This window comes from Salmo salar, chromosome ssa15 (assembly GCF_905237065.1).
Source record: "Salmo salar chromosome ssa15, Ssal_v3.1, whole genome shotgun sequence".
Lineage (NCBI taxonomy): Eukaryota > Metazoa > Chordata > Actinopteri > Salmoniformes > Salmonidae > Salmo > Salmo salar.
In genome coordinates, this window is record NC_059456.1 from 86,930,515 (window position 1) to 87,043,755 (window position 113,241).

At 42.6% G+C, this 113,241-nt stretch overlaps 4 protein-coding genes across 7 annotated transcripts in view; all 4 read left to right on the top strand.

The window, feature by feature from the left end:
- The window catches only part of LOC106572493 (voltage-dependent L-type calcium channel subunit alpha-1D), a 34,609-nt gene extending 9,427 nt beyond the window's left edge, over positions 1 to 25,182 (top strand). Inside the window, exons 9-46 of the mRNA XM_045696103.1 lie at positions 37 to 102; positions 3,593 to 3,659; positions 3,738 to 3,764; positions 3,920 to 4,080; positions 4,299 to 4,524; positions 5,267 to 5,474; positions 5,592 to 5,712; positions 5,890 to 5,962; positions 6,105 to 6,165; positions 6,771 to 6,828; positions 6,930 to 7,026; positions 7,143 to 7,272; positions 7,825 to 7,884; positions 10,973 to 11,079; positions 12,574 to 12,661; positions 14,297 to 14,404; positions 14,500 to 14,552; positions 14,749 to 14,895; positions 14,991 to 15,192; positions 15,345 to 15,503; positions 16,748 to 16,858; positions 17,029 to 17,112; positions 17,586 to 17,606; positions 17,912 to 18,097; positions 18,213 to 18,278; positions 18,367 to 18,458; positions 18,663 to 18,822; positions 19,036 to 19,163; positions 19,425 to 19,521; positions 19,911 to 20,013; positions 20,120 to 20,221; positions 20,476 to 20,600; positions 20,687 to 20,797; positions 21,519 to 22,255; positions 22,364 to 22,638; positions 22,746 to 22,858; positions 22,988 to 23,365; positions 23,730 to 25,182. Coding sequence (XP_045552059.1) covers positions 37 to 102; positions 3,593 to 3,659; positions 3,738 to 3,764; positions 3,920 to 4,080; positions 4,299 to 4,524; positions 5,267 to 5,474; positions 5,592 to 5,712; positions 5,890 to 5,962; positions 6,105 to 6,165; positions 6,771 to 6,828; positions 6,930 to 7,026; positions 7,143 to 7,272; positions 7,825 to 7,884; positions 10,973 to 11,079; positions 12,574 to 12,661; positions 14,297 to 14,404; positions 14,500 to 14,552; positions 14,749 to 14,895; positions 14,991 to 15,192; positions 15,345 to 15,503; positions 16,748 to 16,858; positions 17,029 to 17,112; positions 17,586 to 17,606; positions 17,912 to 18,097; positions 18,213 to 18,278; positions 18,367 to 18,458; positions 18,663 to 18,822; positions 19,036 to 19,163; positions 19,425 to 19,521; positions 19,911 to 20,013; positions 20,120 to 20,221; positions 20,476 to 20,600; positions 20,687 to 20,797; positions 21,519 to 22,255; positions 22,364 to 22,638; positions 22,746 to 22,858; positions 22,988 to 23,365; positions 23,730 to 23,936 — 5,315 coding nt within the window. The 3' untranslated portion in view covers positions 23,937 to 25,182. The remainder of the gene's footprint in view (positions 1 to 36; positions 103 to 3,592; positions 3,660 to 3,737; positions 3,765 to 3,919; positions 4,081 to 4,298; positions 4,525 to 5,266; positions 5,475 to 5,591; positions 5,713 to 5,889; positions 5,963 to 6,104; positions 6,166 to 6,770; positions 6,829 to 6,929; positions 7,027 to 7,142; positions 7,273 to 7,824; positions 7,885 to 10,972; positions 11,080 to 12,573; positions 12,662 to 14,296; positions 14,405 to 14,499; positions 14,553 to 14,748; positions 14,896 to 14,990; positions 15,193 to 15,344; positions 15,504 to 16,747; positions 16,859 to 17,028; positions 17,113 to 17,585; positions 17,607 to 17,911; positions 18,098 to 18,212; positions 18,279 to 18,366; positions 18,459 to 18,662; positions 18,823 to 19,035; positions 19,164 to 19,424; positions 19,522 to 19,910; positions 20,014 to 20,119; positions 20,222 to 20,475; positions 20,601 to 20,686; positions 20,798 to 21,518; positions 22,256 to 22,363; positions 22,639 to 22,745; positions 22,859 to 22,987; positions 23,366 to 23,729) is intronic.
- Positions 25,183 to 29,877: 4,695 nt separating this feature from the next.
- Positions 29,878 to 43,140, top strand: LOC106572443 (synaptophysin). Of its 2 annotated transcripts, XM_014146627.2 has the most exons (7): positions 29,878 to 30,133; positions 31,649 to 31,714; positions 37,537 to 37,661; positions 37,875 to 38,073; positions 39,895 to 40,086; positions 40,219 to 40,551; positions 40,723 to 43,140. In XM_014146627.2, the coding sequence occupies exons 1-6, from the start codon at positions 30,116 to 30,118 to the stop codon at positions 40,519 to 40,521; spliced, it is 903 nt and encodes a 300-aa protein (XP_014002102.1). In that variant the 5' UTR covers positions 29,878 to 30,115; the 3' UTR covers positions 40,522 to 40,551; positions 40,723 to 43,140. The 2 variants fall into 2 exon arrangements, with proteins under 2 accessions (XP_014002102.1, XP_014002103.1); XM_014146628.2 differs by lacking the exons at positions 29,878 to 30,133; positions 31,649 to 31,714 and adding an exon at positions 34,325 to 34,465.
- A 5,209-nt stretch (positions 43,141 to 48,349) lies between these two features.
- plp2b (proteolipid protein 2b) lies at positions 48,350 to 59,593 on the top strand. Of its 2 annotated transcripts, none has more exons than XM_045696223.1 (5): positions 48,350 to 48,652; positions 55,993 to 56,148; positions 56,353 to 56,451; positions 56,618 to 56,732; positions 57,637 to 59,593. In XM_045696223.1, exons 1-4 carry the CDS (start codon positions 48,557 to 48,559, stop codon positions 56,720 to 56,722), a joined length of 456 nt encoding a protein of 151 aa, XP_045552179.1. In that variant the 5' UTR covers positions 48,350 to 48,556; the 3' UTR covers positions 56,723 to 56,732; positions 57,637 to 59,593. The 2 variants fall into 2 exon arrangements, with proteins under 2 accessions (XP_045552179.1, XP_014002104.1); XM_014146629.2 differs by having other exon boundaries at positions 56,618 to 56,714.
- A 6,125-nt stretch (positions 59,594 to 65,718) lies between these two features.
- Positions 65,719 to 110,040, top strand: LOC106572445 (prickle-like protein 1). Of its 2 annotated transcripts, XM_045696225.1 has the most exons (12): positions 65,719 to 65,808; positions 65,916 to 66,000; positions 82,219 to 82,301; positions 101,564 to 101,747; positions 102,366 to 102,479; positions 102,735 to 102,872; positions 103,081 to 103,284; positions 106,072 to 106,258; positions 106,805 to 107,143; positions 107,400 to 107,708; positions 107,990 to 108,361; positions 108,452 to 110,040. In XM_045696225.1, exons 2-12 carry the CDS (start codon positions 65,959 to 65,961, stop codon positions 108,919 to 108,921), a joined length of 2,442 nt encoding a protein of 813 aa, XP_045552181.1. In that variant the 5' UTR covers positions 65,719 to 65,808; positions 65,916 to 65,958; the 3' UTR covers positions 108,922 to 110,040. The 2 variants fall into 2 exon arrangements, with proteins under 2 accessions (XP_045552181.1, XP_045552180.1); XM_045696224.1 differs by having other exon boundaries at positions 65,736 to 66,000.
- The last annotated feature ends 3,201 nt before the right edge of the window (positions 110,041 to 113,241 follow it).

The window sequence follows — 113,241 nt, forward strand, 5'->3', positions numbered from 1 at the left end:
GCACCTATATATTCAACCTTTGTGTCTCCTAATAAGGTGCTGCTGTTGCCAAGAAGAAAATGATGAAGAAGTTTGGCTGGTATAAACACAGCGAGGACGGAGGTATGATAACCTGTCACCCTCTTCTCACTGTTACTGTCTGTGTATTGTACTAATTGACTCTCTGTAATCTTAGATGGAAACCTAATGAGGATGGTAGTTGACTCTATAGCCACTCCTATCTGTCATATCAATAATCTGTGCCTAGAGGAAAGTGTTTATCCTCAGGCCTGGAGGGAAGCCAAAGTCATTCCGCTATCAGCTTGCTGCCAGCTCTTAGAAAACTATTGGACAAAAATTGTGTTTGACCAAATACAATGCTATTTCTTTGTAAACAAATTAACTACAGACTTTCAGCATGCTTGTAGAGAAGAGCACTCAACATGTACTGCACTGACACAAATTACAGATGATTGGTTGAAAGAAATGTATAATAAGAAGGTTGTGGGAGCTTTACTGTTAAATTTCAGTGTGCTTTGATATTACTGACCATAACCTCATGTTGAAAAAATGTATGTGTTATGGCTTTTCAACCTGCCATATTGTGGATTCAGAGCTATCTATATAATAGAACACAGAGGGGTTCCTGTAATGGAAGCTTCTCGAATGTTAAACATGTAAAGTAGGGTGTAGTACAGGGCAGCTGTAACGGCTGTCTTCGTCCTCAGACGAAACAGAGAAGTCATCGTCTGAGAAAGTGGACCAATACGCAGCGGAGTTAGTGTTCATCTTTGTATTTAATGACAGCAAGAACACTATACAAAACAAACAAGAAAACCGACAGCCAAACAGTCCTGTCAGGTGCAAAACACTAAACAGAAATAATCCCCCACAAAACCCAAAGGAAACACATGTGTGACTCCCAATCAACAACAACGAACTTCAGCTGTGCCTGATTGGGAGCCACACACACGGCCCAAAACAAAGAAATACAAAAACATAGAAAAAGAATATAGAACGCCCACCCAATGTAACACCCTGGCCTAACCAAAATAAAGAACAAAAACCCCTCTCTATGGCCAGGGCGTTACAGCAGCTCTCTTGGCCCTCTACTCTTTTCTATTTTTACCAATGACCTGCCACTGGCATTAAATAAAGCCTGTGTTTCCATGCATGCTAATAATTCAACCCTATACGCGTCAGCAACCACTGCTAGTGAATTCACTACAACCATAAACAAAGAGTTGCAGTCAGGTTTAGAATGGGTGGGCAGTAATAAACTGATCTTGAACATCTCTGAAACTAAGAGCATTGTATTTGGTTCAAATCATTCCCTAAGTTCTAGACCTCAGCTGAATCAGGTAATGAATGGTGTGGCTGCAAGTTGAGGAGACTAAATTACTTGGTGTTACCTTAGATTGTAAACTGTCATGGTCAAAACATATTGATTCAATGGTTGTAAAGATGGGGAGAGAACTGTCTGTGATAAAGAGATACTCTGCTTGTTGACACCACACTCCACAAAGCAAGTCCTGCAGGCTCTAGTTTGATCTTATTTGGATTATTGTCCAGTCATATGGTCAAATGCTGCAAATAAAGACCTAGTTAAGCTGCAGCTGGCCCAGAACAGAGCGGCACATCTTGCTCTTCATTGTAATCAGAGGGATAATATTAATACTATGCATGCCAGTCTCTCTTGGCAAATAGTTGAGGAAAGACGGACTGTTTTTTTTAATAAGAAACATTCATTCCAAATTGTTTGCATAGTCAACTTACACACATGATTGACACACACACTTACCCTACCAGACATGCCTCCAGCGGTCTTTTCACAGTCCCCAGGTCCAGAACAAATTCAAGGAAACATACAGTACTATATAGAGCCATGATTGGATGGAACTCCCTTCCATCTCATATAGCGCAAGTGAACTGCAAAACTGGTTTTAAAAAACCTGAATAAAGCAACACCTCTCGGCACAATGCCTTTCCCTTATGTGACATACTTTTTGTGTATATGTATTGACATGTACAGTGCATTCGGAAAGTATTCAGACCACTTTTTTAATTTATAAAAATATAAAATCTGAAATATAACATTTACATAAGTATTCAGACCCTTTACTCAGTACTTTGTTGAATCACCTTTGGCAGCGATTACAGCCTCAAGTCTTCTTGGGTATGACGCTACAAGCTTGGCACACCTGTATTTGGGTGTTTTTCCCATTCTTCTCTGCAGATCCTCTCAAGCTCTGTCAAGTTGGATGAGGAGTCATTGGCAGCAGAGAACTGAAAGGAAAGGCGGCCAAAGGAGGAGTTGGCTTTGGGGATGACCAGTGAAATATACCTGCTGGAGCGCGTGCTATGGGTGGGAGTCTGAGGTCCTGAGCACTCTGGAGCAGGTTTTCATTAAGGATCTCTCTGTACTTTCCTCCGTTCATCTTATCCTCAAACCTGACTAGTCTCCCAGTCCCTGCCGCTGAAAAACATCTCCACAGCATGATGCTACCAGCACCATGCTTCACCATAGAGAGGATGCCAGGTTTCCTCCAGACTTGACGCTTGGCATTCAGGCCAAAGAGTTCAATCTTGGTTTCATCAGACCAGAGAATCTTGTTTCTCATGGCCTGAGAGTTCTTTCGGTGCCTTTTGGCAAGCTCCAAGCGGGCTGTCATGTTCCTTTTACTGGGAGTGGCTTCCGTCTGGCCACTCTACCATAAAGGCCTGATTGGTGGAGTGCTGCAGAGATGGTTGTCCTTCTAGAATGTTCTCCCATCTCCACAGAGGAACTCTGGAGTTCTGTTAGAGTGACCATCGGGTTCTTATTCACCTCCATGGCCAAGGCCATTCTCCCCCGATGCTCAGTTTGGCCGGGCGGCCAGCTCTAGGAAGAGTCTTGGTGTTTCCAAACTTCTTCCATCTAAGAATGATGGAGGCCACTGTGTTCTTGGGGACCTTCAATGCTGCAGACATTTTATGGTTACCTTCCCCAGATCTGTGCCTCGACACAATCCTGTCTCGGAGCTCTATGGACAATTCCTTCAACCTCATGGCTTGGTTTTTGCTCTGACATGCACTGTCAACTGTGGGACCTTACATAGACAGGTGTGTCCCTTTCCAAATCATGTCCAATCAATTGAATTTACCACAGATGGACTCCAATCAAGTTGTAGAAACATCTCAAGGGTAATCAATGGAAACAGGATGCACCTGAGCTCAATTTCGAGTCTCATAGTAAAGGGTTTGAATACATAGTTATTTCTGTTACTTTTTTTCATTAACTTGAACAAAAAGGTTTCTCTTTCTCATGATGGGGTATTGTGTGTAGATTGATGAGATTTAAAAGATATAATAATTTTCAGTAAGGCTGTAAGGTAACAAAATGTGGAAAATGTCAAGGGGTCTAAGTACTTTCCCAATGCACTGTATGTTTAACTGATAGATGCATACACATGCACACACAAGTACACTACATGTTCATGTTTTTAAATGTATAGAAATTGTAAAGTCTTTTGCCTGTTCTTTTTCGTTATGTGTCGGACCCCAGTAAGACTAATGAAGATCCTAATAAAAACAACAACAACAAAAATCTAATCTATGGCTCTGTGTTCAACAGAATCGGATTCAGACTCTGAATTTGGAGCATATTTAGATGACGACAATGGCTGCTGCGCATCTCTAATGTAAGGAAATAAACAAATGTAAATGTTTTATTAATTATCATTGGTGATATTTTAATGGTTCTTCCTCCTTTTTTGTAGGGCTAAAATGATGGCCAACAGTTTCTGGTAAGTTGAGCAGGATACCTCTAAGAATATACACAATGTTTTATTTTCAGTTTTTTTTAAAGTAAGTGTACACTATACTACAGACTTTTGACAAAGCCTGTTTCTGACCCTTCCGCTCCTCATATAATGTGTCTACTGATTCTCTCTTCACTCAGTGACCAGCTATGCCAACTGAACCACGCCTTTCGGAAAAACTGTCGTGTAGCAGTCAAATCCCAGAACTTCTATTGGCTGGTGCTTCTTCTGGTTTTTCTCAACACTGCAGCGAGCGCCTCTGAACACTACGGCCAGCCCAAGTGGCTCACCGAGATGCAGGGTCAAGATCCACTCTCCTCTCTACATCTCTGTCTGTTCTACTTTCTGTCTTCACCTACCTGATCTGTTCTTTTCTATTTATTTCTATGTCCTCCCCTCTCTCTTTTTCTCTGGGTCATTTTCTCTCTAATTCAGCAGGTTGAAATGGTGACATAGACATCAGGAACAATATATAAATACATAAATAAATAACCTTCATTTTCTCTGTCTTTCCTTCAGAGCGGGCCAATAAGATCCTGTTGATGTTGTTCACGCTGGAGATGCTGTTGAAGATGTACAGTTTCGGTTTCCAGATCCACTTCTTGGCTCTGTTTAACCGCTTCGACTGCTTTGTGGTGTGTGGTGGCATCCTGGAGACGGTCCTGGTTGAGTTGCAGATCATCCCTCCCATCGGCATCTCTGTGCTGCGCTGCGTCCGCCTGCTCAGGGTGTTCAAAGTGACACGGTAGGTAACTGCTGGCTTGGTCCCAGATCTGTTTGTGCCATCTTGCTAGTTTGGTCTCATGTCTGTTTGTGTCATCTTGCTAGCTTGGTCCCAGATCTGTGTGTGTTGTCTTGCTAGCTTGGTCCCAGATCTGTTTGTGTTGTCTTGCTAGCTTGGTCTCAGATCTGTTTGTGTTGTCTTGCTAGCTTGGTCTCAGATCTGTTTGTGTTGTCTTGCTAGCTTGGTCCCAGATCTGTTTGTGTTGTCTTGCTAGCTTGGTCCCAGATCTGTTTGTGTTGTCTTGCTAGCTTGGTCTCAGATCTGTTTGTGTTGTCTTGCTAGCTTGGTCTCAGATCTGTTTGTGTTGTCTTGCTAGCTTGGTCCCAGATCTGTTTGTGTTGTCTTGCTAGCTTGGTCTCAGATCTGTTTGTGTTGTCTTGCTAGCTTGGTCTCAGATCTGTTTGTGTTGTCTTGCTAGCTTGGTCCCAGATCTGTTTGTGTTGTCTTGCTAGCTTGGTCCCAGATCTGTTTGTGTTGTCTTGCTAGCTTGGTTACAAATCTGTTTTGGCTGTCTTGCTAGACTGGTCCCAGATCTTTCCAGAATACGCTGCTATGCAAATCAAATGTACTTCTGAAATAACTATCTGGAATGTCACTCTCTGCAATTGATTAAATGCTTTGCATGCATGAATTCCATATGGAAGGGTACTGCATACCTTGATTCTTTACCCTCAAACACTGAAACCATCTGTCTCCTGTTTAGGCACTGGGCAGCCCTGTCAAACCTGGTCAATTCGCTGCTCAACTCCATGAAGGCTATCTGCTCTCTACTGCTCCTGCTCTTCCTCTTCCTAATCATCTTCTCTCTGCTGGGTATGCAGCTGTTTGGAGGCAAATTCAACTTTGATGAGACTCAGATGAAGAGGAGCACATTTGACACTTTCCCCCAGGCCCTGCTCACCTGCTTCCAGGTGACTTATACTTCTAATACCCTTCACACTACAATCACATTGGATGTGCTTTTCCTTACAGACCCCCTCTTTCTGTCTGTCTCTCCCTCTCTCTCTCTCTACCTTTTTCCTCTGTAGATCCTTACAGGAGAGGACTGGAATGCAGTGATGTATGATGGGATCATGGCTTATGGCGGGCCAGTCTTCCCACAGATGATCGTGTGCATCTACTTTGTCTCCCTCTTCGTTGTCGGTAACTGTATCCTTTCTGTTTACCAAGACAGAGTGTTGGTTATTCCATAAACCACATTTGTACAAAGCCATTCAATGTACACAAACCTCTATCAAGAGGTACTCTAGAAGATACAGACTGTACTGATCTGTATTCACTGATGTTCTCAAGCTCTTGGTCAGTTCCTTAATATCTCTTGATCAGATATCCTGCTGAATGTCTTCTTGGCTATCGCTGTGGACAACTTGGCAGGAGATGGTGGAAAAAAGAAAGTAGAGTAAGTATCACAAAAGGCAGACAAAGAAAATGTATAATTTGATGGTCTGGGCTTAGTACTGGACATCGCTAAGTAGCATCAGTAATAAGGATGATATGTAGATGGTGAACAAAGACCAAGTGCTGAATGAATGGTTTTGCAGAGAGAAAAAGGAGGAGGAAGAGGACTGGGACGATGATGAAGACAAAGAGGAAGATGCAGCGGTATGTACCTAGATGTTGTTTCAGGGGACCAATACACAATTATGATTTTTGAATTTGATTATTTACCCCCTTTTTCGTGATTACGATTTTCTCTCATCGCTGCAACTCCCCAACGGGAGAGGGAGAGGTGAAGGTCGAGTCATGCGTCCTCCGAAACATGACCCGCCAAGCCGCACTTCTTAACACTCGCTCACTTAACCCGGAAGCCAGCTGCACCAATGTGTCGGAGAAAACGCTGTTCAACTGACGACTGAAGTCATCCTGCAGGCGTCCGGCCCACCACAAGGAGTTGCTAGAGCCCCCCCGGCCAAACCCTCCTCTAAACTGGACAACGCTGGGCCAATTGTGCACCACCATATGCGACTCCAGGTCACGGCCGGTTGTGACACAGCCTGGGATCAAACCCCAGGCTGTAGTGATGCCACAACAATGCAATGCAGTGCCTTAGACCGCTATGCCACTCAGGAGGCCTCACTACAATATTTTCTACAGCAGCTACCTTCTCCAAATGATAATGGTTCAGGAGTGTCTGTGATCCTCAGTGTTTAATTGATAAACAATTATCTTATGTTTGCATTTCTTTTGCTCACTCTTTCCTTGTGCAGAATGAGATGGATGACTGGGAGGAGAATGAGGAGTTGAGAGCCATTGAGGGTCTGGAGGGTAAGTGTTATTCCATACACTTCAGATGGTTTCTCATCAGACTGTGACACATGAATTGTTCTCTAAATCCGCTGATCTGATCAACTCCCCTCTCTCTCTAGGAATTATGCCTGTGAAGCCTGAATTTTCTGCTCCAAAAGAGAAGATTGAACCCATTCCAGATGGTAGCTCCTTCTTCATTCTTGGAAAGAGGAACTGGTAAGTCACAGCCATAGAGCCCTATGGGCCCTGGTCAAAAGTAGTACACTATATAGGGAATTGTGTGCCATTTCAGAGCACCCATATAATTTGCATGTTCTCTCCTCTCCCCTCAGCCTCCGAGTGGCCTGTCACAACCTCATCCACCACTCCTATTTCACCAACCTCATCCTTGTCTTCATCATTGCCAGTAGCATTTCTCTGGCTGCTGAGGATCCAATCAGAGCTCACTCTTTTAGGAACAACGTAAGGCAAACAAACAAAGAAACTAAAGAGCCTCTAGATATCTCCTCAGCCAACAGTCAGTCCCGACCTCACAACCAAACACAAACTACTGCCCAATCAATATACAGTGAGGGAAAAACGTATTTGATTCCCTGCTGATTTTGTACGTTTGCCCACTGACAAAGAAATGATCAGTCTATAATTTTAATGGTAGGTTTATTTGAACAGTGAGAAACAGAAAAACAAAACAAAAATCCTGAAAAACGCATGTCAAAAATGTTATAAATTGATTGGCATTTTAATGAGGGAAATAAGTATTTGACCCCCTCTCAATCAGTGGGCAAATGTACAAAATCAGCAGGGGATCAAATACTTTTTTCCCTCACTGTATAACTGTCATTGATTTGACTGTTCACACTTTCACTCAACTCTGCCATACATCTACCGTCACTGCTCAACAGTTTCAACCAAAACTACTGTTCTCATACTCACTCACCTTACACCGGCCACCACCAAATAGTGTTTCAATATGGCTGTCATAATCCTGACTTAGGATATCTTGTCTATCCTCAGATGCTTGGCTACGCTGACTATGCATTCACCTCCATATTCACTGTGGAAATTATATTAAAGGTAAAATATGACCAAATATGAATATATACTTCATTTTGGAATGTTCCTTCATTGTGAATTGACAATGTTTTGCATAGGCTATCCTTCCTGCTGGCAGTGGCTGTATCAGTGGAGGCTGGTGGGAGGAGCTATAGCAGAACAGGCTCATTGTAATGGCTGGAATGGAATCAATGGAATCAATCAATCAAATCAAATTTATTTATATAGCCCTTCTTACATCTGATATATCAAAGTGCAATACAGAAACCCAGCCTAAAACCCCAAACAGCAAGCAATGCAGGTGTAGAAGCACGGTGGCTACGAAAAACTCCCTAGAAAGGCCAAATCCTAGGAAGAAACTTAGAGAGGAACAAGGCTATGAGGGGTGGCCAGTCCTCTTCTGGCTGTGCCAGGTGGAGATTATAACAGAACATGGCCAAGATGTTCAAATGTTCATAAATGACCAGCATGGTCAAATAATAGTAATCACAGTGAACAGGTCAGGGTTCCATAGCCGCAGGCAGAACAGTTGAAACTGGAGCAGCAGCACGGCCAGGTGGACTGGGGACAACAAGGAGTCATCATGCCAGGTAGTCCTGAGGCATGGTCCTAGTGCTCAGGTCCTCCGAGAGAGAGAAAGAGAGAATTAGAGAGAGCATACTTAAATTCACACAGGACACCGTGATAAGACAGGAGAAATACTCCAGATATAACAGACTGACCCTAGCCCCCCGACACATAAACTACTGCAGCATAAATACTGGAGGTTGAGACAGGAGGGGTCAGGAGACACTGTGGCCCCATCCGATGATACCCCCGGACAGGGCCAAACAGGCAGGATATAACCCCACCCACTTTGCCAAAGCACAGCCCCCACACCACTAGAGGGATATCTTCCACCACCAACCTACCATCCTGAGACAAGGCCGAGTATAGCCCACAAAGATCTCCGCCACGGCACAACCCAAGGGGGGGCACCAACCCAGACAGGAAGACCACGTCAGTGACTCAACCCACTCAAGTGACGCACCCCTCCTAGGGACGGCATGGAAGAGCACCAGTAAGCCAGTGACTCAGCCCCTGTAATAGGGTTAGAGGCAGAGAATCCCAGTGGAGAGAGGGGAACCGGCCAGGCAGAGACAGCAAGGGCGGTTTGTTGCTCCAGTGCCTTTCCGTTCACCTTCACACTCCTGGGCCAGACTACACTCAATCATAGGACCTACTGAAGAGATGAGTCTTCAATAAAGACTTAAAGGTTGAGACCGAGTCTGCGTCTCTCACATGGATAGGCAGACCATTCCATAAAAATGGAGCTCTATAGGAGAAAGCCCTACCTCCAGCTGTTTGCTTACAAATTCTAGGGACAATTAGGAGGCCTGCGTCTTGTGACCGTAGCGTACGTGTAGGTATGTACGGCAGGACCAAATCGGAAAGAAAGGTAGGAGCAAGCCCATGTAATGCTTTGTAGGTTAGCAGTAAAACCTTGAAATCAGGCCTTGCCTTAACAGGAAGCCAGTGTAGGGAGGCTAGCACTGGAGTAATATGATCACATTTTTTGGTTCTAGTCAGGATTCTAGCAGCCGTATTTAGCACTAACTGAAGTTTATTTAGTGCTTTGTCCGCGTAGCCGGAAAGTAGAGCATTGCAGTAGTCTAACCTAGAAGTAACAAAAGCATGGATTCATTTTTCTGCATATTTTTTGGACAGAAAGTTTCAGATTTTTGCAATGTTACGTAGATGGAAAAAAGCTGTCCTTGAAACAGTCTTGATATGTGCATCAAAAGAGAGATCAGGGTCCTTCAGTTTTATTTGAGACGACTGTACAACCATCAAGATTAATTGTCAGATTCAACAGAAGATCTCTTTGTTTCTTGGGACCTAGAACAAGCATCTCTGTTTTGTCCGAGTTTAAAAGTAGAAAGTTTGCAGCCATCCACTTCCTTATGTCTGAAACACAGGCTTCTAGCGAGGGCAATTTTGGTGCTTGACCATGTTTTATTGAAATGTACAGCTGTGTGTCATCCGCATAGCAGTGAAAGTTAACATTATGTTTTCGAATTACATCCCCAAGAGGTAAAATATATAGTAAAACAATAGTGGTCCTAAAACGGAACCTTGAGGAACACCGAAATGTACAGTTGATTTGTCAGAGGACAAACCATTCACAGAGACAAACTGATATCTTTCCGACAGATAAGATCTAAACCAGGCCAGAACTTGTCCGTGTAGACAATTTGGGTTTCCAATCTCTCCAAAAGAATGTGGTGATCGATGGTATCAAAAGCAGCACTAAGGTCTATGAGCACGAGGACAGATGCAGAGCCTCGGTCTGATGCCATTAAAAGGTAATTTACCACCTTCACAAGTGCAGTCTCAGTGCTATGATGGGGTCTAAAACCAGACTGAAGCGTTTCGTATACATTGTTTGTCTTCAGGAAGGCAGTGAGTTGCTGCTCAACAGCTTTTTCAAAAAGATTTGAGAGGAATGGAAGATTCGATACAGGCCGATAGTTTTTTATATTTTCTGGGTCAAGGTTTGGCTTTTTCAAGAGAGGCTTTATTACTGCCACTTTTAGTGAGTTTGGTACACATCCGGTGGATAGAGAGCCGTGTATTATGTTCAACATAGGAGGGCCAAGCACAGGAAGCAGCTCTTTCAGTAGTTTAGTTGGAATAGGGTCCAGTATGCAGCTTGAAGGTTTAGAGGCCATGATTATTTTCATCATTGTGTCAAGAGATATAGTACTAAAACACTTGAGTGTCTCCCTTGATCCTAGGTCCTGGCAGAGTTGTGCAGACTCAGGACAACTGAGCTTTGGAGGAATACGCAGATTTAAAGAGGAGTCCGTAATTTGCTTTCTAATGATCATGATCTTTTCCTCAAAAAAGTGGAACGGTATCAAACACTTCAAACATATGGAAATCACATGTTTGACTCCATTCCATTCATTCCATTCCAGCCATTACAATGAGCCCATCCTCCTATCGCTCCTCCCACCAGCCTCCACTGAGCTTTATGTCTATCTGTAAACGTATATAGTAGTACACATGGCATTGTAAGTGCCATTTAGAATCCCCCTTAACTCTTGTGATTTTTCTCCCTCTCTAGGTGACAGTTTTCGGTGCGTTCCTTCATCCTGGATCGTTCTGTAGGAATGCCTTTAACCTTCTGGATCTACTGGTTGTCAGTGTGTCGCTCGCGTCCTTCTTCCTCCAGTGAGTATCTGTCAGAATGTTAGCCCAGCAGGCTCGAACCTCCAGCTTTAAAGCTTGTGCCTGAGGTGAAGCACAATATGGTACAATAACTTTCAACCAACCTTTACTTGCCAATACTGCCTTTATTATTTGAAGGCTCTGGTGTCTTTTAACCTTCTGTTTCCAGTTGCAGGTGGAACTCCAAAAACCAGAGAATATTCAGAAAAATATTAAATCCACTTTTTCTATCAAGCAGGGTTGGGTAGGTTACTTTCTAAATGTAATCTGTTGCAGTTACTAATTACCTGTCCAAAATTGTACTCAGTAATGGAACATTTGGATTACCCAAACTCAGTAACGTAATGATTATTTTCAGTTGCTTTTGGATTACTTTCCCCTTAAGAGGCATTAGAAGAAAACATACAACTAATAAAATGTACAATTTATTTGATAAATTGATCCATGAAACGTATTTGGTGTGTCATCATAGTGGTCTCTGACTTGTAATTCAGACTCACTCAGGTGGATCAAACTGAAACGTGTGCCTTTTTTCAATGCTGAAATGAATGTCATTGAGAAAACAGAAAGATGTCACAATGTATTTTTTCGTAAACATCTTCTCTGAATTTAAAAGTAATCCAAGAAGTAATCATCTAGTATCTGTAATCTGATTACAATATCTTTGCTGGTAATGTAACTGATTACAGTTTTTGTAATCATATTAAATGTAACTGATTGCATGTACATTTAATCAGTTACTCCTCAACCCTGGTATCGAGTGAGAAATGGCCTTTCACGTGTGTAAATATTTGTTTTTGTTTTAGTCACTCTGCGTGATGTGCTGTCATCATCTTCTATATGTGGCTACTGCCACATTGCTTAGAAATGAAAAGTTCCTGAAAAGATGTTGTAAAATGCCAGATGTCCGGCAACTAAGATGGTGAGGAAACTCCTCTCAAGGTGCAAAAAGTGGATTTAATATTTCTCAGAATATTCTCTGTTTTTTGGAGTTTCACCTGTAACTGGAAACGGAAGACCTTCCGAAACAGGAATTATGAAAAGTATCGGCAAGTAAAGGTTGGTCGAAAATACTGGAGCTGTACCATGCTTTTCAATGGAACATTGGATCAAAGTCCATCACAAGGTAGTTAGCTAGCTATGCAGATGGATGAAAGATTTGATCAGCTGTCGGTGTGTGTGTGTGTGTGTGTGCATGTGTGCGTGCGTATTGTTACGAATACTGTATTTATTGTGTCTTACAATACATACTCTGGCTACACAATAGGGCCTACATTTCCCATTTGTGAGGACAATAAAGTCTAAATTTAGTTGAATTGATTCTGTCCTGAAATGACATTGGAATGATGATGAACTGCTCTTTCTTGACAGCTCCATGGACAGTATAGGTCATGATTATATTGACATAATTCTGTAACAGCACTCTCTGCTGGTCAGACAAGAACAGGTCTTTGTGATTCATTCTCACACTCTTATCTGCCTCTCTTATACTCTCAGTTCCAGCGCTATCTCTGTGGTCAAGATTTTCAGGGTACTCAAAGTGCTCAGGCCTCTTCGAGCAATCAACAGAGCCAAGGGACTCAAGGTAATCGTTTGACCACTTTGACCACCTCTCTCTCTCTCTCTCTCTCTCTCTCTCTCTCTCTCTCTCTCTCAAATACAGTTGAAGTTGGAAGTTTACATACACTTAGGTTGGAGTCATTAAATCTCGTTTTCCAACCACTCCACAAATGTCTTGTTAACAAACTATAGTTTTGGCAAGTCGGTTAGGACATCTACTTTGTGCATGACACAAGTCATTTTTCCAACAATTGTTTACAGACAGATTATTTCACTTATAATTCACTGTTTCACAATTACAGTGGGTCAGAAGTTTACATACACTAAGTTGACTGTGCCTTTAAACAGCTTGGAAAAGTCCAGAAAATGATGTCATGGATTTAGAAGCTTCTGATAAGCTAATTGACATCATCTGAGTCAATTGGAGGTGTACCTGTGGATGTATTTCAAGGCCTACCTTCAAACGCAGTGCCTCTTTGCTTGACATCATGGGAAAATCAAAAGAAATCAGCCAAAACTTCAAAAAAAATGGTAGACCTCCACAAGTATGGTTCATCCTTGGGAGCAATTTCCAAACGCCTGAAGATACCACGTTCATCTGTACAAACAATAGACGCAAGTATAAACACCATGGGACCACGCAGCTGTCATACCGCTCAGGAAGGAGATGCGTTCTGTTTCCTAGAGATGAATGTACTTTGGTGCGAAAAGTGCAAATCAATCCCGGAACAACAGCAAAGGACGTTGTGAAGATGCTGGAGGAAACGGGTACAAAAGTATCTATATCCACAGTAAAACGAGTCCTATATCAACATAACCTGATAGCCCGCGCAGCAAGGAAGAAGCCACTGCTCCAAAACCGCCATGAAAAAGCCAGACTACGGTTTGCAACTGCACACGGGGACAAAGATCGTACTTTTTGGAGAAATGTCCTCTGGTCTGATGAAACAAAAATAGAACTGTTTGGCCATAATGACCATCGTTATGTTTGGAGGAAAAAGGGGGAGGCTTGCAAGCCGAAGAACACCATCCCAACCGTGAAGCACGGGGTGGGGGTTCTTTGCTGCAGGAGGGACTGGTGCACTTCACAAAATAGATGGCATCAGGAGGAAAATTATGTGGATATATTGAAGCAACATCTCAAGACATCAGTCAGGAAGTTAAAGCTTGGTCGCAAATGGGTCTTCCAAATGGACAATGACCCCAAGCATACTTCCAAAGTTGTGGAAAAATGGCTTAAGGACAACAAAGTCAAGGTATAGGGTGGCCATCACAAAGCCCTGACCTCAATCCTATAGAAAATGTGTGGGCAGAACTGAAAAAGCGTGTGCGGAAGGCTACCTGAAAAGTTTGACCCAAGTTAAACAATTTAAAGGCAATGCTACCAAATGCTAATTGAGTGTATATAAACTTCTGACCCACTGGGAATGTGATGAAAGAAATAAAAGCTGAAATAAATCACTCTCTACTATTATTCTGACATTTCACATTCTTAAAATGAAGTGGTTATTCTAACTGACCTAAGACAGGGAATTTTTACTAGGATTAAATGTCAGGAATTGTGAAAAACTGAGTTTAAATGTATTTGGCTGAGGTGTATGTAAACTTCCGACTTCAACTCTAACTGCAAACGTGGTCTTGTGTCTGCTTTTGTTGACAGAATGTAGTGCAGTGCGTGTTTGTGGCAATCAAAACAATCGGAAACATCTTGATCGTCACAACACTCCTCCAGTTCATGTTTGCCTGTATCGGAGTGCAGCTCTTCAAGGTACTTGGTCATTGCTTTTAGCAGTACTTTGAAAATACTCTGTGTGTTGTCTTCTCATTATAAAGCCATGTGTTTTTCTGCTCTGTGTATTACAGGGAAGATTCTACAGTTGCACTGATGAAGCTAAACACACTCCATATGAGTGCATGTAAGTCTTAATATTTTGTCATTTATTTGTCTTTCTTTTAGCCAATGCCTCAATCAAATTCCTGTCATGACATACTACAGTATATGTGATAACTAATAAGCATAGCTTTGTGTGTGTGTGTGTGTGTGTGTGTGTGTGTGTGTGTGTGTGTGTGTGTGTGTGTGTGTGTGTGTGTGTGTGTGTGTGTGTGTTTTAGGGGAACGTTTGTGGTGTATAAGGACGGTGATATGAATCACCCTATGGTGAGAGAGAGGAAATGGCAAAACAGTGAATTCAACTTTGACAATGTGCTGCAGGGCATGCTGGCCCTGTTCACTGTGTCTACATTTGAAGGCTGGCCACAGTGAGTACCAAGACCACACATTAGCACATATGATGACTATCTGTTTATATATTATAGCTGTTGTTGTTTTCATCTCTCCCATTATAAACTCGTAGGCTGCTGTACAAGGCCATCGACGCCAATGCAGCGAACCATGGCCCTATTTACAACTACCGTGTGGAAATCTCCATATTCTTCATCATCTACATCATCATCATCGCCTTCTTCATGATGAACATCTTCGTGGGCTTCGTCATCATCACGTTCCGTGAACAGGGAGAATCTGAGTTCAAAAACTGTGAACTGAACAAAAATCAAGTTAGTCCATTTCCTTGATGAACTTATTATGATGTTCATCACAATCACAAAGCTACTGTACCTTATCATGTGAAAGGCATTCAGTCTACTGAAAATGCGAGTGATCACTTCACCTCCCACCTTCCCTGTGTCTCCTGTCCTGCCCTCCACAGAGACAATGTGTACAGTACGCTCTGAAAGCCAAGCCCATCAAGATCTACATTCCCAGAAACCCGTCCCAGCTAAAGTTCTGGAAAATCATCGCCTCCAGCCAGTTTGAATACATCATGTTTGTCTTAATTCTTCTCAACACCCTCACCTTGGCTGTGCAGGTACAATACTGCAATTTCAACTACACCTAGTCATCATGTATGCATAATGTAAACGCAACATGTAAAGTGTTGGTCCCATGTTTCATGAGCTGAAATAAAAGATCCCAGACATTTTCCATGCCCACAAAAAGCTTATTTCTCTCACATTTAGTGCACAAATGTATTTACATCCCTGTTAGTAAGCATTTCTCCTTTGCCAAGATAAACCATCTACCTGATAGGTGTGGCATATCAAGAAGCTGATTAAACATCATTACACAGGTGCACCTTGTCCTGGGGACAATAAAAATCCACTCTAAAATGTGCAGTTTTGTCACACAACACAATGCCACAGTTTTGAGGGAGCATGCAATTGGCATGGTGACTGCAGGAACGTCCACCAGAGCTGTTACCAGAGAATTGAATGTTAATTTTTCCACCATAAGCCGCCTCCAACATCGTTTTAGAGAATTTGGCAGTAGGTCCAACCGATCTCACAAAACGCAGACCACGTGTATCGTGTTGTGTGGGCAAGTGGTTTGTGAACAAAGTGGCCCATGGTGGCGGTGGGGTTATGGTATGGGCAGGCACAAACTACGGACAACTAACACAATTGCATTTTATCAATGGCAATATGAATGCACAGAGATAATGTGACGAGATCCTGAGGCCCATTGTCGTGCCATTCATCCGCCGCCATCCCCTCATGTTTCAGCATGATAATGCATGGCCCCATGCCGCAAGGATCTGTACACAATTCCTGGAAGCTGAAAATGTCCCAGTTCCATAGCCTGCATAAACACCAGACATGTCACCCATTGAACATGTTTGGGATGCTCTGGATCGACGTGTACGAAAGTGTGCTTCAGTTCCCGCCAATATCCAGCAACTTCGCACAGCCATTGAAGAGTAGTGGGACAACATTCCAGAGGGCACAATCAACAGCCTGCCCAATTCTATGCAAAGGAGATGTGTCGCACTGCATGAGGGAAATAGTGGTCACACCAGACACTGACTGGTTTTCTGATCAACGCCCCTACCTTTTTTTTATGGTATCTGTGACCAACAGATGCATATCTGTATTCCCAGTCATGTGACATCCATAGATTAGGGCCTAATGAATTTATTTCAATTGACTGATTTCCTTATATGAACTGTAACTCAGTAAAATCTTCGAAATTGTTGCATGTTGCGTTTACATTTTTGTTCAGTATATATTACAACAGGAATAAGATTGTAAACTGTTTACATGTATTGCCCTGCAGCATTATGAGCAGTCTAAAACATTCAACTCTGTGATGGACATCCTCAACTTGATCTTCACAGCCCTATTTACCATAGAGATGGTCATCAAGCTACTGGCTCTCCGAACACATGTGAGTTCAACAGGTTTTCACTGGACACATTTTGATATCAATACTGTGTTCTAATGTTCCATGTTCTAATGTTCCGATACCATGTTCTAATGTTCCATGTTCTAATGTTCCGATACCATGTTCTAATGTTCCATGCTGTTGACTGTGTTTGTGTGTGTCTGTATATCCAGCAATATTTCATTGATGCTTGGAACACCTTTGATGCTCTGATAGTTGTGGGCAGTGTGCTAGACATCATGGTCTCAGAGCTTAGTGTGAGTACTATCTCTGTATCTCCTTTAGCTACTTCATGTTACATCATCTCTTGCATCTTCAGCCATTTCTTTACGTCAGAGAAACATGTGATACTTAGAAAATGCTCGGAAGAGACCTGCAACACTATTTGTGTACAGTTATTCATTGTAACATCTCAAGGTCAGTTTAACAAACACACTGCTTTATAATACTCTTGTGTAGGGTATGCCACAGTCAGAATAACTGTTGGATGTTCATATATGTCAGGGCTCTCCCGCCCTGTTCCTGGAAAGCCACCCTCCTGTAGGTTTTCGCTCCAACCTCTGTTATAACTAACCTGATTCATCATATCAACCAGCTAATTATTAGAATCAGCTGCGCTAGATTAGAGTTGGAATGTAAACCTACAGGATGGTAGCTCTGCAGGAACAGGGTTGGAGAGCCCTGATATATGATATCTAATGTATATTTTTATGTTTTATTTCTATTTCAGGGAGGAGACGAGGATGGAGAAGTAAGACCACGACAGGGACACAACTCTCTCCTGTCTGTCTGTCTGTCTGTCTGTCTGTCTGTCTGTCTGTCTGTCTGTCTGTCTGTCTGTCTGTCTGTCTGTCTGTCTGTCTGTCTGTCTGTCTGTCTGTCTGTCTGTCTGTCTGTCTGTCTGTCTCTGTCTGTCTCTGTCTGTCTCTCACCTCTCTCTTTCTGCCTCTTTTTCTCTCTGTCACTCTCATTCAAAAAAATTATTTCCTTTAATCTCTCTCCATAACTTGTGTGAAAACAAGCTTCTGTTCCCTAAACCTCTGTGTTTCTCTCCAGGCCATCGAGGCCGCAGCCAAAGCTGCAGCTGTAGCCGTACCTGGAGCTCCGCCCGGGGCCAAGAAGGAAAGCGGAAAAGTATCCATCACATTCTTCCGTTTGTTCCGAGTCTTGCGATTGGTCAAGCTGCTCAGCAAAGGGGAGGGCATTCGAACCCTCCTCTGGACTTTTGTCAAGTCCCTCCAGGTCAGTACTATGCTCAGACAGATGTCAAGACAAACAAACAGAGAGACATACAGACATGCACAGTGACGTTTGATTTATATTTTGTAAATAAAATGTACGTTTCTACCTCTCACAGGCCTTGCCATATGTCGGTCTCCTTATTGCTATGATCTTCTTCATCTACGCTGTGATCGGCATGCAGGTGGGTCTCCTCCCATGTATTGTATCCCCTTCAAAAGTATTTCAAATGCAGCTGGTGACAGTATGGCCTATGCTCACACCTTTTGCAGACATTTGGAAAGATTGCTATAGATGACAACTCACATATCAACAGGAACAACAACTTCCAGACCTTCTTCATGTCTGTCCTACTTCTCTTCAGGTGAGCTCTGCAGGAGAGAGAGAGAAATAGTAAATAGGTAGAAACTCAACCACGTTCTCCTTTTCTCCCATAGCTATCCACTCTTCGTTTCCCCTCTGTTCTCTTCTTTTCTCTTCTCTGCAGCCTCTCCTCTTCCCATTCTCTCCTCTCCCTCCTGTGTCTTCTTTCCTTTCCTCAGTCCTAATGTGTGTGCTGTTCCTGTAGGTGTGCAACCGGAGAGCAGTGGCAGGAGATCATGTTGGCAGCGTTGCCAGGGAGACGCTGTGACCCTGAGTCCGACTTTGAGCCCGGGGAGGAGAGCATGTGCGGCAGCAACCTGGCCTACATCTACTTCATCAGCTTCTTCATGCTCTGCGCTTTCCTGGTGAGACGCCAAGGCAGGGAGAGAGGAAGGGAGGGAGGAGGTGGTGTCAGAGGAAGGAGGGGAAATCTGTATGTGAGAGGTCTCTGTTGCAAAAGAGAAGTTTATCTCAATGAGACCAACCTGTATAAATAAAGGAAAAATATAGAAATGTTGACTGCAGCCATTCTGAAGCAGACCGGCTGTGATCAATACACTCTGTGTTCCTCTTCTCAGATCATTAACTTGTTCATTGCTGTCATCATGGACAACTTTGAGTACCTGACCAGGGATTGGACCGTACTGGGTACTCATCACCTGGACGAGTTCAAACGAGTCTGGTCGGATTATGACCCAGAGGCCACGTAAGAGACGACTCTCTGTATCTTTTTTTACATTTATTTAAAATAATGTATTTTAATGTAAATGGTCTTAACAACCCAATTAAAATAAAAAAGATACACATACACATTCTCTTAAAATTGAAAGGAAAGGAAACCCATTAAAAATTTCTTATTTTTCTCTTCTCATCTATCCCTTTTCCCCATTTGGTCCTTTATTTTGTCCTCATTTCCAATGGCTCTTAGTGGAGCTGTGTACATTGTGCTTTTTTTTCTGTGTTGCAGGGGTCGAATCAAACATATCGATGTGGTCACTATGCTGCGCAGGATCCAGCCACCCCTTGGTTTTGGCAAACTGTGCCCCCATCGTGTGGCCTGCAAGGTAGGGCAGATCACATTTTAATGTTAAAAGTTGCATAAATGAAAAAGTATAATACACGTATTAGCTTGTATAATTGAATGTTTGATATTTGTCAGATAGTGTGCAGTGATAATGATATCCTAAAAATTATGTTTTTATTCAACAAAGTCAGACTCCCACTTAATATATCAAGACAGGCTACATGTCCTACAGTCTCTCTGTACCCATACAAGCCTGTCTAATCTATCAGATCAGTGGAATTTACTCCCTCAGTCTTGGCTGCCTTTCCTCCTCTTCCCCCTGCCAATCCAATTAAACCCTCCCTCTCTCCTCCTCCTCCACTTCCTCTCCCCTCCTCCCTTTCTACCGCTCTTCCTCTCTTCCTCTCATCTGCTTGCTTGTCCTGTCAGAGGCTGGTTGCTATGAACGTGCCGCTGCATAGCGATGGGACGGTCACCTTCAACGCTACCCTGTTTGCGCTGGTCAGAACCTCACTCAAGATCAAGACTGACGGTCAGTCAGCACACACACAGTGTATCATTCACACATCATGATTTAGTGCAGTGGTGCTTGCAGCCTTTACTCCTGTGTTTTTAAAGGTCTTGTGTCACTCCACTAGGGCCCGTTGACCAGGACAACGAGGAGCTCAGGGCCATCATTAAGAAGATATGGAAGCGCACTAAGCCCAAGCTCCTTGAAGAGGTCATTCCACCCCCTAGAGGTAAACCTCAGGAGGTGCCATTTTAGCCAACTAGACAGAGACTTATTACCGTCTACTACCGTATAACCACACAGACCACTCTAATGATAGTTTTAAAGTTACAGAAATACAGGTTTCTTTCTGTATCTCCCTAGGATATTTGTCTGTGTTTTTTATCTTAGTCCTTCTCTATCACTTTCCCATTTGCCTCTTCCCTTTGTTTAAAATATGTTTTTTTCCATTCTCCTCCTCTGTGACGATTCTTCCTGACTTAGGGGAAGAGGTCACTTGTGGAAAGTTCTATGCCAGCTTCTTGATCCAGGACTACTTTAAGAAGTTCCGCAAGAGGAAGGAGCGGGAGAGGAAGAAGAAGGGAAAGGACAAGAAAGACTCTCTCCAGGTATACCAGCTACCTGTTTACACCTGTTGCTGTTTGGTGACGTGTGTTTGTGTATCACACTTTGTGTGTTTGTGTGTGTGTGGCAGGCAGGGCTACGGTCACTGCAGGCGCTGGCCCCAGAGTTGCATCTGGCCTTGGCAATGGAGGGAGAGGAGGAGGAGGGTATGGAGGGAGAGTTGGACGAAGAGTTTTTCAAAGTAAGTGTATCTCCTATTGACTGTCGTTAGTGTATCAAAACAGTATGTACTGAATTTTTTTAATTTCACCTTAATTTAACCAGGTAGGCTAGTTGAGAACAAGTTCTCATTTACAACTGCGACCTGGCCAAGATAAAGCATAGCAATTCGACACATACAGCAACACAGAGTTATACATGGAATAAACAAACTTATAGTCAATAACACAATAGAAAAAAGTCTATATACAGTGTGTGCAAATTGCGTGAGGAGGTAAGGCAATAAATAGGCCATAGTAGCAAAGTAATTACAATTTAGCAAATTAACACTGGAGTGATAGATGTGCATATGATGATGTGCAAGTAGAAATACTGGTGTGCAAAAGAGCAAAAAAGTAAATAAAAACAATATGAGGATGAGGTAGGTAGATTGGATGGGCTATTTACAGATGGGCTGGGTACAGCTGCAGCGATCGGTAAGCTGCTCAGATAGCTGATGTTTAAAGTTAGTGAGGGAGATATGTCTCCAACTTCAGCGATTTTTGCAATTCGTTCCAGTCATTGGCAGCAGAGAACTGGAAGGAAAGGCGGCCGAAATGATTTGTCTTTTCTATTTTGACATTGATCAAATAAGCAAATATTACTTACAGTAGGTAAACATAATAAATGTTTCTATAGTATTTACAACAAGCAGCAGTTGACTGTATATTAAAGCTGATCTCTCTGTTTTCCCCTTCCTCCAGAATGAAAATGTTTTTGAAGATCCTGGCACCGCTGCCACCAATACTTCATCCACCACTCCCATACCAGCTGACATGGAGGAGTCCACCACCACCGTTTTCATGGAGCCCTTCGTCGAGCCCACTATATTCAGCGATGTGGTCACAGAACAGCCATTAACAGCCAGTGAGAGATCAGAATCAGCTCTGTCATCCTTTGATGTGGTGATTGAACAGCCAACGAGATCTGAGGCCCTCCTTCCACCAGAAGAAGCGCCAGCCCCATCCCCTCCCCACCGAGACCCAGCCGCATCACCACCAAAAGATCCATCCCCTCCCCAACCAGCACCGAACCCATCCCTGCAACAGGCCCCATCCCCTCCCCAACCAGCACCAGCCCCACCTCCACCCCCACCAAAGGCCCTATCCCCTCCCCAACCAGCACCAGCCCCACCCCCAACACAGGCCCCATCCCTTCCCCAACCAGCACCAGCCCCACCCCCACTACAGGCCCCATCCCCTCCCCAACCAGCACCAGCCCCACCCCCACCACAGGTTGCTTCTCCGCCACAAATGGTTGCCCAATCCCAACCTCAAATAGTTGTAGCCCCACCAGAACCAGAGGCAGCTCAAATAGTGTTAGAGGCAGCCGCTGCCCCACCTCAACCAGAGCCAGTGATGGAGGGAAGAGGAGGTGAAACTTACGCTGCACAGCAGGTGTACTACCAACAGTACCCAGTGGGCATGCTAACAAACGACAGGTAAGTGGAAAGGGGAGAGAGGCAGATCTAGGTTAATGAAGCTTAGTTGAAGAGTGTGCGTGCGTGCGTGCGTGCATGCGTGCATAAGTGTTCCCTTTCCCTTCACAGGTATGCATATCAAGAGCAACCTGCAGCATCCCATATCCCGCCAGAGTACATGCAGAGTCATGCTCCTAACTTCACCAATGGGAGTGTTGCAGGAGTACCCTACGGCAATGGAAACGGCATGAATGGGAATGCCTACAATGGCGTTATGAATGGAGGTAGCATGAGTGGCTACACCGGCAATGGTTACATAGGAAATGGCTACAATGGAAACGGCTACAATGGCAACGGATTGGAGCCGTATGTCCGGAGACGTGTTCTTCCTCCCACTCCTGCAGGTAATCATCACATGGTCTCAGTCTTTTTCCTCAACACCAGTAGAATCAGTAGAACTAGAAACACCCAGTGACCGTCTTAGTACATTTCCATGTATTTTCCCTTCCAGGTCGTAAGCCGCCCTCCTTTAACATCCAGTGTCTGCGGGCACAGCATAGCGAGGGTGACATCCCCATCCCTGGCACATATGAGAGTAACTCGCCCCCATGCAGATCCAGACTGGTGAGAAACACACACATGCAAAATAATAGTCAACAAATGCTCACTGAATCAGAGAGACATTTTAATTTAATAATAGAAATCAAGATTTTAGTCATTTTCCTCTTGGCGTTGTCATCCGTCATCCTCCAGACCCTTGACTCCCGCCGCAGCAGTGTCTCCTCCATGTCCTCGGCCTCCTGGGCCAACAATGGAGGAGGACCTGCAGGGTCGATGCCAGGAGCAGGGATGTCAGCAACATCAGCAGCAGCCGCAAAGAGAGGGCGTCTGCTCTACGCCCCTCTGATGCTGGTGGATGAGGCCGGGGGCACCCAGCAGCTGTGGGGAGACAGGACCCAGGCCACCTCCAGCCTCCCTGCTGTTGCAACTAGGCCCAGTGGCTGGTACCCTGGAGCCCCAACACTCCCCATGCACACGCCCCAGAACAGGAGCTACACCAACGGCAGAGTGCCCTCCCAGATCAGCCAAAGACTCATAGAGAAGGGCAGTGCAAACAGCCTGGTAGAGTCTGTAAGTGATGAATAAAACAAAACGTCCAGCTAAAAGTCAGATAAAAATCCCAAGGCTACATATTGTTTACTGGTAGGCTATAGGCTATACCTTATCTGCCTAATGGTGAGTGGAGGAGTCAAGTGCACTCCAAGCGTCAGTCATTTTTTGCTTTCCAAAAAAGTATATTTGCCTAAGTCAGTGATTTACACCCCATGAAATGAGTCCCAAGCCTTCCGATATCAGGATCTGTGGGAGAGTAAGAAGAGTAGAATGTTTATGAATATTCAATAGGTTGTTGGGATATGGAAATATATATGGAGAGAGAGACTGATAGAGAGAGATTTGTGTTCAGTATTTCACTACTCTTCTTACTCTCCCACAGATCCTGATATCGGAAGGCTTGGGCCTCTATGCAAGAGACCCAAAGTTTGTGAACTTCGCCAAGCGGGAGATCGCTGACGCATGTAACATGACCATTGATGAGATGGAGAACGCAGCCACAGATCTGCTGACCCGTTCTACTGGACAGCCAATAGGACGCTTCGAGGAGGAGCTGGCAGACGAGATGAACTGTGTGATTTCCTACTGAGAAAGAGGAAACAGAGAGGGATGGGGAGGGAGGGAGAGTTGGAGGGCAATGAGATAGAGCCTTACCTCTTTGTCTCCATCAACATGGGGGGTAAGAATGCTGTCGCTAGCTATTGATCTTAGAAAACGGTCTATATCTCTTTGATCATGCTATTTTTCTTTTCCAGATCTTCTCAGTTAATTTGGCTTTGTTGAAAGCATCAGTGTGTCTTGAACAAGAGTCTGAAAGAACCATTGTGAATTAGACAGCATATACAGTACAGAGCCCAACTATTGAGGTTTGGCCTCAATACTCTTTACACGTTATTCTAATGTAAGAGTGCACTGTACTATAGCCTGCCGAACATGATTGCAATTCGTATTCTACTCTGAAGTAGTTTATCGCTATATTCAAAAGCAGCATTTTTGGATTGTATTTCCATTTTTGGTACTGTTCTAGAATTGCTGTCACTTATACACCCAAATCATACAATAACCCTGCTAGGGCCATAAAAACATATTAAAAGCTGGCATACATCAAATAAAATAAAAAAGAAATACAGTACCTGTCTATAGTGCAAGTGAGCTCCAGTTGTAACCATAGATAATGAAAATGGGTTTATGTGTGTCATGTCAGTTGCCCAGTGAAGCATTACCATAGCATTAACAGTAGACTTTTGAACCATGTCAAATTAAATCAACAGAAACCCCAAAGAAGATTCTCATGACAGTCATGTTAATAGTTCCTCTCTAGGTTTCTTCCAAGGTTCCTTCCTGGGTTCCTGCCTTTCTAGGGAGTTTTTCCAAGCCACTGTGCTTCTACATCTGCATTGCTTGCTGTTTGGGGTTTTAGGCTGGGTTTCTGTATAGCACTTTGTGACAACTACTGATGTAAAAGGGGCTTTATAAAATACATTTGATTGATTGATTGATTTATCTCCCTCAGTGAGAAACTTTGAAATAGTATTTATGTACGTATATGGTTAACAGGAATGCAACTTGTAAATGTAATAATAACAATTGTTAGATTTATTTTATTGTGACTGCTAACACTTTGAACTGTCAGGTTTTTGTGTGTACAGTAATAAAGTGTAATGTACTTTTTCTCAAAGTTGTCATGTAGCTAGTTCATTTAGTAGCAGTAACAATAAGTCCAGAATTGAATAATGCAAATACTGGAGACATGGGCTTTTCATAAAGAACTGGCATAACTCTACATAATTATAGAGGGTGTAACATTTCATGATTTTAAGGAACATCATAAAAAATCATAAAAGAAACACATGAATTGCATAATGACTCATTAGTGCCTTAACAGATGGAGAACATCTGTGTTTCCTTGGCCCACTTAGTTCCACATTTAGAAACTCCTCTTTAATTACCATGACAACACTTGGCTTAGTGGCTGATTTTCAGGTGTTTTTGTTTTTCAGCAAAGAAGATAAATAAAGATGTATATGACTGGCCATATTTGACTGCGAAACATGGTAATGGTTAAAAAGGATATAGCTTTTGTCAAATTAACCTCCAAGGGATCGGTGTGTGTCCCTGCGGGACGGTTGAGCTAACATGCGCTAATGTGATTAGCATGACGAACATTTCCCAGGACATAGACATGTCTTATATGGGCATAAAGATTAAATTATTGTTAATCTAACTGCACTGTCCAATTTACAGTAGCTATTACAGTGAAATAATACCATGTTATTGTTTGAGGAAAGTGCACAACAACAAAAAACGTATCACGGCACTTGGTTTGATAGATTGACCTCTGAAGGTTAATAATGTACTTACATTCAGTAATCTTGCTCTGATTTGTCATCCTGATGGTCCCAGAGATAAAATGTAGCATAGTTTTGTTTGATGAAATCCATTTTTATATTAAAATGTAGGAACTGGGTTCTACAGTTTGAACCCCTGCTTTGTCAGATCTTTTTAACATCAAAAGTTTTTGGGGTATTTTAGCTAACCCTAACCCTTTTCCTAACCTTAACCTATTTATCCTAACTTGCTACACTAAAAATGAGTGCTTCAACAAGGGTTCTTCTAAGATCCTCAAGGTTCCTTGAAGAACCTTAGGGTTTTTCGCACTGAAAAATGCCCCCAAAACATTCTTCCAAGAACCCCATAGGAGATGGGATTCATTGAGGAACCTCTTTAGTTCTTTGAGGTTCTTGCAGGAACCTAACTGCCCAACTGAAATATTTTTATTTGAATTTGAGAGGACAGCAGGTGCAGACACCTTACTGAAAAATGTAAAGATGTCCTCAATTTAAGGTAAGGTTTCTCCCTTTATGATCTAAATTGATATTGTTTTATGATGATAGGCCTACCATCTATCTTTTCATATTTGTCCAAATGGCTGTGTTTTGACACTTTCTCTCTTTAAAAAAATAAATAAATGTTAAACAAAAAATGCACACAATTCAATGGATATGAATCAACAACAGGTAAGAATATGTAAGATGTTAAAGGCTATAGCCGTATTGGGTGCAGATGACTGAACTGCTCACTTCGTTTTTTGTGTCTGTCCGCAGGTATACTGACGAGGAGGCCCACAGAGCTATGTGCAATTTCTATTGGTTTGTCTCATAATGTTTGCAGATCACATGTTTCACCTACAATTCATTTGAATGAATGGTGTCTTTAAAACCTTATGACTCAGTCACAGCAGCCATCTTCCTCCTCCCTTACCTGTTCAATGAAGATCCCAGATGGCCTCTACATTATTGACAAGGTATGTGTATGAAAACCACTGTCAAAAGTGAGGTTTTTTCATTCACATAATTTTTACCACAAAAAATAAGATATGAATACTGTTGTGTGCACGTTTTGTTAATTATATGTGTAATTATATATTTGTTTTATTCACAGACTTCACCCTCCTTCACCTGTTCAATCACCATGCACTGCTAAATCATTTTGGAAACAGGAGACAAAGGGCTGTGAGACATGAGTTTACATCTAGACACATGAAAAGTAAGAAGTATACAGAGGGTACGGGGCAATCGAGGACGAACAGCAGAGGGGCTAATGATCTTGGAGCAGGGGGGAAAGGGCTCAGATTCTGGGGGTGTAGCCGCGGGACTATAGCAGCGTGCCAGCGCATTTGGCTTAACATCCTTGGGTACCGGTCGGTGTCGTGGAAGCGAAGTGGCCCGGGCCTTACTGAACCCCTCCCGGATGTCCTGGTACTCCACGGGAATGGTGGAGAGGTCCGGGGCAATTTCCAAGTCCCCAGGAAGATGTCCCGGGGCAGGCAGAGCTGATTTCAGGCAATGAGTGTGGCAGAACAGGCTCCAGCCAACAATGGCACTAGTAGACCAGTCAATTGAGGGATTGTGTCGCTGGATCCAAGAGAATCCCAATGCCACAGGAACCTACGGTGACTCAAATAGGAGGAATTGGATCGTCTCACTGTGGTTCCCCGACACTCGTAGGTTGATGGGGGTGGTATGGTGGGTGACCCGGCCTATAGAACGCCCGTCCAGCGCTCTAACATTCATAGGAAAGGAAAGGGGTTGAGTGGGGATGCGCAGCTCGAATGCCAGGGTAACGTCCATAAGACTCATATCGGCCCCCGAGTCGATGAGTATCTGGAGAGACTTGGACTGGTCACCCCACAGCAGGGTGGCATGGAGAGGGGGGGCGAGTAGGGGGAGAAGCTAAATTGTCCTTAGGACCCACCAGTATACTCATTCCTACCAATGAGTTAGGTCTCTTGAAGGGACAGGTAGACACATAATGACCGGCAGTACTGCAATACAGACAACTCTGGGTGGTAAGTCTGCGTACGCATTCAGCTGGAGACAGTCTAGCCCTGCCGAGCTGCATCGGCTCGGGAAGAGGTAAATTGGCAGTCTTGAGAGGATTTTGGAGAAACTCGGGTAAGCTCGGATCCTCTCGGGGACATAGACACCGGGGACTTCCGGAGTCCATCAGATGCAAGATGGGATCCTTGAGTGAGCAATTGGGACCGCAATCAGACCTCTTCTCCCTCCTACGTTCCCGTAGCCATCCATCCATCTGGATGGTCAAAGCGATGAGTGAGTCGAGATCCGTCGGTTGTTCCAGGGCTGCAAGCTCGTCCTTTACTTCCTCCGATACTCTGTGCAGGAATGTGTTGAACAGCGCTTCCGGGTTCCAGGCACTCTCCGGTGCTAGCATGCGGAATTACACCGCATAGTCTGCTACACCGAGGGAGTCCTGCCGAAGCTGCAGTAACCTCCGGGCAGCCTCTCTCCCAGACACCTCAGCCACAAACTTCTCACCTCTGCCACGAATACCTCCAGACTGATTGTTGCTCCCACACCACCATGGCCCAGGTGAGTGCCCTTACATCAGCGTAATGATATACGCTATCCTCGAGCGGTTGAGGGGAATGAAGAAGGTTGCAGCTCGAAAATGAGGGAACACTGAGAGAGAATGGCCCGGCAGGTTCTGGAATCTCCATCGTAGCACTCCATGGGAGGTAAGCGGGGTTCTCGGGAAACCGGGGTGACGGCGCTGCTACCAGCCGGGTTACTGAGGGGCTGGGAGGTTACCGTCGTGGTAGACTGCCTAGTAGGCCACCTACGGATTTGCTCCGGCAATGCGTCCAAAGCTAGGTTGTGACTTTCGGTCACGGCCTAGAACGCTTCCATCAGACGGCAAAGGAACTCCTCGTGCCTTCCAATGGTGGCTCCTTGGGAGGAGATGGCGTTGCGGAGCTGGTCAAAGTCTGCTGGGTCAATCACGGCCAGTTCATACTATAGCGTTTCAGGTAAGATCCAAGTGCAGACTGTGTTGAAGTAACAATGTTTATTACAGCAACAGAGGCAGGCAAATGACAGGTCAAGGCAGGCAGGGGTCGATAATCCAGAGTGGTGGGGCAAAGGTACAGGACGGCAGGCAGGCTCAGGTCAGGCAGAGGTCAGTAATCCAGAGTAGGGACAACAGTACAGGACGGCAGGCAGGCTCAGGGTCAGGCAGAGTGGTCAGGCAGGCGGGCTCAGAGTCCGGACAGGCAACGGTCAAAACCAGGAGGGCGAGAAAAAAAGAGACTGGGGAAAAGCACGAGCTGAGAAAACACTGGTTGACTTGACAAACAAGACGAACTTGCAACAGACAAACAGAAAACACAGGTATAAATACACAGGGGATAATGGGGAAGATGGGCGACACCTGGAGGGGGTGGAGACAATCACAAGGACAGATGAAACAGGTCAGGGCGTGACAGCCAGAGGATATACTGTACCTATTGTACATGGGGCTGGGAGTGTACCTCATGTTTGGGTTTTATGTCTGCTTTGCCACTAAAATCATAACTCACACTGCCAACTAAAATATTGTGTTATTGTTATTTTATGCTGATTAATAATTAACCCCAAAAGGTTATTTGTGGAACCATTAATGGAGGTTCTTTGAAGAACTTATAGGGGTTCGCCCACCGTTTCAATTTGAATAACCCCTAAAGGATCCTCCAGGAACCTTTCCTTTTTACAATAATTATCATAAACCTCTGCATAAGTTTCCTTAAACTTGTACGAAAAGTCAAATCTCACATAAACTGTATCCCAACTAGTCAAAACCATTACCAGTCACCACCATCATGGTCAGCGTCCACTAGGCTACTGAAGCTCTTGTTTGATTTCTCACATCATGGGCCACGAGCAGCCTGAAAGGTGATAAAATAAACTATATTATGATCACATATAATATAGTTATATAACAATATCAGGCTATTTTAGACCCGTGTTCTGTAATGATGAGTCGGTATTTAGTAGGCTTAATTGTAATCAAACAGGCTTTACAGGCTTAAGAGCGTCAACCTGAAGCCCTGAAGCTCAGACTAGTCTTGGCAGTGCAACTCGATTGCCTTTCCAATATCATGTAGAAATGCAAAACCTGCCCAGTGCCCGACTCCCAATAAGCGTAGTAAAAGACGTATGCCTGCATACAATGGTGTTGTCTCTCCGTTATCCCTTGTGGTAATCGCTGTAGTCTACTAGAATAAAGCAGCCATTTGATTGGCCAAGCCGTCGAAATCGTCATTACTGTATGTCCAATGATTTATCTGACGTCTCTACGCTCCAGATGCCCTAGACGAGTTCGTGACGTAATACAGCTATTCCCATCTCTTTATCCTCGTCCCCCGTGGGCTGTTCCGGATGTAACGCTTCCCTCCCGCCTAATCCTCTTATCGACAAGCAGGCGGCCAAGATGGATGTTGTGAACCAGGTAGGGCTCTGGGATGAAAATAAACAATACCAATGTTTTCATTTGATTTAGTTATCTGAAAAGCCATAATTTGGCACGTCTACATAATGCGCACTTTGACGTCGTAGCGTTTTAGGGGAAAAAAATAACTGGACATCATTATGGTAGGGGCCGCTGTAATTGTAAATCCGCGGACCGTTAGTTTGAAATATAGTGCTTTCAGTGGTCGACTCATGTGAACGAAAAGCGAGCACTGAGCTCAAAACACCGCAATACAGGCATGATAGATTACATGTGATTTAACCAATTTTACACCAGTAATAATTGATCAAATAATTTATCAAGACACCCTGCGCAACATAATTTCAACATAATTTCAAATAACTCAGACAAATATAACACATCCAGGGTATTAGTTGAGGTGAAAGCTATAGGCTATATGAAGATATATTCCGTTTGAATTGTGGACACAGAAATGGATTGTTTAGTTGGAAAGCCTATTTATATTTTTGAATAACTGCTATTGAACTAATAGAATCGTTGACCGGATCTATTTACAGGGGATTATTTTTTCTCTCTTAGCCTATGTGGTGTGTGCTGAGTATATGCTCGACTAGAGGGTGAAGTATAGCAACAAAACAAGAGATGATGCTAAACAAATGTCTAACTCGTGAAAGAGAAAAGAAACAGACAGATATGTTTTTTTTTAAAGCTGATCTTGCAACAAATAGAAGAAGCAGAGAGTAAAAATCCAGAGGAAAAGCGACAGACCCTATTTCATCTATATCGCAATATCAGACGACGTCCATCTCTTAGTCCTGTAGCGAGTTGTATTATAGGCCTATCAATTTACGAGGGGCGACAGACGGACTGGGAGTTAAAAGTGAGATATTGCGAGGTGAATCGATAGGCTAAAGACAGAATCGATAGGCTACAGGACACAGCTTATTTGGGGATGATCACAGACACACACCGCCTTCCTTTGCGACTGATGTGTTGCTTTCAACCGCACATGACAAGGCTTTACAAGTTATAGTCTAAACTATAGGGCTAGCTATATCTACTATAGGGCTAGCTATATCTACAATAGGGCCAACTACTATCGAGGTGACTCGAGATTTTCTTTCTGTATACATTTGTAGTAGAGTGCTTGCTGTCAAGCTTTGGCGACAGCGAAAACAGTGGGATAAGCAGCTTTGTCTAATTCTATGCTGGCAAAGTCTCTCTCCCCCCCCTCGTCTCCACTAAACGATGTCAGTGCTTTGTCACACCGCCTGTCGCGCCCCAAGTCAAATAGTCCAATTACTGTACTAGCGAACAAATGGGAGCATGAACAAATGGATCACCGCCTCCTCCACCGCTCCTGAAAGATACATTTAATTAACTGACAGGTGCAAACTGTGGAGTAACGACAGATAGGCTATGCTGACAATGCATGTAGGCCTACACAGTACACACTACAAACGTTCAAAAGATAATTCGCGACAAATTCATAAAGAAATGTTAATTGTTGATTGTTGATTTCTGTGTTGACAGTTGGTGGCCACCGGGCAGTTCACCATAATCAAACAGCCTTTAGGATTTATGAAAATCCTACAATGGGTAAGTTACTGTTTTCATACAATGTTTCATTATTTGGCTTGTGACTGAGTGTATGAAAGACCATGGTGAGTGCGCGCCGGTATCCTTTCCGCGCGCATGAGTGGGTGTGGAAGACTCTATAGAATGTACTGGTATTGTATATTGCATGCGTAAAATCTAGATTACACATGAGTGTGATGATATTAACCAATACACTTAAAAGCTATAAATGATAGGACCATATATTATGCTATGGTTGGCCCTGTTTTGAGAATAGATGATGAATTTATAGTGATGTTGGGCACTTGTACTGTCAGAACACGTCCTTCTGTCACACAGAGGTCACAAAGCTAGGTGAAGCTTTGTGCTCGTGACGACAAACAGGCAGCGCGAGGTGGCTGACACTGCCCATTCTCCCACTCGCTGCTTCCTCTCGGTTACCACCAGCAGGCAGGTCTCATGAAAACTCGACGTCGTTTCAGTGATACAATGTTACTGTAAATCGATCATGGTAATTGTGATAAATCTCTGTTTAAACTATCCAGGCCACTGTATTTATGTGTCCTCTCCTGTGAAGTTTGTTGTAGGCCTACCAGATAATTAACTCACGTCACTTTAACCTTTCGCTCTGTAATCTAATCTGGAGTATTTTGTGAGCACCTCATGCATTTGGGTGTAGTTACTTCTTTATGTGTTGTGTAGTTGCTCCCTCCTAGGGCTAATCATTTTCGCTATAATTTCATGTTTTAGAAGTGGCACATAATGATTTAATAGGCCTACACTGAACTTAAACCTTGGTAGTAGTGGTAAGGGCCATTGACGTTGCTGCAACGTCGCCTGAAAAAGGCGCTGTCCACTTTCATGGGTTCTGAAACGTCAAAATCGCGGGGGTCCAATTGATCGCTGTCCATGGTGCTGAATCTTAATCTCCGCTATTTGCTAGGTTGTTTACCTTTAAAATTATTCATGTCGCCGCAATGCTCTATTTGTTGTATTGTGCTGTAACATGACAATCGTTAATTGGCAATTCATGATGAATCTGTGATAAAGCATTCCACACATTCATGTTACAAAATGTACTTCATACATCCACATCATGGTTTCTGCATGCTTTATGTTTTCTTTTATTCAGTAACACTCGAGGTACAGTGTGACCCCTCTTCCAACTTGTTTTGTGCCAGGGGCAGGTATTCTTCTATGTAGATAGGCTCTCTCAATTGTACAAAGAGGAGTCTACATGGATGCATTTACACAGGAAGGCCAATTCTAATATTTGTTTCACTAAATAGTATTTTGGCCAATCAGATCAGCTATGAAAATAATCTGATGTGAAAAGATCTGATGTGATTGGTCAAAATACCAATTAGTGGCAAAAATATCAGGATTCAGCTGCCTGTGTAAATGTAGCCTCTGACTCTCACTGAGTCCAGCATGATGATGTTCAGCAGAAATTATGAGCTGTAATAATTTGGACAAAATATAATGTACTGTGTACTACGTATGTAACTTGTAATTAGAAACACCTCTCAGCCACATCATTACCACTTCTTTGTCATCACACATTTGTGATAGCATCAGAACTAGCATACACATGCCGACTCATACACACACGATACATAGTCATTACTCACCACTGACTCACCACTCTCACTCAACAGAACAAATCAATATACAGTATGTGCTCATTGAGGAAGTTCAAGTAATGAAATCTCTTCCTCCCATGTTCCATTTGGACTCACTTTGCTAGAATGCCATGATGATTGGCTGATTGAAAGAATAGGATTCATTTATGAGAAGACACATAGACCTACATAAAAAAAAACAACATCAGGATTTAAATAAAAGATCCCTAAACAAATGTTCTACTTTAAATCACAGCAGGTAAGAGTAACACATGGTAGCAGAGACTGAGAGGACAGTTCTGACAGCATGACCTTGTCTGTAGTCCTTCCCCAGAGCACTGCTAGTGCTTGAACATCACATCGTTACTTCTCTGGGTCACATGGTTAACAAACCTCCATGCCTGAAGCAGCACACAGGCAGGAGGCCAGAGCTCAGGAATCATAAGTCATAAAGGCCTGCATCTGCATGTTTCTACTTCTGGGTCGAGGTGAGCCTAAAGGAGTTAATCCCCTGGCCTAAACAGATCCATATGTAACTCAGCATTCAGCATTTATACATTCACATATCAATACTCATCTTTTACTCCATTTACACATCCCTACTGACCTCTCATTCAGCATTCCTGCTCTCCCATATACAGAACTGTTTTTCTGTCAACGTGTGTATGTAGTGTACACACAGGAGGGACGCTGACAAAGACATTTTGGCTAACTATATTTGTTGCGATGTTTTATAATCCAAGCCTTCTATGTTTTGGTTAACCACTGTGTCTACCATAACAACATCCTGCCCTGGTTTATGCTTGGGAACTAGGTTATTTTTGTCTTACCTTGGGATTTACAGTTTACATATTTGCTTTACTGATTCACTCAGTGCACTGTTGTGCTGTAAGGACAGTTTCCATACTGTGTGGTCAATACAGTAGAGATCTGTGATAATCTGGCCCAGTATTCTATAAGTGGTTCCTGGTGTTGTTGATCATCAAAGCTGCTGATTGTAGGATATGGTAAGGAGTTTACATGTTAAACCTTTGCAAACTCATTGCCAGGGCTCTCTGCCCACTCGTCTGCCCCTGGCTTAGAGGAGATGTGATTGGTTGAAGCTGTCACACTTCGGATTCCTGCCAAACTCAGAGACAGAAAGACGCTGGTGAGCATACATACAGTATTTACATTGTGATGGCTAGAATTGTGGTCCTACAACATCCATTTATGCTTGTGTATCAATCAATGTATTAAGTTCAGTTATTCATTTACTTGAGTTCATTTTCGAATAGCTGTGTTTTTCAGTCTTGTCGGACTTGGCTATAAAATCGGTGATAAGCAGGTATTTATAAATGCAGCTGCTTCTAACTCAGTGTGTGTGTGTGTGTGTGTGTGTGCACTTGTGGGTTTGCTTTTATGTGTGTGTGTGTGTGTGTGTGTGTGTGTGTGTGTGTGTGTGTGTGTGTGTGTGTGTGTGTGTGTGTGCCTGCTTGAACAGGGGTAGTGTGTCAGTGGATTTATGTGAGACTGCAACATTTACCATGTTAGTGGGAACATAGAAATAGAATGAACAGAACGGGCGTCCCCATTCAAGTCAATGATGGCATAATGGGTGGACTGGCGACCATTGCGAGTGTACCTGTCACGTTCGTCGTAGGAAGGAGACCAAGGCGCAGCGTGCGTATCGTTCCACATCTTTTATTTTAATGTGAAACTTCGCAAAACAAACAAACTATAAACAAAACACAAACCGTGACGACAGAGGTGCAAGATGCACTAACCCAAAATAATCTCCCACAAACACAGGTGGGAAAAACAACTACTTAAATATGATCCCCAATTAGAGACAACGATGACCAGCTGCCTCTAACTGGGGATCATCCAAAAACCCCAACATAGAAAAACAGAAACTAGAACCAAACAACAGAAATAAATAAACTAGATAAACCCCCCCAGTCACGCCCTGACCTACTCTACCATAGAAATAAGAGCTCTCTATGGTCAGGACGTGGCAGTACCCATAGGCTCAAAGCAGGAAGTAAGTGTACCCATCAATATGTGCTGTGATTTGTTGATTGAACTCAACTCACATGACAAAAAATGAATTCCATTGCATGAGCCACATCAGTTAACATCCTTTGAAAACATTACCATGGAAATTATTGCATCACAATACCAGGCAGCCATTGCGAGTATACCCATGAGTTTACCAGTCAAATTGGCAGGGTTAGAAGTTCCAAGCCCGTTCTATTCATTTTATTTCTACCCCCACCCACCCCCTCTATGCTCATTGTATGTTGCAAATAGCATTATCATGGTATCTGACAATGTGTGTGAAGCCATGTATTTTCTCAACTAGCCAGCCTGTCTCCATTTGTCTTTCTTCAACATCTTCCCATACATTCCTTTGCCCTTACTCCAACCTTCCTTTTTTACCTCAACCTCTTGTTAGGGAGACCATAGTCATATACCTCAACCTCTTGTTAGGGAGACCATAGTCATATACCTCAACCTCTTGTTAGGGAGACCATAGTCATATACCTCAACCTCTTGTTAGGGAGACCATAGTCATATACCTCAACCTCTTGTTAGGGAGACCATAGTCATATACCTCAACCTCTTGTTAGGGAGACCATAGTCATATACCTCAACCTCTTGTTAGGGAGACCATAGTCATATACCTCAACCTCTTGTTAGGGAGACCATAGTCATATACCTCAACCTCTTGCACTAAGAGCATGTTAATGAATGTTGCAAATCAGTGAAAACAGACACAGCATCTTTATGAACCAGGAAAAGGATTATACTTTATTTTACTGTGCATGCCAGACTACCTAAGTGAGAGCTAAAATCTTACAAGAGGATCATTTGGCATACGTTGTGGACTATCCACGTTGGAGGGTGTGGGAGAGTTAACTAGCCTGGTGCCAGATCTGTATGTTTTTCAATTCATCTGACTATGACAACGACCGAACACGGCAAAGAGTAGTTAGCTAAAGCACAAACAGATTTGATTCTTCCATGTCAGAGAAGATTCCATGTTCTGTTTTGTTGTCCTCCTCCTTCCATCTTTCATGCATGCTTATATCAAATCTGTTGAGCTTTTCATTATCACCCTCCCCCCTCACATTCCTCCCCAATCATTATTAAAACCTGTTAATAAGGAGATGGAGTGGAGGTGGGCTGTGTTTGCGCGCTAAAGAGTAATGAGACAAGGGAGTAAGTTACGTGTTTGTGTATGTGTGTGTTTGCGTGTGTGTGTGTGTGTGTGTGTGTGAGTGTACCGTTGCACAAGCGCGAGCGTGCACAAGCGCGAGTGTGCGAGTGTGTGTGTGTGCGAGTGTGTGCGTGTGTGTGTGTCCGTGCGGGGGTGTGTGCGTGTGTGTGTGTCCGTGCGTGAGGGTGTGTGTATAATAGCCCTGTGCAGCGTCCTTTAGTGACAGATGGTGGAGGACCTCAGTCAGCTTAATAGACAGATTTCCATCCAATGGGATCTGGCCTGCAGGGAAGGGAGGGTGTGGTAAAAATAGGCTGACTGTATAACCTCCTATGTCAGTGTGTGTGAGTGTGTCTATCTACATTCTTATGTGTACGACAGTAAGTTAGCGTTCAGCTACACAACGCTGGTTTACATTACTGTACACCCCCCTGTAGAACTGTAGTACCGTAGCCTGGGCCGTAGAGAATAACTTATTTAGTACAACAGATATATCAACCAAACATGTTATTTTACATTTCTTGCATTTTCTTTATACAAAAGCGCACAACTTTAGGTGTCGGAGTAACCATGGCAACAGGTGTTGCGCTGTAACCTGGCAATATAGCTGCATTGATTTGCAGTCTGTGTGGCTTTGTCAGCAGCCTGCAGTGGTTTGAGGAACATTGGAGTGCAGGAGACACAGCAGATGGTGAAACCACAGTGTTAGGTCTTTCAGCAACAGTATACCTTTATTGGGGTTTTCCATTATACTGCATGGGCTTTCCTTTGGTTCACATCAACACCTATTTCAGACCAAACTAGAGTTATGCCAATTCCTCGACAGAGCACAATCTTTGGGAAGAAATCATCCCAAAATAAAAGCCATTTAATAGATGTATTCTGCTTCTCCCTACATGTCTCTGTCTGGGTCATATTCCTTCCCCATTCCTTTGATCTCACTACTGTATTTTTCCCTCCCCTTCCCTTTCACTTCCACTTGCTGTCTGTAATTCTCCTCCTTCCTCTGTGTCTTTCAGATCTTTGCCATCTTTGCTTTCTCGACATGTGGCAGCTACTCTGGCATGTTCAAGATGAGTGTGGAGTGTAAAAACCGGTCAGAGAGTGACCTGGACATTGAGGTGGAGTTTGAGTATCCATTCAGGTCAGTATGCCTATTCAGTCACACGTAACCCCCTGAACCCGCACAAATATGGTCCGTCTGTAATTTCTACAGTACCACTGGGCTGCAAACGTCAGTGGTGGAACATTAATCTGTAAAAACTATATTAACCCCGTTTGACATCTCTCTCCTTCTCCCCTTTTATCGCTGTCTCCCATCTTCTCTCTGTCTTTCTATGTCCCTTGTCCTTCCCAGGCTACATCAGGTGTACTTCGATGCCCCAACCTGTAAGGGGGGAAACCCTGAGCGTCTGTTCCTGATCGGAGACTACTCCTCCTCAGCTGGGTTCTTTGTCACCGTCGGGGTCTTCTCCTTCCTCTACTCCATGGCAGCCCTGTCTGTGTACGTTTTCATTCTGGAGAAATACCGTGAAGGCTGCAAGGGAGCCCAGATTGTGAGTTTGTCTTTCGCACTTCTTGTTTCTAGTAGGCCGACACTATTCCATACCATATTCCACTACCTCTGCTACGATTACTAATATCATAGTAATGATGATGATGATGATGATGAGCATGAGATTGATTACGTTTCTGATGAGTACTTTGAGCTTGATCATGATGATGTTTCTGATAAGAACTTTGAAATTGATGATGAGCATGTACAGTGCTTTCGGAAAGTATTAAGACCCCTTGACTTTTTCCACATTTTGTTACGTAACAGCCTTGTTCTAAAATGTATATAAACATTTTAAAAAAACTCAGCAATCTACACATAATACCCCATAATGACAAAGCAAAAACAGGTTTAGACATTTTTGCAAATTTATTACAAATAAAAAACAAAAATACCTTATTTACATAATGTAAGTGTTCAGACCCTTTGCTATGAGACTCAAAATTGAGCTCCGGTGCATCCTGTTTCCATTGAACATCCTTGAGATGTTTCTACAACTTGATTGGAGTCCACCTGTGGTAAATTCAATTGATTGAACATGATTTGGAAAGGCACACACCTGTCTATATAAAAGGTCCCACAGTTGACAATGCATGTCAGAGAAAAATCAAGCCATGAGGTTGAAAGAATTGTCCGTAGAGCTCCAAGACAGGATTGTGTCAAGGCACAGATCTGGCGAAGGGTACCAAAACATTTCTGAAGCATTGAATTTCCCTAAGAACACAGTGGCCTCCATCATTCTTAAAAATGAAAGAAGTTTGGTACCACCAAGACTTCCTAGAGCTGGCCGCCCAGCCAAACTGAGCAATCGGGGGAGAAGCGCCTTGGTCAGGGAGGTGACCAAGAACCCGATGGTCACTCTGACAGAGCTCTAGAGTTCCTCTGTGGAGATGGGAGAACCTTCCAGAAGGACAATCATCTCTGCAGCACTCCACCAATCAGGCCTTTATGGTGAGTGGCCAGACGGAAGCCACTCCTCAGTTAAAGGCACATGACATCCCGCTTGGAGCCAAATACTCTCAGACCATGAGAAACAATATTCTTTGGTCTGATGAAACCAAGATTGAAGTCTTTGGCCTGAATGCCAAGCGTCACGTCTGGAGAAAACCTGGTACCATCCCTACGGTGAAGCATGGTGGTGGCAGCATCATGCTGTGGGGATATTTTTCAGCGGCAGGGACTGGGACACTAGTCAGGATCGAGGCAAAGATGAATGGAGCAAAGTACAGAAAGATCCTTGATGAAAACCTGCTCCAGAGCACTCAGGACCTTAGACTGGGGCAAAGATTCACCTTCCAACAGGACAATGACCCTTGCCAAGACAACACAGGAGTGGCTTCAGGACAAGTCTTTGAAGGTCCTTGAGTGGCCCAGCCAGACCCCGGACTTGAACCCGATCGACCATCTCTGGAGAGAACTGAAAATAGGTGTGCAGCAACGCTCCCCATCCAACCTGACGGAGTTTGAGAGGATCTGCAGAGAAGAATGGAAGAAACTCCCCAAATACAGGTGTGCCAAGCTTGTAGCATCATACCCAAGAAGACTCGGGGCTGCAATCGCTGCCAAAGGTGATTCAACAAAGTACTGAATACTTCTGTAAATGTGATATTTTTATTTGTTTATAAATTAGCAAAAATGTCTAAAACCCTGTTTTTGCTTTGTCATTATGGGGTATTGTGTGTAGATAGAGGAAGAAAAAAACAATTTAATACATTTTAGAATAAGGCTGTAACCTAACAAAATGTGGTTAAAAGTCAAGGGGTTTGAATACATTCCGAAGGTAGTGTAATTTGCTAATGCTTTATAATGTGATTATCCTCAGGACTTCGTTGTGACCTGTGTGTTCACCTTCTTCTGGCTGGTGGCTTCTTCTGCCTGGGCTAAGGGTCTGTCGGATGTGAAGGCATCCACCGACCCAGACAAGGTCCTCTTACTGATCGAGGCCTGCGACGAACCGGAGAACCGCTGTCGTGAAGTCCATGACCCTGTCGTCTCTGGTCTCAACACATCTGTGGTACGGAATTCAATTGTAATGTTGTAATTTGTAAAAGGGCATGGACTGCTGAGGATATGACGGAACAATCCTGTACTACAAGATATGGACCCCCTTATTCTTTTTCGTCTTTTTCTTCCATTCACCCCCAAGGCATTTGGCTTCCTGAACCTGATCCTGTGGGGAGGGAACCTGTGGTTCGTGTTCAAGGAGACTGGCTGGCTGGCAGCTTTCGGAGGCACATACGCACCTTCCCAGGAGAAAGCGCCAGCCCCAGAGTCCTTCGGCCAGGACGGCTATGGGCAGGAGGGCTATGCACAGCAGGGGGATGCATATACCGGCACCCAGGGAGGCTACCAGCCCGACTATGGCCAGGGCGGATACACCGAGGGAGGTGGAGACTATCAGCAGGGGGGATACGAACAGCAGCCCACCTCCTACGCCAATCAGATGTGAGCTGGTCCACCCTATGGCAGCTGGAAGCTGGTGAGTGTCAGTGCATATGATGGAGCAATCCTGAGAATACTGATAAATGACTGTGAGAAATACTGCATTACTCTTCCAAAGGGAAATACAGACTGTGGCTTTATGACATCTTCATAATCTTTAGGTATGCATTAGTTGTAATATTTCTCTCTTCTTCTCCCCCCCCCCCAGGGGCCACCGTGTGATTTAGGAGTGTGGTGCCTGACCACCACCCACAATTCCACACTCCTCTGTTTGTCTGTTTGTGCATCTGTGAGTTGACAAGAGGAGGGAGGGAGGCAGGGAGCGAGGAAGGTGGGCTCTTGGGAGGGGAAGTTAGCAACACCGTGTCCCTTGGGAGAGGGTTATTTTGTTGAGGGGAAAATGGATCCTTACTGTAACATGCTGTTTATTCTCGTGATGTATTTAACTGTAGAAGACAACAGGGGATTGACAGTTTGATCACACAAGGACAAACTTGAATACAAAACCAAAACATGAACTTCAATCTTCTAAAGGAATAACACTTAAATTAAATGAAGGACAATAATGGTAGTAATGTTTAACGTGGGACAATGTATTTGTCTGTGCTATGTAAATATCAACATATTCATATAGAAATATATGTACACAGTTGAATAATTGTGCCCTCCATATTAGTTGTTATACAACAAATGTAGAGAACAGAGTTATTCAGTTGTATTTACCTTAGTTCTGTTTAGGAGCTCACATAGTTCAACCCTCGTCGTTTTTTTATATTTATGTTTTGTGTTTATTTTATTTCTCCATGTGTGTTTCTTTACATTTTCAGTTTATTCAGTTTCAGAATAGAGTTATATATTTTCTCATTGTGCTTTTTTATTTGTTCAACATTACTGAGTGAGTTTAACGGGATAGAGAAGATGTGATGGCAAAGGATGAAGACTGTCAGCATGTGTAAAAGAGGCGAAGTCAGGTGCAGGAGAGTAGCGTGATGTAAACAGGCGCACTTTATTAAAGTTCCAAAACGAGAGCACAACATAAATCAAATGCGCTCAAAAACACGGAACATGACAAAAGTAAAGCGCATAAAAAGACACCACAGCAACATGAAACAATTACACACAAAACATGATGGTTAACAGAGGGTTAAATACAAGTAGCTTAATTGGGGAAATGAAAAACAGGTGTGTATGGAAACAAGACAAGACAAATGGATAATAGAAAAATGGAGCGGCGATGGCTAGAAAGCCAGTGACGTCGATCTCTGAACGCCGCCCGAACAAGAAGAGGAGCCGACTTCAGCGGAAGTCGTGACAAAAAAGAAAGCAAAAGGTATGACGAATTCAGAGAGAGTAGAGAAGAAAGAGAGGTGTTAGCAGTGATTTATGTATTCATTGTCTTTTATATTTTTCCACTGAAACATTACTCAAGGATTTAGCTGTGTTTGTTCCAGAGAATCTCTTAAAAGCTGAAATGCAAAAAGGAGAAAATGCATCTAGGATAATGAAAAAGTAGTTTGCATGGTAAGAATTGGTATTCTGCTAATACTATGTTGTTCCTAAAAACTGCTGTATGTACTATGCTATCAACACTCTTTTTTTAAAGATGATTTGAGGTTGTGAAGTCAACTGATGTTAAAGGGATCATTATTTTTAATGTAGTTTAGAACTTTGCGCAGAACCTTGTCATGTTTCGATGGACTATTTATCTAGTCTAGAGATGAGTCATAACACAGAGTTAGTAATCATGTTTATTCACAATTTATTTTGGTCATCTGATCAAAACGCATCCATATATTTACATAGAACTAAATCAGTATGGCACAATATGTGTCATTTTCAAGACCATATACAAGCCATAGAAAATAAGTATTTTTTACATATTAATATAGCCAACTGAGTTGTCCTGAACTGTATCTTGTTTCCATGTAAATAAAATAACCTGCATCCCCGGGGGGTGCAAGTGGCAAACAAGTGTTACAGGAATAGTATGTTTGGCTCATTATAAGGTCACAGCACAGTGCAGCTCTGCTATATTTTACACAAAGTACAGGGACTGCACATGTTGCAATGGTCACTCTTTTCAAGGTCATGTAGATAGGCTTACCTGCCATACTGCCAATCCTCTCTTTGGATAGAAGAAAAACTGTATTGCCAAATGGAAACAGGACAGGGGTGTCTTGATCGATAGATTTTGCTTCCACAGTTATCACAATTAAATTGTTTTTCATCCATGTTATTCCATTATGCAGTTTTGGATCCATACATTTTTTATCCGTTTTTTTTTTTTACCAGTCGGTGTGGAGGCACCTCACTTTCTCTCCCTTCTGTGTTTTTCTCTATATCGTTCCATCTCTCTCTTTCTTTTTCTCTCTCTCTTGTAGGTCTTATAAATATGCTCAATGAAATATGTATAGTCTGTCGTTAGTGGTGAATGATGTCTTGTGATACACTCTACGCCTTTGGATAGTTGTGTTTATTGTTTATGATGTATTCTTATTACTATTTATGCTAATGACTATTACAATTCAGAGAAAAATATCCAAGATTCTCCAGAATTCTATTGTATTCTTATTTTATGGAATCCCTGTGAAACAAAATCAAATAAACTTGAAATTATTCTGTTGAAGGTTAAATGTCTTGTCTAATTCTCTAACCTTGTAGATCATATGCATTGTTCATGCTGTACTATTTACTGATTGATGTTCAGTAGCATAGGGAGGTCCCTGGGGGGTTCAATGTCTGAGGGTATAAGGTACGCCTACTACTAGGCTATGTCATGACGTTGGCCTGATGGGGAGGTTTATGACCCCCCATAAATACCTTTCCCCTTTTTCCTCTCTCTACTCTACCGATGTGACTATTGAAAATTCCTTTGTTAACATGGAGAGTCTGGCAACATCAAAAGGTGGGAAACTGAACCATATTTCGGTATTCCAACCAGTTGAAAATATGCATTGGTACTTAATGAATATGATGTCAAATCAGCATGAGCTCTGGTTGAACGACAGGAACCTAACGAAATTAGCATCGAATCTCAACGTGAAGGTGACGACCTACACGCCGGAAGGATGAATTTTGACTATACCGGCCAGAATATAGCATGAGCATATAGCATGGCAACTTGGTATGAACTTTGAACTTTTATTCACTAAAGAAGTGATACCTCCTAGCCGTTGCGTTAGTGCAGCAACTGTAGATGTGGGCTAGGAGAGGACGGACAGAGTATCCGCCCTACCACACAACGACGGTACTACCAAGTACCCGTTCTACCACCAGACATTCTTCAAAGGACAACCCGGCCTTCCATCTACGACCAACCGATCGAAGCCCAGCTCAGAGTAAATATTTATTGCATTTTCCTTTTTCAAATGGGCGGTTATTTAGAATGCATAAGATTATGTATTTACGATTGAGTAGCTGCCTACGGCCCGATAGAGACACAAAATCCTTTTGTTCCTCAGTCTTCCCGCTCTTTCATTCAAAACCCAACCCCCTTTCTTTGTGTAACCAGCCGTCATATCTGTTCCGTCCGCTAGGGACGTTTTCCTTTATGACATAATTTGTAAACAATGTATGATCCATTCTGTGTAGATGTAATTCTGTGTGATTATTTAGGTATTTAGTAAATAAATAATTAAACCAAATTTTGTATTGCTGATTCAACTTGTTAGCCAGGGTTCGTGAAGATAACCAAGAATTTACAACTTTCAGATGAGACTAAATAAGGTGACAATTAAATATTGACTGCTATTGCGGTAAAAAATTACCAGGTCGTTAAGAGTTTATTCGGAAGATAACCTATAGAGGATACAATCCCGCTAAAGGGATTGGTTGGACAACAACGAGTGAGATAGCACGGCGCGAAAATTCAAAAAAATAATAATCTCAAAATTAAAATTCAAGTATTATACGGCATTTTAAAGATACTCTACTCCTTAATACAATCACATTGTCCGATTTCAAAAAGGCTTTACGGTGAAAGCAAAACATTAGATTATTTTAGCATAGCACATTAGCAAAAAAAAAAAGCTATTTTCCAAGCACGGATAGCGTCACAAAACCAGATATACAGCTAAAATTAAGCACTAACCTTTGACAATCTTCATCAGATGACACTCCTAGGACATCATGTTAGACAATACATGCATTTTTTGTTCGATCAAGTTTATATTTATATCTAAAAACCCAATTTTTACATTGGCGCGTGACGTTCAGAAAATGTTGTTTTCCCCCCATAACTCCGGTGAATAGGCACATACATTTACAGAAGAACTCATAAACGTTGACAAAATTTAGAACGATTATTTAAAGAATTAGAGATAATCTACTCCTTTATGCAACCACTTTGTCAGATTTCAAAATAACTTTACGGAAAAAGCACATTGTTCAGTATTCTGAGGACAGAACTTAGCCTTCAATGCTAAGCTATACAGTTAGCCTACAACCACGACGTCAACAAATCTCTAAAAATATGTTCGAAATATTTACTTACCTTTGCTGATCTTCGGCGGAATGCACTCGGATGGGCACCCACTTTCATAAGAAATGTTAATTTGTTCTGCAAGTCCATCATTTATGTCCAAATACGTCTGTTTTGTTGACCCATCCAGAAAACTTTACAATGCCATGTGGCGTGGACGCAAATCCATAGACGAAATGTTAAAAGTTCCATTACCGTTTGTAGAAACACGTCAAACGATGTTTACAATCAATCCTTTAGGGTATTTTTTATGGTAAATTTGCGATAATTTTACAACCGGGCAATAGGTATTCATCCCAGAAGAAAAATAAAAAACAACGACGTCACATGCACACGCGTCATAAGGTCAGTGATTGACTGAGCCATAATTTTCTGCCCGGTAACAGGTGACGAATGAAACCAGTTCCTAAAGATTGTTGACAGCCAATGGAAGAGTTAGGAGGTGCAACGTAAATCCTGTCACTGTAGTTTTTCAAGGGATTCAAAAGAAAAACTACATTTCTAATTTCCCCCACTTCCTGATTCAATTTTTCTCAGGTTTTTTGCCTGCCATATGAGTTCTGTTATACTCACAGACATCCTTCAAACAGTTTTAGAAACTTCAGAGTGTTTTCTATCCAAATCTACTAATACTATGTATATTCTATTTTCTGGGCCAGAGTAGTAACCTGTTTAAATTGGGTACGTTTTTCATCCGGCCGTGAAAATACTGCCCCCTAGCCCCAACAGGATAACAGCTCTATAAACATTCTTTCGTTGTGCCCCGACTTTCTAGTTAATTACATTTACCTGATTAGCTTAATCATATAATATTAATTACAGAGAAATTATTTTATAGAATAGCATGTCATATCAATTAATCCGGCATAGCCAAAGACACGACAGCTTCATGGGCTGCGTTCAGACAGGCAGCCCAAATGTGATCTTTTTTCCACTAATTGGTATTTTGACCAATCACATCAGTTCGTTTCACATCAGAACTTTTTCAGAGCTAATCTGATTGGTCAAAAGATCAATTAGTGAAATAAAGATCAGAAGTGGGCTGCCTGTCTAAACGCAGCCATGGAGTGACACAACTTCTATTATTGGCACATGTAGTCCTGCTGCTGTGCCACATGATGGCATGATATCTCTGTTTTCCAGAATGCTACTATTGTAATGCATTGAATGCTTTTTCATTGTCAGGGTTTGTAAAATATTCAAAGCATTTTAATATGATTCAGAAAATCTTCAAATCATTTTGCTTTTAATTTAAAAGCATGGTTAAAACACTAATTTTGATCTCATGGATGGTCAGCCTTTGCCCCATCATTGAATTTGAGAGTGGTTACATTTCTCCAGCACCATCCTTTTTGTTTTTTTACCCCTTTTTCTCCCCAATTGGTAGTTACAGTCTTGTCCCATCGCTGCAATTCCCGTACGGACTCGGGAGAGGCAATGGTCGAGAGCCATGCGTCTTCTGAAACACGACCCCACCAAGCCACACTGCTTCTTGACACACTCCTCACTTAACCCGGAAGCCAGCCGCACCAATGTGTCAAAGGACACACCAAATGGCTGGCATCCAAAGTAAGCGTGGATGAGCCCAGCCCACCACAAGGAGTCGCTAGAGCGTGATGGGACAAGGACATCCCGGCCGGCTAAACCCTCCCTTAACCCGGACGACGCTGGACCAATTTTGCACAGCCTCATGGGTCTCCTGGTCGCGGCCGGCTGTGACACAGCCTGGGATCGAACCCGGGTCTGTAGTGACACCTCTAGCACTGCAATGCAGTGCCTTAGACCGCTGTGCCACTCGGGAGATCCTCTCCAGCACCATCCTTAAACTGATTGCCCAAAAAAGTGGCTGGGAAGTTGCTTTGTTATTGTTTGAACTCCAGATTACCCAGTGGTGTAATTGTGCCTGGAGACGTGGGTATACTCTAATTTTGCACACACACAAAAAAAATCCAAGCCTGGTGAAGGAAATGTGCCCTGTGTGAAAAATTCTATGAGAAACAGTGACATACACTCTGAATGATCAATCCCATATTAGTTGTTCACAGTTTAGATTTTTGAAGGTAGTTACCCTTTAATTCAAGTGTGTAGGCACCTACCACTATTATTTGATTAGCATTGTTTCTGTAGCACATGAGATATAGTTTGCAAAATAAATGGCCACTTGATTAATGCAAATAATAATAATGATATAATTCTGACCGGTAGGCATGGGCTACTTTGTAGCTAGTTAAGATTTAATAGAGAAGGTTTTTGGGAAAGCCTTTCCATCTAGCAGAAGACGGTTAGGCCTATCATTAGCATTGCTATATTTTCCCTGTTCCTTAATTGTTTGAAACCTGGACGTTTTACTCCATATTATGAGGCATGTCTTACGTTGCTTCAAAGTAGCCTATAGCCAAAAAAACATAGAAACGTGCAGGCAATTGTTTTTATAAAGACTTACTCATATGCGTTCTGTTCTATTGATTTTCTTTAAACGTCCTTTCCTTGGCTAGCAGCCAAATGCATTATCGTAATCATATTAGCAACCCAAGATAGTTGTTGCATCTTTAAATCCCCCCTCTTTCTCACGGATATTTCCATCTCTGTCCATTAATTCGCCTACTGCCGTGTGCACATTGCTGTGCCTAAAATGTGAAGAAATAGTTTATCAACATTTTAAGAAAAACATTGTTCCATCAGCACTATTAATTGATAGAGCGTATACCTGCACTACACTACTTTGATAAGTATCAGTGAGGATTAAGTGAGTATGCGCAATGCCTATTGAAAAATAAGTGGGTATACCCTCCACTACACCACTGAGATTGCCCCTTTAATGCCCCTCTAATGAACAATAAATTAACACCACAATTCTGTTCTATTCCTATTCTATTCTGCATAGAGCAAAGTAAATGAAACAACACATTTTACAAAAAGGTAACGTGTCATGCATAGCCGTGGGCAGCTGTTCCGAATCGGTTTGTTCTAAAAACAACTGTTCACACCCCCTCGGTGAGAAAGCTGCGCACTAAGAAGTAGTTTCCCTTATGTGCCTAACAGCACCAAACTACCAGTAGGCAGTTCTAGTTACGTTGTCAAGAACATAGTCGACGGTGTTGCCAAAGCAAAGAGAGGCTTGTCACACAGCAACTGCATAGGATATGTCTAATGCTTTCCATTAGTTTCTGCCCACTGAACTTGAGAAGAAAATATTGCTGATGGCTTTAATGTTAATGAACGATAAATAACTTCCATAAATTAATCACAGCAACAGTTATGAATCACAGCAACAGTTGGAGCAAACCCACCTCCGTACCCCCACCTAAATCTCTAGAGAAAAGTTCAAGCCAACGCCCCGTTTGCCCGTCTTTACTCCCTCCTTCCAATTTTGTTCTTTAGTACAGGAAGTTGCCATTACTCACCCATTCGAAGGACTCGCAAGTTGGAGAGAAGAAAAACCCCGAAGTTAGGAGGCAACAGCAGTCCGCTTTTTCCCTACTGAATGTAACTTGTGTCTTCGTTGAGTTCTGCAACATTGCAATATTCAGCCGTTATACTTCGCTGGTAAATTATATTCGTTATGGCTGATACAGATGCCAGTGTCGCTGCGGGCTGCCTGGAGAAACTGAAGGGCTACGTGAAGACCCGAAAAGGAACTATTCTTGCTGCAGAAATAGTACGTTTGTTTCCATTTACTCTTAAAGCCTCACACAAGGAGTAGACTACTGCTGCAACCTAAACTTACTGCGATTTAGGAGTTTCCAAACTATGAATGAAAGGTCTGTTGTAGAAATACAACATACTACTTTAGGTTTGCATTCATAACCTCACGTAGGCCTCTATTAAGCAATAAGTGAACCTACTACTTTACAAAATGGTATCTTACATCATAACTGAATAGGCTATGTGGGTGTAGTTCATTTACCTACAGCCGTTTTTGCAATACAGATCTGTGAGTATTTCCATGATGGTATTCCAATGATTTGATCATAGCATGATAATGAATGGGGCCATTTTAAAATCGTTGACACAGTTGTCTGGACTTAGAGGAACTGGACCTAGAAGGAGAACCATGTGCTCTTGGAGGTAGGGGCTGGGTTTGTAGGCCAAGGGTTAAGAGCTTCCACCTGTCACTTCTAATGTGGTGTTGTGCGTGAAGCTCCCCTCATTTGGCACGCAACAGTCAAATGCTGACAGTTTAGGTTGAAAATCAGAGTGTACATAGGGTCACATACTACAGGATATACATAATAGTTATGATTATGTGTGAAAGTTAGTCATGGAAGGATGACAGACCTCTCCCTAAGATTGATAAGGAGTTGGCATGCCGAAGAAATTTGACACATTTACTACCTAGCTGTAAATGTGTAAAACTCCTTCTCTTTGACGTTGTGCTCATTAATGTAGCAAGGTTATTATAGTAAACTGAAATTAAAACGCAAACTAATAAACATTTTTTAACTGAAATAAAAATAATTAACAAACCCATCTAAAACTATACTGAAATTATTATCTTTGACCCCAAAACGAACTAAAATAAAATAACCATCATGAATTATGTTAAGATAAATTTAAAAAAAAAAATCTAAACTGTAAAGGGATTTTCAATGGGAGTTTCAAGCTTTGGGGGGGTTTCATGGTACTGAATGTGGCTGTTAAAATGTGGTCAGGAGATGACGTTGTTTCAAATAGGCCTACTTTATGCATCACTATCACTAGCTATCACCAGCTAACAGGGGAAAAAATGTCTAGGTAGCTAACTTGATTCTTACATATACTACTACATGTAAAAAGCTTTGGATTAGTATATGGGCTTTCCTTCCACCATATTTTTGCTCCTGTCTCGACAATATTCCTTTTAAATCCAGGGGCCCCCCCTGGATCAATTTAACCGGAGTTGGAGATCCGAAACGTTCTGCGAGTGTTTTTTTTCTTTACCTCTACTTTACCAATACATTTTCTGTTGTCTCCCTCCCTTCACATTTCTCACTGTCAATTAATAATAATAATTCTTCAAATTTTACTGGTGAAATGTCCATGCAGCATCTGCATACCAACCATTTAGTTTCAATTTCATGGGGCTATTCCAAACCTTAATCCTTCATTTAACCATTCGGAATTAATGTAGGAGGAGCCACATAAAGGAGTGGCAGCTGCAGCAGCAAACCAGGCTTTTGAAAACACCTATGAAATTTGACTTTTGGACCAACTTCGAAATTTGACTTTGGATAAATGTGGATAATCATCAGAATCTTAAGTCAAATTGGGATCTTGTTATCCATGCATGCTTTCTGTCCCTAATACTGAAATTAAAAATAAATAAAATAAACTAGCAAATCAGGTCTAAAACTAACTTAAACTAAACTGAATTTCAAATAAAAATAGAAACTAATAAAAAAAATTGTAAAAAAATTAAAACCTTGTTATGTAGACTAACAAGCTGACCAAACTGGACATGCGCGTGCACCATTGCGCGCACATTGATTTTGTTCACCCACACCAGAAGCAATCAGGACACGCAGGTTGAAATATCAAAACAAACACTGAACCAATTATATTAATTTGGGGACAGGTCAAAAAGCATTAAACAGTTATGCCAATTTAGCTAGCTAGCTTGCTGTTGCTTGTTTATTTGTCCTGGTATATAAACATTGGGTTGTTATTTTACCTGAAATGCACAAGGTCCTCTACTTTGACAATTAATCCACAGATAAAAGGGTAAACCGAATTTGTTTCTCGTCGTCTCTCCTCCTTCCTTCAGGCTTCTTTTTCTTCTTTGGACTTTATATGGCTTTTCTTCTTTGGACTTTATATGGCTTTTCTTCTTTGGACTTTATATGGCAGTTGGCAACCAACTTTACAGCATTACTACAACTGACCGGAATGGACCTAAGTTCATCTTTCAATCCCCCACGTGGGTATATGCTTCTAAAAACCAGATGGGAGAGGACGGACTTGCAGCACGTTGAGCGTCATAAATAGAACCAATTTCTATTTTAGCGACCTGGCCACGCATGAGCTCGCGCGAGCAGTGTGGGTGCAATAAGTGAATAACATGTATGTGTACATTTATTTTGCAGTGCTCGCACACGCGACTTGTCCAGTCTGGTCAGCATGTAACTGTGGCCAAATTCAAGTAAAGGTTTATTTAATCATCCTTCAGCAAACTGTAGCCTATGTCCAGTCATACATGGACATTTGAAATCCAGCCTATATTTTTGTATTTAACCATTATTTAACTAGGCAAGTCAGTTAAGAACAAATTCTTATTTACAATGACAGCCTACCCTGGCCAAACCCTAACCCAGACAACGCTGGGCTAATTGTGCGCTGCCCTATGGGACTCCCAATCACGGCCGGTTGTGATACAGCCTGGAACCGAACCAGGGTCTGTAGTGACGCCTCTAGCACAGAGATGCAGTGCCTTAGACTGCTGCGCCACACAGGAGCCCATCAAATGTAGAACAAACACAACTGTTGAGCACAACCAGAGAGAGACAAAGTGGGTACATGGTTTGATGGAAAGAGGAATGCACTGCAGATGACATCCACAATTATGCACAGGCCAATCAAACTATGTTTTTATTTTCAACATTATGCTAAAGCCATCTGGATTGAGTTAACCAGGATGTATGTAAAGGCACTCCAGGAATGGACATGAATAACTTCAAGCAGGCCAAGTGTGTTTGTACACAGTAGACCCCTTTTAATGTGCTCTACATCCATGAGATGTATTGTAGGGTAGTAAGTGTCCTTTGGGGGCTTTGTTACCCATGTCTAAGTGCATTGAAGAGGGCCATCCCACTACTCTGGTGGAGTTGCTGCATGCATACTGATTGCCTATCTTGTTGCTCAGTGTTCTCATTGCCCTAAGAAATCAGCACTGGTGAATCTCTCCTTTTGTAAAGATAAGCACTATTGGGTATGGTGGGTGTTCTGTTCTAAAGGGGGTGGTAACTCAGAGCTTTCTCATAAAATGAAACAGAATAGAATAGAATTCTAGCGAGTTCTAGAATTTTAAGTTTCTTTCCAAAACACTATATCCACCAATTTTTCACATTTGTGTTTTTTCATTAGAAATGATTGCTTCATGTGTGTGTAAAATATTACTGTTCTCAGATTTTTAATTCAAGGATTTTAGATATCCATTAAAATGGGTTTTGTTGCAAACACTATATATCCATTGTTTAGCTGGAATTTAATATTTCTATACTGTATATTTGACTTATGTGGTTGTCTCACCTAGCGATCATAAAATGAATGGACTAACTATGTCGCTATTTTACATACAGATCTCATATTACTGTATTAATTCATGAAAAAAAAGTGTTTTGTATTGATGTCACAAATGTATCATTTGTACAGTTCTTTACTAAAAAGGTTATTTGTTATTTGACTGTGTAAAACCTAGCAGTGCTACTTATTTCTCTGAGAGTGAGGCAGATATATTGCGCTTTGCAGCAAAACATGATAATTTGTCTCTCTGAAATGAAACCATCAAGTGATAGATTTAAACCAAATACATTTGTCATTGAACAACCCCATTCCATGATTGGTGTGTTTTTTCACCACCTAATCTCTTTCATAAGTTATTAAAAAGTAAAAGATAATTTACCATTTCTGCAAATAGATACATTTTATATACAAAAGTTTGAACACCCCTTCAAATTAGTGGATTCTGCTATTTCAGCCACACCCGTTGCTGACAGGTGTATAAAATCGAGCACACGGCCATGTAATCTCCATAGACAAACATTGGTGGTAGAATGGCCTTACTGAAGAGCTCAGTGACTTTCAACACGGCACCGTCATAGGATGCCACCTTTCCAACAAGTCAGTTCGTCAAATTTCTTCCCTGCTAGAGCTATCCCGGTCAACTGAAAGTGCTGTTATTGTCAAGTGCAAACGTCTAGTGCTGAAGCACGTAGCGCGTACAAATCTTCTGTCCTTGTTTGCAACACTCACTACCGAGTTCCAAACTGACTCTGGAAGCAACGTCAGCACAAGAACTGTTCGTTGGGAGCTTCATGAAATGTGTTTCCATGGCCGATCAGCCACACACAAGCCTAAGATCAACATGCTCAATGCAAAGCGTCGGCTGGACTGGTGTAAAGCTCGATGGCATTGGACTCTAGAGCAGTAGAAACTCGTTGTCTGGAGGGATGAATCACGCTTCACCATCTGGTAGTCAGACGGACGAATCTGGGTTTGACAGATAAACACTTTTGGGATGAATTGGAATGCCGACTGCGAGCCAGGCCTAATCGTCCAACATCAGTACCCGACCTCACTACTGCTCTTGTGGCTGAATAAGTCCCCGCAGCAATGTTCCAACATCTAGTGGAAAACCTTCCCAGAAGAGTGGAGGCTGTTATAGCAGCAAAGGGGGACCAACCCCATATTAATGCCCATGATTTAGGTATGAGATATTCGACGAGCAGGTGTCCACTTACTTTTGGTCATGTTGTGTATGTGTAGAGTTTATTCTAGCAAGGGGGTTCCTAGACTCAGATGCCCGAGGTCAGTGTTTCACCACACGTTAAGAGTCAGTGCTTTGCAGAGGTAATGGAAATTCCAGAGGATGTGTGAGGTTGCTGCAGCCTGGGATAAAGAACGCAGGAATCGCTTAGCTTGCACAGGTCAGGTGGATGACATCACAACAGCCCGGGAGAAAGTATGAAAGTCACAGGACGAGAGATGGTAGGTGTCTCAGACAGTTTACATACTGTAGTTCATACAGGCCAAAGAATACTCCAGCAGGGAGAGGAGGATCATGTGATGTGAGATACACAGGAAGACAACTCTTGCCATCATTAATCAGTTGGGAAATACTCATTTCCTCACCCAATGTTTCATAGTAACCCCATGTACTGTGAAGGATTGACACTATGGGCCTATGGAAGCCATACTCCAAAAGGGTGATTCCATGCCAGTTTAGCCCCAAAAATATTTTTGGTTTCTCAGATTGTTCTGCCAATTCTCACATAGAAACTTAATTGGGACGAAGAATGTTTGATTTGCTTTTTACCTTTGTAGCGCAAACAATTAATTGGTTCATTGGTTTTGAACATGCTTCTGTGAAAGCTAGCTAATGTCAAAGTGAAACATAGTCAGTGGGACTCTCCCTGGATGATGAGCAATCGCTTCTATGTAAGCTGAGTGATGTAGGCATTGCAGTAGCTTGTTCTGTTCTTATTACTGTGCTTAGAAATGGTATTTTGCCTCTCATCCCGATACTATTCAGAGAAGCCAGTTCCGTTGAAACATCAGTTTAACTTTTCCTGGCATTTCTTTGTGTGTGAGATTGTGTATAGTTACATCTCTCTGTGTTTTTGGTTGCCACTCTGTTCCTGTTTTTAGTTTGTTAATATATTGACTGTAATCATTGACAAAATGTTGGTCATTTTCCATAGTCAGCGTATTGAGGACTGAACAGATTCCATCTGGGTCTTCAGTCTGGTCAGAAATGGAGCAGTTTTTCCTGTGGTGTAACAGTGAGATGTCAACATCGCAGTCCCTTTTTTGTTGTGAAGGGCTTTTGGATAGTGGGTGTTTCTCCGTGTGACGACCTCTTCATTAGCCGGTTCCCCTCAGAGCAGCTGGCTGAGGCCAGAATAGAATAGAGCCTCATTGTGTAGGCCCCTCGCCCCGGCCACCCCACAAGTGCACAGAGGCAGCTCGTGCCAGTCTCTGGAACACACGAAGCACTGATGTGTGCTGGGGGGGGAGGGGGCAGTTTATTGCATCATCTGTAGGCTACTACCACGCTTTTTACTGGGTTTGCCCTAACTTGGCTTACTGCTCTGTGGCAGTAAGCCAGTTCATATATATTATTTTATCCCTCAAATCAAAGAAAAAAAGGGTAGCTTTGCAATTGCAAGCAAAGTTGACAATCTCCAATATCTTCCCTGAACATCTAAGTCAGTAACATCTTTGTCATCCTCACAAAGGCTTTGTGATGTCGAGTGGCACCATGAAATGTGACCATTCTTTCAAAACCTGCCTGTGGTTGTATTTAAATATATCTACCCACCCAGAATCATAGCTCAACAGCAGCAACAATAGAGAGATTCAGTAAGGGCTGGTGTTGCTGCTACACTGTGGGCTGTCCAAGTTTATGTACTCTCCACACTGACCCTATTTCACTGGAATGGACTGAAGGGAATGCCAGCTGATTTTTTTATTTATTTTTTCTGATGGAAAAATGCATTCTTGACTTGGTACAGACCCCTCTGTAGATACAATTAAAGCAACATGTTAAAGAAAGACATGCACATGTTTCTGATAAAAAAAGATCACTGGGGATCTTACTCAGTGTGATATAGGCTTCTAAACTGATTGGCTATGTTGGCTACTATGTTTTTTTTGTTGCATGTGTTTTGTGACCGCCTCGGTTGTTTGTGTACTTCGTTGCGTCACCACAGGGTCTTTAACCCCGTATAGATTGTGGTTATTGTGTCCTGTTTGATGTGGGAGATGCTTGTTTGTTTGTTTGACATGGCAGTTATGGTGTCTGTCCATTTGACATTGCTGCCCCCTGGTCTCACTCAGCCTGGATCTTGGAGTAGAAGACTATCGTGGATAAAATATGGTCTTAAGTCAACTGTCATACCATGTTCATGTGGTGGAAATGACTCTGAGATGACTGTTCCTATCACTGCTGATCTGCTGTCTGGGATGAGTTTTAATCACATCATTCAACCTGAACTGCTAATTCAAAGGAAAGGGAGGAATCTGGAGCCAAATTGTTAGTTTGTTGTAAACTACAGCAAGACGTTCCCCAAGGATTCTGGGATACGTAGCAGTAATTTCCTAAAAAGGAAATGTTATGAATAACATCCCAAATTCAAGCAATTCGGCTACAGATTAATTGAGCATAAAATAAATTTTTGCCCTACAGATTTGGCATTTTCTAAGTACCTTTATAAACATATATTACACTGAATATTTTCATGCAGGCTTTTTTTTCCTCTCCTCTTTCTCTCTCTAAATGAATTGTCTGTTCTTTTCTTTCAGCTCATCAGTTTTATCATCCTAATCTGCTATGCTGCATCATTGTATGGAGGTTATTCTGCAGTGGCCATCTGTGAGATGGTGTTCGCCATCATCTTCTTTGTCGTCTTCATGATGGAAATGGACAAGTCCTTCCAGGTGGTCAACTGGATCTGGAGTGTGAGTACAGTATATATGTTTACACATAGACACACACAAACACACACACATGCCTAGAGAGACACACACACACACACACACACAGAAAGAGAAGCACACAGACACAAATTATAGATACATTCATAAAACCAGACAGTAACACAAGGACTTTCCAAGTGCCATTAGAAGGACAATCATTCACTAATGTTGGTCTCTTCCTCTCAGGATCTTATCCGTGCTACTATTGGTGCAGCCCTGTACCTTATCACCTCTCTGATCTGTGTGATTGGTGGAGCCGGGGACGGCGCCCGTATTGCAGGAGGGGTGAGTCAAATGTCTAACCACCCTGAGATTTTGTAATAGAAACAAACTAGAGCATTTCAAACTGCCTACTTCTTCAGCTCTCCAATACTTCAGACCAATTAATCACTGAAAAGTAGAACTTGGTGCTTAGAATATGTTTATATTAACAGTTATTCCATTCCCTTAGGTGTTTGGCCTGCTGGCTGGGATCCTGTTTGCCTATGATGCCTACACCATCTTTCTGGTCATCAAGAGCACCAGGCAGCACACAGCAACGCCCACTGGTGGGTGATTTAGATAAGGTTGCAGCTTTGCTATGAACTGGATCGTTCCACCAATTCGGTGCCTTTTAGAGAATTAATTTGGTAAAAAGAAAATAACATTTGATTTCACCTCATTTTAACATTTTGTCATAAAGAGCACATGTTCAACTTCATAAACACATTTTCCCATCGCAAAAGGTTAAATAAATAAAAATGACTATAGGAAGTGCCAAATAAAGTAACAGGGGAGATAGTAACAAGGTTCACGATTTCATCTTAAATCAGCCATAAATCCCCTTTTGACAGGGGAAATGGAAGCTTTTTGTGTGAAACGGGGATGAGCAATGCAAGCTTCACAAAAAAAAAAAATGTTATAACATTTCTATCCTGTCTGTATATGGGTAACAGGGTGGATGTGTTGTGCTTGACCTGCTCAGTTTTCCACCACAAAATACCAGAAAATGGACAAAAAGATTAGAGTTAAGTTCACGGAACAGGGTTGACCTTAATATGAGGGACAGACGTAAATGAATCACTAATCACATTAAATAATCATCTTCAGAAATTACTTTGTCAAAGCAACAAAATAACTAGGGCTTTACAATGATGGTGGAAACTTGGAGAAATGTTGGGGTTAATTGGATTAAAATCTTCCTAGAAGTCACAGAGGGTGTCAGTCTGAACCACATTGCTGAATTTTGGCACTTTAGCAAGTCTTTATTCATATTGAAAATCTGATTTATTGAATTCTCCATGTGGTCTATATTGAAGGGCACTTAATTGAATCTAACGGGCATTTAAAATGCAATAACTGGTGCACAATTTTTACTTAAAATATCGAAGGGACTCAAAAGTCACTCATTTCGTGGAACGACCCAACTACAGTTTTGACAGACATTTTCTCACCGAATTTGATTTGTTCTATTCTCTGCTTTGTTTACAGACGACAGAGTTTAAGCACTCAAAGCTATACCCCCCAAAAAAGAAAAAGGAAGTTTGTGCAGGAGGAGTCGACAATGAAGAGAGAAAGAAGTGCAGCAGGTTGGAAGGAAGTTTGATGCTCAAATGAAGAGATTAATAGCAGAAATTAACCAATGTTGGGGTCAGAAGAGAGAAACATCTACCGTACATCTATAGCTGACCCAGAGGAGAATGTTACACTGCATTGAGATCTGCATGTTCAAAAGAATTATGTCAATTCCAGGAGGGATTCCCTTGACAAGCGTTATTCCAGTCTCGGTGTACAATTCTACCATCTACCGAAAAGGGAAAGATGTAAATATTATGCAGCATAAGAAGGTGAAAAGCTTTGGTCAGTTTTCATACATCATTTGTTTTCTGATCTAATTAATTAATGTGTCAAAAGATGTCTGTTTGTATTACATCCACTACTAAAGGTTTGGTTTGTATTAGTAATGAGATTGTAGTATTACATCCATAGAGGTGCTCAGATTAATATAACATAATGTAACATCAGCTGTTTACCTTTGCAGTTTTAGTACAAATTACTACAAACGGCATTCTTTCTGCATCATCAACATTTCACCTCAGCGGCAAAGCCCTTTCAATATTCCCACTTTAATATATTATAATTGTGCTGGTCAAATTTAGCTGCCACTTAGTCAATGTTCTCCTTGTGACCAGTGATATCGTTAGCTACACTGAGTGTACAAAACATTAGCAACACCATCCTACTATTGAATTGTACCCCCATTTGCCCTCAGAACAGCCTCAATTTGTCAGGGCATGGACTCTACAAGATGTCGAAAGCATTCTACAGGGATGCTGGCCCCATGTTGACCCCAATGCTTCCCACAGTTGTGTCAAGTTGGCTGGATGTCCTTTGGGTGGTGGACCGTTCTTGATACACACGGCAAACTGTTGAGCATGAAAAGCCCAGCAGTGTTGCAGATCTTGACACACTCAAACCGGTGGGCCTGGCATCTACTACCATACTCTGTTCAAAGGCACTTAAATATTTTGTCTTGCCCATTCACCCTCTGAATGGCACACACAATCCATGTCTCAATTATCTCCTCCCCTTCATCTACACTGATTGAAGTGGATTTAACAAGTGATATGAATAAGGGATCATAGCTTTCACCTGGATTCACCTGGTCAGTCTGTCATGGAAAGAGGAGTTCGTAATGTTTTGTACACTCTGCATAGTGCTATTTGTACAGTAATGCATACTATCAATAGAGCTCTACATCTCTCACACAGTGCCTTTAATACAGCATTTGTTGTAGCCTACCTGGAAACATTTGTAGTGCCTTCATTTTATGGGTTGTTATTTTGCCTCTCTTCTCGACTAGCACTGTTACTGACCACCATTCATTCTGCCCCCATAGTAAGGTTAATGTTCCTTTGCCACCAAAGAACTTCTCGTTAGTAGGCTACTCTTGCCATAGGAAACACACATGTTTTCATCATCCTGGTTTTCACAAATCTAACTCAGGTTAAGTGTGTTTCTTACCTGTTTTTTTGTGTATTTTTTAACCAATGGTAAAGAAGATATTTTAATGACATTTTGTGTTGTACAAGAGAAATGTTACCTCAGTTAGTGCACCATTGTTAAGGGATTTAGACAGTCTGTATGCAGTTATAGAAAACTCTTAAATTGTTTATTTAGAATAAGCAGTTCATTAAATTAATTAGCAGAGAAGGTTATTTTATCAACTGTGTGGTTGACATTTCAGGAACCATATGTTATAATTTTAATATGCTTTAGTAAATGCTACCTTGCCTCCGAAATATAAAATTAATTTTGCAAGGTATAATTTGGCCTCAGTGTTTTATTTCTAACAGGATTTTTAATTTCTTGTTTCATCCTTTTTGTGTGTTTGAAACACTGCATTCACAATGCTTTGCACAATAAAAGCCATTTGTTTTACTCTAAATAATTATGAACCTCTCTAATAACTGTGCTATTACAAATTGTATAATCACATTGTTGTTATATACATAGTACTTACTAGCCTGACGACTCACACTAAATTATTCTGATTCTGTCGTTTGCTACATACCTCCGGTGGTGTGGAGTAGCGTTTGGCCAGAGCAATGATTCTGGTTAGCCAGGCTAACAACTGTGTATACTGGTTTGTGGCATGTACAAGGACCTGAGGGCTATCTCTCAAGCTACCACAAGATGGAAGCAGCTGCCCTTTCAACATGACCAGGGTTCATTCTGTACTTCATTTTCTTCTTCACAAATGGGCCCAATAATAGCAAATAAAATGGAATGCGGCAAAATACTATCCACAATTACTACTCATTGTTTTAATTTTGACTTGACCTAAATAACATATTTAGTATGATTTTCAGGAAACTAGATAAACAAATGCCCTTCCACTATCTTTGGTTGATCCTCCTCAGTAAACCCCATGACCCTTTGTAGGCCTTTTGTTAGACCATAAACAAATATATATCTCCTTTTGCTTTTCCCAAATTCTCCAACAACCCTTCAGCTGATCCAACATGTACCCACACTGTGCTGGGAGTTCTACTGGAAGACCCATTTGCGACCAAGCTTGAACTTCCTGACTGATGTCTTGAGATGTTGCTTCAATATATCCACATAATTTTCCTCCCTCATGATGCCATTTATTTTGTGAAGTGCACCAGTCCCTCCTGCAGCAAAGCACCCCCACAACATGATGCTGCCACCCCCGTGCTTCACGGTTGGGATGGTGTTCTTTGGCTTGCAAGCCTCCCCCTTTTTCCTCCAAACATAACGATGGTCATTATGGCCAAACAGGTCTATTTTTGTTTCATCAGACCATAGGACATTTAATCAAAAAGTACGATCTTTGTCCCTATATGCAGTTACAAACCGTAGTCTGGCTTTTTTTATGGTGGTTTTTGAGCAGTGGCTTCTTCCTTGCCGAGCGGCCTTTCAGGTTATGTTGATATAGGACTCGTTTTACTGTGGATATAGATACTTTTGTACCCGTTTCCTCCAGCATCTTCACAACGTCCTTTGCTGTTGTTCTGGGATTGATTTGCACTTTTCACACCAAAGTACGTTCATCTCTAGGAGACAGAACACGTCTCCTTCCTGAGCGGTGTGACGGCTGCTTGGTCCCATGGTGTTTATACTTGCGTACTATTGTTTGTACAGATGAACATGGTACCTTCAGGCGTTTGGAAATTGCTCACAAGGATGCACCAGACTTGTGGAGGTCTACAAATGTTTTTCTGAGGTCTTGGCTGATTTCTTTTGATTTTCCCATGATGTCAAGCAAAGAGGAACTGAGTTTGAAGGTAGGCCTTGAAATACATCCACAGGTACACCTCCAGTTGACTCAAATTATGTCAATTAGCCTATAAGAAGCTTCTAAAGCCATGACATAATTTTCTGGAATTTTCCAAACTGTTTAAAGGCACAGTCAACTTAGTGTATGTAAACTTCTGACCCACTGGAATTATGATACAGTGAATTATAAGTGAAATAATCTGTCTGTAAACAATTGTTGGAAAAATGACTTGTGTCATGCACAAAGTAGATGTCTTAACCGACTTGCCAAAACTATAGTTTTTTAACAAGAAATTTGTGGAGTGGTTGAAAAACGAGTTTTAATGACTCCAACCTAAGTGTATGTAAACTAGGGACTTCAACTGTAGTTCAGTTCTTTCTGTTTGTATGGTTGTGAGGTATTGTTTGTTTTTGACCACCTACCTGTGTTTGACCATTGCCTGCGACCATGATTCCTGCCTTCTGCGAAGGCATAATAAACATCTGCCGCGCACTACACGTGAATCTACACCTTTTTCTCCCTGAGTATTCATTACAGAATACCTCACCTAAAAACAGAATGGATTCAGCGGAGTTACAACAGCGCCTAATCCAGCAAGGGGAGCTTATGGAGGAAATTTAACATCTTCTCCGCCAGCCTATCCCTACTCCTCCAATGCCCGGTACCGTAACCCATAGCAAAGTCAAGGCCTCCACTCTGCCACGACATCGCCCAGGAGACTGTGCTATTGACTTACTCCCTGGAGTGTCCCCACTGAAGGACTGTGGAGAACTACATTTGATGAATCACTCAAACGGTTTCATTCATCCTTCTTCTTCCCCGGCTGTGTCCAGCTTCTTCTTCGTTGGAAAAAAGGACGGTGGTCTCCGTCCATGTGTTGATTATCATTTCCTGAATGACGTCACGGTCAAGAACCATTCCCTCTGATCCCAACAACCCTTGAACAAGTGGGCCGTGCCAACATCTAAACTAAACTCGACCTGCGAAGTGCATATAACCTTGTCCGTATACGTGAAGACAACGAATGGAAGATGGCCTATATCACCACTTGGTGGCACTACAAATACCTGGTCATGCCATTTGGCCTTACGAACGCCCCCGCCATCTTCCAATCCTTTATGAACGAGGTTTTCCAGGATATGATCAACCGCTTTCTCATCATCTACATTGATGACATCCTGATTTACTCCTCCTCCCTGAAGAAACACACACAGCATGTGCAAAAGGTTCTTCAACGACCCCTTGACCATAACCTTTATGTGAAGACTGAAAAGAGTGCCTTCCATGTAACCTTGGTAAATATCTGTGGCTTTGTACTGACACCTGGAGGGGTCAGCATGGATGAGAACAAAGTCACCGCCGTCAGTAAATGGCCCAAATCCACCACCATTAAGGAACTCCAACGTTTCATTGGGTTCTCCAACTTCTATCGTCGGTTCATTCGGAACTTCAGTTCTATCGCTGCTCCCCTCACTGCCCTTACCAGTCAAAAGACCCTTCAATGGACTGATACCACCCTGACTGCATTCAACAACTTGAAACACCTCTTCACCTCAGCTCCTGTCCTTTGCCAACCTGATCCGACCCTTCCTTTCACCCTGGAGGTGGATGCCTCCGAAGTAGGATCCATACTCTCTCAACAGGTGGGAACACCTCCCAAATCACATCCTTGTGCCTTCTTCTCCAGGAAGTTATCCCCCGCTGAGAGGAATTACGATGTGGGGTACAGAACTCCTCGCCATCAAGATGGCCCTCGAGGAGTGGCGCCACTGGTTGGAGGGCACACAACATCCCTTTTTCGTCCTAACAGATCATCGCAACCTGATCTGGAATATATCAGAGGAGCCAAGAGGTTAAACTCCAGACAAGCCCGCTGGGCTCTCTTCACACGCTTCCATTTTCATGTTACTTACATCCTTGGAAAGAAACGTAAAAGCTGATGCTCTCTCCTGCCAGTTTGACCTTTTGACCAGTAACTCAGACCCTACACCCATTCTTCCTTCCTCTTGCATTATGGGACCGGTACAGTGGGAGGTTCACTCTACCATACAAGAAGCCCTAACCTCAGACCTGGCTCCTCCTGAGACACCAGTTGGGAGGAGTTACGTACCAGCAGCTGTTAGACCCCAACTGATGCAATGGTGCCACACGTCCTTGGGGTCAGGACATCCGGGCATTACACGAACCACCGACCTTCTAGCCCGGAAGTTCTGGTGGTCCTCACTGCCATCTGACGTAAGGGATTACGTACTCTCCTGTCCAATCTGTGCCCAAACCAAAAGCCCTCATCTCCCTTCCAGGAAGCTTCAACCTTTGCCAATCCCTAACAGACCCTGGTCCCACATAGCTGTTGACTTCATCACAGGCCTTCCTGAATCCTCTGGTAACACCACCATCCTTGTCATAGACCGTTTTTCAAAAATGTGTCGTCTGGTTCCCCTTCCTCATTTACCTAACACCATGGAATTGTCTGAGTGTATATTTCAGCAGGTGTTACATCTGTATGGGATTCCCAGAGGACATTGTCTCTGACCGCAGGCCCCAGTTTGTCTCCCGAATGTGGCGAGCCTTCTGTGACTGACTGGGGGTCACCCTTAGCCTCTCCTCCGGGTACCACCCCCAGACCAATGGGCAGACGGAACGCCTGAACCAAGAAATAGGGAAGTATCTCCACCAACAATGTTCTGCCTCTCCACACGACTGGAGTCGGTATACGGCCTGGGCCAAATACACTCAGAACTCACTCATGCACTCATCCCTCCTCCTTACTCCATTTCAGTGTGTCCTTGGTTACCAACCCCCCCATGTTTCCCTGGGAGGTGTAGCCTGGTACTGTCCCATCTGTTGACGATTGGTTTCGGCGCAGTGAGCGGGTATGGGAGACTTTTCACCGGCATCTGCAGGAAACCTCTAATACCCAGAAACGCTTTGCCGACAGACGCCGCAGACCTACTCCACTCTTTCATCCCGGACAGCGTGTGTGGCTCTCTACCAGAGACATCCACCTCCCCTGTCCTCGCTTCATTGGTCCCTTCAAGATAACACATCGCATCAACCCTGTGACGTACCGCCTCCAGTTACCCTGTCAGTATAAAATCTCATCCTTCCATGGGTCTCTGTTAAAACCGGTCACCTACAGTCCTCTTCATCCTCCAGTCTCTACCCGCAGTGCGCCCCCACCGTTGGACGTCGGAGGGAACCTGACTACGCCATACGGGCCATCCTTGATTCCAAACGCCTGAGAGGTCGCATCCACTACGTAGTGGACTGGGAAGGTTATGGGCCTGAAGACCGGTCCTGGGTCCCCGACCAAGACATCCTCGACCCAGAGATGATTCAGGCATTTCACCATAACCGTCTGGACATCAACCTCGATGCAGAACGTTGGGTCAGTCCCCGACCTCGTCAAACCAACCTGCCGGACCTCGCCCCTGAGGTAGGCGTCCGTCCCTGCTCCCTCGCCCGCAGCACCCTCCGGTGCCGGGGGGGTACTGTAAGGTTCTGCTTTTGTTTCTTAGTCAACCTTGTGTTATTTTTCTTTGTGTCCTTGAACGTAGCCCTGTCTCTCATTTTTGTTCATTGATTTCACCTGTGTCTGTTTCTCACCTGGTCTCATCCAGCTCTCCCTGAGACACTCTCCCTGTGTCTCCCTATTTAGTTATTTCTGTTTGTATGGTTGTGAGGTATTGTTTGCTTATTAAATGAAAAAAAACTGTTTACCTACCAGACCTATTCATTTTAAAATGTTGATTACTTGTCCTTGCCATTATCATTCATCGGATGGTAAGCCAAGACATGTGGAAAGAAACATGTTTTGCAAACATATTATGGGGGTCACTGGTATGCCTGGGTGGGGTTCCCTGGACAAGAAAAGGTTGAAGACCCCTGCTTTAGAAAAGCAAGCAATAACTAAATGTACTGAATAAGACTCACATTCCTTTCAATCTTTTACCCAGATTTTAGCAGAGAAGCATATTGTAAGGTTCTGCTTTTCTTTTCTTAGTCAACCTTGTGTTATTTTTCATTGTGTTCTTGAACGTAGCCCTGTTTCTTTGTGTTCTGGAACGTAGCCCTGTCTTTCATTTTTGTTCATTGATTTCATCTGTGTTCATTTCTCACCGGGTCTCAACAGCTCCCTATTTAGTTCAGTTCTTTCTGTTTGTATGGTTGTGAGGTATTGTTTGTTTTTGACTACCTACCTGTGTTTGACCATTGCCTGCGACCATGATTCCTGCCTTCTGCGAAGGCTTAATAAACATCTGCCGCGCTCTGTGCGTGAATCTACACCTTTTTCTCCCTGAGTATACATTACAGAATACCTCACCTAAAAACGCAATAGACTCAGCGGAGCTACAGTGGCGCCTAACCCAGCAAGAGGAGCTTATGGAGTATTCATAACACATATTTAGTTTCTTTACAAAAAATTGCCACCAGTCAGGAGGCTACAGACAGCTCAAGAGGTATGCTTAGATATGCAGGAAAATATACATATTTTACATACCCATAATCATTATGCTTAAGTCTATTTGGAAAAAAAAAGCGAAATTCTTCAAATTACGGGTGAGGGCCTAGCCCCCCCTCAGGACCACCCCGCACCCATCCCCATGTACTTTGTTCCCCTTCAGATGTTTTGGGGTGCATGATGCCCCTGGTTCACTCCACCTTTAAAAAGTTGACTCCTCATGGCCCGAGTGTTTTCTTAATGCAACAGATGGGCAATATTGAAGACCCTCAACGCCAGTACAGTGTTCTTCCGTGCTCAATAAGTGCAGTCATCTCGGTGTTGCGTGCTTACGTATGCGTCAGTAATTTTCAGACGACTCCAGCAAATTGACTGCGTAAAACTCCAAGAAGAGGGGGTTTGTACAATTTTTGTGCTGTATTTGGGACACAGTTTATCGGAACATATTTTACGTTCTGTGAATTTAGATGCTTCATGTATCTACCTATTTAAATACTCTCCCAGACTATTTGGAAACAACGAAGCCACTTGTTCTTTAACCATCGACATGTTCAAGCGCGGATCTAAAAAACGACGGTCGAATCGCTCGGTAAGTAGAATGGCCAGAACTACAGGTTTAAACATTGTACTTAGTTTTTTTGTTTTTCAGTCCGTGGTATTGGCCTACTGTTATCTGGAACGTACTTAAGACATTATTGACATATAATAGCTTTTCGAAGTGTATCTAGTTAACTTACAAATAAAGATTATCAAAGTTGGCAGAACAAAATAGGCTATGTGGTTGTTTTTTGCTAACGTTGTGTTATTCGGATTGGTTATAGACCTGCCTATGCGTTATGATATAATTGGACAAGTTGCTTTAGTTCTCTTGATTTAGTTTACAGATATTCCGTTCTTTGTTTTCTGAGTTGAGATGAATCATGGTTGCGTGGGAGGGGCGTACGGTCACCTACGTCATTGGCATTTACCTGCACAGGTTAGGTTGGCAACTTATAGCCCAAAGTATAGCCTACCACTCACCGACCCCAGCCCGCACACTCTTAGGGAGCTCTGTGTGACACACACTCATATCGTTTTAAAAATGTACGCACACTTGTTGCTCAAAGGCAAGGTAGTCTTTAAAAAATTTTTTTATTTAAGAACATTGACTCACCAATGCATTTGAGTTTACACCTACGACTAGTGCCAGGAAGGACATTGTTTTTTGTCAGTAAGGGAGTTGAACCATTCAGTCATGGAGGACTAGTAAGCTGTTGTTATACTAAACATCTGGCTTCTAGCAGACTTGGAACATTTCCAATGCCCTTAAAAGTGAATCCCACTATAATTATACTGGGCTGTTGGCATGTGGAACTCGCCACACACACCAGATCCACACCATGGTCCCATTTAGGGTCTGCTGTATTCATGACTGCTCTGTATCTACAGTATCGATTCTATAAGAACTTCAGTAGAAGTTGAAATGTTATGTGGGCATTATATAAGACATTCATACATACACATTTTAAAGAGTTATTATTGCAATTTCAAGAAGGCACATAAGGCATATCCAGGGAGTACGTGTCTCCTTTCCTCTGCAGGAGCTTCCAAAATGTGAATAAAGCTTTTAGTCAGCGTCATTTTAGTAGCCTGAAGCAATCCTCCCATTGGAAACTAAAAACACAGGTAGTTAAGACATGCAAAAGCTGCAGAATTATGCCTACTCAGTTTTGTTATGAATCACTTGAAAGGGTGGTTTTGAGGTCAAGACACAACACAGTAAGCCAGCTGGTGAGTTTAGTTGGTGTCAGCCTGTCTTAGTCAAAGAGAGGATACATTTTCAGGAAGCAATAAAAGCATTCTTTACAGAAAATATATCCCTGACTGAAGTGCTTGTATTAAATCCCTATTGACGACAACAAATGTTATCCCAGGTGTACAGTAGATGCAATTGAGGTAAAAACCTGATCACCTAATCAACGTGCATCACAAAAGGTACAGAACCTGTGAAATGCAAAGATAAACAAAAGGCTGTATGACGTTAACATGCAGTATGGCATTGTCACCGCTCAAAAGGAATGGGGATGTGTTCCTGACCATTCCCGAGAGAAGAGAAAGATGTGTGTGGTGTTGATGGTAAGGGGAAGCGTTCCCTGCAGGCTGTGTGTTTGATGTATCCAGCCCAGTGCGGAGTGTAACAACTCAACCCAGCATGCCTTTAGTGATTTAGGCTGCACAGGCCTGTGACCCCTGACCTCTCCACTGTTAACATTGAACTCCTCAAACACAGGGGGAAAACTATACGTAAAACATTCTGTTTTATGACTAAGCTAAACACCCTGCTGGCTCCATTTCAGCATCTGTTCTTATATGCATTGTAACATTGTTGTTACTACATAGTTACATTGTTATAACATGAGTATAAGGAGGGGTAAAAGTAGAATACATTACTTCCCGGTAAGGGACCTCCTATGCGTGCACGCGCTTGTCAAATAATCACTTCAGGGCTCCTTTACTAAGCTACCCGCGCATGTTTATTAGTGATAGGAAGTTCGGCTCTTTTTACGGACTCTGATCTTTTCGACTCATTCAGTCAAAATAACAAATCTTTAAACCCATTTAGTTCATTTGAGTCAGTAAGGTCTAATGCCCAGAGCATGTAGTAGTGGCCGCAACCGGACTAGATTGTGAACGACTCTTGGCGGAATGCATTGCTTGACTGCCGTGAGGGTGATAAGCACAATGTTGTTCATGAACTGCAGCCCCCCAAATGAATCCTCTCGAGTTCGAGTTTGTTGAGCAGAGGCTGTGTATGTTTTGGTTCATTCTTGCAGCATGCGATCAATTATGAGTTCTAAACATGTATTTTTCTTCTCTACACTCATTATCTATTTATTCCCTGCGTGCATAATGACAGACAGTTGGTGGTCGGAGCGCGTGTCTGGAGCCATTGAGCTAGAGGAGGGTGTATTAATCCTGCTGTAGGGCTCATAGCGGCCAGCACTAGCAGGTCTAACAAACAACTAAAAGTCACTCAGAAAAACCATTCATGACTCTCGAATCAGTAAAAAGAGTTGTTAAAAAAACAAAACAATAGTTTGCAAACTGCACATCACTAACATACATCCACTGAGTGGACAAAACATTAAGAACACCTCTTTCCATGACATAGACTGACCAGGTGAATCCAGGTGAAAGATATGATCCCTTAATGATGTCACTTGTAAATCCACTTCAATCGGTGTAGATGAAGGGGAGGAGACGGGTTAAATAAGGATTTTTAAGCCTTGAGACAATTGAGACATTGCTTCTGTATGTGTGCCATTCAGAGGATGAATGGGCAAGACAAAATATTTAAGTGCCTTTGAACGGAGTATAGTAGTAGGTGCCAGGTCCACCGGTTTGTGTCAAGAACTGTAACGCTGCTGGGTTTTTCATGCTCAACAGTTTCCCGTGTGTATCAAGAATGGTCCACCATCCAAAGGAAATCCAGCCAACTAGACACAACTGTGGAACATGGGTCAGCATCCCTGTGGAACGCTTTCGACACCTTGGAGAGTCCATGCCCTGACGAATTGAGGCTGTTCTGAGGGCAAAGGGGGGGGGGGGGGTGCAACTCAATATTACAAAGGTGTTTCTAATGTTTTGTACACTCATTGTATTTTCAGCCTCCAAACATGGTGAATGGAAAGAAAAATCTGATACACAACATTTTGGCAATTGTCATTACGCTCTTAGAAAAAAAAGGTGTTATCCAGAACCTATAATGGTTCTTCAGCTGTCCCAATAGAAAAACCTTTTGAAGAACCATTTTTGGATCCAGGTAGAACCATTTTGGGTTCCATGACAAACCCTTTCCACAGAGGGTTCTACATGGAACCCAAAAGGGTTCTGACTGAAACCAAAAACGTTTCTGTTATGGGGACAGCAAAATAACCATTTTGGAACCCTTTTTATCTAAGAGTGTAGGCTAGAATTTATGCATCCACTGCTGTCCGCGTGTCTCGGCCACTCGTCTCTGCCTTGTCAAAATGTCAGTGTTCTCGTTGAACCACGTCACATTTTGGAGTGTAGGCTATACCACCCGTTTTCAAGACCATTCGCAAATTTTAACGAGGATTTGATAAATAGTTGTATAATAACTGTAGGCTTTCTTGACATTTTGTTTTTAATTATTGTGATAGGCTAATGTTTTTACCCGTACGGCGGACCCCCAATATTTATTTTGCCAGGACATAGTACCCCAAAGTGTTACCTAAAATTGCCATTATATGACTATGATGGCACTGGTCAGCTTTTAGGTTCAACCCTTTACCTAACTATCTGTGGCCCTCACAGTCCATCTGACTGCTGTGTCCACATAGCCATAACATGCATGAGCCTGAGAACAAACACACAATATCTGATCCCCACCTTGTAATAACAAGAAAAATCTTTTTAGATAAAGCTGATATCAAGGTCATAGGCAGTAACTAAAGTAGGATGTGTGTATACAGTTGAAGTCAGAAGTTTACATACGCCTTAGTCAAATACATTTAAACTTAGTTTTTCACAATTCCTGACATTTAATCCTAGTAAAAATTCGCTGTCTTAGGTCAGTTAGGATCACCACTTTATTTTAAGAATGTGAAATGTCAGAATAATAGTTGAGTGATTTATTTCGTCTTTTATTTCTTTCATCACATTCCCAGTGGGTCAGAAGTTTACATACACTCAATTAGTATTTGGTAGCATTGCCTTTAAATTGTTTAACTTGGGTCAAACGTTTCGGGTAGGCTTCCACAAGCTTCCCACAATAAGTTGGGTGAATTTTGACCCATTCCTCCTGACAGGGCTGCTGTAACTGAGTCAGGTTTGTAGGCCTCCTTGCTCGCACACGCTTTTTCAGTTCAGTTTTTCAGCCATTTTGCCACAACTTTGGAAGTATGCTTGGGGTCATTGTCCATTTGGAATACCCATTTGCGACCAAGCTTGAACTTCCTGACTGATGTATTGAGATGTTGCTTCAATATATCCCCATCATTTTCCTCCCTCATGATGCCATCTATTTTGTGAAGTGCACCAGTCCCTCCTGCAGCAAAGCACCCCCACAACATGATGCTGCCACCCCTGTCCTTCACGGTTGGGATAGTGTTCTTCGGCTTGCAAGCCTCCCCCTTTTTCCTCCAAACATAACGATGGTCAATATGGCCAAATAGTTATATTTTTGTTTCATCAGACCAGAGGACATTTCTCCAAAAGGTACGATCTTTGTCCCCATGTGCAGTTGTAAACCGCAGTCTGGCTTTTTAATGGTGGTTTTGGAGCAGTGGCTTCTTCCTTGCTGAGCGGCCTTTCAGGTTATGTTGATATAGGACTCGTTTTACTGTGTATATAGATACTTTTATACCTGTTTCCTCCAGCATCTTCACAAGGTCCTTTGCTGTTGTTCTGGGATTGATTTGCACTTTTGTCACCAAAATACATTCATCTCTAGGAGACAGAATGCTTCTCCTTCCTGAGCGGTATGGTGGCTGCGTGGTCCCATGGTGTTTATACTTGCGTACTATTGTTTTTTCTGAAGTCTTAGCTGATTTCTTTTGATTTTCCCATGATGTCAAGCAAAGAGGCACTGAGTTTGAAGGTAGGCCTTGAAATACATCCACAGGTACACTTCCAATTGACTCAAATGATGTCAATTAGCCTATCAGAAGCTTCTAAAGCCATGACATCATTTTCTGGAATTTTCCAAACTGTTTAAAGGCACAGCCAACTTAGTGTATGTAAACTTCTGACCCACTGGAATTGTGATACAGTGAATTATAAGTGAAATAATCTGTCTGTAAACAATTGTTGGAAAAATGACTTGTGTCATGCACAAAGTAGATGTCCTAACCAACTTGCCAAAACTATAGTTTGTTAACAAGACATTTGTGGAGTGGTTGAAAAACAAGTTTTAATGACTCCAACCTAAGTGTATGTAAACTTCCCACTTCAACTGTACGTCACACATGCAGTTTATTACCTCACTTCCTTCGTCAGCAGTCCCCACCCATCACATCCCCTACGTCAGAAAGCAAAATAGGCTAACCCACTGCAGGGCCATAAACCTGATGTATATTATCTCTTTCTAAGAGATTTGAAGGAAACACAGGAAACCCACAATAACCCACATTACTTTGACTTAGTATGTGAGAGTTTTCTTGACATCATCTCCTTCGCATGTTCTCTAGCACATGATGCATTTCTCCTCGCTGCTCTTGTCTTCATTCAAGGAAAACAAAGCTAAAGGAGTCAAAGTTGTATGATGGATCTGAAGTTTCCATTACAAACTTTATTCGTCATGGTAATGATATGCAGATAACATCCCCTCTCTCTCTCTGTTTGCGCCATGGAGTTAATTAGAACCAGCTTGGCAGGTTTGGATGCATTTCTGTCTGGATCAGTTTACAGATGGGACTGTTCTAATACCGGCGTTTAGTCCATGAGCTTTTAGTCCATGAGCTTTTAGTCCATGAGCAGAATGCATCAGCTTTATGAGGATGGAGTTTGACCTTGTGTTTCTTGTTTATGCACTATTATAAAGGCATTCATATGCAGTACAATAACTCAAGGCCTACAACCATTATCTGAACATATGACTCCTGGCATTGATCAACTCACATAAATGTTTACATTGATTTTAAGGTCAGAGAGCAGTGTGCTTTTATCGTCAATATGTTTGGGATTTCACTGCTGAGTACAGTGTATTCGGAAAGTATCCAGACCCTTAGAACTTTTCCACATTTTGTTACGTTACAGCCTCATTCTAAAAATGATTATATTGTTTTTTTCCCCTCATCAATCTACACACAATAGCCCATAATGAAAACGCAAAAACCGGAAATATCACATTTACGTAAGTATTCAGTTCCTTCACTCAGTACTTTGTTGAAGCACCTTTGGTAGTGATTACAGCCTTGAGTCTTCTTCGGTATGACACTAAAAGCTTAGCACACCTGTATTTGGGGAGTTTCTCCCATTCTTCTCTGCAGATTCTTCATGTGCCTTTTACTGAGGAGTGGCTTCCGTCTGGCCACTCTACCATAAAGGCCTGATTGGTGGAGTGCTGCAGAGATGGTTGTCCTACTGGAATTTTTTCCCCATCCCCACAGAGGAACTCTGAAGCTTTGTCAAAGTGACCATCGTGTTCTTGGTCACCTCCCTGACAAAGGCCCTTCTCCCCTGATTGCTCAGTTTGGCCAGACGGACAGCTCTAGGAAGAGTCTTGGTGGTTCCATACTTCTTCCATTTAAGAATGATGGAGGCCACTGTGTTCTTGGGGACCTAAAATCCTGTACACATTTTTGGTACCCTTCCCCAGATGTGTGCCACGGCACAATCCTGTGTCGGAGCTCTACGGACAATTCCTTCGACCTCATGGCTTGGTTTTTGCTCTTACATGCACTGTCAACTGTGGGACCTTATATAGACAGGTGTGTGCCTTTTATTTTTTTTAATCCATTTTAGAATAAGGCTGTAATGTAACAACATTTGCAAAAAGGGAAGGGGTCTGAATACTTTCCGAATGCACTGTATACTGATTTAACCACACTTGTACTGAACCGAACAGTACTGTACTGGCCTAACAGTTGTTAGCTAACATTTTTTGCATCTTTATTGCATTTACTTATGCTCCTTCTCTGCAGGCTTTGTACAGTATGTAGTACTTCTGTTATTTGCTCTACCCATAATGCATGATTTGCATGCCCTCTCTCCATTCCTCTCTTCTCTCCTGTCACGTTCTGACCTGTAAAGGTGTTATTTGTTAGTGTTTAGTTTGGTCAGGACGTGGCAGGGGGTATTTGTTTTATGTGGTTCAGGGTGGTTGTGTGTATGTGTCCATGTAGAGAGGGGTATTTGATTTATTAGTCCAGGGTTTTGGTTATTGTTCTATGTTGGTTTATTTCTATGTTCTGTCTAGTCATTTGTATTTCTATGTTTAGTTTATTGGTGTTGGGGCCTTCAGTTGGAGGCAGCTGTCTATCGTTGCCTCTGATTGAGGGTCCTATAATTAGGGGTGTATTGTGGATTGTGGGTAGTTGTATTCTGTTTTGTGCTTGTCACCTGACAGAACTGTTAGTGTCGTTTCTGTTAATTGTATACGTGTTTATTTTGTTTCTCCTTCTTATATATTAAAGAGAAGATGAGTATACACTTCCCTGTTGCGTCTTGGTCCTCCACACACGACACTCGTTACATCTCCCCAGTATTCTAATCCTCCATTTGTCAATGAAACATGATTGGTCTTTTCCTCCCGTTTTTCTCTCTGTATTTATTACACACTTTGCTGGACTTTCCCAGGAAGTCCCATGCTCTGGTGGAGAGTTGCACATGTCAAGGATCAGTGGGTATGGCAGAGGGCAATGTGGCTTCACTAACTGTTTGTTTTAGCACACGTGTTAACATGGGTCGCCGCATTCCCCAGACAAAAGAGTCTACTCTCTGGCTGAGAGACTGTGTAGTTATGTGTGAGCGTGTGTGTTCAGTACAAGGTATGAAGTACAAAATATATATTTTCATGTTTGTATTCGTATTTTATTAATAGCAACTTGGAGGGGAACGTTTGACGAGGACTTACTTTCTCAGTACTTCGTACCGTTGGGCTTGTGTGATTAGAGTTGGGGGTTTCCCCCTCTCTGTCCCCCTGAGATCAGTCACCATGTCTGAAAGTTTTATTAGGAAATGAGAACAGAAAGGTCCAGTCACCCAGAAGTCGTTTGTACAGTACAGTCCCTTTATCCCCACCTTCTTGCCATTTTACATTTGGGTGTATACACAAGACGTTCAAACAGGCTATGTTTAACTTTTTAATTTGTTTCTACCTTGTAATGATTGATTTAGATAACTTTGAGTACTTATGTCTGTGTGTGAGCATGCATGTACATGTCTATGTGTAGATATTAAATCACACACCAGATGCAATAAAACGCTATGTGAACCATTCAATGGTCTTTCTGTAGCTTGTGACCGTTTCTTTTGGGCTAACCTGTTGATGCTGTTCATAGATTGGGCATCTGAGCTCAGTGCAGGGGGATGGCGCCATTGGTAGGTTGGTGTTGAAGTGTATCAGTTGTGTATTTTCTCAATGACACACAAACATCACAACATCTGGACTCAGTGAAGGAATAGGCTCATTGATAAAAAGAGTGAAATACAGACAACAACATCCAACAGATTGGTCTATTGTAGCATTGTTAGCACTCCAGCCCCATCATAATAACCCAGATTCACAAGCAATAAAAACCAAATGGTATGACTGGCTTGACGTGAATACTAACATTATGTTTACCCTATGTACTCATATGTGGTTTGAGAACATAGTTGAGCAGGTATTCACAGGTGCCTTCCCAATTCCCGTATCACATGGGTTTGGTTGATTTGGGTGTGTGTATGTGAGAGAGAAGGAGAAGTGGTGTGTCTGCGTGTCTGTCTAGTTTGTGAGATTGCTCGAGGGAGTCTCCAGTATTTTTTTGGCAACGTTCTTTCTGTGTTCTTGTTTCGTGGCAGTGATTATCTCTCCCCGTCTCTCTCACTTATCTAAGAAATATTGTTTTGTTAACCACCCCATCCTTCCCTTTCTATTGTTTGAAGGGCTGGCTAATGTTTTGCACAATGAAACAAGAGTAGACTGACAAATTGTCATGTACACCACACAAACCAAGACAGGGGGTATCAGGTTATGGTGTATGGCAGGGGTTCCCAATTACATTCAGCCCTGGGTCGATATTATTCTTTTTGTTTTACATTTTTTTCTGGAGCAGATGGTCGAGGCCGGAACATAGTAATACATAATTGTACACTGCAAGAAGCCCAAACAGATATAGAATTTGACAAAAACGGAATCATTTCAAACCTTGATTAAATTGGGGTGCGTGGGAATACTTGGGAATAGGGTTGGGCCGTATCCAGTGGAGGCTCCTCAGAGGAGGAAGGGGAGGACCATCCTCAGTGAATTTCATAAAAATAGTGAAACATTAAAGTTTTCCTTTTTAGATAAAACTATACTAAATATATTAATGTCACCAAATAATTGATTTAAACACACTGTTTTGCAATGAAGGTCTACAGTAGCCTCAACAGCACTCAGTAGGGTAATACCATGGTGTAGTCGGAGGACAGCTAGCTCCTCTGGGTACATTGACTTCAATACAAAACCTAGGAGGCTTATGGTTCTCAACACCTTCCATAGACTTACACAGTAATTATAACAACTTCCAGAGGACGTCCTCCAACCTATCAGAGCTCTTGCAGCATGAACTGACATGTCCACCCAATCAAAGGATCAGAGAATCTAGTGCTAAAAGCACAAGCTAGAACTGCAGTACATAAAATGTGGTGAGTAGTTGTCTCAAAGAGAGAGAAAGACAATAGTTGAACAGTTTTTAACAAATACATTTCTTCTAAAATGAAGGAGATCAAGACAGAGAGAGAGCTAATATGGTGACAACAACTTAGGCTGTATGTAGCGATTAGCGATTTATTAGTGATGCACCAATATTACATTTTTGGCCAATATTTATTTTCCTTGCTAAAAAAAATGACACCAATACCTGACTTTTTAAACATTCTAGTACAGTTAAATAGTTAACACACACACGGACACAGCGATCTAAAGCACTGCATCTCGGCACAAGAGGCATCACTACAGTCCCTGGTTCGAATCCAGGCTGTATCACATCCGGTTGTGATTGGGAGTCCCATAGGGCAGCGCGCAATTGGTCCAGCATCGTCCAGGTTTGGTTGGGGTAAGTCGTCATTGTAAATAAGAATTTGTTCTTAACTGACTTGCCTAGTTAAATAAAGGTTACACACACACACACACACACACACACACACACACACACACACACACACACACACACACTGACCAAAAAGTTATTTTGTTGGCATTTACGTATGTCCACATTACCAGTAAAACATAATCAAAACCTATGTCTTTCACTTACTTGCTGTGCTGTTTCATTGTTCAGTCGTTTCATTCTCAACCAGGATTGCATCATACATGTCATGCAGTGAAGTTTCAGCTCTGTCTGTCCATGGCCTCTCTTCCTCTGGGCGCACTGTCACTGTGTCTGTATCCATCTTGCCCTTTTGTGATTCTAACATTTCACGTAAACCCTGTTTCTTGTCTGCATCGAAGTAGCGGTCCTTGTACATAGCATCGAGCATGGTGGCGACACAGTAAAGAGAGACTGCCACCGAATCGCTTGTTCACAGCCAGTGTGGGCAGTTTTGTTGCCGGGGCAAACTGTTGTCAAGAGCAACTGTTTCATTCACCAATGTTGGCCAGTAAAAACATCCACCTTGTCGGGAAAAGGGGCCATCTTCACTCCATAGAAACTAGTCAGCACTAACGCCACACGCTAGCTGCTAGCTGACTGGTTAGCTTAGCATTGACGAAGTCAGAATGGGCATGGGCACTCCACTGTTATGTGACAGAATCGGTGGCGTTAGAATTAGGAATTAGAATATGAATACTACACTGAACAAAAATATGAGCGCAACATGTAAAGTGTTTGTCCCATGTTTCATGAGCTAAAAAAATAATAATATCCCTGAAATTTTCCATACGCACATGAAGCTTATCTCAAATTTTGTGCACATTTGTTCATATTCCTGTCAGTTTTGTTGAACAGGTGTTTCAATGCCATGACATTTACGTCATTTAGCAGACGCTCTTATCCAGAGCGACTTACAGTAGTGAATGCATACATTTCATACATTTTTTTTCCCGTACTGGCCCCCCCGTGGGAATCAAACCCACAACCCTGGCGTTGCAAACACCATGCTCTACCAACTGAGCCACACAGGGGGCTGACAGAGGATATCACGTCTGCTGCAGGCGCAGTTGATGGAGCTTATTCCTCGAGTCAATTCTTTGAATGGCGCCGACTAGTGTGTTCATGTTTTAAACATGTTCTCAAATGCCATTGAAATGGCAGCAGCGGTATGACAACCAGCATATTCATGAGCATGCAATACGACTTTCCTCAGTACGAAATTCTCGACGACCCACTGTGCTGTCAGACTCAGCATGCTTATGGGGCTGATATCGCTGGTCCAAATGTCAGTCATGAAGCTAATAGCAATGACGCTATTGCTGTGTAACTCCGGTATGGCAACATCTGAAAAATAGTACAAACGGTTTATTGTCAAGGGCAATGAATTCCATTATCATGGCTTTAATGGATTTCACCTATGAGTTCTCTCTCTAAAATTTCTTTACTCTTTCAAATGACTGCTCGATCCACATAGCAGACCTTGTGGGCTAGGTTAGGAATGCTGTGTTGCACGTGTAGCGCAACATTTTACGTGTCGTCATGTACCTTCATTATATAGGTATGCACGTCAGCTTTGACATTGGTTTTGCACATCGGCTTTAAACTAGACATCAGGCCGATACCGATGTTGGCATTTTTAGCTAATATCAGTCGATTCCGATATGTTCACCGACTATATTGTGCATCCCTAGTATATACCATATTCCGGGTTATTTGGAAATACCCACAGGAGGGTTTTCATATACCGTCAATACCGTTGAAACTATTTATTTGAGGTTTTTGAATACATTTCAATATTTGTAGCTACTTTTTAAGTAAATACTTGCAGTTAACTCGTGGAATAAGTTGGGAGATAAAGCAGATTGCGTTCTTCATTTCGCCTGCCACATTATTTTTCATTATGAAGCTTACCGTAGTTCCCCAGAACAGCAGGCAGTCACGTGTTCGTTGTAAAGTGTCCAACTGGAGAACGCGGACGCTAGTGAGTCCATAGCGTTCTATATCTATTGGTGAGTCCTTCTCTGTTGTGCGGCACATATGAGGTAATGAAGTGACACTTCTATGCAATTCACTACTAAATGTTTGCGATCAGCAATCTTATAACTGTCTAAGATGTGCTATACTCTCCAGCTGTGTATTTAGTTACTTGTTAGTTAGCTGAGTGTGGCTGAATTAATAAGGAGACGGGGTGTTTGCTTTCTGCCGTGTTTGAGAAGTAAAAGACCTCTGGACCTCTGAGTTATCTGTACAGCTGCCATTTTTTCCCCCTGTGCTTCCAACTAGCATCCCCCCCCCCCGCTCCGTGTACACATGCTGCTCTTCCATCAGACAAGCATACATCACAACTTTGTTCATTTGCACAATTTCTCTCGTTCCCTTTCGCTTGTAAATGTCCACACTCACTGAAAATGGCTACTCGCTATACTTGTATAACTTTATGAGCTGGAAAACATGGGGGGCAAATAAAATCACCCACGGGACAAATTTGGCCCGCGGGGTGTCTATTGGGGAAACCTAGTGTATGGTGTGAACCAACTGTTTATCATCTGTTTATCATCTAAAGGTGTCTCTCAACACCTTTAGACGAATGTAAGAAAAGAGCACATTATTGTGAGAAAATTATTCATCAGAATGTGGGAGAGGAGACGCAGGATGCCAGCGTTAGAGGAAAGGAAAGTGGAGACAGTGACTACATAGAGAGGGAAAGGAAAGGGTGCAGCACACTTCCTGTATCTGTTTCCTTCCTCTCATCTCTAAAAAGAGACACCACAATAGAGCTGTAGTGTGACATGCACACTCTCAAAGACTACTTACATGAATAGACACCAGTACTAATGTGCAAAGAAATGTTTATTTTTTTAATGATTTGTTGAATGTACTGTGAGATATTCTGAATTCACAAAATGACTTGTATATAGTTTGGGTCGTGTGTGGCTGTAGTCCCACTCCCAGCAGGAGCTGTAGTTCTGCTGTATGGGGATTGGACTCAGGGCCTGGGCTGTTACTTCTGGACTGGAGGAGAACCTGTTCCCCTTCCTCTAACTAGGGCTGTGGCGGTCAGGACATTTTGTCAGCCAGTGATTGTCAAGCAAATAACTGCCAGTCACACGGTATTTGACTGTTGGTTTACATAAACACGTTTAGCATCTCCTGGCTTCCACACATAGCCTACAAGCCACTGATGCAGACCTTTGGAACATCTACATTAAAAAAAGTGAGATCAATGGCACCCCACAACTGTCCCAGAGTTTACATAGTCTGGGACAGTTGTGGGATGCGATAGAGCTCAAATGAATACAACCGCTCACATCAAAAAAACCTTTTTAAAAGCAATGAGGCTGACGCAACAGATCAGAATGTTTAGCTTCAAATGTTGGTAAACTATTAGGCTTTAATTGCACACACGGCAGTAGGCTATAAGGGCAAATGTTTCAAAGTGCAATCACTTAGCGGGAAAACAAAGTTCTCAAAGGTGACCGCAAATGCGGTTATGCATGTAGTGCGTTATTAGAAAGGTGCATTTTTATGGTGAAAATTATCTTCCCCAAACTTAAATCCTTATCATCGAAGGAATGAGCGTTACACCGAGGCCTGTATTGGAGCGGGATCGATTTGGAGGTGGAGGGTCCGTCATGGTCTGGGACCATGTTATGCTCTACACCGGTTGCAAAGCGGATTAATGTGCTTAATTTGAAGAAGTTATTTGGACACTTTAGTTGTGATACAAACCTTATCAAAACATATAGGCCTATGGGCTAGGCTACATGAGGTGTGCGACTATGATTTGAAAAAGTAAAAAAAAAAAAAGGTATGCTCTGTTTATTGCCTTAACGCACACGCTGGGCATCCTTCACAAGTGTTAATAAACTCAGCAAAAAAAGAAGCATTCTCTCACTGTCAACTGCATTTATTTTCAGCAAACTTAACATGTGTAGATATTTGTATGAACATAACAAGATTCAACAATTGAGACATAAACTGAACAAGTTCCACAGACATGTGGCTAACAGAAATGGATTAATGTGTCCCTGATCAAAGGGGGGGGGGGGGGTGAAAATCAAAAGTCACAGTCAGTATCTGGTGTGGCCACCAGCTGCATTAACTGCTGTAGTGCATCTCCTCATGGACTGCACCAGATTTGCCAGTTCTTGCTGTGAGATGTTCCCCCACTCTTCCACCAAGGCACTTGCAAGTTCCTGAACATTTCTGGGGGCAATGGCCCTAGCCCTCACCCTCCGATCCAACAGGTCCCAGACGTGCTCAATGGGAATGAGATCCGGGCTCTTTGCTGGCCATGGCAGAACATTGACATTCCTGTCTTGCAGGAAATCACGTACAGAACGAGCAGTATGGCTGGTGGCATTGTCATGCTGGAGGGTCATGTCAGGATGAGCCTGCAGGAAGGCTACCACACGAGGGAGGAGGATGTCTTCCCTGTAACGCACAGCGCTGAGATTGCCTGCAATGACAACAAGCTCAGTCCGATGATGCTGTGACACACCGGCCCAGACCATGACGGACCCTCCACCTCCAAATCGATCCCGCTCCAGTACAGGCCTCGGTGTAACGGTCATTCCTTCGACGATAAACGCGAATCCAACCATCACCCCTGGTGAGACAAAACCGCGAGTCGTCAGTGAAGAGCACTTTTTGCCAGTCCTGTCTGGTCCAGTGACGGTGGGTTTGTGCATATAGGCGACATTGTTGCCGGTGATGTCTGGTGAGGACCTGCCTTACAACAGGCCTACAAGCCCTCAGTCCAGCCTCTCTCAGCCTATTGCGGACAGTCTGAGCACTGATGAAGGGATTGTGGGTTCCTGGTGTAACGCGGGCAGTTGTTGTTGCCATCCTGCACAGGATGTACCGATCCTGTGCAAGTGTTGTTACACGTGGTCTGCCACTGTGAGGACGATCAGCTGTCCGTCCTGTCTCCCTGTAGCGCTGTCTTAGGCATCTCACAGTATGGACATTGCAATTTATTGCCCTGGCCACGTCTGCAGTCCTCATGCCTCCTTGCAGCATGCCTAAGGCACGTTCACACAGATGAGCAGGGACCCTGGGCATCTTTCTTTTGGTGTTTTTCAGAGTCAGTAGAAAGGCCTCTTTAGTGTCCTAAGTTTTCATAACTGTGAACTTAATTGCCTACCACCTGTAAGCTGTTAGTGTCTTATCGACCGTTCCACAGGTGCATGCTCATTAATTGATTCATTGTTTATTGTTCAATTAAGCATGAGAAACAGTGTTTAAACCCTTTACAATGAAGATCTGTGAAGTTATTTGGATTTTTACAAATTATCTTTGAAGGACAGGGTCCAGAAAAAGGAACGCCCCCCCTTTTTGTTCATGGACACATTAATCAATTTCTGTTAGTCCCATGTCTGTGGGACTTGTTCAGTTTACATCTCAGTTGCTGAATCTTTTGTTCATACAAATATTTGCACATGTTATGTTTGCTGAAAATAAACGCAGTTGACAGTGAGAGGCCGTTTTCTTTTTTTGCTGAGTTTGTGTGTACACATAAACATAGACAACCCTATTAACACACCCTGTTACACAGTCATGCACATTGTTTACACGCATGTACTCACAGATGACATCACACCCATGGATTATGAGCAAGACCAATATTACATACAGTACCCTGATGTGTATTTGAACCAATACAATCCTACTTCTCTGTCAATCATGGAATCAAACTGCAGATGTGCAAATTGAGGGGGAAGGGAGGGGATATTTCCATGTTTTTCACTGGATCTCGGTGAATTTATTTTGCTTCCCAGAGAATAATCTTTTGGGAAAGATCACTCGACTTAAATCCTATGCAATACATGACCTCCTCAGGGATGACCCTCTCACCATCCATACTGCTTTTGATTAAAGTGGAATTGACACATGACCATTTCTCCTCCCACTCACTTACTGTCATGTGAAATAAATAAATGCTGTATTTGTTGATCATTTTATTGTAATTGTTTGTGATGCATGAATGGTATCATACTGGGTGTCTAATGTCGTGGTGATTTCAGCAGGAGGAGGAAGACCCAGACCGGGGACAACCATGTATAAGATGTGGAGACCAGTGTCCTGGCTTTCGCATGCATGGCTGGAGGTAGGCCTCGCATACTCCCGTCACATGCTCCTCACAGGAACATAGACACTGTTTTCAAGATGTTTCATGTGATTATATTTCATGCCATAGGTTTCCTTCCTTTTCATTTTGGAGTCATAACTCATAAGTAGGATAGGTGTGATCACAGTCTAGTGCAGGCAGTGCTCTCTTGTGTGTCGCATGGCTGTCGCTATTTGGTTGTAACTTACTTATTGAGGAAGAGTCATATGGCTAACTTCCATTCTTTATTGGGTGATTTGAGGTGATTTCTGACAACAATATGGTTTCTCTGTGTGTTTGTATGTTAGAGTGGACTGGGGATTGGAGAGCTGATTAACCAAACTGTGTCCATGTTGAGAGTAGGTCTAGATATTGACTCAAACAAACATTATCCACACACAACACATTTACCACATCCAGAACAGATAAAGCATCCAGTAATGTGAAAGAAAAGGTCATAGAGAATCTAGGCAAAAAAACCTGAGAGCAGCTGCACTTTGTGTGAGTGGACGTTATCCACACACAACACAAACAACTTCTGAGTGCAAGGGTTTACCGTTAGAAATGCTGGCTGCATGTGGTTTAGTACTTTTGAAAGGGTTCATAGCAGAGACCTATGACATGCTGTGGATGGAGGGAGCTCTCTGATTATACATGTAGCCTATACACTGTAATCTAACAATTCCACAACAACTACCTAATACACACAAATCTAAGTAAAGGAATGGAATAATAATATATATATACTACCGTTCAAAAGTTTGGAGTCACTAAGAAATGTCCTTATTTTTGAAAGAAAAGGAAAAAAGTGTTGTCCATCAAAATAACATCAAATTGATCAGAAATGCAGCGTAGACATTGTTAATGTTGTAAATGACTATTGTAGCTGGAAACGGCTGATTTTTAATGGAATATCTACATGGGTGTACAGAGGCCCATTATCAGCAACCATCACTCCTGTGTTCCAATGGCACGTTGTGTTAGCTAATCCAAGTTTATCATTTTAAAAGGCTAATTGATCATTACAAAACCCTTTTGCAATTGTTAGCACAGCTGAAAACTGTTGATCTGATTTTAAAGAAGAAATAAAACTGGCCTTCTTTAGACTAGTTGAGTATCTGGAGCAACAGCATTTGTGGGCCAAAAGGCATGTGGGAGACTCCCCAAACATATAGGAGAAGGTACTCTAGTCAGATGAGACTAAATTGAGCTTTTAGGCCATCAAGGAAAAGCTTTGTCTGACCTAGCACCTCTCAACCCAACACCTCTCATCCCCCCCAAGAACACATCCCCACAGTGAAGCGTGGTGGTGGCAGCATCATGCTGTGGGGAGGTTTTTCATCGGCAGGGACTGAGAAACTGGTCAGACTTGAAGGAATGATGGATTGCGCTAAATACAGGGAAATTCTTGAGGGAAACCTGTTTCAGTCTTCCAAAGATTTGAGACTGGGACGGAGGTTCACCTTCCAGCAGGACAATGACCATAAGCATACTGCTAAAGCAACACTTGAGTGGTTTAAGTGGAAACATTTAAATGTCTTGGAATGGCCTAGTCAAAGCCCAGACTTCAATCCAATTGAGAATCTGTGGTATGACTTAAAGATTGCTGTACACCAGTGGAACCCATCCAACTTGAAAGAGCTGGAACAGTTTTGCCTTGAAGAATGGGCAAAAATCCCAGTGGCTAGATGTGCCAAGCTTATAAAGACATACCCCAAGAGACTTGGAGCTGTAATTGTTGCAAAAGGTGGCTCGACAAAGTATTGACTTTGGGGGGGTGAATAGTTATGCACGCTCAAATGTTCTTTTTTTTGCCTTATTTCTTGTTTGTTTCACAATAAAAAAATATTTTGCATCTTCAAGGTGGTAGGCATGTTGTGTAAATCAAATTATACAAACCCACCAAAAATCAATTTTAATTCCAGGTTGTAAGGCAACAAAATAGGAAAAATGCCAAGGAGGGTGAATACTTTCGCAAGCCATTGTAGATATTGCATAAAAATCTGCCATTTCCAGCTACAATAGTCATTTACAACATTAACAATGTCTACACTGTATTTCTGATTGATTTGGTCTTATTTTAATGGACAAAAAATTGCTTTTCTTTCAAAAACAAGACAATTTCTAAGTGACCCCAAAGTTTTGAACGGTAGTGTACATATAGGTGTGAGCCTCTGTCGGTGTGTCACACATTTTAAAAGAATATACACTCCCGTACATCAGTCGTGAGTCTTGCGACCGAGGAAAGACTATTTCTACGTGTTTCAGCATTCGGCGGTCCCGTTCTGTGCGCTTGTGTGGCCTACCACTTTGAGGTTGAGCTGTTGTTGCTCCTGGGCGGTTCCACTTCACAATAACAGCACATACAATTGACCCGGGGCAGGTCTGGTGGGGCGGAAATTTGACGAAGTGACTTGTTGGAAAGGTGGCATCCTATGACGGTGCCACGTTGAAAGTCACTGAGCTCTTAAGTACGGGACATTCTACTGCAAATCTTTGTCTATGGAGATTGCATGGCTCTATGCTCGATTTTATACACCTGTCAGCAACGGGTTTGGCTGAAATAGCTGAAATCCACACATTTTGGCCATGTAGTGCATATATAAAAACACTCAAATAAAAAGTGACATTCTGTACTATTGCCTCAAATAAAACATTTGATCTCAAAGAGCCAAAATGAAAGTTGTAGCTTCACTGACCAAATAAATATGGAGAGAGTGTAAACAGCTCACTGTGCCCCTGAAAATGAGTGTCTGTCTGTTGAAGTGTTTTTCAACCACCTATGGTCATTTAGGTGTCCAGTCAGTGTCCTCGTGTCTTTCTGAAGAACAACTAGTTTTCCTCTCCCCTTCTGTGTTTGCATTCTCCCTGTATGAATCCTCTTCACTCCTCCCATCCCCCTCTCCTCCTCAGTGTGTCCAGCCCATTGGGTCTCTTAGTTAGTCCTAATCCTGTCCTGCCTCCCTTCCTCAGTGTGTCCAGCCCATTGGGTCTCTTAGTTCGTCCTAATCCTGTCCGTCACCCTAATAAGATTAGCCCTTTCAGATCCGGCTACTGCCACCACCGCTGTGATGAAGCCCTAAACTTCTCTCCCCCTCCCTGAATCTCTCCCTCCCTCCTTCTCCGGCTACTGCAACCACCGCTGTGATGAAGCCCTAAACTTCTCTCCCCCCTCCCTGAATCTCTCCCTCCCTCCTTCTCCCCATCCCTTTCTTTCAGCTCCGGCTACTGCAACCACCGCTGTGATGAAGCCCTAAACTTCTCTCCCCCCTCCTGAATCTCTCTCTCCCTCCTTCTCCCCATCTCTTTCTTTCAGATCCTGCTACTGCCACCACTGCTGTGATAGAGCACCACTGCTGTGATATAGCCACCCCTCCTTCATCCCATCCCTCTCTGACTTTTCACTGTCTTTATACAGTTAATAAGCACTCTGAGGAAGGGCAGTTTAGAAGGTTTTGAGTTTGGACTAGAGGTCGACCGATTAATCGGAATGGCCGATTTAATTAGGGCTGATTTCAAGTTTTCATAACAATCGATAATCGGTATTTTTGGACACCGATTTGCCGATTTTTTTTTTTATTTTTTATTATTTTTATTTTTTGATATTTTTTGTATTTATTTTTGTATATTTATTTTTTTTTTTTTTTATACACCTTTATTTAACTAGGCAAGTCAGTTAAGAACACATTCTTATTTTCAATGACGACCTAGGAATGGTGGGTTAACCTCTCTGGGCTAGGCGGGATGAATTCGTCCCACCTACGTAACAGCCACTTGCAGCCTGTGGCGCGATTTTCAAAACCTTAAAAATCCTATTACTTCAATTTCTCAAACATATGACTATTTTACAGCTATTTAAAGACAAGACTCTCGTTAATCTAACCACACTGTCCGATTTCAAAAAGGCTTTACAACGAAAACAAAACATTAGATTATGTCAGCAGAGTACCAAGCCATAAATAATCAGACACCCATTTTTCAAGCCAGCATATAATGTCACCAAAACCCAGAAGACAGCTAAATGCAGCACTCACCTTTGATGATCTTCATCAGATGACAACCCTAGGACATTATGTTATACAATACATGCATGTTTTGTTCAATCAAGTTCATATTTATATCAAAAACCAGCTTTTTACATTAGCATGTGACGTTCAGAACTAGCATACCCCCCGCAAACTTCCGGGGAATTTACTAACAGTTTGCTAAATTACTCACGATAAACGTTCACAAAAAGCATAACAATTCTTTTAAGAATTATAGATACATTACTCCTCTATGCACTCGATATGTCCGATTTTAAAATAGCTTTTCGGATGAAGCACATTTTGCAATATTCTAAGTACATAGCCCGGCATCACAGGGCTAGTTATTTAGACACCCACGCAGTTCAGCCTTCACCAAAATCACATTTCCTATAAGAAAAATGTTCTTACCTTTCTTGTTCTTCGTCAGAATGCAGTCCCAGGACTTCTTCTTCAATAACAAATGTAGGTTTGGTCCCAAATAATCCATCATTATATCCAAACAGCGACGTTTTGTTCGTGAGTTCTAGACACTATCAGAATGGTAATCCACGGTCACGAGCATAGCGCATGGCGTGACAAAAAATGTCTAAATATTCCATTACCGTACTTCGAAGCATGTCAACCGCTGTTTAAAACCAATTTTTATGCCATTTATCTCGTAGAAAAGCGATAATATTCCGACCGGGAATCTGCAATAAACTAAACAGCCGAATTAAAATACTCCACGGGGGCTAATCGCGCACGCGCCTCACTCCATTGTCACCTAATGGGACACTTGAATAAGATGATAATCTGTTTCAGCCTGAGGCTGCCTCGTCAACCTTCATGATTTTCCCGCGTCCTGAGAGCCTATTGGAGCCCTGGGAATTGTCACGTTACAGCTAAGATCCTTACTTTTCAATAAACAGATGCAAGACGCACGACTCCTTGTCAGACAGGCCACTTCCTGCATGAAACCTTGTCAGGTTTTTGCCTGCCATAGGAGTTCTGTTATACTCACAGACACCATTCAAACAGTTTTAGAAACTTTAGGGTGTTTTCTATCCAAACCCGAACAATAATATGCATATTCTAGCTTCTGAGTTGGTGTAGGAGGCAGTTAAAAATGGGCACATATTTCTTCCAAAATTCTCAATACTGCCCCCTAGCCCAAACAGGTTAACTGCCTTGTTGGGCAGAACGACAGATTTTTACCTTGTTAGCTCGGGGATTCGTTTTTGCAACCTTCCGGTTACTAGTCCAACGCTCTAACCACCTGCCTTACATTGCACTCCACGAGGAGCCTGCGTGGCAGGCTGACTACCTGTTACGCAAGGGCAGCAAGAAGCCAAGGTAAGTTGCTAGCTAGCATTAAACTTATCTTATAAAAAAACAATCAATCTTAACATAATCACTAGTTAACTACACATGGTTGATGATATTACTAGTTTATCTAGCGTGTCCTGCGTTGCATATAATCGATGCGGTGCCTGTTAATTTCTCATTGAATCACAGCCTACTTCGACAAACAGGTGATGATTTAACAATTGCATTTGCGAAAAAGCACTGTCGTTGCACCAATGTACCTAACCATAAACATCAATGCCTTTCTTTAAAATCAATACACAAGTATATATTTTTAAACCTGCATATTTAGTTAATATTGCCTGCTAACATGAATTTCTTATAACTAGGGAAATTGTGTCACTTCTCTGGCGTTCCGTGCAAGCGGTCAGGGTATATGCAGCAGTTTGGGCCGCCTGGCTCATTGCAAACTGTGTGAAGTCCATTTATTCCTAACAAAGGCCGTAATTAATTATGACATAACATTGAAGGTTGTACTATGTAACAGCAATATTTAGACTTAGGGATGCCATCCGTTAGATAAAATACGGAACGGTTCCGTATTTCACTGAAAGAATAAACGTTTTGTTTTCGAAATGATAGTTTCCGGATTCGACCATTTTTAATGACCAAAGGCTCGTATTTCTCTGTGTTATGTTATAATTAAGTCTATGATTTGATAGAGCAGTCTGACTGAGCGATGGTAGGCACCAGCAGGCTCGTAAGCATTCATTCAAACAGCACTTTCGTATGTTTGCCAGCAGCTCTTCGCAATGTTTCAAGCATTGTGCTGTTTATGACTTCAAGCCTATCAACTCCCGAGATTAGGCTGGTGTAACCGATATGAAATGGCTAGCTAGTTAGCGGGGTGCGTGCTGATAGCGTTTCAAACGTTACTCGCTCTGAGACTTGGAGTAGTTGTTCCCCTTGCTCTGCATGGGTAACGCTGCTTCGAGGGTGGCTGTTGTCGATGTGTTCCTGGTTCGAGCCCAGGTAGGAGCGAGGAGAGGGACGGAAGCTATACTGTTACACTGGCAATACTAAAATTCCAATAAGAACATCCAATAGTCAAAGGTATATGAAATACAAATCGTATAGAGAGAAATAGTCCTAAAATAACTACAACCTAAAACTTCTTACCTGGGAATATTGAAGACTCATGTTAAAAGGAACCACCAGCTTTCATATGTTCTCATGTTCTGAGCAAGGAACTTAAATGTTAGCTTTTTTACATGGCACATATTGCACTTTTACTTTGTTATCCAACACTTTGTTTTTGCATTATTTAAACCAAATTGAACATGTTTCATTATTTATTTGAGGCTAAATTGATTTTATTGATGTATTATAATAAGTTAAAATAAGTGTTCATTCAGTATTGTTGTAATTGTCATTATTACAAATAAAAAATTTAAAACAAATCGTCCGATTACTCGGTATCGGCCTTTTTGGTCCTCCAATAATCGGTATCGGCGTTGAAAAATCATAATCGGTCGACCTCTAGTTTGGACCGGTACATTTTACAAATATTTTTGTAGACACACTGTACATTCGCACAAGGCTTGAAGTTAACACAGCTTGCACTTCTGACTATTTTCTGAAGTGCTCCCTTTATTAGTTGTTTTAGTGAATGGAGAAAATAGCCACATTTCATGGTAGTTTTGACAGGGAGAAAGAGAGTTCTGGGTTAAACAATGCAGCATATGCAAACACACATTGGGTCTTCAGAAGACAAGCCAACCCTGGTTGGCAGATTGAACTAATAAAGAGTCAGATAGAAGAAACACAGACTAGGTTCTACTTAAGCAATAAGGCACGAGGGGGCGTGGTATATGGCCAATATACCATGGCTAAGATATGTTCTTAAGCACGACGCAACGCGGATACAGTCCTTAACCGTGGTATATTACCCATATAGCACAAACCCCCTAGGTGCCTTATTGCTATTATAAACTGGTTACCAACGTAATTAGAGCAGTAAAAATACATTTTTTGTCATACCCATGGTATACGGTCTGAGATACCACAGCTGTCTGCCAATCAGCATTTGGGGCTCAAACCACCCAGTTTATAAAATGGAATAAAGGCTGCAAGGAGGGTATTCATTTCTATCAAATTATTCTAATTGAGTGCTTGCGTCCTTGGTTATTATGTCCCTGTGTTAAGGTCAAGTCAACAGGCTTTGAAGACAAACAGTCCTTAATCTAAAGCACATGGTGACTCTACTGTACTTTATACTGTCGTGCTAAAAACACAGACAAACCAGATAAAAGAACCAGATAAAAAATTGCGACTGTCATCATATCATTGATGTGTTTACCATACATATTTGGTATGGTTATATTCATCTTTGGTATGGTAAATTTAGTTATTGAAAGACATTTGGGCAGAATAGAGAGGGTACTTGGTTTGAGGTCTGGTGACAGGGAGTTTTTGTTTAATGTTCCAGTCTGATATCAGGGCAAGAATAATCAGAGATGTTTAATCCTTTTAAGCAGGAGGTGTCAGAACCACAGTTACTTCCCAGTTACCACAGAGCAGAATGATTAAGTGATTGAGATGTATGGGGGTCACTGTTTAACATCTTAAAGACTCCAGAGTCCAGGACAAATGGCATCTCCTTTATTAACCCATTCACAGTAACACCTACCCCCATTACCCCCATGGAAGACAAACAGGCAAGTGACCAAAGAGATCAGCTGTTTAACCACACTGTCAGGGCAGTGATCCATCATCAACTTGCTCTCTCCCAGGCAGGGCCGGGGCAGAGGCCTCATAGGCAGGGTGCAGATGGCTCCACTACCCCATCCACCAGAGGAGGAATTAAGTTACTTGTGACCCCATAGGTCCCAGTCAGTGACACTGAGACACAGAGTGCTCAAAGCCAGCCTCCTCTATTAGTTGGTAAGAGCAGGCAGGTGGCGTGGCGATTACTCAGGCACTAATTAGTGACCACAGAGCAAGCATTCTGGGACAGTGTCCATCTGTTTCTCAGAGGGATGGATGGATATATCTAATCTGGACTCCGAGCACTATCAGGCCACAGAGAGAGATACTGTAGCTACTCAGTTTAAATCACAGCTAATCACACCAAGAGCAGAGCAGACACATTCATCCCAAGAGGGTTATTGATCACTGTACTGTACAAACTGGTTGGTACATTACCCATTTGACACATGTATGGCCAAAACAAATGGGGATGGATTGAATGGCTAATGATACATCTAAAAAGTGACTTTTGAATTTGTTAGAAGTTGTGATTGTATGGAAGAGTGAGTATCTTATTAGTTATCTTGTCAGGGTTGATGGCACACTTGTTGATGTTTGAACAGTTAAATAATTATTCCAGGCGAGAGTGAGAGATACAGGAAAAGGGGCATGAACAGAGAAAGATAAAAGAGAGATTGACAAGCGAGGCAATTTAACATAGATCTAAGGACAAAGGGCCTTTTTGGTTGGATCTGTTGATTGACAGGTCATCCTGGAGTGATTGACAGCGAGGTCAGATGAGCTGTTATGATTTTGGACTTCTTAGAGGCCTGTAGCCAGGCCAAGATGTTCTCTGAAATGCCATCCTTTAATTGGTCAAAAGGGCTTGATGTCCAAACATATTCCATTTTTATCTGTGCTGCATTGCTCATCTTGATTAGACTTGTCAGAACATGGGAATGATTCATTGCCAAATGAAGTTGAGTTATAGAATCTGCTCCAATTATTTCAAACATTAAAGCTAACGGCATTGGTGTGTGTGTGTGTGTGTGTGTGTGTGTGTGTGTGTGTGTGTGTGTGTGTGTGTTTCTAAAAATGTGAGCGGTCAAATTGAACTATTGCACGCTTTTTAGAAGTGTGGAGAAACCATGCAGTGAATGGAAAGAATGTAGTGTGTGTCCAGAGACTTATTGTTTGGTCAACTCTATCAGATGGGGGTAGAGGGATGGTGTGGGGGAGGGATACATTGAAAAGAGACATGTAGAGAGAGAACACATTTCCACTGGTATGGAGCTGCCTCATCTTGAACTCAGCTCTGACCAGGCAGACGGACAGGCAGGCAGACAGACGGGCAGACGGACAGACGGGCAGACGGACAGACAGGCAGACGGACAGACAGACAGACAGACAGACAGACAGGCAGACGGACAGACGGACAGACGGACAGACAGGCAGACAGACAGACAGACAGGCAGACGGACAGACAGGCAGTAGCACGATGTGACTAAATCTGAGATCAGATTCTGAGAAGCTTCAATATAGCACCGGTCTGGATAGGAGGATGTTGCAGAGTCAGCATGGATTTCATTGTGACGTTGATGACGAAAGGTAAAGGTCTTGGCTAATTCCTGCTTTACTTTTTTGTTTTGTTGTATGTAGCCACTAATTGGAACGTTTAACACTCATCGAACAGAAAGTAAAAGTCCTTGTGTGTACTTGAATGTGTTAGCTCACAGCGGATAGTAGGAAGTGGATAGTGGGGTCCCTACTCACCAGAGGGAGAGGGTTTAGAATTTAGATTGAGCCTGTTAACACTGCTAGCAGATTTGAAAACAGTGATTGTAATGATTGTAATTTGTGTTGTGGCATTCCAAAAGTGAAAATAAGCAGAGAGAGAGTTATTTCTGCTCCCCTCCAAGAGGGCTAGTAGGGAATATGGAAGTTATTGAGGATTATGTGTCAGGATTATGTGGTCCTGCTGTGTGGTATGTACTGTGCACTAATGGAAGTTAGAGTCTCCATGCTGGCCCAGTTCACACTGTTTTACTCTGTTTAGTGGTTAAGACCAGATTAGAGTACCACAAGCTAATAGGTATTCTATTATAATAATTTTTTAGACATGTGCTTCATAAAAAAAAATGTAGAGGATAAAAGAAGGATATACTGTATATGTTTCTAATATATAGTACTAGTGAACTACGCTAAAGCCATCAGTGCAGTGTGAAAAGACCAGAGAGGTCATAGTAAACATTTAGGCCATGTGGCAGAGCAATGATTTCTGACCTCAGTAGCATCACAGAGAAGCAGCCTACACTACTTTACTGTATCCGTCTGCCCAGCAGTCAGTCATGTACTGGATTATCCACAACCAGAGTCACTGTTTACATATCAACACAAAGAAAGATGCCTCAACAACAACAACCGTTACAGCCACAGTGCGCTGACGCCCAGCAGGTTGTGATGTAACCTGAGAATTGGAGGCGTAACATGGATTACAGGCCAAACATATGACATCAGCATCTGCTCTGTGACCACAGTAGCACCGCTGGTCATTTCTGAGGGTCTCGTGGCAGTAGCTGGGTGTGGCTGTGGCGGCTGAGTGTGCCATCCTGGCATTCAAGCTAAATATACTCTAAATGGCAAGCTAGATGTCTTTCCAGGCTGGCAAAGAGATACAAGTGGGTTAATAACAATCAAGCCCATTTGCAAGCACAGTCCTACACATCATTTAAAATGAATTGCTCTGGTGCAATAGCGTTTCATGTTGGGCTTGGAAACTATACTCTGGACAACTCTTTGCTGATTACCTTCCTGATAAATCTCCCTGTTATTTTGAGGAGCTGGTGAGTGGCTGGATAACATTCCCTGGTACATGTAGTGGTTTTCCAGCTGCCTGCAGGCTGCGGGGCATCTGTACCACACACACACAGACACACACACACACACACACACACACACACACACACACACACACACACACACACACACACACACACACACACACACACACACACACACACACACACACACACGTGACTGTGTTGTACGGTGGCTCTTACATCCACACACGTACAGTGTACACGCGCTCTGAGGACAAACAGCTGGGGCTCGATTGTGGCTTGTGAGTTTTGCCAGCATGGCTTACCCTGAGGTGACCTGCTATGTTTACCATGATTTATACTGAACCCCCTGCACTACAACCTGGCCTTATAAGGAGCTACGGCAGCCAGGGTTGGAAACGATCCGCAGGGGAGCTGTTCAGTTGAATATTTTATTGGGAAGGGAATAGCAGTAAGGATGGGATGGGAGACTTTGGAACAGGGGATTGAAAGTGAATGCTGTTTATCCACATGAAAGGATTGGTGTTTGTGTGTGTTTTAAGGGGGATGTCTACGCAAAGCGGCTTTGTCCTCCATCTGTGCCTGAAGAGCTGGCCTTGAGCTGCAAATACCAGCTGAGGGCCTGTTATGCAATCACACAAGAACCAGAGAGATACTGTTTATACAGGAGCCCACACACTGATGCATCCACACACTGATGCATCCACACACTGATGGATGCATCCACACACTGATGGATGCATCCACACACGTAATGCCTTCACAGACATGAACGCATACTGTACAAACCCTTTCTCACACTGCCACAGTCAGTCCCACATACAGACAGGCCCAATTACTCAGAGGAGAGATATGACAGCCCAGAGGGGGTGACAAGGGGAAGGATTACTCCCTCCATCTTCTCTTCCTCCAACAGTTATTAACCACTGTGGGACAGGGGAGAACGACTGCCCCCTCTCATTGTAGCCACGGAAGTTTAAGGACGGCCGCAGTACTGCAGGCATTGTTAGCAGAAAACAGGATCCACCATTATTTTCTATGGAAAAATTGCAATATTCATGGTCAGTCTTCGTGTAAATACATTTTACAAATTCAAAGACAATCATGGTACCAATAATTGCTTCTAATACACCAGATGTATGTCCTTGAACCCATTATTTAAAAATTGCACACAGAAGTTATAAGAATAATTAAGTTACTAATGGCAACCAGCAGGACAACGGATCAACCTTCAACTTGAGTTATTCAATGAGAGGGGGCAACCCTTAGACTGCCTGGTACTCAGCACTCTATTGTCCCTCTAATCATTCTAACATCAATGCAAATCTAATCGAAAATCTAGTCAAACACTTAATGAGAGCCCATGAGCTCTTGTTTCGCAACATTTCTATAGGCTATGCTATTGCGTGAGAAAACAGATTGATGGCTTCTATTAAAAAGAGGAGTATCCCATCAGCTTTCTATAGGCTAGGCCTACTATATTTATATTCCAACTTTCCTAATATTAAGCACATTGCTTCTTTTTACACGAGGAGTATAGCCTACCAGGCTGGCACGAGAATTAACCACGGGAAAAGGGTACTCCATTCGCTATTTAAGTGCATAGATGACGTATTTTTTCCCCCTGCCCCTTTTTCGAGACAAATTTCACACATACAGTGCATTCAGAAAGTATTCAGACCCCTTTTCCACATTTTGTTACATTACAGCCTTACAGCCTTATTCTTAAATTAATTAAATGAATTGTTTTCCTCATCTATCTACACACAATACACACAATGTAGATTGATGAGAGGGGAAAAAACAATTTAATCTATTTTAGAATAAGGCTGTAACGTAGCAAAATGTGGAAAAAGGCAAGGGGTCTGAATACTTTCCGAATCACTGTATATTATTTCGTATATGTAAAGACAAGATTAAATAAAGAATAGTCTGATGGGTGACAATATTAGCCTTTCACTTGTGAATGATATATTATCACTTGTGAATGATGCCCAGCTTGTGTCCAGTGAGGCAAGAAACAGCGGATGCCTGTTTTTCTCTGAACTTTTTCAAATCATAGTCGCAAAATAAGCCTAGCCCATAGGCCTATAGGTTTTAATAAGGTTTGTATCACAACTAAAGTGGCCAAATAATTTCATAAATTAAGCACATTAAACCGCTTTACAAGGGGTGTATTGCCTAACTGGTTACATAAGCAGTGTGTGAGTTTCAAGTTTGGGGAAGATCATTTTCACCATACAAATTCACCTTTATAATAAAAGCAATACATGCATAATTACATTTTCGGTCACTTTTGAGAATGGTGTTGGCTGACGAAATATAAATGTGGGCAGTTCTTCCAATATCTTAAATATGCACCCCGGAATTGGATATGGACGTGCGCAGTTGCGTCCCCGATGTGTCTGTCTTCAGCCTGTGAGGAAGACCTGATCATGTGACTGCATTGGCTATTAAAAATGTAGCTATCTGAGAGAGCCGTGTGAGTGAGAGGTGCTTCGGAGCACGCAGCCAGGAGAAGGGAATTATAATTATTATATTCAGCCCAAGGGCACAACGGCCAACGGCCGTAAAAAGCATGGATTTTTTTAGGGGGCATTACATCCACACAGTGGGGACGATACCGGGAAATTCGAGGCATTATCAAAAGAATAGCCACGTGCGCACTCCCTCAAATTGTTTGGAGAAAATATATTTTCTGTTTTATTCAGCTATGTTCAATTGTATTCTTTATACAATAAAACGTTCTTGTCTGCTAAATGAACTAGTGTAGCCCACAGCCATATGACATAGCCAGATCAGGATAGCAGCCTACACAAGAAATAATTAATATTAATAACCATCTAGATGTCACCTTGATATATACATAGTCTACTACTCAATGGGGTGGGCATGAACGCTAACAACACTGGGACACAGTGCCCTTTGCTCCCGCTTGCCAAGGACTACTGTCCGGCAACTGCGTGAGAAGTAGCTACCTAGTAGCCAATTTCAAGGTGACAGTCAGTAAGAACACACATAAACTCGGCAAAAAAAGAAACGTCCCTTTTTCAGGACCCTGTCTTTCAAAGATAATTCGTAAAAATCCAAATAACTTCACAGATCTTCATTGTAAAGGGTTTAACCTCTCTTGGGTAGTATTTTGACGTCCGGATGAAAAGCGTGCCCAAAGTAAACTGCCTGTTACTCAGGCCCAGAAGCTAGGATATGCATATAATTGTTAGATTTGGATAGAAAACACTCTGTGAGTATAGCAGAACTGATATGGCAGGCGAAACCCCGAGGACAAACCATCCCCCCCAAAAATAAAATCAGCCTACCCCTATTTTCAATGGCTATCACTTTTGTTATAAGGCCAAGTCCTCCCAGATTGCAGTTCCTAGGGCTTCCACTAGATGTCAACAGTCTTTAGAAAGAGTTTCAGGCTGGTTTTTGGAAAAAATTAGCCAGAAATTGTAGTTTTTCTAAGTGGCTCCCATTTTGGCTGTAGTGTTTCCAAGCACGTGGAAGAGAGCGCGTTCTTTGGTATTTTTCTCCGGTAAAGACAATAACGATTCTCCGTCTTCAATTTTATCGTTTATTTACGTATTAGGGTACCTAAGGTTTGATTATAAACGTTGTTTGACTTGTTTGGAAAAGTTTATTAGTAACGTTTGGGATTCACTTTCCATGCATTTTGATGGAGGGAAACTGGGTGGATTATTGACTGAAGAGCGCCAGTCAATAATAATAATAAAGAAAGACATTATCGAACAAAACGAAAATTTGTGATGTAACTGGGACCTTTTGGAGTGCCAACAGAAGAAGATCATCAAAGGTAAGGCGTTTTTTTTATATCGCTATTTCAGACTTACGTGTCGCACCTGCCTGGTTGAAATATGTTTTTCATGTGTTTGTATGCGGGGCGCTCTCCTCAGATAATTGCATGGTTTGCTTTCGCCGTAAAGCCTTTTTGAAATCTGACACAGCGGCTGGATTAACAAGAAGTTAAGCTTTATTTTGATGTATTACACTTGTGATTTTATGAAAGTTAAATATTTATAATACTGTCGTTTGAATTTCGCGCTCTGTAATTTCACCGGATGTTGGCCAGATGGGACGCTACCGTCTGTTTCCCATGCTTGTTCAATGAACCATAAACAATTAATGAACATGCACCTGTGGAACGGTCGTTAACCTCTTACATCTAGACGTTCCGCTAGCGGAACACCTGCTCCATTATCCAATGATGGGCGTGGCGCGAAATACAAACTCCTCTAAAATACAAAAACTTCCATTTTTCAAACATATGACTATTTCACAGCATTTAAAAAAAAAGACTCTCCTTTATCTAACCACACTGTCCGATTTCAAAAAGGCTTTACAACGAAAGCAAAACATTAGATTATGTCAGCAGAGTACCAAGCCAGAAATAATCAGACACCCATTTTTCAAGCTAGCATATAATGTCACAAAAACCTAGAAGACAGCTAAATGCAACACTAACCTTTGATGATCTTCATCAGATGACAACCCTAGGACATTATGTTATACAATACATGCATGTTTTGTTCAATCAAGTTCATATTTATATCAAAAACCAGCTTTTTACATTAGCATGTGACGTTCAGAACTAGCATACCCCCGCAAACTTCCGGGAATTCGCTAACATTTTACTAAATTACTCACGATAAACGTTCACAAAAAGCATAACAATTATTTTAAGAATTATAGATACAGACCTCCTCTATGCACTCGATATGTCCGATTTTAAAATAGCTTTTTGGTGAAAGCACATTTTGCAATATTCTAAGTACATAGCCCAGGCATCATGGGCTAGCTATTTAGACACCCGGCAAGTTTAGCACTCACCAATATCAGCTTTACTATTATAAAAGTTTCATTACCTTTTGTTGTCTTCGTCAGAATGCACTCCCAGGACTGCTACTTCAATAACAAATGTTGGTTTGGTCCAAAATAATCCATCGTTATATCCGAATAGCGGCGTTTTGTTCGTGCGTCCCAGACACTATCTGAAATGGTAAATCAGGGTCGTGCGCATGGCGCAATTCGTGACAAAAAAATCTAAATATTCCATTACCGTACTTCGAAGCATGTCAACCGCTGTTTAAAATCCATTTTTATGCCATTTTTCTCGTAAAAAGCGATAATATTCCGACCAGGAATCTCCTTTTAGCTAAACTGAGGAAAGTAAACAAAGCTTTCGGTCGATGCGGGCACGAGCCTGAGTCTCACAGTACTGTAACCAGCCACTACCCAAACGCGCTACTTTGTTTCAGCCAGAGCCTGCAAAGCCACGATTCAGCTTTTTACCGCCTTCTGAGACCCTATGGCAGCCGTAGGAAGTGTCACGGGACAGCTAAGATCCTCACTCTTCAATAAACAGAGACAAGAAGAACGACACCTTGTCAGACAGGCCACTTCCTGCCTGAAACCTTGTCAGGTTTTTGCCTGCCAAATGAGTTCTGTTATACTCACAGACACCATTCAAACAGTTTTAGAAACTTTGGAGTGTTTTCTATCCATATGTAATAAGTATATGCATATTCTCGTTACTGGGTAGGAGTGGTAACCAGATTAAATCGGGTATGTTTTTTATCCAGCCGTGAAAATACTGCCCCCTAGCCATAACAGGTTTTAAGACACTAACAGCTTACAGACTGTAGGCAATTAAGGTCACAGTTATGAAAACTTAGGACACTAAAGAGGCATTTCTACTGACTCTGAAAAACACCAAAAGAAAGATACCCAGGTTCCCTGCTCATCTACATGAACGTGCCTTAGGCATGCTGCAAGGAGGCATGAGGATTGCAGATGTGGCCAGGGCAATAAATTGCAATGTCCGTACTGTGAGATGCCTAAGACGGCGCTACAGGGAGACAGAACGGACAGCTGATCGTTCTCGCAGTGGCAGACCACGTGTAACAACACCTGCACGGGATCGGTACATCCGAACATCACACCTGCGGGACAGGTACAGGATGGCAACAAACAAATGCCGAGTTACACCAGGAACGCACAATCCCTCCATCAGTGCTCAGACTGTCCGCAATAGGCTGAGAGAGGCTGGACTGAGGGCTTGTAGGCCTGTTGTAAGGCAGGTCCTCACCAGACATCACCGGCAACAATGTCGCCTATGTGCACAAACCCACCGTCACTGGACCAGACAGGACTGGCAAAAAGTGCTCTTCACTGACGAGTCGCGGTTTTGTCTCACCAGGGGTGATGGTTGGATTCGCGTTTATCGTCGAAGGAATGAGTGTTACACAGAGGCCTGTACTGGAGTGGGATCGATTTGGAGGTGGAGGGTCCGTCATGGTCTGGGGCGGTGTGTCACAGCATCATCGGACTGAGCTTGTTGTCATTGCAGGCAATCTTAACGCTGTGCGTTACAGGGACGACATCTTCCTCCCTCATTTGGTACCCTTCCTGCAGGCTCATCCTGACATGACCCTCCAGCATGACAATGCCACCAGCCATACTGCTCGTTCTGTGCGTGATTTCCTGCAAGACAGGAATGTCCGTGTTCTGCCATGGCCAGCGAAGAGCCCAGATCTCAATCACATTTAGCACGTCTGGGACCTGTTGGATCGGAGGGTGAGGGCTAGGGCCATTCACCCCAGAAATGTCTGGGAACTTGCAAGTGCCTTGGTGGAAGAGTGGGTTAACATCTCACAGCAAGAACTGGCAAATCTGGTGCAGTCCATGAGGAGGAGATGCACTGCAGTACTTAATGCAGCTGGTGGCCACATCAGATACTGACTGTGACTTTTGATTTTGACCCACCCTTTGTTCAGGGACACGTTATTCCATTTCTGTTAGTCACATGTCTGTGGAACTTGTTCAGTTTATGTGTCAGTTGTTGAATCTTTTGTTCATACAAATTTTTACACGTTAAGTTTGCTGAAAATCAACGCAGTTGACAGTGAAAGGACGTTTCTTTTTTCACCGAGTTTACAACGCATGAAGCAAAAGGTACACCCATCATCAATAACTTTAATCAAAAATAAACAATCATCAGTTTTATAACTGAAAATGTAGAGTTATTTTTATAAAACTAACAATGAAATATGACTCACTCATGCTCTGGCTTCAAAACAGAAGTCCAAACATTCAATGTACGGTAGCTCAATGTACGGTAGCTGCATGGTAAAAAACAGAAGAAAAAAACACTCTCCAATCAAAACTGTCTAACCTACTATGAGTGTACAAAACATTAAGAACACCGTCCAATATTGAGTTGCACCCCCCCCATACTCCAATACTTCCCACAGTTGTGTTAAATTGGCTGGATGTTCCTTAAGTGGTAGGCCATTCTTGATACACACAGGAAACTGTTGAACTTGAAAAACCTAGCAGTGTTGCAGTTGTTGACACAGATCGGTGCACCTGGCACCTACTACCATACCCTGTTCAAAGGCATTTAAGTATTTTGTCTTGCCCCATTCACCCTCTGAATGACATACATACACAATCCATGTCTCAATTGTCTCAAGGCTTAAAACTCCTTCTTTAACTCATCTCCTCCCCTTCATCTACACTGATTGAAGTGGATTTAACAAGTGACATCAATAAGGGATCATAGCTTCCACCTGGATTCACCTGGTCAGTCTATGTCATGGAAAGAGCAGGTTTTCTTAATGTTTTTTACACTCACACCCACTCTTTTCCACACACCCACTACTTTCCTTTCAACACACACACTTGCCCATAGTCCTATCGCCATATTGGGATGAAGATACCGCCTTCTCAGCAACCGTGGGAATCTTAATGTGCAGGGCAAAGAGGAGGCTTACCGGTATGTTTACCATAGGTGACAAGGTGTTAAACATGTCCGTTCAATGGGCTGGGGTCTCCTTCAGCAGGTATTCAGAGAATGGTCAGCTTCCTCATCCAGTTGTGTGTGTATCCAACCATGTCACTGTTAGACTGAATGCGTGTGTCAGTTTCCAGTTTTACTCCATGCTTGTTTTAGCCTCTGATTGTTCAGTGTATATTTGACTGTATCGGAGTTGGTGACATGCCTCTCCTTGGATGAACACCTGTTTGTTGTGTTAGTAACTGTAATGTAGGGAGTCATATTGAGTCACGCTCAAGAATGTTTGTGGGCTGGCTAATTACTTCATGTCTCCAACGCAAATTATGTTCCTGCCATGCAATACTTGACTACAGACAGTATGGGTTTTGAGTTGGCAATCAATGGCGTGTTTTTATGATTCGATTATTAGTTGGGTAAAAAAAAAAGCTTTGTCACACTGTTGCCAACGGTTCGGTCCTAGCCTTCTGTTTGGTGGGTGTTGCATCTGTGCAATACTCTGAGTTGCCATGTATTGAACCCATTGGCCTCTTTTTCTCTCCACAGAAAGATCTGTGTGCACTGTAAGTGTGTGCGTGAGGAGCATGCAGTGCGGGCGGTGCCGGGCCAGCTGGAGAGGATGATGATGAAGCTGGTTTCAGACTTCCAAAGACACTCCATCTCTGACGACGACTCGGGCTGTGCCTCTGAGGAGTACGCCTGGGTCCCACCTGGACTCAAGCCTGAACAGGTCAGAACCAGTACAGAGACTGCTTCATATACATACATTAATGCATGCACACACAAACACATGCACGCATACATTAACACTCACCTAATATTGAGTTGCACCCCCCCTTTTGCCTTCAGAACAGCCTCAATTCGTCAGGGCATGGACTCTCCAAGGTGTCGAAAGCGTTCCACAGGGATGCTGGCCCATGTTGACTCCAATGCTTCCCACAGTTGTGTCAAGTTGGCTGGATGTCCTTTGAGTGGAGGACCATTCTTGATACACATGGGAAACTGTTGAGCTTGACAAACCCGGCAGCGTTGTAGTTCTTGACACAAACTGGTGCACCTGGCACCTACTTCCATACCCCGTTCAAAGGCAATTAAATATAATTTTTTTGTCTCAAGCGTTCTTTAACCTGTCTCCTCCCCTTCATCTACACTGATTTGAAGTGGTTTTAACAAGTGACATCATTAAGGGATCATAGTTATCACCCGGATTCACCTGGTCAGTCTATGTCATGGAAAAGCAGGAGTCATTAATGTTTTGTACACACATTCTTATTTACATACACACAGGGTCAAAAACATCCTTGAAGTGTGAGTGTGTGTGTCTGAACATTCTTGTTTTTTAATCCAGGTGTATCAGTATTTCAGCTGTATCCCGGAGGACAGAGTGCCCTATGCTAACAGCTCAGGAGAGCGGTACCGCATTAAACAGCTCCTCCACCAGCTACCAGCCCACGACAGTGAGGTAACGGTCACTAATACTGTAACTCTGTGTGAGGTTTTGGTGTCCTAACGCCGCTGGGCTGTTATATAATTGTTTTCTGCTGGGATGCTTGTCTGACTCAGCATTGTAACTGTTATCTAATACTAGACTGGAACTCTGTGTGAAATGTTGGTTTTCCTAGCCTCTGGGCTGTAATTTAGTTGGTTTGTGTTGTTCCTCACTAGACTGTTCTGCTTGTCTGAGTCAGCATTATAACTATGTGTTTTGTGTTTCCAGCATCAGTACTGTAACCATCTGGATGAGGAGGAGAAGAAGGAGCTTTGTCTGTTCAGTCAGCAGAGGAAGAGGGAGAACCTGGGCAGAGGCATGGTCAGACTGTTCCCTGTCACCATGACTGGAGCCATCTGCCAACAGGTGGACACTGCTGAGGGAGGGGGGTGGGGGATCAGGGGGGAGACTAGGGTGGGACGGAAACATTGAGAGTGAGGGATTAGGGAGATGGAGACAAGGAATTAGGGAATTTCGGTTTTAGTGTATGTATTCTCTGTACTCCCTCAAGTTCATTTGCATTTTGTTTACCTGTTGTTTTGTCTCTCTCTCTTTCTTTCTCTCTGTGTTTCAGTGTGGCAGACAGATCTATGGTGGGGACATAGCAGTGTTTGCCAGCCGAGCGGGGCATGGTAGCTGCTGGCACCCTCAGTGTTTCCAGTGTGCCTCGTGCACTGAGCTGCTGGTAGACCTCATCTACTTCTACCAGGACGGACAGATCTACTGCGGCCGGCACCATGCTGAGAGAATGAAACCACGCTGCCAGGCCTGTGATGAGGTGACTGTGTCTACAATGCAAATCTCTCCGCACTGGCTCATACACTCTGACCTGCCCTGTCCAGTCCACAAATCTCTCCATACTGTTACTGTTTAACCACTGTCTGTCCAGTCCACAAAACTCTCCATAATGTTACTGTTTAACCGCTGTCTGTCCAGTCCACAAAACTCTCCATACTGTTACTGTTTAACAACTGTCTGTCCAGTCCACAAAACTCTCCATACTGTTACTGTTTAACCACTGTCTGTCCAGTCCACAAAACTCTCCATAATGTTACTGTTTAACCGCTGTCTGTCCAGTCCACAAAACTCTCCATACTGTTACTGTTTAACCGCTGTCTGTCCTGTCCACAAAACTCTCCATACTGTTACTGTTTAACCACTATCTGTCCAGTCCACAAAGCTCTCCATACTGTTACTGTTTAACCGCTGTCTGTCCAGTCCACAAAGCTCTCCATACTGTTACTGTTTAACCACTGTCTGTCCAGTCCACATAACTCTCTAAACTGTGGATCCACTGTCTGTTTATACATTCTATCTGGCCTGTCCAGTTCTAACACTGACTCTTCTGAGGAGATGTGTACTCTTACTCTGGGCTGGGAGAGTATGTCTTCTTTCTTTGATTTATGTGCCCGTAGATCAGGATTGTCAAACATTATTTTATAGTATGAAGAATACAATTGAACAAATCTGAATAAAATATAAATATTTTCTCCAAACGATTTGAGGGAGTGCGGCTATTCTGTGTTGAGCGGTTAACAAAGAAATTGTTATTACTATATGCTTAATTTAGAGTTATGTAACTTTAGTTGTTCTACAAACGTTGGGCTATATGTTTTGATTTTCAATATATTGTAAGGCTGCATGATGCGACTCGAATGATGATTTGAAAAAAGTACCTTGAAAGGCATGAGCTCTGCTTAGTTTTTTGCGCAGGCTGTACACAACATCAATCAAACATTCGCAATTTGATAAGCACTTGATAAAAGCACTTGATAATGCCTAGAATTTCACAGCGGCATCCCGTTTGTCTGGCCGTAAGGCACCCAAAAAAAATCCATGCCTTTTGTGTCGTGCCCTCTCTGAGTGGCGAGCGCTCCATCACGTGATCGGGTTTTTCTCACAGGCTACAAGTGAAGACAGATGCATCGGGGATGCAACTGTGCGCGTCCTTCCGAGGTGCATATGGAAGAGGTTGGAAGAACTGTCCATATTTACTTTTTGTCAGCCAACAAGATGCGTAGGCCTAACGAACAGCAAAAGCACTAGCCTACATCATCATAGTACAAAGGTCAACCTATTCTGTGCGAGAAATAAATATTCCAAACATAGTCTGGGACAGTTGTGGGATGCGGTAGATCCCAAGTTAATACAACCACTAGATTCTGTGGCTGAAGCAACAGATTAGAACGTTTAGCTTAAAATGTTGATAAACTATTATTCTATTTCTTCACATTATAGGCACAGCAATGCGCACAAGGTAGTAGGCTATAAGCGCAAATGTTCCATTAGCAGAAAACACCATTATCAAAAGTGACTGCAAATGCAATTATGAATGTAATGCTTTTATTATAAAGGTGCATTTTTATGGTGAAAATGTACTTCCCCAAACTTGAAACTCACGTGCTGCTTATGTAACCAGTTAGGCAATACACCTCTTGTAAAGCTGATTAATGTGCTTAAGTTATTCGGCCACTTTAGTTCTGATACAAACCTTATCAAAACATATAGGCCTATGAGCTAGGCTACATGAGGTGGGCGACTATGATTTGAAAAGTTGCAAAAAAAGGCATTGTTTCTTATGCTGGGCAGCATCCACTTGTGATAATATATAATTCACAAGTGATAGGCTAATATTGTCACCCATCAGACTATTCTTCATTTAATCTTGTCTTTACATATACTAAATAATATATGTGTGAAATTTGTTTTGATTTAGAATGGACCATTATCATGCACCTGTATCGAAACAAGGGCAGCGGAAAAAAATACATGTAATCTATGCACTTAAATGGCGAATGGAGGACACTTTTCCCCGTGGTTTAATTTCATGCCAGCCAGGTAGACTATACTTCTGTTGTAAATATAAACAATGTGCTTAATTTGAGAAAAGTTGAGAAATAAATATAGTAGGCCTAGCCTATAGAAAGCTGAGCCTCCTCTTTTTAATAGAGGCCATCACTCTGTTTTGTCACGCAATTGCATGGCCTATTGAAATGTTGCACAACATGAGCTCACGGGCTGTCATGAAGTGTTTGATTTGATTTTCGAATACATTTGCATTGATGTCAGAATAATTAGAGGGACTATAGAGTGCTGAGTAGCAGGCAGTTAGCAAGTTTGGTAGGCTACTAATGACCATCAGTAGCATCAGAGCTTGGAAAAGCATAATTACCGTGACTAAACGGTCACGTGGAATTTGACTACCTTCATGACTCGTGACCACCGGTGTGGCGGTAATACGGTCACCGCAACAGCCCTAGTCATGACTGATCTTCACAACCCACTGGGCACAGACGTCAATTCAACATCTATTCCATGTTGGTTTCAACGTCATTTCATTGAAATGACGTAGAAACAATGAAGATTCAACCAGTGTGTGCCCAGTAGGAAGTCCTTAGAGGACACAACATTGGCTCTGTCACACGGACACCCTGGGAAAACCTGTTTGTCAGAGGAATGACAGTCTTTCAACAACCAGAAATATTCAATAGTTAAGTATTTTCTTGAGATATGATTTGTTGACCCACATTCTTTCTTCTTTACTCCGTCTCTCCCTGAAGTACAGATCATTCTAGCAGATGAGTGTACGGAGGCAGAGGGCCGACACTGGCACATGAAGCACTTCTGTTGTTTTGAGTGTGAGGCAGCGTTGGGGGGACAGCGGTACATCATGAGAGAGAGCCGGCCGTACTGCTGCTCCTGCTATGAGTCCTTCTATGCAGAGTACTGTGACACCTGTGGGGAACACATAGGTACTGCAATTACACAGGTCCATGTTTCCACACAGGGAAGCGTACACTGAGTATACAAAACATTAAGAACACTTGCTCTTTTCATGACGTAGACTGACCAGAGGGTGAATGGCGAGACAAAATTGAGGCTGTTCGGAAACTCAATATTAAGAATGTTTGGTATACTCAGTGTTTACACACATACAGATGTAGGATCTTAATATGAGTCAGTTTACTACAGCAGGAAAATAATCCTGCAGAAAATGTTAATTGTTTTGTGGATTATACATTTTGTAGAGGTTGACACATTTTCTTTTGTCTGACATTTTAAAAAGGAAATGACAACCTTTAGAAGCCTTTTTAAACTTTGAATACACTACAAGTTAGCATTTCCTGTGCAGGAAACGTCATGCAACAACAGGATGATCAAATTTAAGATATGCCATCTGTACACATAAAAAACAATATACACGTGTGGACAGACAGAAATCTATGCTCACTCACACAGAGAAATATATACACTCGCATAGAGACAACTTTCTTAGAGCCTGTCTCTTTGTCTTCCAGGTATAGACCAGGGTCAGATGACCTATGAGGGCCAGCACTGGCATGCAGCCGAGTCGTGTTTCTGCTGTGCCCGCTGTCGGCTCCCCCTGCTGGGGCGGCCCTTCCTCCCGCGTGGGGGCCTTATCTTCTGCTCCAGGCCCTGCTCCCTGGGAGAGGACCCAGATAACTCAGACTCGTGTGACTCAGCCCTCCAGAGCCGGCCTCCGCAGCACAGACACTGTGAGACTGCAGAGAAGATCCAACAGTCGCAGCGCTGCTCCCCACAGCAACCACCAGAGAGAGCCAACATCCCTGTTGTCCCAGGAAAAGACTGTGTTCATGCTGCACAGGAAAATAAAGGTAGCGGCCTACTGCAGATGGTATTTACATGTTATGTAGGTCATGCCTGAGCCTTGTAATACACATACAAACATAACAGCCTGCAGGGAATGAAATTGAAATGAAGTAATCATTTGAGTAATTTAGCAGGTTATTTTATCCAAAGCAACTTTGATGAAATTATCAAAACAATACCATTTAGACATTGTCAAAGATTACATAGCCTTTTCTATTCAAGCAAGGTGTGTTTCATCTTCATCTCATCTCTGTTTCCCAGGTGTTCACATCTCTACTAATGTTCCAAATGGAGTCTCCCCACCACCCAACGGTCATCGTAACCTTAGAAGGTCCTACTCTCCACTTCCCCACTGTCGCTTAGCCAATGGCTGGGCACCATCTTGGCCTGTCGACCAATCTCTCAACAGTTTGCACACTGGAGACTGTGGCAAGCATCCAGTCAGTAGTCTGGAGTTTTTAGGAGAGCCCAACGGCTACGCTGGACACCCCCTCACCAGTTTCAGTAGAGGAACTTCTACTGCAAAGGACAGTGGGAACTGGGTGGAGAAGAGTACTCAAGTTACGAAAGGTATTACACATTGGTGAATTGTTCTAGAAAGTGCTACTTCAAGGCAATTACATGCATATTAAATGTGGGTCTTAAGCTAAAGCATTGTGTTCAGAATGAAACAGGTAACTGTAGAGCTCTGTTAGATACAATTGGCCATAAGCAAGAGTTGGGGTAGTATTCATAAATCCGTTTCCAAATCATTCTCATCTCCTGTTATTGTGAGTTGATTGAACAGTAATTGAATCCTTTGCCTTTTTATAGATTGAGGTCTTTTATTTGTTATCTCTCCTTCTTCCCAGTGTTTCCTCCCCCGAGGAATTCCTCCTTACCTGCATCACTAAACCACCCCAGTTCTGCTGACCCACCGCCCCTCCCAGCCCCTCTACCCACCAAGTCTCGTGATTTGATGACCAAGCCAAATCTGCACCAACCAGAACCAAGCCCCCCTGACCATAGTCCCCAATCATTTCGCAGTGGGACAGCCAGGGTCAGCTTCCGAGAGCCAATCAGCTGCAGCTACTCTGTGAATGAGGAGGAGGAAGAAGAAGAAGAAGAAGATGAGGAGAAAGGAGAAAAGGAAGAAGAACAGGTGGAGGGGGAGGAAGAGGATGGAGGTTTTGGGCGCAGGTTACATATGGAGAAGGGCATTCCACCTCAAATGGACCTACTGGGTAAGACCACTTTTTTTCCCCCTTCCCCTGTTCTTTTTTCTTTTCATCACAACTGCCAACTGTCTCTCTTTTTTTTGTGTCCCCTCACAGATGGTTCATACCAACATCGTAGTTTACGGCGGGGGTGGAACCGTGGCCGTGTGGCCTCCGACTCCATTCTCCACCTAGGCACAGAGACACGCTTCCGTCACTCTCTGCCTGATCGGCCCCGTCTGGACGCTCTAGAATGGAGAGGACAGCGGGAGAGTGCTTCCCTCTCTTCCCCTGGCACCACAGAGCCCCTGTCACTCACCCTCCAGCCAGCCCAGTACAACAAACACGAGGACTCCTGCTCAACCTGCTCCTCCTCCTCAGAATCAGAGGAAGAGGGTTACTTCTTGGGGCAGCCCATCCCCTTGCCTCCCCAGTTAACCCGAAGGCCCCCGTCCGTGGACGGAGAGAGGGAGGGAGAGAGGAAAGGAGTGAAGGACAGGGGTTTGAGGAACAGCCTGAGAAGGAGGAAGAGGAGGGCAAATAGCCTTGGCGCAAAGGACAAAGACAAGAACTGTGCAATCTCCTAACTTTGACCCTCACAGACCCAGTGAAAGTTATTCTTATTCAACAAGCAAGCCAATGTTCAATATCACAAAAATAAATCTGCAATATGTTGGTATTCCTTTGGGATACTTTGAACACAATACTCCTACGCAGCAGACTTATTCAAAGATGGAGTAAACTACTGTACTATGACGTATCACATATTAGTGTTCAGAATATGATTTAAAATATTTTTTTATGCGTTTTATATTTGTATATTGTTTCGGGCACGTTTTTGCACAGTAAAATGGAACTTGCATCCATCTGGGAAGTTCTGTATGCTTCTGTAAGGAAACATCACTGTGGGCCTGTAGTGCATGTTACAGCATTAGAACAAGCAAAGTATTTACTCCGAAAAGGCAGGAAATTCACTTTGCATGATATTACTCAAGTGAATTTGTGGAGAGAGAACTGTCATTCCTGTATAAACATGTAAGCATTTATTGTGGGAAGTTCTTCTTACTGACCTTACAGTAAGGATTTGAGGATTCCTTCTCAGTCTACCTTTCTTTGTAGTTTAAACATAACCTTTATTTAACTAGGAAAGTCAGTTAAGAACAAATTCTTATTTACAATGACGGCCTACCCTGGCGACACTGGGCCAATTGTTCGCCTCCCTATGGGACTCCCAATCACGGCCGGATGTTGTACAGCCTGGATTTGAACCAGGGACTGTAGTGGCGCCTCTTGCACTGAGATGCAGTGCCTTAGACCACTGCGCCACTCGGGAGCCCAGTAACTGAGTCTTCATGGGCATTTGGCCCTCTCTCACAGCTTCCACACAGAGAGTTCTTCAGCAAAGAATGTGGGGACAGTTGTTCTCAACCACATTCTTCCACCAAGCCAATCCGATATAAACTAAGATTGACTTTTTTCAAATGTTTTTGTAGCCTACTGGTTTTGTCTTTGGTGTTATATGCAATGTTACACAGTTATGAATCACCAAATAGTTGGTTAAATACTCTGGGAGAGCAGTGAGTACCAAAATTAAGAATGTTAGGCCCACACAGTGAGATTCAAAGGCTATCTGTACACAATAACCTGGGCTGTGAATGGTGTGTATGTTCATGTGTGTCTGCGTAAAGTAAACTTTGTTGTTTCCATTTTGACGTAAAGCCTCCCTATGTAAGTGTATGATATGTTCAAAAGAGGAAATAGTGCAACATGCACAGTACCAGTCAAAAGTTTGGACACACCTACTCATTCCAGGGTTTTTCTTTATTTGTACTATTTCCTACATTGTAGAATAATAGTGAATACATCAAAACTATGAAATAACACATTTGGAATCATGTAGTAACCAAAAAAGGGTTTTGGAAAAGCATTATCGCAACCAGCTTCATGAGGCAGTCACCTGGAATGCATTTCAATTAACAGGTGTGCCTTGTTAAAAGTACATTTGTGGAATTTCTTTCCTTAATGCATTTGAGTCAATCAGTTGTGTTGTGACAAGGTAGGGGTGGTATACAGAAGATAGCCCTATTTGGTAAAATACCAAGTCCATATTATGGCAAGAACAGCTCAAATAAGAAAAGAGAAACAACAGTCTCGTTACTTTAAGAAATGAAGGTCAGTCAATCCGAAAAACTTCAAGAACTTTGAAAGTTTATTCATGTGCAGTTGCAAAAACCATCAAGCGCTATGATGAAACTGTCTCTCATGAGGACCACCACAGGAAAGGAAGACCCAGATGTACCTCTGCCTCAGAGGATAAGTTCATTAGAGTTAACGGCACCTCAGATTGCAGCCCAAATAAATGCTTCACAGAGTTCAAGTAACAGACACATCTCAACACCAACTGTTCAGAGGAGACTGCGTGAATCAGACCTTCATGGTCGAATTGCTGCAAAGAAACCACTACTAAAGGACACCAATAAGAAAAAGAGACTTGCTTGAGCCAAGAAACACGAGAAATGGACATTAGACCAGTGGAAATCTGTCCTTTGGTCTGGTGAGTCCAAATTTGAGTTTTTGGTTCCAACCGTCATGTCTTTGTGAGAAGCAGAGTAGGTGAACGGATGATCTCCGCGTGTGTGGTTCCAACCTTGAAGCATGGAGGAGGAGGTGTGATGGTGTGGGGGTGCTTTGCTGGTGACACTGTCAGTGATTTATTTAGAATTCAAGGCACACTTAACCAGCATGGCTACCACATCATTCTGCAGCAATACGCCATCCCATCTGTTTTGTGCTTAGAGGGACTATCATTTGTTTTTCAACAGGACAATGACCCAAAACACACCACCAGGCTGTGTAAGGGCTATTTGACCAAGGAGAGTGCTGCATCAGATGACCTGGCCTCCACAATCACCCGACCTCAACCCAATTGAGATGGTTTGGGATGAGTTGGACCGCAGAGTGAAGGAAAAGCAGCCAACAGGTGCTCAGCATATGTTGGAACTTTCAAGACTGTTGTAAAAGCATTCCAGGTGAAGCTGGTTGAGAGAATTCCAAGATTGTGCAAAGCTGTCATTAAGGGTGGCTACTTTGAAGAATCTCAATTATAAAATATATTTAGATTTATTTAACCCTTTTTTTGGTTACTACTTGATTTCATGTGTGTTATTTCATAGTTTTGATGTCTTCACTATTATTCTTCAATGTAGAACATTTTACAAATGAAGAAAAACCCTGGAATGAGTAGGCATGTCCAAACTTTTGACTGGTACTTTATGAACATTACTAGATATTTTTTTGGTCCAGTTATTATTTTTATACTCTTTGGTGCTGGTTCCTGTTTTTCTATGTTTAAAAAATATATATATAAAATACTTAAATCAAACTGTCACTTTTCAGAAATTATGAGGAAATTACAGTTTCTGTAAATTCTGTATAGGGGAAATACATCTATTTTAAAAAAAAAAAAATTCTGATTACTGAAATCATTAGAGAATAGGAAACTGCTATTATCACATGACAGAAGAAGCAAGTCTACTGATGAGTGATTTGGTCAGAGTAGCCAGGTGGGACGATGCAGACCCGGTGGAGAGCGTGGTGAAACAAAAGACACTGGCTGTGTTAGAGAGGATCAAAACCCCAATGTATCATGGGTAAATTGTGACTGACTGACCTACAAATGATAAGTTATTTATGATGCAAGGTGATTTGTAGATCAGTCAGTTGGCAGTCGCCTGCAGTCGTCTTGATGCTTTCGAAACACGGCCACTGAGCGCGTTCAAGCAAATTACTTTTGTCAAGTCGTTGACTATCGTTGGTCATCGCCTTTCAAAGTGTGTTGCATTATGGTTATAAAAATTGTCTGACTTGTAACTACATGACGACTGCATGAACTTTACAAAAATCATGTGATCAAAAGGTCATGCAGTTTTTTTAAGAAGTCACCAAGTCACTGCAGTTGCTTCTCACCAACTGCACCATGCAGCCATCACTTGCATTGTGGGAGGCACTATTTGTCAACTTTTTTTCAAATACATGACTGAAACAGGAACCAACTTTGCTTTGATTCAGGGGATACAAATGAAAAATGATATTTGAGATCTCTCTAACCAATGAATTGTACACGTTATGTGTCCAGTTTGTGAGTGTGTGATATGGGGGTACAGAAAGGTTTATTTCGACATTTATACAGACAAACTTTTAGAAACAATAGCAGCTATGTTAACACTGCCATGTTGATCTGAGCCTTGCTGTTGGAAAACCACTACAGTGTCCAACTTTCGGCTGTCGCAGATTAACCTCCCCCGACTTCACTCGCCGACTTTCATCTACAGTAGGCTTTGTTAGGCTTACCGCTCGAACACACCCACTGTCTGTCCTGCTGAGTTTTGATGCAGTCTTTTCCCGACTATGTCAAGTTAGGATTTGTCAGTTCTCGTGTGAGCTTTTGTTCCAACCCCATTACTGTGTTTTAGGGGCCAAGCTTATGGTAATGTTGCAGCAGTGTGGAGATTCCTAGATGTGAAAAGTGTGCAGGAGGGCATGAGACAAAGGAATGTGTGGTATCGGTGGGAAATGTTGTGTGTTAACTGTAGGGGTACCCATGGTCCTGGAGATCAGAAGTGTCCGGTGAGAGAAAGGCAGGTTGAGGTTGTCAGGGTGAGAGTAGTACAGAAAGTGTCATATGCTGAGGCAGTGAAGAGAGTAGTAGAGGAAGATGGGTCCAGGGCGAGGGATCCTAAGACTATCCCTGTGAGTAGCCCGAGGCCAATAGAGAGTGATGGGAATTAGCATTATTAGCCATGGTTATCAACTGTACCGCAGAAATGGAATGTAAATCACAGAAAATATATGTTGTGGTGGCAGCTGTAGAGAAGTACTTGGGTGTACAAGATTTTACAGCAGAAGAG

Coding starts and splice junctions, on each gene's coding strand:
- LOC106572443 (XM_014146627.2), top strand. Junction 31,715..37,536: donor TTATGAAAATCCTACAATGG/GTAAGTTACTGT, acceptor TGTGTCTTTCAG/ATCTTTGCCATCTTTGCTTT. Junction 38,074..39,894: donor GCTGCAAGGGAGCCCAGATT/GTGAGTTTGTCT, acceptor GATTATCCTCAG/GACTTCGTTGTGACCTGTGT.
- plp2b (XM_014146629.2), top strand. CDS start 48,557: ATGGCTGATACAGATGCCAGTGTCGCTGCGGGCTGCCTGGAGAAACTG. Junction 48,653..55,992: donor CTATTCTTGCTGCAGAAATA/GTACGTTTGTTT, acceptor CTTTTCTTTCAG/CTCATCAGTTTTATCATCCT. Junction 56,149..56,352: donor TGGTCAACTGGATCTGGAGT/GTGAGTACAGTA, acceptor TCTTCCTCTCAG/GATCTTATCCGTGCTACTAT.
- LOC106572445 (XM_045696225.1), top strand. CDS start 65,959: ATGTTCAAGCGCGGATCTAAAAAACGACGGTCGAATCGCTCG. Junction 66,001..82,218: donor AACGACGGTCGAATCGCTCG/GTAAGTAGAATG, acceptor TGGTGATTTCAG/CAGGAGGAGGAAGACCCAGA. Junction 107,144..107,399: donor TGCTGCACAGGAAAATAAAG/GTAGCGGCCTAC, acceptor TCTGTTTCCCAG/GTGTTCACATCTCTACTAAT.